This window comes from Aethalodelphis obliquidens, unplaced genomic scaffold (assembly GCF_003676395.1).
Source record: "Aethalodelphis obliquidens isolate GAN/ISIS:26980383/991018 unplaced genomic scaffold, ASM367639v1 scaffold1, whole genome shotgun sequence".
Taxonomy (NCBI): domain Eukaryota; kingdom Metazoa; phylum Chordata; class Mammalia; order Artiodactyla; family Delphinidae; genus Aethalodelphis; species Aethalodelphis obliquidens.
Window position 1 is genome coordinate 1,660,416 of NW_020837945.1, and position 125,893 is coordinate 1,786,308.

At 58.7% G+C, this 125,893-nt stretch overlaps 5 protein-coding genes and 2 non-coding genes across 17 annotated transcripts in view; 2 read left to right on the forward strand and 5 right to left on the reverse strand.

The window, feature by feature from the left end:
- The window catches only part of TSPEAR (thrombospondin type laminin G domain and EAR repeats), a 59,751-nt gene extending 34,800 nt beyond the window's left edge, over window positions 1-24,951 (forward strand). Inside the window, exons 3-12 of the mRNA XM_027079520.1 lie at window positions 164-402; window positions 2,247-2,337; window positions 3,361-3,517; window positions 4,830-4,961; window positions 5,631-5,857; window positions 7,184-7,370; window positions 8,307-8,536; window positions 18,976-19,163; window positions 21,569-21,670; window positions 24,560-24,951. Of these exons, the coding sequence (XP_026935321.1) occupies window positions 164-402; window positions 2,247-2,337; window positions 3,361-3,517; window positions 4,830-4,961; window positions 5,631-5,857; window positions 7,184-7,370; window positions 8,307-8,536; window positions 18,976-19,163; window positions 21,569-21,670; window positions 24,560-24,713 (1,707 nt within the window). The 3' untranslated portion in view covers window positions 24,714-24,951. The remainder of the gene's footprint in view (window positions 1-163; window positions 403-2,246; window positions 2,338-3,360; window positions 3,518-4,829; window positions 4,962-5,630; window positions 5,858-7,183; window positions 7,371-8,306; window positions 8,537-18,975; window positions 19,164-21,568; window positions 21,671-24,559) is intronic.
- Window positions 24,952-35,607: 10,656 nt separating this feature from the next.
- On the reverse strand, window positions 35,608-38,529 carry LRRC3 (leucine rich repeat containing 3). The gene is made up of 2 exons (XM_027079727.1): window positions 38,381-38,529; window positions 35,608-37,578 (listed from the first exon to the last, which is right to left on the reverse strand). Exon 2 carries the CDS (start codon window positions 37,425-37,427, stop codon window positions 36,654-36,656), a length of 774 nt encoding a protein of 257 aa, XP_026935528.1. The 5' UTR covers window positions 37,428-37,578; window positions 38,381-38,529; the 3' UTR covers window positions 35,608-36,653.
- A 10,456-nt stretch (window positions 38,530-48,985) lies between these two features.
- On the reverse strand, window positions 48,986-98,517 carry TRPM2 (transient receptor potential cation channel subfamily M member 2). Of its 5 annotated transcripts, none has more exons than XM_027079926.1 (33): window positions 98,272-98,517; window positions 91,295-91,546; window positions 90,434-90,522; window positions 86,751-86,919; window positions 85,353-85,533; window positions 84,689-84,855; window positions 82,959-83,139; window positions 81,925-81,986; window positions 80,635-80,835; window positions 76,726-76,828; window positions 74,287-74,408; window positions 73,724-74,062; window positions 71,507-71,644; window positions 69,908-70,034; window positions 69,574-69,719; window positions 68,876-68,988; window positions 68,249-68,462; window positions 66,683-66,801; window positions 65,953-66,085; window positions 65,344-65,515; window positions 61,115-61,298; window positions 59,859-60,040; window positions 59,493-59,625; window positions 58,755-58,842; window positions 57,123-57,210; window positions 56,293-56,450; window positions 55,613-55,689; window positions 55,337-55,438; window positions 54,007-54,093; window positions 53,417-53,522; window positions 51,793-51,894; window positions 50,491-50,607; window positions 48,986-49,845 (listed from the first exon to the last, which is right to left on the reverse strand). In XM_027079926.1, the coding sequence occupies exons 2-33, from the start codon at window positions 91,466-91,468 to the stop codon at window positions 49,720-49,722; spliced, it is 4,500 nt and encodes a 1,499-aa protein (XP_026935727.1). In that variant the 5' UTR covers window positions 91,469-91,546; window positions 98,272-98,517; the 3' UTR covers window positions 48,986-49,719. The 5 variants fall into 5 exon arrangements, with proteins under 5 accessions (XP_026935727.1, XP_026935897.1, XP_026935809.1 ...); XM_027080096.1 differs by having other exon boundaries at window positions 86,760-86,919; window positions 91,295-91,555; XM_027080008.1 differs by having other exon boundaries at window positions 71,507-71,638; window positions 91,295-91,555.
- LOC113624303 (Z6 small nucleolar RNA) lies at window positions 51,851-51,927 on the reverse strand. The gene has a single exon (XR_003434300.1). It is a non-coding gene; the product is annotated as a Z6 small nucleolar RNA (small nucleolar RNA).
- Window positions 92,658-92,730, reverse strand: TRNAG-CCC (transfer RNA glycine (anticodon CCC)). Its single transcript has one exon. It is a non-coding gene; the product is annotated as a tRNA-Gly (tRNA).
- A 5,690-nt stretch (window positions 98,518-104,207) lies between the features above and the next one.
- Window positions 104,208-114,929, forward strand: CFAP410 (cilia and flagella associated protein 410). 6 transcript variants are annotated; one of them, XM_027080467.1, is made up of 7 exons: window positions 104,208-104,548; window positions 105,996-106,014; window positions 107,087-107,133; window positions 109,732-109,961; window positions 110,742-111,099; window positions 111,829-112,009; window positions 114,465-114,929. In XM_027080467.1, the coding sequence occupies exons 1-7, from the start codon at window positions 104,472-104,474 to the stop codon at window positions 114,594-114,596; spliced, it is 1,044 nt and encodes a 347-aa protein (XP_026936268.1). In that variant the 5' UTR covers window positions 104,208-104,471; the 3' UTR covers window positions 114,597-114,929. The 6 variants fall into 6 exon arrangements, with proteins under 6 accessions (XP_026936268.1, XP_026936428.1, XP_026936347.1 ...); XM_027080627.1 differs by having other exon boundaries at window positions 104,215-104,548; window positions 111,919-112,009; XM_027080546.1 differs by having other exon boundaries at window positions 104,218-104,548; window positions 111,916-112,009.
- Window positions 114,930-120,745: 5,816 nt separating this feature from the next.
- Window positions 120,746-125,893, reverse strand: part of PFKL (phosphofructokinase, liver type) — a 27,084-nt gene continuing 21,936 nt past the window's right edge. For both annotated transcript variants that reach the window (XM_027080316.1, XM_027080384.1), the window contains exons 16-22: window positions 125,194-125,346; window positions 123,532-123,696; window positions 123,016-123,077; window positions 122,749-122,860; window positions 122,020-122,119; window positions 121,828-121,933; window positions 120,746-121,378 (exon numbers count right to left, since the gene is read on the reverse strand). In XM_027080316.1, coding sequence (XP_026936117.1) covers window positions 121,231-121,378; window positions 121,828-121,933; window positions 122,020-122,119; window positions 122,749-122,860; window positions 123,016-123,077; window positions 123,532-123,696; window positions 125,194-125,346 — 846 coding nt within the window. In that variant the 3' untranslated portion in view covers window positions 120,746-121,230. The remainder of the gene's footprint in view (window positions 121,379-121,827; window positions 121,934-122,019; window positions 122,120-122,748; window positions 122,861-123,015; window positions 123,078-123,531; window positions 123,697-125,193; window positions 125,347-125,893) is intronic.

Here is a 125,893-nt window from a genome sequence, read left to right on the forward strand (position 1 = left end):
CCTGCCACCCTCACCTGCCACCCTTCACCTGCCCCCTCACCTGCCCCTTCACCTGCCCCCCTTCACCTGCCCCCTTCACCTGCCGCCCTCACCTGCCCCCCTTCACCTGCCCTCCCTCACCTGCCCCCTCCCTGCCCCGCCCCCGCTGGCCCCTCTCTTGCAGAAGAACGAGTACCTGTTCACGGTGGTGGCGGAGGAGCGGGACTCGCTGCTGCTCGGCCTGCGCTACTCGCCCACCCAGCTGCACTTCCTCTTCCTCAGGGAGGACGGGGCGCGCGCCTGGCAGGTCCGCGTGTCCTTCCGCGGCCCGGCTCTGACGGACGGCCAGTGGCACACGCTGGTCTTGGCCGTGTCCGAAGGCTCCTTCTCCCTCACCAGGGACTGCGGCCTCCCCGTGGACATGTAGGTACCGCGGCGCCGGAGGGGTGGCAGGGGGCCGGGTGCTGCCAGCAGAGCTCGCAGGGCGCACGCTGGCCCGCGGAGCTCCGCCGAAGGCCGCTGGGGTCAGGCTGGAGGAGGAGCGCCAGGGTCATTGGCTGGTGGACGTGGAACGGCCCCGCCCCGCGGAGAGGCGGCGACGGGCGGAAGCGCCCGGGCTGGGAGGGGCCGCAGCCTGCCAGCTGGGGCTGGGGCATGGGACTCGACCCATCTACGCGGCTGCGGAGTCGGTAGCATCGAGGCAAGGCCCAGAGGAAGGTCAGGGTGAACTCGGGCACCAGGAGCCCAAAAGGAGCTGCCGCCCGAGGAGGCCCAGGTCATGCTTTGTGACTTTCAACCCATCACTTAACCTCCCTGACTCAGTTTCCTTTTCTGGGACGAGGGAGAAAATATTCACCAGAACATCACCTTAGTAGCTTTGACGCAACCCCGGGCACTCGAGAGCCCGAGCCCATCTCTTGTCCTGGCCGTGGCCTGGTCCCCATGGCCTGGCTCCCGGGTAAGCTGGGCGGGGACGGCCCCCACCGGACCTCAGCGTCCCTCCTCGCTGGCTGGGGCTCGCCACCCTTTCTTTCTTAATCACAAATGGTCCATTTGCACTAGATCTATCCTTATGACAAATATTCCTTTCAAAGGTAGACTCTCACTCTGCTTTGTCATTATGAAACTTGTTGGAATAAAAGATTCTCCTTAACACGTACACTGTTTAAACATGCCTTTATCACAACTCCGCCCCACCATGCCCCGAATACACTGGGGCCTTTATAGGGAGACGGCGGCTCAGGTGGGAGAGCCGGCGATGGGGCAGTTCTGTGATGGGGGCCATGTGCAGGAGGACAAGGCTGGCGGTGCAGGTGCTGGAGCTCATTGCGGCGCCGCGGAGGGCTCACACCTGGACCCAGGAAGCCTGGGAGCTGTGCTCGGAGCGCAGGCGTTCTGGGACCTTGCCACGGCCAGCGGCAGCCAGATGGCAGGCCCTGGACGGAGCAGGTGCTTTGACTAGAGGACGTGGCATCATGGTCCGGGAGGTGCTGGACAGTGGAGAGGAAGCACACACCTGGCTCTTCCCCCAGAGGCTCCAGCCACGCAGTCCCCTCCAGGAGGTCCCACGTCTTCCCCATCCTGAGTTGGGCCTCCACTTGCATCTCAAGACCCAACTCCAGCCACATCTTCCCACACATCCCGGCTCACCGAGGTGAACCCCGTCTGGCCCCGACATCATCTGTCCCACGGCCCTGGGCTCAGAGGAGGGGGGTGGGCTGGGGACCCCGTGCCGGGAGGAGCCACTGGAGACGCCCGTGACATGGAGAGGGGCCACTGAACACCTCCACAGCACACACTTTTGTAGAAGATCCTTGTCCTGGGGCAAAGAGCATCCCCCCAAATTCACATCCGCTAGAACCGGAGAATGGGACCTTGTTTGGAAACAGCATCTCTGCAGGCATAACCGAGCTAAGCTGAGCAGTAGGTTGGCGCTGACACAGTGACCTTACAAGGAGGCGTGGAGGAGAAGGCCACATGATTCAGCCACAATCCCGGAAACTCCAGGAGCTCCCAGCAACTGGAAGAGGCGGCAGGACCTTCCCCTGGAGTCTTCAGAGGGGGCACACCCAGATCTCAGACCTCTGGCCTCCAGCACTGCGGGAGAACACACTTCTGTGGTTTAGGGCGCCCAGCCTGTGGTTCTCGTTATGGCTGACCCCGGACACTGATACAGCCTCAGGCGGTGCTGCCCCCATCCTTTTCTACGTAAATAGGCCACGACCCTGCTCTCCCATGGCCCTAAAACCGTCCTCCAATGTTTTCAGAATGGCTGATATGCCCTTCCCGGCCACCCTATCGGTGCGAGGAGCCCGGTTCTTCATCGGCAGCCGGAGGAGGACCAAAGGCCAGTTCACGGTAAGTACGGAGGAGCTGCCTGTCTGGACCTCCCAACACCAGTGCTCCTGGGGGGCTGTCACCACTGGTCTGGCACCCCAGTTTGACACTGTTGTACGTGCAGTTGGGAATGGGGAGCATAAAGGTTCCGTGGAGTCCCATGCATGCCGGGCACACTCCCACCACAGGGCCTTTGCACCTGCTGTGCCCTCCTCCTAGAACATTTGTCCCACTCCTGCCATGGCACACTCCCTGTGACTTTGGGGCCCTGCCCTGTGCCCTCATACCGTGGAGGCCTTCCCCTGCACTCTGAGGAGATGACACCCACACCCAGCCCTCTCATCCCCTTCCCCAGATTGTCTTTGTAGCCCTGACCACCTTCAGACCAGCTGTGTGTTTGCTCATTGCCTGTCTTTCCCTTAGAGTGCAGGGAGCGGACCTTGCTCCATGAGGGTCAGGGCTTTTGTTTCTTGCCGTGTCCCGTGTAAAGAACCGTGCTCTGAATATTTACCGATGGCATGCTTGGATGGATGGATGGATGGATGGATAGACTAATGACAGATAGATGAATGGTGGACGGACAGATGGATGGAAAGGTAGGTGGGCAGATAGATGAACAGATGTATAGGTGGATGGATGAATGAATGGGTATTTGGGTGGGTGGATGGATGGATGGATGGATGGACAAAGGGATGGATGGATGGACAGAGATGGACAAATGGATGGATGGATGGATGGACAGATAGGTAGACAGAGAGACGAGCGGATGGACATACAGACGGATGAGCATTGTACCCGGTCACTGTAGGGCGTCCACAGGAAAGGTCCCTTCCGTGGTTTAATCACCTTCGAATGGTGCACAGCTCTCCACCACTGCTCCCAATGCCCCCCTTACCCAACGGGCTGACTCCTCTCTCCTGGCTTCAGAGCTTAGACCCGCACCCGCACTTCCACCCCTCCCTCAGGGGGCTGGGTGGGCTGCGCCCAGTGGGCGGGGCCCGCTCCAGCAGTGCAGGTCCCAGTGCGCTGTCCCTCTCTCTGCAGGGCCTGGTGAGGCAGCTGGTTCTGCTGCCCGGCTCAGACGCCACCCTGAGGCTCTGTCCCTGCAGGAATCCTGAGCTCGCCCTGCTGTCCATCCCCCCTATCCTGCGGGGACTCGCGGGGAAGCCGGAAGATAGTGAGGTGCTGAAGTACCCCTATGGTTAGTAGGCCGCAGCCACCCGCTCCCCAGGCCGACGGTAGACCCTGGGGGCCTTGGCACTGCCAACCTCCCCGGGCACAAGACAGGAGGGCGCTTGGCACGTGGATGAAGGGGACGCCGGGCCTGACGCAGACGGCCCCGCAGGGAAGGCAGATGGTGCCGCCAGACCCGCCTCCCTCCCAAGGGCGCCCCCATGGCTGTTTAACCCCCGCCTGGACCGTGCCCTCCATTAACTGCTCGTCCCACCTGGGACCTGGGGCTGAGCCTACAATCTGGCGTCCCTAACTCCCACCTGCTGTCTACTTTGCCCCCGGAGCAGCGTTGGGGCCCTTTCCCCCCTTCCCCTCCAACAGACATCAAGCGTCAGCACCCCACCCCCGCGGGGACCCCGACCCTCATGAGGCTCACTGCTGTTTTCTGGGGTCCCCCAGCCTAGAGTGTCCCCCGCTTTGCCGTCTTTAGTTTGTGTTTGCACCTCCCCAGTGTAAGGTTAGTGTTGACGGTTTATTTAAGCCACATCCCCTGCATGGAGAGTCTGAAACCCCTCCTCCCTACTAGGGAGGCGGGGAGACAGCCCGACCCTCTCGAGCCTCACGAGTCAGGGGAGCCCCCTGAGCAAGGTGGCCCTTAGGCCCAATCCTGGACCCGTGTCCCCAGATTCCCAGAGGCACACGGCCTCTGGGCTGTTTGCCGGGCCTCGGGCAGGAGTCTGGCCCCAGGCCTCTGCCGGGCAGCTCAGGAGGTCGAGGACGCGCTCAGTGCCACAGACTGGCCGCCGGGGCCTCAGCGCGGACGTTGCTGTAAAGGGGCCAAGTGGCACCATCGGGGTGAGGGCTGGACCTGGGATGAAGCCGTGAGCCCCGGGGTCAGGGGTCAGGGGCCTCAGAACTACGCAGAATGGAAGCTGGGTGGACACGTACCAGCGAGTCACAGGTGGAAGCGGAGAGCCGTGCAGCGTGATGGCCCAGGGCTCTCAGCAGAGCTGAGGCCGCGGGGAGCCGTGCGGCGTGATGGCCCAGGGCTCTCAGCAGAGCTGAGGCCACGGGGAGCCGTGCGGCGCGATGGCCCAGGGCTCTCAGCAGAGCTGAGGCCACGGGGAAGAGCTACGTGGGCGGGAGGCCGTCCTGCGTGCGGACGCCCCAGGCAGGCCATGGGCTCTCGGGTCTCCCTCCCTCCCCGAGACCCTGAGTGGCTCCTGGCAGCTCAGGAGGTGGAGCTGAAGGCAAAAGCAGGGGTCACCTGACAGTCCCGTCTCTGCCCTCCTCCGGGTAGCACGTGCCCACTGGACACCCATCTTCCTGCCTCCCCGCAGAAACCGACATGAAGGTGACGCTGGGATCCCGGCCACCATGTACCAAAGCGGAGGACGCCCAGTTCTGGTTTGACGCCGGCCGCAAGGGGCTATACCTGTGCGTGGGCAGCGAGTGGGTCTCCGTGTTAGCAGGTGAGGTGGGTGGGGCTCTGGGGACCTCGGGGTCTTCTCAGAGCCAGCGATACTTAGGGACAGGGACGACCCCCCCACGGAGCAGTGAGCCCACGTGTCTCACCTGGAAATGCGTGCCCTCCTGGGCCCTACTGGTAGGCTGGCCGGCTCTCAGCTCTCGAACCTCCCCGAGGGGGCCAGCCCCGCTCCAGGAGCCCCACCTGCTCTCCTACCCTCTCCGCCCACTCGGGTCAACATTGGACGCGATGGTGCCGGGAGCCCAGGAGTGGTTCTGTTGGCGGGGGGGTGAGGAGAGGTTCCGTGATGCTCCCCAAGGGGGTCCTCGGGAAATGGGAACTGGCTCCGGGGGAAAGTCCCCGAGCCGTGGCCTCTACTCTCTAGTTCCCATCAGGGCACAGCCTTTCGTGGAAGCCGTGAGCCGTGGGAAACATCTAGTAGGGACCTGACGTGTCAGTTCCACCCGACTAGTATCCCTGGGGGCTCTGCAGACCCTAAAACCTGTGTGGGGGTGAGAGGCTCCTTTGCCGGGCCTCCTGGTGAGGGCGGCACGGCACTCAAGGCCACAGTGCTCCGGGTCATGGCCCAGGTCCCTGGGGTTGCACCCCTGGACGTCCATCCAGGCTTCTGTCCTGGGAAGCATTAACTGGGTCTCTGGGTCTCTATCACAAGCCAAAGAAAGGCTGGAGTACGTGGAGGAGCATCAGAGCCTGTTCACGAACTCGGAGACACTGGATATCGAGGTCTTCGTCATCCCTGGGGCCGGGCTCTTCGTGGCCACTGCCAACCGGAAAACCACGTCCGCCATCTACAAATGGGCCGACGGGAAGTTCTCCTCGTACCAGGACATTCCCACGCACCAAGCGCAGTCCTGGAGACATTTCACCATTGGAAAAAAGGCAAGTCTGCATTCGGAGTCTTTCTCGATCCTTTTTACCTTGGGAAACCCCACAGAGCCCAAAGGTTGGGGCTCCTTACGTAGATTTTATGGGGAAAGGCACTTCTACTGGTTTCGAAGCCTCGTGCAGGTTCTAAATGCCTTTTAAAGTCAGGCGCGGCTGCGTCTCTGTGTCCAGAATGTGACTGAGAAAGTCTGTTTGGCTTCCGCAAAATAGAGATCAGCCCATTTCTGAGATGCTCCCCAGCTCCGTGCAGACCCACCACCGCCTCCTTAAACCTTGGAGATAATCTGACCTAAACCAGTCAGCAGGGCGGACATCACGTCAGACTGAAAATAGGCCTCCCTTCCCAGCCTTCCTTTACTCGATCCATACACACTGGGAACACGTGATGTCCTAATGGAGGGACAGGTGAGGATGGTGAGCTTGGCCCGGAGGCCTTGGGTGGGAAGCCTCGTGGGCGGCCTCCCCTTCCTTCCACCAGGGCTGCGTTGAGCAGTGGCCCACGGGTCGTGGCTAAGACGGTCATCCCCTTGTGAGAGTTTTCTCTTTACCTCCCCGAGCCCGCCCCCAAGTCACTTGCTCACTAACACGTGTGCCAGGTGCAGCCCTGCCCTCACCTGGGCAGGTGTCCCCCCGCCCCACGGGGGACAAAACTGAGCGAAATAGACAGACCTCTGTTCCCCGTCGCTGCCGACCCTCAGGGTCCTGCGCTCCCAGCCAGCCTGGTGAAGGGGTGACTAGCCCTCTGGTTTTATGGTTGATGACATTTTAAAGGTTTATATTTTTTCATTATAAAAAACAACTTGATATCAAAGAAAAATTGGGAACTTCAGAAAACTAAGAAAAAGGTCTGCCCCATCCCCTAAGCAGCGGCAGAGTGTACCTGGGGCTGCTTCAGCCGCCGTGAGCGTGCCCCACCCCCGGGCTTCCAGCTCCTGCCTCATCACACGACCCACCATCTGGCCTCCAGCTCACGTCACACGTGGGGCGTTGCCATGTTGTCCTCGACTGCGTGACAAACACGTGCTTCCTGAGACAGCAGGGCGTCAAGAGTTTTCCTCTTCACCCGGTGCTGAAGAACGTTTCCGTGCGTGAAGCTTTTCCTGGGCTTGGGAGACAGGAACGGAGCTCACGGGCTGCTCAATGCGGACGCGGCTGCGGGTCTGAATGTGATGAAGATCCGGAGAGTCAGTCGTGGGCTCTTGGGCCCGCCCCAGGCCGTCAGTCCCGGCCCAGCCCCTGTCCCGAGGCCGGTGTTCAGAAGCCTCGAGTGCCGGACCCCTTGCGCGGATCACGAGAACGCTGTCCCGGTCCTCTCCCCAGATCTTCCTGGCTGTGGCTAATTTTGAACCGAATGAAAAGGGTCAGGAGTTCTCTGTCATTTACAAATGGAGCCAGAGAAGGCGGAGGTTCGCACCGTACCAGAGGGTCCTCACCCACGGCGCCCGGGACTGGGAGGCCTTCGAGGTGTCCGGGGAGCACTTCCTGGCCGTGGCCAACCACCGGGAAGGTAGGGGCTATGGCCTGGGCTCCAGGGCCAGGGCAGGGTCACCTGCAGGGTTCAGTGTATCTCATTAAAAATGTGTAATAAACCACACGTGGCCCGTGTCCTCGGGCTTGGCAATCTGACAGTGGCGTCTGAGGGAGGACACACCTGGGCACCCCCTCATCTGTCCAGGGAAGGGCGTCCCTGCCCTTCTCCATTCTGGGCACAGACTCTGTGGGATGCAGTGGGTGCAGTGAGGGACAGTCCTGGGAGGGCCTGGGAAACCTGGCTTCTGGGCCAGGTGACTGCCCTGCGTGGCCACGGTGAGCCCTTCCCTGCCTTGTAGCTCTTGGGGGACAGGGCCCCGGGGGGCAGTCGGCCCTGCAGGGCACCTCTGGCCTCGGCAGGCTCTGCGGCTCAGCGATCACCTGAGTCTACACCTGCCGGGGAACTCTGGCGGCGGGCGGGGGGCCAGGGAGGAGACCCCACCACTGCTCATAGGCAGAGAGGACCCCAGGAGCCCGCCACCCAGCACCCCCCATGGGAGTGAGTGTCCCGGGAGAGGCTGGCCCAGCCCTGGGGGTGGGTGAGGAGCTCCAGGGAGCACGTTCCGGGCAGGCCTGACCGGCGGCGGGGAGCGCGAAGGGGATGGTGGACAGCGTGAGGGGTGAGGCTGGGGAGGGCGGGGGTCCCGCCTCCAGCATGCTGCAAGGCCTCAGGGGCTCTGGAGCCATCCGAAGTCGGGGCCCCCGAGGGTTCTCATCGGGGCACAGAGGCAGGAAGGTCACATGAAGGGCGTTGCCACTGCTGGGGGCCTGGGGAGGGTGCAGGAGAGCAGGGCCTGGCTGGACTGGACGGGCTGCAGGGCCTGGGGCAGGGTCCGGGCGGGCAGGGTCTTGCCAAGGCCGCCGCGAGGCCACGGCAGCCCGTCTCCCTCCCTCCATGGCGCTCGGCTTCCAGGCAGCGACCACAACATCTACAGTGTCATCTACAAGTGGAGCCCAGGGGCCCGGCTCTTCGAGGCCAACCAGACCGTTGCCACGTCGGGCGCCTGCGACTGGGAGTTCTTCACGGTGGGGCCCTACGCCTTCCTGGCCGTGGCCAACGCCTTCAACGGCACGTCCACGCAGCTGCAGTCCCACCTGTACGTGCAGCTGGGCGGCAGCTTCCAGCTCTTCCAGTCCTTCCTGGTAAGGACCCTGCGCTCCCTGCCGGCCCCGCACCTCTGCCTGGCGCCTGGGCGACGCAGGACCCGGGCCGCACGAGCCAGGACCAGGGCCCCAGCCCGGGCCTCTGCGCCCAGGCGCCTCCCCAGAATAAGGCTCAGGCTGAGCCCCTGGGACCCCGAATATAGCCTGGGAGCCCTAAATGAGGCGGGAGGGCTGCCCTGGCACGGAGTTTCCGGCAGCCCGGCTGCTCAGCCGGGTCCCCTGGCCCCTGGGGGCCCTCACGGTCTGACCCACCTTTATGTGGGCGCCAGACTCTTGCCCTGGAGCAGCAGGCAGCTGGCCTCTGACCTGGTCAGCTGTGGTGGCAGCACTGTCCACCTTCCCTGCAGACCTTGAGTGTCCCTCAGCTGGTCCCCGCTGTCGTGGGCTGCCTGGAGGGACCTCTGACTGAGGCAGCGAGAAGCCTTTATTACGTGGCGTGGCCCCAGATGCCCGGCTGAACCACGCATGAGCTGCTGGGCCCCGGGCTAGCGGGCGGCGTCGGCATCCCCTCTTCACGCCCACCGTGGCCTAGGGTGACGATGTGGGGCCCCAACCCTCCTCCCACCTTCCCTCGGCCTCCTCCCTCCAAGCCGCCCAGCTTGTCCCTCTCAGTGTCAGACCCCAGGCCGAGCCCCCACGGATGATTCTAAAATCGAGAGCCACTGTCGGCATTTGCGTCGTCCTGGCTGCGTCCCAATGTCGTTCGCGCAGAGCCAAGGGCGCGGCTGTGATCACTCCCTTCTCAGTGGCTTCAGTGGTGGGATGACCTTCGTGCCACCCCAGGGGACAGTCCCTGAATGCGGTTCAGACTCTCCTTTCATGCCACAAGCCCACTACACGTGGCTCACTTCATACGTGGACCCCATGGTGCTGCACATCATGTTTTTCGACAAGTTCCTAATTGCTTTTTCTGAAGTCCCTCCCTCCCTCTCCTTTTCTTTTTGGGGAAGAAAACCCCCGTCTCTGCACATGGTAACGTCCCCCGGCTTCTTGCTGGCCATCCCCGTCCCCAAGAGCCCCTGTGAACACCGCGTCTTCAGTGCCTCCTGAGTTTCCACCCGTGTGTTGGTGCTCCCATCGCGTCTGCAAGGCCTCTGGCCGGTGTGTCAGCCCGTGAAGACCCCTCCCTCTTTTCCCGTAACCCCCCTCCTGGGCCCTCCTGCCTGTGCTGTCCGGGCTGACTGTCTCTAGAACTGACAATGGTCCCCTTTCCGGAACTTTCCTTTACCGCCATCTTTGGCTGGAGCCACCGTGTCCAAATCTGATGTCCGGTGTTCTGGTTGACCTCAAGGACACCCCGCCTTCCAGGTGCTCCCCGACACTCCCCAGCGTCCCTGCAGCTCAGCCAGGTTATGTGACCAGGACCAGCCAATGGGTGTCGAGCAGAGTGAGCCCACGTCAATCCTGGGCTGAGGGTGAGCGCTCACCCCTCGCCCTCCGCAGCCACGTGGGCCACGTGCCCCGACAGCACAGCCACAGGCTGGGGGAAGCCATGACCTCGCCGGCTTCATCCCAGTGAGGGCGACCTTCTGTGGCGGGAAGTGTGGACACTCATGGTGGCTGCATCCCTTACCCTGCCTCATGTACCGCGTGCAGGATTTTAGGGGGGAAGTTTCCTTGGAAACACTGAGGGCAGCCCCTGCCTCCCCAGGTGCCTTTCCTATGACCTTCTCTGCCCTCAGTGCCCACAGGCTTCTTCGCAGTGGTTTCCTGTGCTTCCTGTCTGATTGGTCTCAGTGCCCTTTCAACCTGAAGGCGTGCATCCCCAGGCCTGGGAGATTTTCTTAGTTTTTCTTGATCGTCTCACGCTCCCCTCTCTCTAGAACGGTTAGCCAGCTTTCGGATCTCCTGGATTGAATCTATCTTTTCTTTTTCTACAACCTAGAAGCTTTCCTTACCTTTATTCTCTAATCCTGTTGATGAGCATCTTCTTGTAATGCTAGGAATCGTGTTTTTAATATCCAAGAACTCTTCCCTTTAACGGCATTCTGTATTTACTCTATAAATGCGGTATCTTCTTGAATACTTCTGAAGATAATTATAATTTTATTTTTTTAAGAGTTTGTGTAATTTCTTTTCTTTTTAAGTTTATTTATTTTATTTATATTTATTTTTGGCTGCATTGGGTTTTCGTTGCTGTGTGCAGGCTTTCTCTAGTTGTGGCGAGCAGGGGCTACTCTTCATTGCGGTGCACGGACTTCTTATCGTGGTGGCTTCTCTTGTTGTGGAGCACGGGCTCTAGGCACGGGGGCTTCAGTAGCTGTGGCTCGCGGGCTGTAGAGCGCAGGCTCAGTAGCTGTGGCTCGCGGGCTCTAGAGCGCAGGCTCAGTAGTTGTGGCTCACGGCTTAGTTGCTCCACAGCATGTGGGATCTTCCTGGACCAGGGCTCGAACCCGTGTCCCCTGCATTGGCAGGTGGATTCTTAACCACTGCACCACCAAGGAAGTCTGATAATTATAATTTTAAAAAATTCTATTCTGTTCCTAGAACCAGCTCAGTTTCTTCCAGTATGAGTGTATGTATATGTTGTAGCCTGACTCTCATGTTCTAGGTCTTTTATAAAACATCTGGAGGACCCTTAGTTTTCTGTTTATGTTTAACGTTGAGCCTGGCAGTGGGTGGCGTTGTCACTGGCCGCTGTGCCCCGGGGAGCTGGGGACCTGGTTGAGGCCCTTGACGAAGACCTTCCTAAACTGGCCTCTTGCTCAGATGTAGGTGAGGCTGGATCACAGTGTTGGCAGCTACAGGATGATAATCTCCCCAAACAGCTGCAGGAACCCTCCTCATATCACATGCTTGGTGTGACAGCCCTGCTAGGGACCTGTGTGGTTGACCAGAAGGCCGCTTGCCAGGCCTCTGTGCCAGGCTGCAGGACTGTGCTCTCTGGACACCACAGGAGTCTGCTCCCCTGTTCCACCGGCTTGTCTGCTAGATATTTGGAAACAGTCACCGCAGATCTCTCAGAATAGTCTTCAGTTCCTGCCGTTGTCCCCCGTGCAGTATGTTCCAAATCCCAAGGAGATTCTGGTCAATCTCCTTGAACGCCCCCCAGTGTGCCGGCTCCAGGTATGTGAGACCCTGAAACTCTGCATTTCAGGCTGCATCTGGATTCAGCTCCAGTCTGCACCCAGCCCTGCCGTAGGCCTCAGACACAGAAGGGAGGCCGGGGCCAAGGGGCAGCGACGGTGCCTGCTGAGCCAGGGCGGGGGCCATCCGGGTTACAGGACCTAAAGGAGAACCAGCTGAGGGGTGTGACGTCAGCTGGAAGAATCACCCACAAGGGCGGGCGAGAGCAGGACCACAGTGGCTGTGAGAGAGCGTGTCTCTGGCCAGCGGGCAGAGTGACTGTGGGGGCTGCGAGGGGGCACTGCTGCCACCCGAGCCTGCAAACAACTGCGGAGCCCTGCCTGAAGGCTGCCTTCTCTTATGACCCGTGTTTCTTCACACTCGAGTCCTCAGAACCCACGAGGTCCCACTTTCACGTTCTGCCAGCACTTTTCGTACTGTTTTAATCCTCAGGGCCTGGCGATGTCTTCATGTGCTTCCACTGGATTTGGAGCTTTGCGCCATCTCTCACGGCCATGGGCTTTGAAGCAGGAGAGGCCGGTGCTTTGAAAGCATGTGTGGGTGGAGAGGTGCCCACACCGCAGGGAAACCTTTGCGGAGGCACGGCCGGGCAAGGGCGCACGCCGGTGTTTGCGAAGCTGTGCACACGGATGGTGCTGGGAGGGGCGCTGGGCGGGGTCCCAGGGCTGCGGGGTGAGTTCAGCTCACCGGGAGGGCCCGGGCCGTGCCCACGCCAGGTCTGTGGCTCAGGTGTACGTGGGAGGCTGGCTGCCCACCCTGGACGAATTCCTCAGCCCCACCCTCCAGACCTCCCCACCTCTCCCACCAGGAATCCTGGAACCTTCCTCAGGTGGCAGAGACCACAGCTCCAACCACTTGGGCTCGCCATCTTGGACCAAAGGAGGTCCGAGCGGGGTGTGTGCAGGAAGGATGGGCTCTGTCCACAGAAATCCAGCCTCCAGCCCCTGGGGTTTCTGCTCCCTGAGCTGTCTGGCTGTGGGGCCTGTGGTCACAGTCATCACGTGTAGACCCAGAACGGAGGGGCCGGGGAAGGGGGGAGGGGAATGGTGGACCAAGATGGCGGGCTTTATCGCCTGGGAGGCGGGGCTGATGGAGGTGCCGCTGGCAGAAAAGAGAACCGAGAGCAGTGGGAGACTGGGGGGGCGGGGCGCAGCTGAGGGCTGACAGGGGCCCCAGTGGAGAGGGCCAGTGACCCCAGGAAGCCGTGCGTCGGGGCAGGTGGAGGGGACGGGCAGAGGCGCTGCCCAGAGCTATCAGTGGGTGTCTGGGGATGAGGGTGGAGCTGTGGGCTTGTCAGAAACGTAGTCTCCACCGGGAATGTAGACGTCCAGAAACGAAGGAAAAGGAGGCGCGTCTGTAAGGAGGGTGGTGTGACAGCGCCCTCAGCAGTCAGCGCCGGGAGGGGCCGGGCTCAGGTGCTGGCAAGGGCCCTGGCGCTTCCTCCTGTGCCTCGGGTCTGCTCTGTGAGGCAGGAGCGGGCAGTGGACCAGGCGGCCTGGGGAGGAGCAAGGTTTGGAGGGGCTGCTGGGCCAGGGGAGAGCTGGGAGGGGCACCCCCTGAAGCCTCCTAGGATGGTACCCTCACCCACCTTAGCCAGCTGCCCACAGTGGGAATGGCAGCGTCCCCCCAGGGCCCTTTGGGGGGCTGCCTGCCTTCCCCAGGCAGCGCGCCCCGCCCCTCCCTCCCCAGGCACTCCCAGACCTTGGGTCTTTGCTCCATCAGAGCCGGAACCTGAGGGCCTCCTCCCCAGCAAGGGATCCGCTGGTTACCGGGAGCCCACCCACCCTCAAGGGAGGCCGTCAGGGGTTCCAGGTGCTCCCGGCTGCCAAGTCCTGGAAGCACCATCGTCCCTCGAGGTGTTCCAGAGCCTGCCAGGCCCGCAGCCAGGGGACTCCAGGGCAGAGCTCCGGGGGAATTCCGCTCAGGAGGGCGGGAAGGGCCCACCAGCCCAGCGGGTGCCTGGCCTCCTTGATCCGGCGCCAGGCAGGGTTCTTCTCTCCCTGATGAGTCCCTAATGTGCTTAGAGTCCAGGAGCGGCCTGACAGCGGGGCCTCAGGCCCGCTCATGCCCTGCCCAGGCTGGAGCAGCCCTGGGTGGGGACGGTCCCCCATTCGCTTCCGAGCGGGGGCAGCGCAGCCTCTGGCTGAGGGCGCAGGTGCTGGTCCCACCCTGCGAGGAGAGCTCATCGCTAGCCGGTGACTGTGAGCCGGGGGCCCCATGCTGGCCTGTGCCAGCCTCTGGCGGATAAAATACCGGACACCCAGTTCAATGTGAATTCCAGATAAACAACGAATCATTGTTTAGTAAAAGCGTGTCCATACACATACACTGAAGAACCATTGCTTATCTGAAATTCAAATTGAACGAGGCGCCGCGTACTTGCCGTATCTGGCGCCTGACGCAGCTGCGCGGACAGCAGAGGTAGGGTGAGAACACACCTCCCCTCCCCGCCCCGCCCGCGCTAAGCCACGCCCACCTGGATGCTCCTCCCCACCTCCCTGCCGCTGGCCACGCCCCCGTCCTTCCTCCTGGGTTCCTGGCCCTTCTCCCCGTTTCCCAGGCCCTGACAGCCCCTTCACCGACCCCCATCTGCACGCCTCTCCCCCTCCGCGCTGGGGCTCAAGGCAAGTGAGCGGAGGGTGGAGTGAGTCGGAGCTGGAAGGCAGCCCTGGCAATCTGTGGGATACCCCCTCTTCATACCGGCCCTGGCCCCTTGTCCTGTGTGGGTGTGTACACGTGCGTGCTTGCAAGCGTGTGCATGTATATACACAATGCATGTGTGTGCCTCAGGTATAAGGGCATACAGGTGTATACAGGTGGGTGTGTACATAAAAGCTTGTGTGCCTGCAGGTATGTGCACATGTATACACTTGTATGCATGCAGGATTGTGTGTAAAGTCGTGTCCATGCAGGTGTGTGCACGTGTATACACAGGTGTGTGCATGCAGGTGTCTTGTGTGTCTGCACACGTGCACGTGTGTGCAGGTGTGTGTGCGGGTGTGGGCGTTTCCCACTGACGTGGTCTCATCAGCACCGGGGTGGGTGGAGCTGGCGATCTCACCCACCGGCCTCTCTGGTGGTTTCTGCGACCTGCCAGAGCTGGCGCGCGTGTCACTGCACACTCGTGCGGGTCTTTAACGTCGGTCGACTATGAAGCGGCCACAGAGCAGATGAGGCTGGCGGCCCCGCGGGCCCGAGTGTCCCCACCAGCTCGGAAGTTTCCGGGTGACCCCAGGGGACATAGTGCCACCTCCGGAGCAGCGGTGAGGAGAGGACGCCAATGCACAAAGGCCTCAGCCCAGCTCCTGGCCCGGAAGCGGTTGGCAACGCCAGGTGTCCTGGCCCCTGTCCTTGTCCTCGTGTGTCACTTTTAGCTTGAGCTCCCTTGTTTCGGCTCCTCAGGACGGGCCCAGGCCTGTTTCAAGGGCAGCGGCTCTGCCCGGGATCGGGGCTCCGCGAACCGGGCGGCGACGCCCTCTGCTGGGCGTGGAGAAAACACCAAGCCGGGCGACCTGGCCGGGTACCGGACCCGCCGGGGCCAGAGGGCGCGCTGGGCGGCGCGGACCCATCTACAAGCGGGGAAGGGACCTCCGAGGAGGGGCAGTCATCAGACCCGCCCTGCCCGGTCCGGGTAAAGAAAAACGGAGCCGCTTCCCACGTGGGGTGGGGATGCGAGTGTTCCTCCAGCATCGCTGGGCGTCGGGTGACTGGCTCTGCCCCAGCCACGACCACCTGCGTCTGGGGACGCACGGTGTCCCCAGGAAGCAGCCCGGTCCCGAGCCTGTGCGCTGCGTGGCTTCCAGGCTCGGTTCCTTGTCCGTCCAACCTGAGCTGTTCCCAGCTTTTCACTGTCATGAATAAATCTACTACAGGCATCTCATCAAGGCTTTCCGTGGGCAAATTGTTTTTATTTCTCTTGAGTGGAATTCTGGGCCATAAGGTAGGCGGATGTTTAACTTTGCAGACATTGCCGAGCAGTTTTCCGAAACGATTCTACCATTTCACACACTCCCCCGCACAGCATGAACTCCAGCCGCCCCGCGCTCTTGCCAACACCGGGTTTTGTCTGTATTTGCAGTTTTACTTGTTGGGTGTGAAGCGGCACCGCAGTGTGGGTTTTAAGTCGAAATCCCCTGGTGACTAGATGGCGGGTTTCCATCCACCTGCTGGCTTGCTAGAGCCCCCTTGCGAAATGCCTATTCAAGTCTTTTACCCATATTTTATTTTATTTTCTGCCTTTCATTATTGATAGGTAGGAGTTCCTTCTATATTCTGGATACAAGCCCTCTGTCACATACATAGTCTTCTATCTATCTCCTCTTTTTCGTATTGATTCAATGTGTTGTGCAATTGTGTGCTCCAGTAATTACGGCATATGTATTCAACTTACTACAGTCTATTTTTTTATTAACCACGAGTCCCTGTTAACATGTACAATTCAAATTAAAAATTTTTTATTTTATATCGGAGTATAGCTGATTAACAATGTTGTGTTAGTTTCAGGTGTACAATCTATTTTGAATTAATATTATACCTTACGTATAATGTAATAACCTTACAACAACATGATTTCATTTACCCCCACCCGGCTGTCCGGCTACTGTGAGCATGTATATACTCACACGTCTACTTAGGTTATAAGCTCCACAATTTATCATTTTTGCTGTCGGTTGTCTTTACACCCACATGCTCACCATTCCCAACGCCCTCTGCATCCCTTCCACAGACACGACTCTCCCTGTGGTGTAACCACCCTTCAGCTTCACAGCTTCCTTCGGTACTTCTCGTAGAGCAGGTCTGCTGGCAACTCTTTCTACCACTTTTATCTGAAAATGACTTTATTCCACCTTGAAGGATATTTTCACTGGTTGTAGAATTCTGGGTTCACGTTTTTTCTTTCGTGTACATTAAAGATGGTTTTCTGTTGATGTCAAGCTTCCACTGTTTCTGATGAGACGTCGGGTACCATTGGTACCACTGTTTCCCTATATCGAATGTGTCGTCTTCCTCTGGTGGCTTTTGCAATCTTCTCCTTCTGTTCTCGGATATTTAAATATGATGTGTCAAGGTGTGGGGTTTTTTTTGTCTTTATTCTGGTTGGGGTCTCTGATCTTCTTGGATCTGTGGTTTGGTGTTTTTAATCAAATTTGGAAATATATTAGCCATCATTTATTTAAATGTTTCTTCTGCCTCATTCTCTTTTCTTTTCCTTCTGTGACGCAATTACACACACATTAGACTGCATTATATTATTCCTCAGTCATAGAGCCTCTGTTCACCTTTATTATAAATGTTTTTTTTACATATTTATTTATTATTTATGGCTGCATTGGGTCTCCGTTGCTGCACACAGGCTTTCTCTAGTTGCGGCGAGTGGGGGCTACCCTTCCTTGTGGTGCACGGGCTTCTCGTTGTGCTGGCTTCTCATGTCGTGGCTCACGTGCTCTAGAGCGCAGGCTCAGTAGTGTGGCACACAGGCTTAGCTGCTCTGCAGCATGTGGGATCTTTCGGAACCAGGGCTCCCACCCGTGTCCCCTGCATTGGTAGGCGGTTTCTTAACCACTGTGCCACCAGGGAAATCCCTATTGTAAACGTTTTTCCCCCTTTCTGTGCTTCAATTCAGGCAATGTCTATCAGTCTCTCTTCTAGTTCACTGATTCTTTCTTCTGGATGGTCCTGATAGCTCTTGATCCCATGCAATAGATTTGTGAATACAGATATTTTCCTCTTCAGGTAGGATTTCTATTTGGCTCCTTTTAGAGTTTTCCTAGCTTTCCAAATCTCCCCATCTCATTGGTCATCACACACATATTTCCCCATAGATTCTGATCATAGCTACTGTAAAGTTTGCATCTGTTAACTCCAATATTTGCACTGTGTCCACCTATTTCTACTTGCTGTTTCTTCTCTTGATTATGGGTCACGTTCGCCTGCCTGTTTCCCCAGGTGCTTAACTCTCCGGTCAGTTCCTTCAGCCTCTCAGTTGTTGTTTGTCTCTGGGTCCCTGGGATCTTGTCCCCTGTGTGTACACCTCAGGAGCTGGACAGGACTTGAAAGAAGTTACTAAGGAGACATTGGGGCTCCCCCTTCTGGGGTTCCCTCCTTCCTAGGGTAGTCCCCTTCCATTTCTAGAGACTCTGCAAGCCCCAAACTCTCACCTTGGACTCCCATGCCCAACCAGCCTGCTGCTGCCATTCGAGTGCCGTGCCCACGCGCCCCAGGATGGGGAGTGCCCTCAGAGAAAACGTCAGATGAACGTGCATCTGGGGGTCGCGTCCCCTCCACTCTCCACCTGCCTCGGCCCTTGTCCAGCACCTTCAAACAACGTGTGCTTTTTTAGGCATCGCATCCAGAGTTCACGTTATTACCAGCAGGAGGCTCAGTCTAGTGTAAGTGTCTCCACCAGGATGAGAAGCCGGAAGCCAAGAGGAAAACATTTAAAGACAATTTCGTGCCAAGTGTCCCATCGGCGCTTCTGCAGCCCTCGCCAGCCCATGGGAACAGAGTCAACCCCTTTCTGCTGACGTGGGATCTCAGACCCCAGCGGCCTCCTCAGGCTGTGGTTCGGGGTCCCCAGGAGCTTTGGCCGCTGTTCCACCAGCCACAGGCCCCTCACTGCTGCGGGAGCTGCCACATCTCCCCTGCCTCCACTTAAGCCCCTGCCGCTTGCTGTCTTCAGGGGTGGTCACTCCTTTTGTTTCTGCCCCACCCTCTCTCTTCAGGGCTCAGACCAGGGCCTGGATCTGGACCCCTCTGGTCCTCCCCTTCCCCCTGCACCCTCACCGCAGCACCCCCAAGATGCTGGCCGTAACTTCCTCCTGGGTCCCACCCGCAAATCAGCTCATGCAGCTCGAGGTCTGGGACCAAGGCTTGGCAGCCGGCTATTCACGTAAAGGTCCAGCCCTGTTGCCCCACATGCACCTCACCCTCGAGGGTGATAAGTGATTTCAGAGGGGCGGCACAGGAACCCAGAGATGGGGTGGTCCCTGGAGCCAAAGCAGAGCCTCAGGCCAGGGACAGCGTGTAGTGAGAAACTCCTTTGGAGTTCAGAGCCTGACTGGGGGGAGCAGGGAGGGCTCCCTGGCAGAGATGTTGTAGCAGCTGGACCTCCTGGATGGGCACACTGGGGCATGGGGGAGTGGGCGGCACAGGTGGTAAGAAGCACTCCAAGCAGATGGTCCCCTGACTCACGTGCAGTGAGGCTGGGAAGAGCCGTGCTGGCGGGAGGGCCCCGACCCGGCGCCTGGAGCACGCAGGGGCTGGAGCGCGTGGGTGGTCATTCCGAGGGTCTCCATTCACGCGTGCTCTTGGCCCCCTTCTCACCATCCCAGACGTTTGGCGCTGCAGACTGGGAGGTTTTCCACATCGGGGAGAGGGTGTTTCTTGCCGTCGCGAATAGTCACCGCTACGACGTGGAAATGCAAGTGCAAAACGACTCCTACGTCATCGACTCCGTCATCTACGAGCTGAACGTCACCGCGCAGACGTTCGTCAGGTTCCAGGAGATCCGCACCTGCAGGTACCGGGGCGCGGTGGGGGGCAGGGATCCAGGGGGACCCGCTTCCCGCCCGGTAGCCCACAGACGGCAGCGCGCCTGTGCCTCCCGGAAGCCACGGGTGCCCCACCCGCTTCCTGGAGGCGTGACGTGGTCTCACTCCCCACTCCCTGCAGACCTTTCTCCAGGGCCAGCTGAGTGATAGTGGCTCCTGTTGTAACCTTGACTCTGCTTTCAAACGATGTGGCTTGTGTGTGTGTGTTTTTAAACTAAATTCACGGGTGTGTGCAACCATCACCACAGTGACTTTAGAATATTTTCATCGCCTCAAAAAGAAACCCCGCCCTTCAGCTACCTTTGCCCCTCCCCCCACCTCCCCAGCCTCCGGCACCCACCAGTCTGCTTTCCGTCCCTCTGGGTTTTCCCATTCTGGACGCTGCCTGTGAATGGAATACATAGGTTGTGCTCTGTTGTGTGTGGCTTCTCTCACTCGGCATGTGTTCAAGGCTCACCTACGCTGTACGTCAGTGCTTCACCCCTTTTAATGACTGAGGAATGTTCCACTGTAGTGATTTACCACACTTTGTTCATCCCTCATCAGTTGATGGATATCTGTCCGTCTCCACCTTTTGCCCAAACGGTGTGGTTCTGAAGGGTAAAGATATGCCTCCCGTTACCGTCAGTGGCTTTACTGTCCCGCTGCTCTGGAGGGAGAGCGGGAAGTCACGCCAGACGTTCGCTTCCTCCTGGATTAAAGCAACGCAGCCCCTGATGTGAGCTGTGGGGCAGACAGTGTAAGTCAGCACTTTGCTGTTGGCGTCTTTTCCACGGCCTCGGTTTTAGAACCCAGCTGCGACTGGCAGGATACTGCACGGGGACCACACGGCTGCCCTGCTGCCCGCAGCACGAGGTGCTGCCCCTCACTGAGCATGATCACGGCCACGACTTTTTTTAATGACCGAATCGTGACTGGCCATGCCTGGAAGTGGCCTGAGACAGGCTTCCAAACAGTAGAAGAAGGAAGCAGTGAGGAGCCCCAGGGCCCCCACTGGCCTCAGCCCCCCCTGCATGTCCCCAGGGACCCCCATGGGCCCTCTCACATCTAGGGTCCTGTAGGAGCTCTAGGCTAGCGCCCTCAGTGCCCCACTGAGAAGGAACCCGGGGGTGAGTATCGACCAAGAGAGAAGGGCCCTCTGCTGCCTGGATAAGCCGTAACCCTGAGGCCACTGGATACAGAAGCACCGGCCTGACCTTTGGCATCCAAGTGACTCCCACGTGCTGCAAGGCTGTGGCCTCAGTTTCCTTATCTGTAAAGTGGACACAGGACAGTAATGCAGTAATCAGAGTGGTGCTTGGGGACCATGGCTGATGCCCAGGTTGGCCTCCTTGGATAGACAGGGCTCTGGGATGTCCTTCCTGGAAGCCGTCTGTCAGACCCCTGGGAACTGAGCCATCTCTGAGCACAGACTCACCCTCAGCAAGTTCAGGAGGCATTTGCTGAAGGCAGGATGCAGTGGTCTGTTTGCAGTAAGAACCACAGCTTGCAAATGTAGGGGAATGTCTCTGTGTCAGCAGACCCTGCTGGCACCTGAACGGCTGTCAGGGAAGGAAGGAGCGGGTGAGTGGGTGAGCTCACGGCCAGTGTCCTCAAGTTCCCGCCTCCAGGGGGTGCTGCAGGCCTTCATGGAGTGACCGCGAGCTTGAGACTGTTCCTCTATTTCAACCTCTTCTAAGTGAGTGACCTTTGCACCCATGTTCATAGCATCAGCATTGACACTTGTAACCCAAGTGTCCATCGACAGAGGAATGGATAGAATGGGGTCCATTCTTACAATGGAATATTGTTCAGCCTCAGAAAGGAAGGACATTCTGACAACTGTGAAAACACGGATGAACCTTGAGGACATGATGTTCAGTGACGTAAGCCAGTCAGAAAAGGACAAATGCAGTAGAATCCACTGATATGCAGTCCCTGGAGGAGCCAGATTCATAGGGACACACAGCAGGACGGTGGGGGCCGGGGGCTGGGGGAGGGGATGGGAGGGAGCGTTTCATGGGGGCGGAGTTTCAGTTTGGCAAGATGGAAAAAGTCTGGAGGTGGATGGTGGTGACGGTCGCACAACAGTATGACTGCGCTTAATGCCACTGAGCTGTGCACTTAAGAATGGGTGAAACAGACAGTTTTGTGTATTTTAGTACAATTAAATTATTTTATTTAAAAAAGTGAACAATTAATTTGCATTTCCCGGGAATAGACCAACTGGCTGTGTGACTGAGAAAATCGCTCCCCCCTTCTGTGGATTTTGGAAGTGGGACCTACCGCCCTGAATTCTGAGATGAGGGGGAGAACTGGCTGAACTCCAGCCCCCCGAGTTCCATGGCAACATGTCCGAGTCCCGTGTCCTAACGTCTGCTCGTTGCTTTTGCAGTGCTCTGGACTGGGAGTTCTTCTCAGTGGGAGAAGATTATTTCCTGGTGGTTGCAAACTCCTTCGACGGAAATACCTTCTCAGTAAACAGTATTATTTACAGGTAAAGGCCGTGCCCCTCCTCACCACCTCGGTTCACGTGGCATGTGCTTGCCTTCCCCACTGGTGACCACAGGCTCAGAGCGAGTCACAGGTTAGCGGGCCCTGTGGGTCACCTGGCACCCAGCGCACCGGAGTGCAGGCTGAGTCTGGGTGATGCCCCTGGGTTAGCCAGGTGACCTCTAGTCTCGCTGAGGCTCACGACTTTGGATTTGGCCAGAGATGCAGTGTGTGGATACAGTAATTTGAGAGTTATTCGTATATTATCCTTTAAACGTTTCCATCCAGGCCTACGGTAGACCCCTCTGTTTTTCACGTGTCCTTCAATAAAATTTTACACTTCGTCCTAGAGGCACTGTGGTGTTCGCAATACCTTCACTTCTGGGAGTTTTCCTAGTTGTAAGCACATGTCCATTTCCATCTGCGTATCCTGACAATTAATTGTTGTGTCTGGCCATCCAGCCACGTTATCTCTTTCAGTTCTAATGGTTTCCCGAAGAAATGTCTGTGGGAGCTCTAGAAGTATAAGAACACCTACAAATAAAAGCAACTTTGCCTCTGTATTTCTAATGCTTTTACTGCTTATCTAGTTGTCTCAATTAGCTAGAAATTCCAGGATGATTTTGAATCGTAGGAGCAGTGACCGCCGTTCCGTCTGACTGATGTGATGGGAACGGTCTGGGCGTTCCACAGTTTGGCGGGACGTGAGCAGTCTCGCCCCGCGGGCATTCTTTAGTGCTTGGCGTGCATCTTCCCGGTCAATCTGTTGACATAATGATTTATGAGAGGTGACCTTGCACTCTGGTCCGAGCGTCACTTAACGAGGATGTGCAATTATTTAACATGTCACTGGCTACCAATCATTATGATCGATTTCAGGTTTTTGTATCTATAATAGGAAATGAAATGGCTCTGTGATTTCTTCTGGACACTTGATGTGGAACCTAACTTAATAGGCACACCACCTACACCTGTGGGCTGGGATGGTTTGAACAGTAGGACTAATCTGTTTTCTTTACGATGTGGTTAAATTCAGTTACAAAGCCGTCGGCCTGGTTCCTTTTCAATAGTGTTTGTGGAGCAGCTCATCCAGTCTCCCCCGTGGCTACTGGTTTAATCAGGTTCTACGTCTCTTCCTGAGACAAGTTTGCTTATCTATACTTTATTAGAAAAATCATCAATTTTCTTTAGACTTTCTAATTAATTGCTGTTTTCAACAAGACAAAGTAATTTTAAAATTTTAAGTAATTTAAAACTTTTTTAAATTTTAAGTAATTTAAAATTTTTAAAAATTTTAAGTAATTAAAAAATATTAATTTTAAGTAATTTTTAAGTTTTAATTAATTTGTAAATTTTAAGTAAATTTTAAGTAATTTAAAATGTTAAAAATTTAAGTAATTTAAAAATTCATGTGGAAGAAAAAATTTTCAAAGACGGCCAAGAAAATGTTGAAAAGGAGAATAGTGAAGGAGGTCCTGACAGCGTGCAAATAAAGCAGTATGATTTTTGCTAAACATAAACAAATATGTAGAAGGAGTAGAATACAGTCCAGAAAAGAGCCGATCTTTCACAATCATCTAGTGTGATAATGCTATATTTCAGCTCAGTGAGAAAAAGACGAATTAATAAGATAATTTCCTGTAATTTTCTGTCCATCTGGAAGAAAACACACCTATACCTCTGCTTCATATTATACACAAAGTAAATTTTATAAGGAGAAAACACTTAAATGTTAAAAATTCAACAACAGAAATATTAGAAGAAAAGCTAAGATGACTTTGTAAAACCTCAAAGTTCTGCAGAGAAGATGTGAGACCTTCCCTAGGCTGGAAAGAGGCCGCCAGGCCGACCACCTACATTTAAACGTTTTCTATGGAAAGGGCGTCCCATTCAAAATCAAAGGACAAACTCTCCACAACACATATGGCAGAACAGGAACCCCACAAATTAATAAAAGATTTGTTTTGAATTTGGAAAAATGGGCAAAAGAGATAAATAGGGTCTTCAGAACTAAAAATGGACAATGTGAATAAACATGTTAGAGATTGTTGTTTCAGAGCGCGAGGATGATGCACATCTCCCATCTGTTTGGACGCTGTTTAAAGACCCGCAGTGCTGAGTGTGTGTGTGTGTTCGGTGGGGAGGGCTGGCCCTTCCCCACCAGGACAGGAATCACCCCAACCTTTCCAGAAAGTCATCTGGAAAAACGTTTAAATTAAAACTACGACTGCTTTTGATCCAGGCGGCCCACTCTGGGGCCTCCACCCAATGGAAACAGAGCTACCTGTCGATAAATCCCTTTTGAAGGGCAAAACCTAGAAACCGCTGACTGGGGCAGGACGAAGGGCTAGGTACAGCATCCTCATGTGGGAGCGGGGGTCACAGGGCCGTGTGCTGGCAGTGGGGTTCCCGCCTCCAAAGATGGGTGCCAGGTGTGTGTCTGAGGGCCGTGCCTCACTGCCAACCCCAGCAGTGAGGAGGGGACTTCAGCTCGGACCCCATTATTAACCCACCAGGAGGCCCTCCCCATCCCCCGCCCGACGGAGAAATCCGAAGGCAATCTAGGATGGGAGCAGGACCCTGGGTGGATCAGAGCAGCCGTGGGGTCTCGGACAGGGCAGGTCCCCCCTTCCGGGCCTCAGTTTCCCCTTTGCAGGCTGAGAAGGCCCCTCCTGGCCCAGCTCCCCGCGATTGTAACCTGGGGGGATTGTGAGGCTGGGATGCTGGGCCCCTCCATGCTGTGCCCGGTGGGAGAAGCAGGTGAAGAAGGCCTGGCGAGGATCACGGCAGGGGGGATACAGTGGGAGCCCCAACGCCCAGGCACCTTCTCCTCTCCCTGAGGGCAGCCTGGCGCCGGCGCCCCTGTCCCGAGGCTGACAGTCTCTCCCCACAGGTGGCAGGGGTATGAAGGCTTCGTGGCCGTGCACAGCCTCCCGACCTTCGGCTGCAGGGACTGGGAGACCTTCCGCACGGCTGCCGGCTCCTACCTGGTCTACTCCAGCGCCAAGGAGCCGCTGTCCCGGGTGCTGAAGCTGAGGACAGGGTGATGGGCCCAGGGACCCAGGAATGGGACCCACCTGGCCGCACCCCAGAACCTCACCTGAGAAGAACCTCCGGGGACGGGGACGAGCCTGGGAGAAGCTGTGGCTTCCAGAGCCACCACCTCGCCGCCCCTGGCTCTTGTCTAGCCGAGGATGTTTTCACTTCCACCCCGGTAACCATGGTGGCCGGACTCATGTGGCTCTGTGGGTGTCCACGTGGAAGGCCAGAGCTGCCCCTGCACGTCTGGTGTCCTGCAGGGATTTCGCTTTAAAGGAAAAGTTCATACGAAGTTTTACCTCAAAAACAGTGGAGCCTGGTCACCTTCCCGCGGTGCCCACCACGTGGCCAGATGCTCAGCTCTGCTCGGGGAGCCCAGACACGGGAACCGGCTTGATGCTGTCTGACGTCTCTGTACCAGCTATTTATTGTGTTCTGTCTAGACTGAACTGTATTTATGTGCTCTCTACAAAAAGCACTGCTGCGTCTGTGTTTCTGGCGGGGACTCGACCCTCATGGAGAGCAGTCACCGGGCCGTAGCACGCACTCTGCCACCACAGCCCGAGGTGCCCTTGGGTCCCTGGTCACCAGCACGCCTCTCCTAGCAGGAGCTTTTTCCTCCAGCCTCAGTTCACCCGTGAATGCGGGGGGGTAGGGTCAGGTCAGGAATCCCAAGGATGCCTGGCACGCGTCTTGTCTCCTCCCAGAGCCACACCCGTGGGAAACCCCGGGTCGACGGGACCCTGTTGCCTCTGCACCCAGGCTGGTATCCCCGGTCATCGTGGCTGGCCTTGTGGGTGTACCGGGTGGACTTGCAGTGCCAGTGCTCGCCCAGCTCCTCCCACGTCCAATGCCCTGAGCCTACACCAGGCCTGGGCCTTCTGCCTCCCTGGGACGGCTGCTAGGTGCGACCTGACACCCCCCCAGGAGCCTAGGGGAGATGCCGTCACCACCGGGAAGCCTCCCTGGTGGAAGGGGAATTCTCCATGCCAGGAGCTTTGCTGGGAAGACCCTGTGGGGTCCACATCCAGCCAGGAGACCACGGGGCAGTAGCTAAGCCAGGCCTGTTCCGCTACCCAGGCCCCGCCTGCTCTAGGATGGGATATAGGAGCCAGGACCCCAGCGCAGGAAGGCCCCATGCTTGGTCTAATGTTCTGCTCTTTCCGTATCGAAATTCTGGCTGACGTTTGCCCAGGATCACACAGCCAGGGGCAGGTAGCAGCTGCAGCCCCAGTCCTGGCTCTCCGTGTGGGCTCCACGTGAGAACTGGGGAGACCCAACTGCCCAGGAAGGAAAGCGATGTGAGCCTGCGCCCTGGCCATCCTGACCAGGCTTGGGATCTCGAGAACTGTGACTTGAATTCCCAAAGTGGAGAATTTTCTAGAGCCTCCTTCAGGCCAGTGGCTTTGCCTCCTTCAGGCAAAGAATGGGGGGTGGGGAGGGGGGCTCTGGGGCCACCAGGCCGGGGCACCTGTGTGAGAGAGGCGGCCCGGGTCTAGGACGCCCCCGGGGCAGTTCCCTGCCCTTGTATACGCTGCGTACTTTGGGAAAAGAGGAGGTGCCCCCTCCCTCCAAGTCAGGTTCTGCTGCCGCGGTCCCGCATCCCTCCTGGACCCACATATCCTTGCTGTCATCGTCCCTAGGCCTGGCTGAGTCCCTGCCCTGGGCAGCAGGGGGCGCCAGTGGGCCTGGCCCCCAGGGTTATGGATCTGCTGGTGCAGGGAGGGTGGGCCGAGGGAGCCAGAGAAAAATGCAGGGTCCCTAGTTAAACTTGAATTACAGAGAAACAATGGATGCTTTTTAAAAAAATACATAGCCCAGTGTTGCATAGAATATATACTAAAGGAGTTCTTGGTGTTTATCTGAGGTTCAGATTCAAGCAGGCTTCCCGTTTCGACTTTGATTTGCTCAACTGCCCACCCTCCCCGAGAGGGATGTTTGGTCGGCTGGGGGCTCTGATTTTAACCGGGATTTGAGGCACGGCCTGAGCAGCCCGTGAGAGGGACAGAAGGAGGGTCACGGGCCAGGGGGCCTGCAGGGAGGCAGCCTCAGTCAGGGTTGGCTGAGGGCTGGGGTGCCACGTCACCTCGGGGCTCTTTGCACAGGTGGACCCCTGGAAGGGCCCCCAGAGGCAAGGCACCCACACAGGAGAGGGGCAGCCTTCTGGGCCAGGAACACAGCAGGGCCTCCGAGACCCCCGTCTCCACGCCTGGGATGGTTGCCTTTTGTGTGTCTGGACGAGATGAGCACTTACATCAGTGGACTCTGGGTAGAGAGATCGCCCTCTGTGATGTGTGGGACCTCGCGCAATCAGTGGGAGGGGTTCCCCAGCAGACCGCCCTGGGCCCGGCACTGTGCATCGGCCCTCCTGGCTCTCCCCCAGGCCCACCTCCCTGCAGGTTTGGGGCTCGCAGCCTCCACAATCCCCCGAGCCAATTCTGATAATGTCTCCTCTCTACACACTGTTTTCCTGGGGAGTCCTCCAGCCCCAGCCCCCGAGGACACAGTGCTCAAACGGGCAAAGGTGCCCGGGAGTCAGGACAGCTGCGTCTAGTCCGTGGCCGAGCCTCAGTGCCCCCACGTACCCATGAGGGAGGGGCCAACTGGGCACTGGCTGTGCTCCCCAAGCACCCATCCTACGCGGCTTCTCTCTCCCTCGGCTGACCCGGTTGTCCAGCTGGTGCCCAGGGAGGTAGAAGGCAGACGACGGACACCAGTGCCGCCAGCGCAGTAGCGACAGAGGGAGCGACCGCCTCCTGTCCCTGCCCGGGGCTTCGTCCTGACCAAGTGATGCCACTGCGTCCCTGCACAGTGTCCGAGCTCTGCTCCACTGGGCGGAAACAAAAAACATAAATCCAGATGTGTGTAAGTTATGAATGCAAATCAGAGGGGGAACAACGCAGAAAGCATGGCACTGTTTACATCTTTCCAAGTCAGCTTTCGGGCTTCTGTCCTGTTGATAAACACTCCCAAGGCGCGTGCGGCTCCCGGAAGTTTGCACGCAGTGTGACGTGACCACATTCTTGTCCCTTTGACACCCATGTCATATTTCTTCACAGCCACGTCCTGGGGATTGCTGGGCTGGTCGTCCTTTGTTAATCCACAGAGATGCAACGGCCTGTTCTGTGATAAACACTTCAAGCACGTCTCTGCACAAACTGCGTTTCTTTGCAGTTTCTTCTTCAGGGTCACGGTTTCCTGGAGAACACGCTGCGGCAGTGTTCGCGTTTCCTCACCTCCGGGGCTCCCCTCCCTGAAACCCGATCCAGGGGGAGGATGACCAGATGTGCGAATCGCACCTCCTCCACCAGCTATGCCCCCCTACTTCCCCATCTGCCAGGTGTGTCAGTGCCGTGTTGCTGGCAAAATTATCTCGTTTATTAAAAGAAATAAACTCTAAGGAAACCATAAAAATCAGACCACAGGATGGAATTCCCTGGCGGTCCAGTGGTTAGAACTCCGTGCTTCCACTGCAGGGTGCACCGGTTCAGTCCCTGGTCAGGGAACTAAGATCCCGCAAGCCGCATGGCGTGGCCCACGCCCCCCCCAAAAAAAAAATCAGACTGTGGGAGATAGATGAAGATTTGGAACTAAGATCCCGCAAGCCGCGTGGCATGGCCCCCCCCCCCAAAAAAAAATCAGACTGTGGGAGATAGATGAAGATTTGGACAAATCTTCAAATTGCTATCCTAACATTGTCAAAATTTCCCAAGTTCCAATGCAGTGTTTATGCGATGCCAATCAAAATGCCAAAGCTGCCCTTTTTAATCAATGAAGCCCCACTGAACATCTCGAAGAACCAATTGGCAAAAACACTTTGAAAAAGTCAGGGAAAGCTTGGAGTCCAGTAAGAATTACACTCAAATTAAACAATTCAACCTGGTCTTAGCATAATATGGAAAAGTTAAAGTTATGGATGTTGGAAATAGAAAGTCTGGAATAGAATTTCTTTTGCTCTTTGGAGGGAAATTTTCTAAAGGTAAAAACAATGGAAGTAAATGAAGCCAATGAAAAGGGAAGGTAGAGGTAAAGAGATACAGTTTATACCTTTGTCAAACACATAATGTTGTGTCTTTTAAAAATATAAATAAGTAGAAATGCCACCACAAACTGAGGAAACATCAGGACTGGAGTCACTCGGACGGTCAGTACTTTGAACGTGTGAAGAGGCTTTACAAACCAGTACAAACCCGACGCCCCACACGGACAAGAGCAAAGATTGCCAGCAGGACAAATCCAAACGGTGCAAAACAGACTAAATTGGTGAGCTACGCCCACAGGTCATGGAGCGAACGTCACAACCCCAGGTGCTCCGGGGCCGGCGCGGTGACCAGGACCTGCCGGGGTCCTTCTCTTGGGGCTGCTCTACAGTTGAAAACTGAGCAAAGCAGCTCTTCTGTTTGTAAGTTACTGGCTTGGAAAACCTCAGTCTTGGTGTCCCCATTACTGTGACGCCCAGACTGACAGGCTCTGACTCCAAGGCGACTTCTCAGCCCAGGACAAGGACAGGAGGTTGGTGTCCACTCGTGCTCTTGATCCAGTGACCCCTGCGAGACCGCTAAGCCCAGGGGATCCTGGAGGGGAACTAGGTCCTGCTGAACATAAGCTGGGCTATCCCCTGGCAACACCACTAACCCCAGTGATAACCACCCCCCAGAGAGACAGCAGGACCCGGTCCTTCTGGCCAAGCAAGGCCCGCCCTGGCTGCTGCCCTGCGGTGGGCACAGGGGAAATGCCAGCTGAGCCAAGACAGTGGGGTGCCGAGGGCTCTGGGGAGCAGGACGGCCCAAGGGGGCCGCTTCCAGCTCACCTGTGCAGGCGGAGGAGCCGCCCTGGTGGGGCCTGGCAGGGGCAGCCGCTCAGAGCTGTGCCGGGGCGCCTGGGTCAGGGCCCGGGTGCCCACTCTGCACACCGCCTCAGACAACAGGCCCCTCAGAGAATTCCAGCGTAGAGGTGACCCCGCCCAGAGAGGCCTCCAGGCCCTCATCGCCGCCCTTCCAAAGGTCTGCGTGTGCGTGTGTGTGGCAGGGCAGGTGGAAGGGGGAGGAGGGCGCAGAGCCATGGTGAACGTTCCTGTGGGGTCCCTGCCCCGGGCTGGCTGGGCGCTGGGAGTCGGGTGCGACTTGATGAGATAAGGGACTTTGAACAGGTGACAGCTCAGTGTCCTGATTGCTCTGAGAGCCACACCTGCCACAGCTACAAATCCAGTGACTGTGGTCATATGTTTACACAAATGTGCTCTTTGGGGATTTTCTCCGTATCTTAACTGCCCTGATGTCACTGCCCGGCTGCGGAGGCTTCACGGGCCGCTGCCGGACGTCTCTCTGCCGCCCACCGCTGCCCGGCAGCCTGGTCACGCCCCAGCTGGGAGCGCGGCATCTCGCACGACCTTGGGCAAGTGCTCTCAGCACTCGGTGCCTCAGTTTCCCCGTTCATAAGTAAGGGTCAGCTGTCAACATGGGCTCTGGGGTCAGCGTCCTAGCCCGGTGGCCACTCTCCATCTACTCCCAGGCTGCTTCTGTCTCTGCTGCTTCTGTAGCCCTTCCTTCAAAGGCCCCCTCCTCCCCAAGAGCAGTTGGGCGCACAGGGAAGGTCGGCCGGTGGGCTTGTCTCTCCGTCTCACTTTGCACAGAACTCAGGCAGGTGTGTGGCTGCTTCTGACAGCTGAGTCAACCACGCGCCTGCCCTCTTTCTGGCCAGTGTTGTTGCCGTGGTTACAGATGCAGACCCTGGCACACATGGGTCTCAGTGAGGGCATCTCCGCTCCTGGCCGCCACGGCCGCATGCAGGGCGGGACCCGGGAGGCCGGGCTCTGCGCTGCCTCCAGCTCTGGCCATTCTTCAATCTGGGGCTAAGCCCGGGACTTGCCTCTTTGTTTTGACAACACTCCAGGGCCCAGATGAGGACTTCCAGGCCTGGGTGTCAGAAGGCCCGGATTCCAGCCCCACTCTGCCCGCAACAAGCCAACTCCTGAATCCGCCATTTCTCCCCCTGGACCTCGGAATCTTGGGTTTCTTGTCTGAAAATAAAAACATTCCCGACCGAGCCAGGCCCCCGTGAGAGCCCGCTGAGGTGCCCTGCCCGGCGTCACGTGCCGTCCACGTGCCCTCGTGGCCACTGCTCTTTCCCAGCGGGCAGCCTGCCCTGGGCCCACCAGGGGCCTGAGCGCTCATTTCCACGCCCGCTTCCTACAAGACCGTGCAGCTTGGCCGCCGCTGAGACCGACCTCATCCCCATCAGTCGGCACGGCCTCCGTGGGGTCCCCCGTGTGCAGCCCGCCCCCCGGCCCACTCTCACCAACTCCGGGCCCGGGCACCCACCCAGAGGCCCTTCCTCCAGGCCGGGTCCAAGCTGCTGTCCCTGAAGAGCTGTCCCTCCTGACACGTGGCCTCCTCAAGATGCTGCGCCCAGCCTGGCACTCGGGGGTCCCCCAACACCTGCCCTCAGGGCCCCCGGTTAGGGATCGGCAAGGCCTCTCCTCTCACCCTAGCCTGTGGGGGGCGAGGCTGAGCGGGACCCCCAGATGTCCCCTGGGCAAAGGAGAAATGAGCGCATGTGTGCGTGTGTGTGCGTACACACTTTGTGGGCACGTCTGCTGGCAGGGGCAAGTGTCCAGTGTATGGCCCTGTGTGAGCGTGAAGGCGTGCACCTGTGGGCTTGCCTGGTGGGTGTGCGTGCATGTGTGGTGAGCGTGGGTGTGTGTCTGGGTGAGCACGTGCGTACATGTGTATGAGTGTGTGGTGCACGTGTGTGCCCACTGTAGGTGTGTAGTATGCGTGTGTGTGGGGACCGTGGAAGCCGGCGGGCTCGGAGTTCCCGCCCTGCTGTGGCCCCCGCACTATGGCCCTTTGTCTGGGAGGGTAGCTCCCATCTTGCAGGGAAGGGAGTAAGGCCAACAGGTGAAGTGAGCTCCTGGGGTCACTCTTGGTCATTCAGCCAAGGCATTAAACACGTACTGACCCCAGAACTGGGACTCAGTGAGAACGAGCAGGGCAGCCGTGGAGCTCAGATGGCCACCTGCTCCTAGCACAGCAGCCGCTCTCACAGTGGGGAGACTATTAGTCCCCTGAAGCTGCTGTACCAAAGGACCACACACTTAGTGGCCTAAACAATACCAATTTATTTATTTATTTATTTTTATTTTTTATTTTTTTTGTGGTACGCGGGCCTCTCACTGCTGTGGCCTCTCCCGTTGCGGAGCACAGGCTCTGGACGCGCAGGCTCAGCGGCCATGGCTCACGGGCCCAGCCGCTCCGCGGCATGTGGGATCCTCCCGGACCGGGGCACGAACCCACGTCCCCTGCATTGGCAGGCGGACTCTCAACCACTGCGCCACCAGGGAAGCCCCTAATTTATTTTCTTAAAATGCTAGAGGTCAGGAGTCCAAAACGGGTCTCACTGGGCTAAAACCAAGGTGTGCAGGGCTGTTTCCTTCCAGAGGCTCCGAAAGAGAATCCATTCCCTGCCTCTTCCAGCTTCTAGGGGCTTCCCGCGTTCCTTCCCGCGTTCCTTCCCGCGTTCCTTCCCGCGTCCCTTCCCGCGTCCCTTCCCGCGCTCCTTCCCGCGTTCCTTCCCGCGCTCCTTCCTGCGTTCCTTCCTGCGTTCCTTGGCTGGTGGCCCATTTCCAATCTTCACAGGCTCCCGGGATTAGCACCTGGACATCCTGGGGGGCCACTGCTCTGCCCCCAGAACTGACCTGAAGGGCGAGGTGATGTGAAAGCAGAACTGGCTCACCGGGTGCCAGGCGGTGCCCCTGAGGGACCCCAGCAGCAGTGCTAACAACCTCCAAACGGCCAACAGCCTTCTCGGGGCAGGAGAGGGCGTCTCGATTGTAGCTGCTGTCAATGGCCTTGAAGTAAAGACTCTCCCATGGACAACCTCAAGCTGTCATCACGGTGTCGACTGACTCACAAAATTCCTCAAAACCTGACAATCGGCCATCACGAGCCTGTTGGAGCCACTCCAGGCAGGCCCAGCACCCCCTGCACCCCAGCCCTGGCCCGGCTCTTCTAGCTGTGGGTTTGCAGTGCTGGCGGCTCCACAACACGGCAGGGTAGGCAGCGAGGGCAGGTCCGGCCCGGGTCGGGTCGCAGAGCCACAGATAACAGAGCCCCTCCGCAGTGGACTTAAGCACAAACGTTTATTGAGGATTCGCAGTCGGTAGGTGGGGAGGACAGTAGAATGGGGTTTGGGGCCAAGCCTCCAGGAAAGGCGACTCCAGAAACCGCCCCAGGCTCCTGCCATGGGGTGGGGGTGGGGGGCTGCCACGAGTCCAGAACATTCCATCTCCTCCACAGGCTGCAGTGCCTCCTCCCCAGGGAACTTAGTCCAGGACCCAAGTCTCGGGCAAACGCATCTTGGACAGCGGGCTGCAAGGGAGGCTGGGAAGCACCCGGCACAGGGCTGTCCAGCCCCCGCCTTTATCCCCGCCCCTCCGCCCCACCTCCCGCCTTTATCCCCGCCCCTCCGCCCCACCTCCTCCCTGGAGCAACTTTCCTCTAAGAAAAACACAACCAGGTTTAACGCCAGTCCCGCGTCTAATTTAAAACTGTCGTCCACTCTCCCTGCAGGGGGACTGAGGGACTGGGTCCCCGAGGTGGGGGGCAGCCCCTGGTTCCCGCACCGGGGCCCTTCCCGGAGAGGAACCATTTCAGGCATCCTCCCAGCCCCAGCCTCGAGGCCCTCCTACGGCCTTGCAGCCGACCTCGAGGAGGGGCCTGGGGTGCTTCTGGAGCAGAGCTGGGAGCCCAGCCCACCAGGGACAGCCTGTGTGTGTCAGGATGGCTCTGCTGGGGGCTCAGCAGTATGCCTGCTCATCCCCCAATGCTGGACCACCCAAGGGAGCAACTGTGGGTGTCTGGGGGCCCCAAAGTCCAAAGAGGAAGGGAGGTGGGGTGTCAGGAGGCCGTGAATGTAGGATGTCCCCTCCTAGGGTCAGGATCGGGGGTGGGGCTCTGGTTTCCAAGGGGACTGTCCATGGTGAGGCCAGGGACCAAGAGAGCAAGCAGTCTCACGCCGGCCCAGAGCGGCTGGGCAGGGGGACCGGGCTCCCAAGTGGCCCAAGAGCCCCTCACTGTCCCTCCCCTCCCCTCTGGCCCCCATGGGAAGGATGAGAGGCCCAGCTGGGTGGCTGTCAGGACGGTCCACTCACTCCGCCCCTCTGCCCCATAAGCAGCCCCAAAGTCATCCCACCCTGACCCCCAGACCCTGTGAAGTGCTACCTCCGCAGGCAGGAGGGGCTTTGCAGAAGCGGGGCTGTGCGCACGAAGCTCTTTGAGGCCTCTCACCTAGACTGCGATGACAGCCAGGGGCCACCCATGTCCCCCGACTGAGGCACCCCCTTGCTGTGTCCCCACCACTGTCAACAAGGGTCCCCTCTATGGGCCCGGCTTGACCCCGGCCTCCACATAACTAGAAGACAGCAGATGCCGGTTCATGCCGGCCCATCGGTGCTGGGCTGGAGGTGGAGGGTCAGCCCCAGGGCCCACGGGTCTGGGGATGGGCGTCTGCACTCCCACAGGGCAGCAAGGAACCGGGTGGGCCCAGGCAGGGCGTTGCCTTCAGCAGTCCCTTAGGGGAAGGGAGAGGAAGACAGAGGAAAGGAGGAGGGGGAAAAGGGCAAGGGGAGGGCTGGGCTCCCAGACACCAGGGCCGGGAGCTGCCATGAGCAGGAAGGAGCTTCCGGGTCCTGCTGGGCTTGGGAGAGAGGTATGCTCTCCGGGGAGACCCCACGAGGGGCAAGGAGGCCAGAAAGGCCAGGGGGCCCGGCAGCGCCCTGACTCTGGACCCGGGATGAGAGGGGTTGGGCCCTCGGGTGTGCTCTGGGCTCCTGGGCCCACTTCCTCTTCCCAGCAGGGCAGAACAGGAGCCCGGCAGGCCCACACCAGGGGGAAGGCTGGCTGGGCGCTGGGTACCAGCAAAGACTGGGGGGAAAGAAGCCCCACTCTCTCCCCGTGCGCCCCCAGAAGAGCATCTGGCTGGCATCAGGCTCTGGGCTGGTTCTGTGTAAGAGCAAATGAAGAGTTCCCTGGCAGCAAGGAAAGGGCCCCCCAAAGTGCCCAGGCTGGCTGGCACCTATGGGACACGAGCCGCAACGGCAAGACCCTGACATCTGCCCCCCCCCCCTATCCAGGCCTCAGTCTGCTCTCTTCCCCTGACCCAGGGACTCAGGGTCACGTCCATCGGGCAAACCCGCCAGGTGACGGCTCCTTGTGCGGCTTGACCCCTCTCCCCACTGTGTGCTCCCCGGGATGCATGGGGAAGGGGGACCCCATTCACCCACAGAGCCCGTGTCCCGCTGGTCAGCCGGCGGCCACACGTACCTGCTCCCGTGGCGTTTGTCCCACGAGTGGACCGGCACCCAGGCCGGCTGCTCGGCGTTTTTAGTTCCCACTGGAAGGGTGGGTGGGCCGTTGGTTACCTGAGGACCCCGGCACCATTCGCAGCCTCATCTGAGCCCTGCCCCCCACTCCTGCACCCTGGTCTGGGCGGTGGGCAGAAAAGGGCCCACCCCACACTCAGAGCACAGAGCCCCCGGTTCACACTGTGCGCGCTGTGCCCCCGGTTCACACTGTGCGCGCTGTGCCCCCGGTGACCGCGGGCGGCGCTGTGCCCCCGGCTCACACTGTGCGCGCAGGCGCGGCCCTGGGGTGTGGGGGGGCAGCGGCATCTGCTGGTTGTTTTTTAACGCACCACAACTGAAAAATCGTGACGCGCTGCGTCAACGCGTAAATGTGTTTCCCACTGCCAGTCCCGTGACACTTTCCGAGTACAAACCTCCCTCGACCTTTACCCTTTCTAAGCATCTGTCCTTTATACCTTAGATCCATGAGCAATGTACCCCTGACTTGCTTCCCCCCAAAATATTTGAAGTAGTTTAAAATATAAACACTCATACAAAAAGACCATGAAAAATAAAACTGGAAAGACAGATCAGGGTTACACAGGTGGAGGTAAAGTCTACCCTGAACATGAATTAGGTAAGAAAACTGAGCAGTAACGTAGCACTGAGAGTCCTGTCAGCAAAGCTGAAAAGGAGACAGAGTCCCCGTCACTGGAGGAAACGAAGCAACCTGTCCAACAGCCCTGAAACAGAGGTCGGTCCTCCCATCCATTGCAAAGGAGCTGCTTAGTGAGTAGAAAAGCAAGGCATGGAGCGACCCAAGATGACAGGCTCCCTGGGGCGGGCCACAGCCGCAGGAGCAGGAATCGGGGACCGGCCACACTTCTCAGGCTGCTAACACGGCCCCCTGAGGAGCTACTATGGACCATCCTCAGGTTTCTCTCCATGGTTTAATTTTTTTGGTTTTGGGTTGTTATTTTTTTTTTTTCCCCTTCTCACTGGACTGAAATTTTGGTACAAGTGTTACTCTTAACAAACATTCTGAGAATAAACAAAGTTGACAGAGTTGTTCAAAGGTTACATGTTCCACTTATCTCCCGAGAAAAATCCGGTCTCTACCACTTGGCTATGGAAAGAGCCCGGTGGTTAGAGGTGTTCAGGAAATACTGGGGAAGCAAAGGCAAACCAGTTCCACGGGGCAGGACGACCTGTGCCTACAACCAACAAAATGCACCCAACCTCCTCGGGGAGCCTCACTCATGGGCACGCACCCTTTCTCCTCTGAATGCTGGGGGCTCAGAGGCGGGCGCCCCGCGGGGCAGGCTCCCAGCGCGGAAGGGACGTCTCAGGATGGACGGCCCGGTTTTACATCCCAGCTGGATCACTTCCATTTCTCTGAGCCCATGTCCCCATCTGTCATTGGGTCTGATGGCAGAACTGCCTGACCTGAAGGTGTCCTGTGGAAAGTGCTCTGTCAGAGTGAAACACTGGACAGAAGCAGCCGTGTCACCCTCCCCGGGGGAACATCGAAGGCGGGACTCAGTCACCATCTACTACAAGAGTGACGGGAGACAGGTGGGCCTCGGCCTGCTCGAGCCATCGGGCGCTAGGGCGCAGGGCTGATGGGGTCCTTGGACACAGGAGTGCTGGGCAGGGACTTCAGGTACTCCAGATGCCTCCTGGCGTCCTCCTGGTTCTGGCGCACGTAGTACACGACGTAGGTGATCACCATGGCGAACCAGCCGAACATGGTGAGCAGCATGGCCACATCGGTGGTCTTGTGGTGGACGCTGCAGAAGCTGACGCCAGAGTCGAGGGCCTGGATGAGCGGCTTCCCCACGTACTCCTCCTGCACCGCGGTGTGGCAGGCGATCTCGTCCACCGAGTCAGGGTCCAGCTTCAGCTCCCACAGGGCCTCCTGCAGGGCGCACTCGCAGTGCAGGGGGTTGTGGGACAGGCGTATCTTGGCGCTGAGCTTGCCCAGCGCGTCCTTAGGAATCCTGCGGATGTGATTGTGAGACAGGTCCAGCAGCCGCAGGCCCCCGGCCAGGCCCGAGAAGGCGGCGGGGCCGATGGTCTCGATGGCGTTCTGAGACAAGTCCAGCTCTTTCAGCTGGTTCAGGTGCTGGAAGGCTCCGTTGGGGATGCGGGCGATCTTGTTGGCATCAAGCTTCAGGAGCACAGCGTCAGTGGGGATGTCCTTGGGGATCTCCTGCAGGCCCCTCCCACTGCAATGGACGGCCACGGCCCCGGCATGGTCAGGGCACTGGCAGCTCTGCGGGCAAGAGGCGCCCAACCGCAGGCAGAAGAGAAGCAGGAGGCAAGAGCCTCCCGTGGGGACCGGCAGGGAGGACGGGCCCTGTCTGCCCATGGGGCCCATCCTGACCACCTGCGGACAGATGGCACGCTGCTCTCAGTGCTGCGGTCTACACGCTTCCCCGCTCCCCGGTACCGGTGCGGAAGGGACCATCCCACACAGACAGAAACTCTGCTTCCTCACGTGCCAGGAAGAACGGTGTTCTCTTTCGGTCCTAAAAGAGAGGAGCAGTCAGCGTCGCCGGCGGTGGCCTGGCTGGGGACCCGGGGGCACACTTTGACTTTGGGGGAGATATCACAGCCAAACGGACACACTTGACCGGGGGGGGGGTCTCTGTGACTTACTCCTGGATATTCTCACTGCCACCCAGAAGAGTAAGGCTGTGCTGACTGCTGGCTGGGGGTTGTGCCCAGCAAAGCCGACCGAGAACACTGCCACCCTGCCCTGGACACACCCACTGCACACCTTGGGGGTCAGGGGCTTGGACAGCACGGGGTGATGGGAGTCCACCCCTCCTAGCTACTCAGGGCTGGAAAGCAGGAAGACTGGGCTGCAGGGTTTTCATAAGAAACTGGAATGCAAGGGCGACCGCCGGCCACCGCTGGGAGCCCAGCCGGCACCCTCATCCCCGCGGGGCTAGGCTGCTGTCAGAAGCTCAGCGCTTTGCTAATTGTGACAATCCCTTTGACAATTATAACATTAAAGCTCTTCTCTGTCGGCCCTAATGGGAACAGCCACCCGCACCGGCATCGCGGTCGGCGCCTTTTATTTCAATTATGTTTGAAAAAGGGAAACGAGAAAAGAGAAAAGCCAAGCCCTGGGCGCGCGGCCCGCGCTGGGCGTGGAGTGGCGGGGCCGCGCGGGGCCTGGGCGGGCGGGGCTCGGGCCCCGGGGGGACCCCAGACCTCGGACCTCGGGATCCCCAGGCTCCGGACCCTAAGGACCCCCGGAACTCCCGGCTGGGGGATGGACGGGGGCGGGGGTGTCCACGCTCCGGGATGAGACGGGAGCTTTACCTGCGCGGCCGCGTCCGGAGGCTGCTGTGCATGAGGCTCTCTGCCGCTTGGAGTCCGAGCCGGCGCCACGCCTGGAGGGCGGCGGCGACCCGAAGGCCTACGCCCAAGTCCGCGGCCGCTGGGTACACACGCGGCTCGGCCTGCGCTCCCGGGGCGGGGCCTGGGCGGAGTCTGGGGCGGAGCTGTGGGGCGGGGCGGAGTCCGGAGCGGGGCGGGGCCTGAACGACAGCAGGACCTGAGAATTAGGGGCGGGGCATGGGCGGAGCTTGTGTGGCAGGACGCGGCCAGGACATCGCGGAGCCTAAAGATGGGCCGTGGGGCCAGGGCGAGGTCTGGCCGGAGTCTTGAGTGGGGCGGGGCCTGGACGATGGGGGGAGGGGGTCCTGAGGACGAAGGGTGTGGCCTTGGGCGGGGCCGTAGAGGCTACACGGGGCGGGGCCTGGGAGCCTAGCTTGTGGGAAGGCGTGAGTCGGGCCTGGGATCAGGATTTTAGACAGGAGTGTGTCTCCTGAGCTGTGGGCGGGGTCGTGGGGGGACCCCCCCCAAGCCCCGCCCCTGCCCGTGTCCAGCCCCACCCCTGGCTCTGGCTCCAGGATGTGGGAGGCGGGGGCGGGGGCGGGGAAGTTGGAGACCCTCGGGTCAGCGCGAAGCCCCAGAGCGTCTGTCTCAGGTATGGTGCCAGTGGCTGCCAAAGCGTTAATGGAGTTAGGTCTCCGCCCACCTGGGTCTCTTCCTGCCCACCCCCCATATCCCCACCCCCACTCCTCCACCTCGCGTCTTAGGGTCCATGCATGGGCGTCCAAGGCGCGTAGGCAACGTGGGGATTGAGCCATCCTTAGGGTTTTTATAACAGCTTTACTGTGGTGTAATTGATATACAGTAAACCACATATTCAAATTTGATACATTTTGACATTTGTATACACCCGTGAAACCATCACCACCTCAAAGTATTGATAGTAAATACCCCAGAGTTTCCCGTTTGCAATCCATCCCCTCTGATCCCCATCACCAGGCAAGCACTCATCCGCTCTATCACTAGATCAGTTTGCATTTCCTGTAATTTATATAAATGGAATCGTGGATGTGTACGTTTTGTCTAGCTTCTCTCACTCAGCATAATTCATTTTGGTTCACCAGGTGCTGATGCGTTTATCAATGGTTATTCCTTCTGGGGCTGAGTAATGAGACATTGCAGGAATGTTCCACCATTTGTATATCCACTCACCTGCTCATGGAGATTTGGGTTGTTTCCAGTTGTTGGCTATTACAAAGAGAGCTGATATGAAAATTGTGTACAATCTTTGTTTGGAGAAATACTCATTTCTCTTAGGTAAATATCTAGGAGTGGAATGACTGGATCATACAGTAGCTTACTTTTAACTTCTAAGAAACTGCCCAAGTGACTGTACGATTTTACATTCCTGTGCTGCGTATGCTGCACACCTTCACCAGCACTTGGTATGGTCACTCTTTTTAATTTTACATATGCTAATAGGTGTGTAAGGGTATATCTCATTGTGGTTTTAATTTGTACTTCACTCATGACTTAAGTGTCTTTTCATCTGTTTATTTGCTGTCTATCTTTAAGGAAGTGTTCTGTTCAAATCTTTTACCCCTTTTAATTGAGTTGTTTTCTTATTTTGAGTTTTGAGAATTCCTTGTGATTTGTACCAGATATGTGATATGTATATACTTTCTCTGATTCTGTGGATTGTCTTTTCATTCTCTTTAAAGTTTTTCAAAGAGAAATTTTTAATTTTGATGAAGTCCAATTTATCAGTGTTTTATATTTTATGGATCATTCTTCTGGTGTCATATGTAAGAAATCTTACATATTGCACTTATATTTTGCATTTGGGTCTATTATCCATTTTGAGTTAGTTTTGGTGTACAGTGTGAGGTACGATTCTTCCAACTTTGTTTTTCTATAAAGTTCTTCTGGTCATCCAAGATTCTTTGTATTTCCTCATGAATTTTAGAATCAGCTTGACAACTTCTACCCAAAAAGCTTAGTGGGGACTTCCCCAGCAGTCCAATGTTTAAGACTATGCCTTCCAATGCAGGGTGTGTGGGTTCAATACCTGGTCGAGGAGCTAAGATCCCACATGCCTCGGGGTGCAGCCAAAAATTAAAAACAAAAACAAAAAAGCCTAGTGGGGTTTTGTGTGGGATTGCATTGAATCTACAGATCAGTTTAAGAGAATTAACATCTTGACAATATTGAGTATTCCAATCCATGAACATGGTATATCTTCTCATTTATTTAGAGCTTCTTTTATTTCTTTCATTTGTGTTCTGTAGTTTTTGGTTTACAGATCTCACACATCTTTTGTCAGATTTATCTCTGATTTTTTAATGCTATTGTAAATGGTATTTTAAGTTCAATTTATCTTTGTTAAATGCTAATATATAGAAATAAAATAGATTTTTATAGACTGATCTGAACTTTGCTAAACTCACTTATTAGTTCTAGTAACTTTTTAATAGAAGCCTTAGGATTTTCTACATATACAATCACGTTATCTGCAAATAAAAAGAGTGTTACTGCTTTCTTCCAGTCTGAATGTCTTTTACTTCATTTTCATACCTAACTGTGCTGGCTAGAGCCCTAGTTCAATACCGAATAGGAGGAGTGACAGCAGATAACCTTGTTCCTCTTGACCTTAAGGGGAAACATTCAGTCTTTCACATTAAGAATAATGTTGACTGTAGGGTTTTGTAGCTGTCCTTATCAGTATAAGAAAGCTTCCTTCGATTACTAGTTTGCTGAGAGTTTTTAACAGGACTGGATGTTGGATTTTGTCAAACTTTTTTTCTACATCTATGAAGAATATTTTTATTAGTCTATTAATATGACGGATTATACTGATTGACTTTCAAGTGTTAAATCAACCTTGTGTCCTTGAAATAAATCTCACTGGCTCATGATGTATCATTATTTTTACATCCTGTGGAATTATTTAATAGATACAGAGTTGCTGAGGTTATTTTTTTCTTTGACTGAATGTTATAGCTTGCATCTCTCAAGGAATTGCCCATTTCATCAAATCTGTTGAATTTATCAGCATAAAATTGTTCATCCTTTCAATATAGAGTATGAAGTGATGTCACCTCTTTCATTCCTGATGTTGGTGCTTTGTGTCTTCTCTCTTTCCTTTTACTGACCAGTCAGTATGGAAGTGTGTCAATTTTATTGATAATCTCAAAGAACCAGTTCTTAGTTTCATAGATTTCTCTATTTTTTTCCATTGACTTCTACTCTAATCTTTTACTTACATTAATTTTCTTTTCTTTTTCTAGTATCTTAAGGAGGAAGATGAGCTCACTGATTTGAGACCTTTCTTATTCTCTAGTATAGGCATATCTTGGAGATATTGCAGGTTCAGGTCCAGACTACTGCAATAAAGTGAATATCAAGATAAAATGAGTCGCTTAAATTTTTGGTTTCCCAGTACATATAAAACTTATGTTTACACTATACTGTAGTCTATGAAGTGTGCAATAGCATTATGTCTAAAAAAATTTATATAACTTAATTTTAAAATGTTTTATTGCTAAAAAAAAACGTTAACCATCGTCTAGTAGTAGCACCAAAGATTACTGATCGCTGATCACCGTAACAGATGTAATAACAATGAAAAAGTTTGAAATATCAAAAGAATTACCAAAACGTTACAGAGAGATACGAAGTGAACAAATGCTGTTGGAAAAAATGGTGCCAATAGACTTGCTCGACTCAGGGTTGCCACAAACCTTCAATTTGTAAAAGACACAATATCTGCCAAGTGCAATAGAGCAAAGCACAATAAGACAAGTTATGCCTGCGTAGGCGTATAAATTTCCAAGTCTTGCTCTAGCTGTGTCCCAAAAACTCTATGTTGTATTTTCATATTCATTAAGTTTGAAATATTTGCAAATACACCTTTTGATTTCTTTTTGACCCATGGGTTTGGAAGTACGTTATTTCATTTCCAGATATTTGAGGATTTTGCAGAGATTATTCTGCATTTGATTATTAATTTAGATCCATTGTTGTTAGAGAACATACACTGTATGCATCAGATCCTTTTAAACTTATTTAGACTCATTTTAAGGACCAGAATATGGCCCATGTTAAAAATTGTTATGTGTGTACTTAAATATGTGTTCTATTGCTCAGAGGAATATTCTATAAATATTGGTGAAGTCAAGTCTGCTGACGGTATGATTACTGATTTTCCATCTACTTGCTTCTTAATTATCGACAGAGGTGTGTTGAGGTTCCTGAGATCTGTCTGTTACTCCTTGCAGTTCTATCATTTTTTGTTTCACGCATTTTGAAGGCTTATATTCAAATTAGTATGTCCTCTTGATTAATCAACCACTTTATCATTATGAAAAGAGCCTCCTTATCCCCAGATTCTTTGCCTTGAATTCTACTTTTCTGACACTAACAGCCACTCCAGCTCTCTGTTCTGATGGGTTAGCGTATGGGATAAGATATGGGATAAGATATGGGATATCTTCCTCCATCCTTTTGCTTTTAACCTCCTATGTCTTTTTAAAAAATATTTTTATTGGAGTATAGTTGATTTACAGTGTTGTGTTAGTTTCAGGTGTACAGCAAAGTGAATCAGTTATACATATACGTATATCAAATCTTTTCCCATATAGGGCATTACAGAGTATTGAGTAGAGTTCCCTGTGCTATAGAGCAGGTTCTTTTTTTCTTTTTTCTAATAATATTCTTTTTTCTTTCTTTTTCTTTTTTTTTTAAACCCCACGTTTGTTTATTTATTTATTTTTGGCTGTGTTGGGTCTTCATTTCTGTGCGAGGGATTTCTCTAGTTGTGGCAAGCGGGGGCCACTCTTCATCGCGGTGCGCGGGCCTCTCACTATCTCGGTCTCTCTTGTTGCGGAGCACAGGCTCCAGACGCGCAGTCTCAGTAGTTGTGGCTTGCGGGCCTAGCTGCTCCGCGGCATGTGTGATCTTCCCAGACCAGGGCTCAAACCCGTGTCCCCTGCATTAGCAGGCAGATTCTCAACCACTGTGCCACCAGGGAAGCCCAGAGCAGGTTCTTATTAGTTACCCGTTTTATATATAGTAGTGTGTATATGTCAGTCCCAATCTCCCAATTTACCCCTCCCCCCTCCTATGTCTTTATATTTAGTTTCCTTCAGGATTTCCATGGCATCAAAGTTTCATCCTCCATATATTAACTGCAAAGGGAAAAAATAATAGCTTTACAGTGAAGAAACCCAGCAGAAACTACCTTACATATGTGACCAAGGTTAATATCATCAGTAATAATACAGACTGACATCATGTAGCCCTTGACACCACGGACTGAGAAAGACACGGCATCACTGCCATGGTATTCTTGCCCAAAACGCACAATCTCTTTCCAATCGTGGGAACACGTCAGACATACCCAAATTGAAAGGCACTTTTTACAAAGTGACTGATCAGTACGCTTCCAAAAGGGAGAGATCGTAAAAGACAAGAAATGGCAACTAAATGGGATGTGGGATCCTGGAATATCCCCGGGCACAGTGGGGAAACGGGGCGCACAATAAGGCTGGTGGTGCAGGTGATGGCTTGGTAACCCACATCCACAGGGTGACGGGAACCGTGAGCTCCCGTCTGTCCTCTGTTTCTGCCCCATTTGTCCCTCTGCTCTGTTTCCTTTTCCTCTTTTCCTGCCTTCTTCCGGACTGAGTCCTTTTTGAGCCCATTTTCTCCCTCTAGTTGACTCCTAGCTGGGACTCTTCACTGCTATGCCAGTGGCCACTTTAGGGGGTGGTGTCAGCTGTCACTTCTCATCACAGACCGCGTCAGGTCCCATCAGACCACCTGCCGCGTAGGGTGGGAGCCCTGCAGGGTGTGCCCGTCCCCGGCCGTGCAGTGGACATCCACGTGGGTAGGAGCCCCTCCAATCTTACCATCAACAGTCTTTTAAAGGGATATAAATAAGACGAGCTGTGCAGCTGCCGCTATGTTATTGTAGAGTAGATTGAAGGGGGAGCCCCAAATTATGGAATATTTTTAATATTTAAGTTAAACACTTGAATGTGGTCACCACCCAAAAGTACAGACATTATGCAGTGGGGGGAGGGACAGACACTCGAGTTCATGCTGTGGCTTCTGTTTATGGAAAGGTCAAGATCAGGTGGTGGAGGCAGGGACGGGGAGGAGGTGCGAGGGGGCTGCTGGGGCTGCACGTTCTGCGTCTTGATCTGGGTGCTGGTCGTCAACATAAGTAAAAAACCCACCAAGCTGCTCACACTTCAGATGTGGGCGGGCGACTGAGGGCGTGTAACTCCTCAATAAAAGAAAACAATGGTGTGCTGGCCACGTGTGCGTTCCTAGGTGGTTGCGCGTGTAGGTGATGGATAGAATGATGGATGGGTCCGTTCAGGTGCAGTGTTGCCCTCCTGCACCTCACTGGTCCGTGGCCTCACTAGCTGATGACGTCGGAGTCTCCACTGAAGGTGCTGGCAGCCGGCCGGGTCCAGGCCGCAGGGCCACGCGAGAGCCTGGCTCACTGTCTACTCCAGACCACAAGCCTGCTCTCAGAAATACCAGAAACCTTCTAATGCCATCCTGGCCACGTGGTCTGCCCACTGTAGCTGCCCTTATAGATGTGACTGGGCTCCGCGCTGATTGCGTCACCCATTTATCCACCTAGAACCCAGGCCTTCTGACTCCAGGGAGAAAGCACGATGCTCCCGCTGGTTAATTGCTTCCCATCAGGCAGGCTGCTTTGCTAGCAAGGTCTGCGTGCACCTCCCTGGGGAGGGGGTGGGAGGGAGCAGAGCCTGCTGCAGCCACTATGGTGGGGATGAATAAAACATCCTGGCAAGGCCGAAACCTTGCCTGCCCACAAAGACACCTCAGAGAAGCCTGGGACCGGGCCATCCTTGCGGCGTGGCCGGCCGTCTAGCTGTGTGCTCACCGCCCTGCTCCCCCACCTGCCCGTCCACAGTCAGCAGCGTGGCCCTCAGCCGCCCTGCCTCCTGCCCTCGTGCAGCCATGGGGACCCTCAGACAGAACCCCAGGCCGGCCAGGCTCTGCTGACTGCAGCCAGCTCGTGGGTAGGGGCTGGACCCAGAGCACCTGACAGAGCCCACTCGCTGCCCAGCACCACAAAAGCAGGGCCTGAGCTCACCAACGAGCCTTGATGGATGGATTGCCTTGGGCAACGTTACCCGCAGCAGCTTGGGACAGACTCGGCCTCCTCCTACACTCCCTGGATCTCCCAGAATTCCTGGATCGAAAAGCCCTGACGTTGGTTCCCCTCGAGGGTTTCCCGAGCACTGGGCCTGAGCAGCTAGGGCCCAGCCCCCCGCGCCCTTCCCGAAGCCCTTCGGAACCAAAGGGCCTCACGCCTCAGTGTGGGAGCAGAGGGCGGCCCATTTCCCGGGGAAGTGGAGGCCACCTGCACCTTATCTAGTAGTTCGGGTTTTCCAGGGCAGTCTCCCTCGCCCCCCGCCCCAGCACACAGCCCCCCGCCCAGGTCTCTCACTCTTCCTCTTCTCCAAGTTTTGTCCACTTTGTTGCCCTTTTTCAAGAGCCGAGTTCTGAATATATTCACCACATGCCAGTTCTTACTTTTTCCCGCTCATTAAACGCTGACTTGGTCCCTGCCTGAGCCCCTAGGTTGATGCTGTAGCTATTTTTTGAGCTTCTTGAGTCATAATCTCAGATAATTTACTTTCACTTTTTTTTGTTTTTTTGCGGTACGCGGGCCTCTCACTGCTGTGGCCCCTCCCGTTGCGGAGCACAGGCTCCAGACGCGCAGGCTCAGCGGCCATGGCTCACCGGCCCAGCCGCTCCGCGGCACGTGGGATCTTCCCGGACTGGCGGCATGAACCCGTGTCCCCTGCATTGGCAGGCGGACTCTCAACCACTGCGCCACCAGGGAAGCCCTACTTTCACTCTTTTCATTTTCAGATAAGTGCATTTAGGGTCCTAGCTGTTCCCTCCCGAGACTTTCAGCCCCAGCCCTGGGCTGGGACCTGGGACTCTCACTGTCTGGCTCTGGCTGCTCCCCAGGAGGGTGCAGGTCTCGGGCGGGAGGTGGAGGGCGTGGAATCACATGCGGCACCCAGCCCGCAGGCCTCACTTGCCCCAAATCCCGAGCGGCAGGGGTGGCCCTGGACCTAGTGCCGACCAGAGGCTCGGGGACAGCAAGCGCTCTCCCCACAGAGACACTGCCGCTCCCCATTGGTCCTCCTGCCCTGAAACTAGAGGCTCCGGAGTGAGGACGGAAGCCCCCCACAGGGAGGGCAGAGGGTGGGGCGCCGCAGTGGCCTTGCCCGATGCCGCCTCAGCTCCCTTCCCATGGTCAGGGGACTGGTCACTCACGTCCCGGGAAGGCACCTGGAACCATGTGGAACCACTGATGTATCTTCTGTCCTCTTCTGGGGCACAGCTGCGTTCTAACATTACGCTTCGGAAGCTGTGAGCCGAGCGTGGCCTCAGCGATGGAGCTCCCTTGGAGACTTGCTGAGATCCACACACTTGCTGGGTGTGATGCACGCCCACTTCTGTGAACGTTCCGTGTCTGAGAACCATGTGTCTCTTCCGGGCCATGTTGTTGTGGTGGTGGGTACAGAATGACACACACGCCATAGACTGTGTGTACATATATGTGCGTATTACACATCATTTACTCTACCAGTATACATACACATCACACACACTGTACCTAAAGAAACATATTGCACACGACTTACACATAAACACATGCATGTGTAAGTTATGCATAATATATATGTATAATATATGATATGTATTTATAGAGAAATACACACACGCATAGTACGTAGGTAAACATGCACACACACGCCACACAGAATGACCTCAATCCTGTTGACTGCGTTATTCAAATTCCACCCTATTTTTCTTTTGCTCCTTGATTCCTTGATTTCTGAGAGAAAAGTCTCAAACATTACTGTGAATCTGCCCATTTCTCCATGAATTTCTATCAATTTTGGATTATATATTTAAAAAGGTATTGTTCTAGGTGGAGAGCAGTTCACAAAAGTGCTATCTTCTTCAAGGACTTATACCTTTTCCCACTCAAATATTCTCCTTTGTCCTTAAAAGGACAAACTCGAGCCTTGGGTTCTGTCCTCTGCTGGACCTGCCTCCCCAGTGTTCCTTCTGGGAGTGTTTGTTAGGATGAATCCCTTGTGCTGTCATCTAGTACATGCGTCTTTTGGGTGATAGAGAAAAACATATAGAAAAGAAGAGAAATTTTTTAATTTAGTTTTTATCCCAATATGACTCACAATTTGTGCCATAATTGCTTCCTGCCATTTTATTTTATGTGAACCATCTTCTACTGATATTTTTTCTTTCCTTGATTAGGTCGTTCCTTTTGTTTCCTCCGGTGGTTTGACATTATTCCTCTCTTTCTATCCTCTGGAGGTCACCCTGGGCCTGTGATAGATACACTTACAGGTCCCACCGCCTGCGTTTCTCTCCCAGCGCTATGCCCGGTCAGCATCTATTTCTTCCTCATGAGCAAGAGGAGACCTGCGCTGCACTTGGATTCTCTGCGTTTGTTCTCCTGCCGGCTCCCAGGGAGACCAGCTGGGGTTTCAACAAGAAGCTATCATTAAATTTTCTTTTTATATTATGCCTCAACAATGGCAGGACTTGGCCCTACATTTACTGGTTCCTTTGCTTCCACAGAGCTCAGTCTGTGCATGCGTGCATGCGTGCGTGCGTGCGTGCGTGCGTGTGTGTGTGTGTGTGTGTGTTGGACTAAATGTTTGTGTCCCTCCCCAAAATTCCTACATTGAAGCCATAATCCCCAGTGTGACCTCATTTGGAGGGAGGATCTCTAAGGAAGTAGGGTTAAATGAGGTCATAAGGGTGGGGCCCTGACTTGATAGAATTAGTGCCCCTATAAGAGAAGAACCAGAGCTCCCCACCTCTCTCCTGCACACTCCAAGGAAAGGTCACCTGAGGACAGAGTTCAAGGTGGCTGTGGCCAAGCAGGGGAGAGCCCTCACCAGGAACCACCCTGCCCACACCTTGACCCCCCACTCCCAGCCTCCAGAACCGTGAGAAAGTGAATGTTCCATCTGTGGTGCCTTGTTCTGCAGCCCAAGCTGACCAAGACAGTGTGTTTTGCTTTTCTGTAATTCATCTTTGTGAAATTCTTTCAGAAATGGTGCATGAGGAACACACTTTCTGGGTCCTTATGCTTCTGAAAGGTCTTTGTTTGGTGCTGCCACGTGAACACTAGTTTGGCTGGATATGAGATTCTAGTTAAAAACCAAGGCCCCCACAGTGGCTGAGCGCCTGCAGGGTGGGGCCAGGGGGGAGGTGCAAGGGGCTGAGTCCCAGCTGGGGGCCAGAGCCGGGGTCTAGGAAATGAGGAAGAGGTAGTGTGTGTGTGTGTGTGTGTGTGTTGGGGGGTGTTGATTGGAGGAGAAATCATGAGTTTGGACCGGAGGGGCTGCAGGCTGTCCACAGGAGACCCCCTCAGGCCCCAGGAAGCTTGGCTGTGGGCTGGGTGAGGTCTTGGTGACCCAGACACAGCCCCTTGACCACTGCTTGTGTCTATAACTTTCTTTGAGGGAAGCACAGAAGAGGCGGCGAGGCTGGTGTAGGAAAGCGGATTTAATGTGGGGTTTTCACAACATTCCACGGCTCCTGATGGCCTATGAGTCGCTGATGCTGAACTGGGTGGCCCCTCGGTCCACACCTCCCGCCCGCTCCTCCCGGGCTCTCAGGGTGGGGGTTGGGGGCACCCTGTGCAGGAGAGCCCCCGCCCGCACAGGGCGTCTGCGTCCTCCCCGCCTGGGTGCCGGGGCAGCACACAGGCAGAGACCTGTGCATTTCGGGAGGAGGCCGGAGCTTGCCTGCACCTCCTGCCCTGCTAAGGGGCTCAGCCCTGACAGCCAAGGGAAATGGGTCCCATGGTGCCCCGCCCCAGGCCAGGCAAGGGGCTGAGTTAGGTCCCGGTGGAGGCCCTCTCGGGGGTGTGGGCCTGAGCAGGAGGCCACAGGGGAACCCCGACTCTCCAGGAGGTGCCAGGCTTGGGTGGAGACGCCTCTGATGGTGGACATGCTGCTCACAGGATGTGGCCGGGAGGGTGTCCACTGGCCGCCAGCAGGCTCGGGAGAAGCAGTGTTGGCTGGTGGAGTCCCCGTGGCCACCTCAACCCTGAGGCCCTGCCTCGCGGCCGGAGCCCACCTGCTCCCTGCTCAGCTCTCCTCCCAGGGCACCCCGAAGCCTCCCAGTTCAACAGCTGGGCAAGAGGGGCTGCTGATCCGGGCGGGCCGTGGGTGGAGCAGCTCTGCCGGCTCCTGCAGAGCTGCCCGGGCTGCGTCCCCAGGCTAGTAGTAGGCCCCGAACAAGGCGGCCACCTTCTGGAGGATGGCCTTGTGGTTGGCGTACAGTGGGATGCGCTCGTCCACCACCTGCCACCGGATGGACACCCCCGCGTCGCAGGAGTACAGGTGCTGCAAGGACAGGGGTAAGATCCTGACTCCCTCCTGAGCCGGCCCTGCCCCACCCAGACACCCCGAGGCTACAGACACCAGGGGGTGACGGGGGCCCCACGACCTGGCTCCTGGCCCTGCCACAGGCCTGGCCAATGGCCGCGTGCTTTATGCTTCTGCTGCACAGGCACGAATCAGAAAATGCCCACAAAGCCTTAAAACCCCTTGAAGGAGGAGAGAGAAGAGGTGCAGCCTTGTTCTGGGGTTTTCTGTCTGCAGACACAGCCCGGGTTTTGTTCCCTGGGACTTCCTGGTCCCAGTTCTGGATTAGGGATACGTAGGACTGATCTAAGTACTGGGGATGGCAACCCCACATAAGTGCTGGAACCAGCCTCCCCTGGGTGTGAGCCTGGAGGCCCCCAGCGTTCCTGGCCAGCCCCGACTGTGCCCCAGCCTCCTTCTGCTGCCCTCTGGCCTCTCCTGGATGCCCCCTTGGTACCCTCTGGGCACAACTCTGACCCACGCAGCTCCCACTCTCTGGTCCTGGCCAGCTCTGGCCCCAGGCCCCGGAATCCCTCAGACCCCTCCCTATAGACCCCGAGGCTCTCTGGAGCACTGATCCCCCGGTCCCCCCATTCCTCAGAGCCTGAGACCCAGGCCACATACAGAGTTCAGCCTCTTCAGCTCCACGTCGCTCTGGTCTGGAAAGTGGACGCTCACGGCCACCGTCTCGATCCAGGCGTTGTCTGTGTTCCTTGGGTCATCCACGTACCCTTTGTACACCTGGGAGGCAGCACAGGTGTGAGCTGTTTCACCTGATGGACCCCTGAGCCCCCAGGCTTTCTCCCAGAGGAAGGGGCCCCATGCTTTCTCTGCAACTGGTCCGGGTCTGGGATGCTCTGAGCACAGCTGTCCACTGCACCCAAGCCCCTCCTGGCTCTCCCCCACCCCATCCACCTGCCCCCAACACCACCTTCAGCCTGACTGACACATCGTGGGGACCCACAGCCTCACTCATCTCCCTTCTGGTCTCTGGCCTGCTACCCAGACCTGCCTCGACTGTCTTTGGGAGGATTAAAAAGGGTCAGTGGACCTCAAAACATTACGCAAAGTGAAAGAAGCCAGACACCAGAGGCTGCACGCTGTGTGATTCCACCTATAATAACCGTCCAGAGCAGGCAAACCCGCAGAGACCGAAAGCAGCCTCGCGGGTGCCCGGGGCGGGGGAGGGAAGGGAGTGACTGCCAACGGGTATGGGCTTCCTTTTGGGGTGATGGAATGTTCTGGAACCAGACAGAGGTGGTGACCACACCACGCCGTCTGTGTACTAAATACCACTGAACTGCTCACTTCAAAGTGGTTCCTTTTCTGTTGTTTGGATTTTACCTCAACAAATAAAGAAGTTTATTTCTACAGAGCAGAGAAAAGAGAGATGGCAGTGCTCCCTGCGGGGCTGCAGGGGATAAGCCTGTGAAACTGCTTATTTTGTAGGGCAAAACCGTAAACATCGGCCATTGCCCATTTCATCCTGAGACGCCGCAGAGACAGAACCAGCAACGACTCGGATGCCCACTTGGAGGACTGTTTAAAGAAATCATGGCACAAAATATTATGTGGTCCTGAAAAAGAGCGAGGTGGATTCGGAAATGTGGACCTAAAAATATGGCCTTTGCAAATTAACTGAAAATTGAGTTACGTCTTTGTGCCCAGCTGTGCTCAGGGCAAGAGGGAGTGTGGGCCGGACACCAGGCGTGCCCCGGCCCCAGGGCGGCAGAGGCTGTGGCCCCCCACTTGATCTCGGGAGGAGCAAACCCAGACAGAGAGAGAAGGCGAGGGGCCCAGAGCCGCGGACACGTGGGTCCCTCCAGGAGGCTCCCCAGCTCCACGCGGCCCGCCCTGCAGCTGTCACGACCCGCACCTTGGGGCCCCAGATGCACAGGTGTGAGCAGAGCAGAAAGATGACCTCACCTCCATGCCCTGCGTCAGCAGGCTCTCGAAGGAAGGCCAGAACTCTCTCCGGAGGACCTGCTTCAGCTTCCGGGGCAGCGTCTCTCCTGGTTCCCGGGAGCCCTGAGCAGAGAGGGAGGAAGGGGCGGGTCAGCACGGCTGTCTGGGGACCTGCTTCCTCTGGCCACCTGCCCAGCGTGGGCAGCGGGCCAGCCCCCTGGAGCCACAGGCGGACGAGTGTCTGACAGCAGCTGCCTCGGGGCTGGAGTGACATTGCCCAGAGCCCAGAGTCCACGTCAGTCCGCGGGGCAGGAGGGTGGCCCAGCCTTGAGGCGCGCAGGGCACTGTGGGGAGGCAGCCCCCTGACCTCCACCACCCTGCGCACCAGCTGGGCTGTGTCCTGTCTGCGTGCATCCCTGTCCCCGTGTCCAGCCTCTGCTCTCGCACACCAGGCTCCCGGCCACTCCCGACACCCCAGACACGGGCCTGCACCCGCACTCCCCTCTCCATCCATCTAGGGGACTCTCTCAGTCCACATCAAGTCCATCCACGTAGGCCCTGGAGACGCCCTAGCCCCTCGCTGGGGGGGTGGGGGCTGGCTCTCGGGGACACAGGGACACAGCTCAGAAGATGCCCGTCGGCAGGAGAGACCTAAGTGCCAGAGAGGGAGGCTGAATGCTGCCAGAGAACCCGTGGGAGGAGAGGGCCGGGCCTGGGCTCAGAGCCGCGCTCCCTCAGCTCGAGGGCACAGGGGCTATGGCTGCGGGAACGAGAGCCGCCCAGGGCCCTGGAATCCTGGTTGGGGTCTGAAGACCCTCAGTGGCACCACTGCCCCCCACACACCCATTAACTTGCTGTCACAGCAGAGCAGCTGCTGGGCCACCGGGTGGGTGGTGGGGAAACCCGACGGCCTCTTGCTGAGTTGGGCGAATCATGGACTCCTGGGTACAGGCTCAGAGGAGGGGACCCCGGACAGAGCTGCACCCAGAGACCAGCCAGGGGCCTGGTGGGCGACACGGTCCTCCTGTCAGGGTCAGCCTACTCCAACCCCAGAGCAGTGACAGGGTCATGGGGGGCAGAGGGCAGATTGACGGGTCAGAATCTGAGCGGTTGGGCCCGCTTGGATAGGACAGGCCCAGGGCCTTCCACACCCCAATTCTGTCACCACAAGGCCTCTGGGGTGCACGCCGGCCTTCAGTCCTGCAAGGAGCTGCTGCCCTTGAGCTGAGGGCCTGTGCACCCCCGTCCCCAGCCCCAGGCTCAGCTCGGGCCCCAGGGCTAGGGGCAGGTGCGCGCCTGAGACACCCACCTGGGAGCCGCGTCTGACCCCAACCCCTGAGCCCTGCAGGGAGACCCAGTCTAGCCTCCGAGGCAGCCCCAGCCCTGGGCCTGGTGCCCCCCAGGATGCAGTACATGCTCAATTAGTGCTTACACTCCGAAGAGCCCCTGAACCCATTTTCACAACCGCAAAACAAGGTACTAGGAGGGAGAATTCCCTCTAAAAGGCAAGGACCGGCCTCTGTCATTCAGAACCAAGGATCGAGTCTGAGCCGTGCAGGGCAGCGACCACAGGCGGGTGGTGCTCCTTCGCTGGGTGGAACGCACAAAGGCGCGCAGGGCCCCGGGACGGCGGGCGCGGGCTCACCCCTGGCAGCACCCAGTGCTCTGAGAGGGAGCGCTTCACCACCAGCACCTCCAGCATCTTCTTTATGCCCTTCCTGCAGATGGCGCCGTCCTGGTTCCGCCTCCAGCTGCAGGAGGGACGGTCTGATGTCAGCCCCTCCCCCGCTGCGGGGGAGGCCAACGCACCCCCCACTCCTGAGCACCTGCTCCAGGGGCACAGAGATAGTAACCACCGCTCCCATGACTGCTGGTCCGACTAGAACGGGTAGGCCTTTTGGGAGAGTATTTTTCTATCAAAAGCCTTAACGCAGCACGCGCCCTGGACCCAGCCCTTCCACCTCTGGGACTCTTTGGAAATGACGGGTAGATGGATATGGACTTTCATTTTGTCTGCGTAGTGAGCCCTGGCCCTGGCTTTGTCCCTCCCCCAAGGGGCCTCTGAGAGAGGGGGACCCACAGGGAAATGAGGGCAGCCTGGGGGCAGGAAGGGCCTGGGCTTTCCTAGGGGCATAGACGCTCCTGCCCTGTGTTTTGGGGCGCGCCCGTGCTTATCCAGGCCACTACGGGGTAGGGCGCGTGGCGCACGCTGTGTGCTCATCCGGGGCTACTCACCGGGTGACCACGGGCTGCAGTGTGTGGTTGGGGCCAAAGCAGCTGAGGTCCCCGCGCCCGCGCAGCCCTGTGCGGCCCATGGGGTTCCTGGACGGACAGGGGTCTGCTCAGCCTGCCGCCTGCAGCTGGAGAGCCAGGCCGCGGCAGCAGGCGGGGCCTCTGACGGGGCACGTGCCGGTGCCGCCCACACCTGCCCCGGCCCAGGATGGACGGGAGCAGGGAGGAGGCCACCGTATAGAGTCCTGGAGAGGACCCCCGACACCCACGGGCCCCTTGACCGGTCTGGCTGACTCCGCATCACCCACTGGGGCTGTCCACCCCGAATCCTGTCCCTGGGGGACTCCAAGGCTTCAGGTCACCTTGGCGTGAGTTGGAAAGGAAAGGAGTCTCCTTGGGAGCAGAAGCCCAGCCCCACCGCAGACCCCCCAAGAGAGCGCCTGACCGACCATCGTGCTGCGTCTGAGGGCCTCAGCCGGCCTGTGACCTGGCACCCGACGTCCCCCCAGCCCCGCCGGGACACTCCGTCCTGCTCTTGTCCTGAACACCACGTCCCCCAGTCCCCTCCCCTGTCCAGGGCTGGAGACGCTCCTGGACACGTCTGTTCTCCTGCCCCACCCATCTCCCACCACCTCCTTCCACAGCCTCTGCTCCCTGTTCCAGAACCTTCCCCAGAGGCCCACCACACACCTCCTCCCCCAGGTGCCCTCAACGACCGCCTGCTCATGGAGCCCCCACGTCCTGGCCACCTGTGGTCCCTCCGCAGATGCTGACTGCCCCTTCCTCGGCCTCCGCCCTGTGGTGCTGCTTCCCCAGCAAACCCCATCAGAGGAGGCCCTCTGACCTCCAAACCCCAGGCTGGCTCACAGTAGGCGTCCACTAAGTGCTTGCTGGGCCTGACACCGTGGGTCACCTGACATCTTTATGCTGATTCTTCACCTGTACAGTGGGGCTCAGTGCCCGTCCCTACAGAGAACAGACCTGGAAACACCTCCGTCCCCTACACGTAACCCCAGGGGCCCTTTAACAGCTCCCCCGCTTCATTCTCACGATCGGTGCAGCTGGCAGCCGGGCGGTCCACGTCTTACCCCATTTCCACACCACAGGAACGGAAGCCGTAAAGGTTACATCGGGGGACGAGGGCGCAGCGCCCAGGCCAGCGGGACCAGCCCACGGCCCCCGCCTCCCCACGAAGGAAACGCCTTATGTGGGTGTTTCTTTTCTTCCGTATTTTGTTTGTTTTTATCAGAAAAGCGCCCACATTGCCGGAGAGGAAACCTGACCCCAGAAGGAAACCCCCAGAGGCCGCGGAGAAGGGCCAGGCTGCACTCACAGAGGGAGCCCATCCTGCACAGTGTAGACCCCATGGAAGCTGCGCCGGTCCAGGCATCCATCCACCGCGTTGTAGTTGATCCTGGACAGAGGCTCCAGGGCGCTGGGAGCGAGAGGAGAGGTCGCGTCCCCGACAAAGATGGTGGGATGCAGAGCGGCCGTGGTGAGCCCTCAGGGGGTCCACCACGAGGGCCCCTCCCCGGCCGCAGCCCTCCCAGCATGGCCCAGCCCCCAGGGAGGACGGGCCACCCGTCCAGGCGGGAAGCAGGGCACTCACTCCCCCACAGGGTCCACCAGGTCCTTGTTTTTCCTGTCGGCCGTGTAGAAGGGCGGGCTGTAGATAAGGAACTCCGTCTGCACGACATGGGGGCTCCCCTCAGTCGGTCACCACCCCAGGTCAGCTGGCACCCAGGACGGCTGACCTCAGAGCCCAAGACCCTGGGACGGCCCAAAGGGCCTGGGAGCCCGAGCTCAGCAGACCTGAGGACACACACACCCGGCCCAGCCCCCAGGATGGGGGTGAGGGGCTAGGCTGGGCTCTAGAGGGGAGAAGGGGTCCCAGTGGCAGAGACTGGGGAAGAGTAACAGCCTGGAATGTTCCAAGGAAAACTAGAGAGAAGACCGGGGGGGCACCCACATGCCTCAACCATCTCTCCCTCTCTCTCTCCACCTCCAGCCTCCCTGGCACTCAGAAACAGGGCAGGGACCGTTCACTGGGGACAGGGGGTCGGAAAAGCAGGGCAGTCGGCTGTGTGTGGATGGAGGCCCACCAGCGTCCTGGCTCAAACCCCAGCTCCATCCCCTCTGGCCACGTGGACCGCGTGCCTCCGTTTTCTCATCTGTTGTCATGTCCCTGTGAGGCCTCAGCGGGCTCATCCCGCCCAGGGGGCTGGACTGCTTTCCCCCCAGGACACCAGGCCCCTGCAGCCTGGTGGACGCGGCAGAACAGGCACTCACCTCCCAGGGCACCTTCTCGTTGGGCACTGGGAAACGCTGGACGGGGCAGTTGGGGTAGAGGAGGTGCCTGGCATCCACGTGGTAGGCGTCGCCCGGGTCCTCCACCTTCAGCCCGCCGTCCAGCTCAGGGTCCCGCCCCACCGAGGCCTTCTGGGGTGCTGGGAATGGGAACAGCCCCACGGAGCTGTGGGCAAAGCTGGGCCCGGACTTGGGTTCCAGGCGCGCAGGACGGGGCCATCCTCTATGGTCCTTTCCCCCAAACTTCTGGGCTGCCTTTACCTCCCCAAGCCTGGATTGAATGCCAGCCCCAAAGAGGGTACCCTCCCCAGGGCCCCCAGCACTGCGGCCCAGGAGGACAGAGACCTGGGGGCAGGCAACCACCACCTTGGACAGCTCCCAGCAGAGCTCTCAGTAATTAGCTGGACGCACAGGCCCTTACAGAAGCTTGGCCAGCTGAGGAGAGCACACTGCTCCTTCCGGGCCAGCAACACCCCAGGAGGGTTACTCATGCCCATTTCTTGGCCGACTGCAAATGTAGGAACAAAAACTTGCTTTCTGTCACCCAGTCGACGTGACTGGGTCTCGGGTATCTGCTGGAGCTGCCCCCACTTTGTACCTTGATGCACAGGAGGATGGGGCTGTGGGCCAGGCGACCTCTGGAAGTCCCCAGCCTGGTCAAGCAGGGGACTTGGCCACACTCTGCACATGTATCTGTGGGGTGGGCCATGCTCCCCGAGGCACTGGGCCTGCTGCATCTCCTCCCCACGGACCCCCGGACGCAAAAGAGCACAGGTGGTAGAGACCAGCAGCTGGTACAGCCATCCACTCACCCAGGGTGGGGACGCCCTCCTCCGAGCCAAAGCCGCTGTCCCTCAGGGCTTTCACGATCCAGTGCAGCGCTCTGGCCGTCTGGGCCACCTGGAAGGCACGTCCCAAACAAGATTTGGTCAACACTTGCCCCCACACGGAATGCCCAGCTCCCACCCACCCTGTTCCTGTGTCGCAAGGCACAGGCCTGGGGCCCGAGCGCCCAGAGTGAGGAGGGGAACCCAGGGCAGGCCCACGGGGTTGGGGGGCACAGGGTCAAGGCACAGCAGGAGGGCACGGAGGGGCGGGGACCTGGCCTCTGCCTGTCCACCCCTCCTCGTCCTGGAGTCCCAAGGCCTCCCTGACCAAAGCCCCTGCATCCACCTCCTTCACTGTGCCTACTGAAGTACATTGTGACAATGAACCTTTATGTCTGTGCCTCCCCCTGACTGGGAATCCTCAAGGATGAGATAATGCCTGCCGCCCTGCATTCTCAAGGCCAGCTTTGGACAGGCACGGAGGAGGCACACAGGAGACGTGGGATGGATGGATGGATGGATGGATGGATAGACGATGGATGGACACACAGATGGATAGAGGGAGGGAGGGGTGGGTGGATGGACAGTTAAATGGATAGATGAATGGATGAATGACTGGATGGATGGATGGATGGATGGACGGATGGATGGATTGGATGCATGAATGGATGGATGGACGGATGGACAGATAAATGGATAGATGGATGAATGACTGGAAGGATGGACGGATGGATGAATGAATGGATGGATGGATGGATGAATGGATGGATGAATAGATGGATGGACAGATGGATGGATGGACAGATAAATGGATAGATGGAAGGATGAATGAATGGATGGATGGATAGACGGACGGATGGATGGATGGATGGGCAGATGGGTCAATGGATGGTTGGATGGATGGACGGATGGATGAACTAATACACATTACTGTCCCTCAGCATCACTCAGGCGCCTGAGTCCAGCTGGCCTCTGAGGCAATGGCTCTTGGGTGTGAGGTCACTCAGGGCTGCCCAGCTGATGGGGGGCTGTCAGTGGACATTGAGGGGGGAGGGGCGGGTGGAGGCTGCTCTCCTGTTGCCCACCGGCCACCGCTCTCTCATCTGGAGCTGCTCTGAGACACCCACACGCTGCTTTCTGATGCTGCCCCTCAGTCCAGCTGTCCACACGGACATCCATACGCATCCTTGCTGGCCCCGTGGCCTCCCTCCCTCCCAGCATAGCTGGCAGCCTGAGAAAGCAGCCAAGGGCTGTTAGTAATTTCCACGGCCCCCTCCCAGGTTCCAGGTGCAGAGTCTGGAGACAGCGGCGTCTCAGAGGACAGTTCCAGGAGGCCAGGGGAAGGTCAAGAGTTTGTTCCCTCAGACCAGCCCCTGATGTGGCCGCCACACAGTGCGGTGTGGCAGAGCTCAGGCAGGGGAGCGTTTGGTGGAATTCTCTAGAGGACGGAGAAGGTGCCCCTGCCAGTTGGGAGCGATGGCCCTGATGTCACCGCCCCCTTCTCCTGGGTGGTTTCCCAGTCCAGTATGTGCACTCTCAAAGCCACCACACCACAGAGCGACCTTCCAGGTCCTTCGGAGCTGTGCCCAGAAACAGAGGTCCCAGCCCGGAACCCACCTGCTCCTCTAGAGAGGCCAGTCTCTGCTCCATGGAGCTCGACTGCTTCAGATGTGCCATTTCCAGCAGGTCCACCATGGTGTCCACCCTGCAAGAGGACACAGCTGAGCCCCGCAGGCCAGCCAGGGGCGGGATGTGAAGGAAGCCTGGTGCCTCTCTGCAGGTGGGTGACCTGTCAGATCCAGCAGGCCAGGCTCTGTTGGCCTTAATTTCACGCATCTTCCTCTTAATTTGAAAGTATTTATACCATACGTTTCCGTATAGAATGAGCACCGCCTAGTGGCCCAAGGGGAAGATCTCGCAGCCAACGGATGCCCCCGTCTCACAGGGCTGCCCCAACAGCCCCGGGCTTTGCGGGGAGCATGGCTGGGCGAGAGGCGCAGGTGTGCAGACGCGCACACGCCTGGCTCCTTGCCTCGATTTGCCACGAGTTCCACAGCCGAGTCACAATGGGGAAAGCTACCGCTGGGCACCACTGGGGACTTTGGAAGGAGGAGGACGCAGCACCGTTGTCTGGGGAGTAATTGTTTGGTCTCTGTCTTCTTTTGCTACAACATAGGAATTGCACCCAAGGCGGCCTCTGTTTTTATATGAAAAATACTTCCAAACGCTCTTGTCTTTTGCGCGGGGGGGTTCCTGAGCTGTCTTCCCCCCCCCGGCCCCGCCCAGTGCCACGTGTGCTGTGTGACAAAGAGCAAACGTTTCGGGAACCCCGAGGGGACCGCCCTGGTCCCGTACTTGTCACTGATGTCCTGGATCTTCTGCTCCGGCCTCTGCTTCTGCTGGATCTGCTGGTCCTGCAGGTAGTTCTCCTTCAGGTAGATCTCCCAGGACAGGAGGGCCGCCTCCTCGTTCTTCTCTAGCTTGTTCTCTGTCGGGGGAGGGGAGCCTCTGACCCACTCGGGGCCCCGCAGGGAGGGGCCGGGACCCTGAGGGGCCGGAGGAGCCAGTCTGCACCCGCCCCCAGAGGGCAGGGTGGGAAGTCGGTGGCCTGAGCGGTCTGCACGCCCACCGAGCTTCCAGAACTCTCCAAGGAGCTGCTGCCCCCACCCTACCCCGCTCCGCCGCAGATGCAGCTCTGGGATGAGGGAGACGGCAGCTTACTGAGCTGCTTGTGTCGCTTGGCGGGGACCTTCAGGATGACCCTCTTGATGAAGAGATGCAGGTGGTTGAGAAGGATGAAGGGGGGCGGCGCAGGGGGCCTGCCCTGGTACTCCTCGATCAGGTCGTGGCGCTGGAACTTCCAGATCTGGTCCGTGCGCTCCTGGACCTGCTGGAACGTGTAGCTGCAGGGGCAGGAAGCACTGGTTACAGGGGAGCACGGGTCACCCAAACACGGTTACGAAAACACCCGTGTCCCTGCCCGGCGTGTCTGCCGTGACGGCCCATGAAGAGCACACACATCACCCAGGGGCACAACTCCAGATGCAGGGAAAGGCAGCTGAACGGCCAGCCCCAGAATTCTGAGCTTCCTGGGAGCCAAGGGGAGAAGGAAGAAAGAAGACCTAGAGTTTAGGTTCTACAAACCTCGTTAGAGAGTAAAACAGAGCTGCATGTGTTGGGAGAGGGACAGTGTCCTGCACTGGACTCTAAGAGGGGCTCGTCCCTTGGATCTGACAAACAGAAGGGACGGTGTCTTCAACAGGCTGACACATTTATTCTCCGCAACGTGTGTGTCTTGTGGATGGACGTCAACTGACCCGAATCCTTGCCAGAGAGGCCCTCGGAGGGAGGGAGGCCAGGCAGGGCCACGATGCAGCCCCTGCCCGCCGGCCTTCTGACCTCTCTGTCTCTATCACAGCCCAGCACAGGTCAGGGTCTCTCACCGTTCAGAACACGTGGTAAATCAGAAAGTGGCGACCTCATCACGCTAGCTGATGAAAGGGAAGAGAAACGGCGCCCAAACCAGGAATTAAGGGATTTTCACCAGGGTCACCACGGGTCCCAGGGGCCCTCCTGCAGAGGCCGGGAGGGGCGCTGAGGGGCTGGCGATGCCCTGAGCCATGGAAGGCAAATACAGGTGATCCTGCCTCGTCCGATTTTCAGTACGTGTGACACGCACCTCCACATCTAGAGTCGGGCGGCCAGGTCGCTGCCCCGCACCCCCTCCCTCCAGGGTGGGAGGAGCCAGACGTCCACGTGCCCCAGCCCGCAGCCTCCGGGCACTCCGAGTGGCCCGTGCACTGGTCCCGCAGCAGCAGTGCCTTGACGGACTCGGCGGTGACCAGAGAGCGTGGCCGCACACGGTCCACCTGGGCTGAGCCAGGTCCCGGGTCCTGGGCTCCACCCCGCCCGCACCCCAGGGGGATGGGGGGAGGGCAAGGGGCGTGCCCCCGGCCAGGCTGGCACAGGGCGCTTACTTGAACATGGCGATGAGGAGGTTAAGCAGCAAGATGTTGGTGAAGAGAAGATAGAGGCACAGCAGGGTGACCGTCAGCCACTCGGGGAAGGCGGGCTCCCGCTGGGTCGCGTCGATCTCGGGGCATTTGGGCTTGTAGGGGTCGGTGCCATTGGGGCTGCACTGGTCCAGGTTGAAGTTCACGCCTGTGACGGGAGTGAGGGGCCAGGTGAACCAGGAAAGCCGAGTGGAAGCACAAGGGTCCTCGGGCGATGACCCCGCAGACCTGGACACCCCCACATCTGGGTGACCTCAGCTGTCAGCTCAGGCGTGAGGGCAGCCCAAAGAGGGGCAACCATCTACACCCAGGCATCCTCGTGGGCAGGAAGTGCGGCTGCCAAGGGAAGCCTGGGAGCCAGACCTGTACTCCAGGTGGGCACGTGCCCCTGTCCAGAGCCAGCCATCCCACCAGGGCACTTTCTGGGCCCCAGGCGGGGGCAGCACCAGGAGGGGCTGTGTCATCATAAGACACAGGTCCCAACCCGGGGGAGCAAATTGCGGTGGGAAAGAATTCAAAGAGGAAATGAACAACCATCAAAAAGAGAAGGGAGACACAAGAAAGGAAAAACGCTGCAGAGGCAGCATTCCTATATGTGGAACGAGCGATTACAAAACAAAATATAGCCACACAACTGCAGACAAGTAAAGGATAATATTTATCCTTTATTATAATATTTGGAATATAATATTACAAACATAAATATATATTCTGTTTGTGCATTTAAAAATCTCTGAGAAAATATACTAAGTTAATAGTGGTTAACTCTGGGAGGTGGGATTATGAACATTCTTCTTTATACTTAACTTGAATTTAAAATTTTTTTAGCAATCAGTATGCACTGTTCTGTAATCAAATGTATTTTTGACAGTGCTACTAATTTTCTAAGACAGAAACTCATTATAATAGCTAGAAATACCTATATTTTTTTAAAAAAGAGATCAAATCAATAAAATAACCTTCCATTTTAGTAAAGTAAACCCAGAGCAAGCAGAAGGAAGGGAATAATTAAGAGCAGAACGCAAATAAATGAAATAGAGACAAATACAATAAAGAAAATCAACACAACCAAAATCTTTTTCTTGGAAAAGATGAACAGAATTACAACCTTTTAGCTAGACTGATGCAGAAAAAAAAAAAGACTCAAATGACTAAATCATAGCTGAAAGAGAGGACATTGCAACCAACCTTACAAAAACAGAAAAAACTATAAGGAAATACTACCAAAAAATTGTATGCTAACAAATTAGATGACTTAAAAAGAATGGAAAAATTCCTAGAAAGACACAAACTACCAAAAGTGACTGAAAAAGAAGTAGAAAATATAAATAGACCTATAACAAGTAAAGATATTGAATGTGTAATTTTAAGACTTCACACAAAGAAAAGTCCAGGCCTGGATGGCTTCTCTGGTGAATTCGACCAAATATTTAAAGAATAATGAAGACCAATCCTTCATAAGCTTTTCCAAAATATAAGAGAGGAGGGACTACTTTCTAAGTGATTCTATGAGGCCAGTATTACTCTCATACCAGAACCAGACAAAAACATTACAAGAAAAGAAAACTACAGACCAACACCCTTTAAGACTATAGACGCAAAAATCCTCAACAAAATGCTAGCAAACTGAATGCTGCAACGTATAAAAAGATTTACACACCGTGACTAAGCGAAATATATCCCAGGAATGCAAAGTCCGTTTAACATCTGAAGATCAATTAATATAAAACACCATATTAATAATATAAAGAAAATAAACCGTATGAACATTTCAATTGATGCAGGAAAAGCATCTGACAAACCTAACATCCTTCCACAATACACGCACTCAAGAAACTAGGAATAGAGGGGAACTGCGTCAACCTGGTGAAGGGTATTTACAAAAACCCATAGCCCACATCGCACTTAGTAGTGAAGGACTGAAAGCTTCCCCGACAATCAGGGACAGGATAAAGACATGTGTTCTTGATACGTTTCAACACTGTACCAGAGGTTCTAACCAGGATAATTAGGCAGGAAAAAGAAATAAAAGACATCCAGACTGGAAAGGAACAAGTAAAATTATCTCTATTTGCAGATGACATCATCATAGCAAATCTCCAAAAAGTGCACTTAAAAACTATTAGAACTAATAAAGAAGTTCAGCAAGGTTTCAGGATACAAGTTCAATATAAAAAATATAGTGTATTTCCATACACAAGCAGTAAACAATCCAATTAATAAAACAATTCTACGTACAGCAGCATGAAAAAGAATAAAACACTTCGGAATAAATTTAACAGAAGAAGTGCAACTTACACACTGAAAAATAAAAAAATATTATGGAAAGAAATGAAAGATTTAAATAAGTGGAAGACATCACATGTTTACAGTCAAAATCCTAGATGCTCTTTTTGGAAAAATTGATAAAATGACCCAAAAGTTCATGTGGACCCAAGGACCCAGAGGCCAAGACAATCTTGAAAAAAAGAACAAAGTTGAAAGACTCACGCTTCCTGATTTTAAAACTTACGACAAAGCTATACTAGCCAGGACTGTGGTGTTGGCACAAGGGTAGACACATAGGTCAACGGAATAGAACTGACAGCCTAGAGATAAACGCTTTCACTCATGGTCAGTTGATTTTTGACAAGGGTGCCCAGACAATTCAACAGGGAAAGAATAGTCTTTTCAACAAAGGGTTCTGGAACAACTGAATGCTTGCTGTAAAAGAATGCCTCTCACATTGTATACAAAATTAATCTAAACAGATCAAAGGCCAAGAGTAGGTGCTAAAGCTATAAAACTTTTAGAATAACACCATAGGCATAAGTCTTCCTGACCTTGGCTCGCCCAAAAGCACACATGATCAAAGAGATTGACAAGGTGAGTTTCAACAAAACTGAAAACTTTTGTGTTTCAAAGGACAACATAAAGAAAGTGAAGAGACAACCCACAGAATGGCGGATAACTTGCACATCATATATACGATAAGGGACTGGTAACCATGTGTAAGGAACTCTTACAACTCGATAAAAAGACCAATACCCACTTGAAAAATGGGCAAAGGATAGAAACAGATATTTTTCCAAAGAAGATGGCTCAGAAATCACAGGAGATGCTCGACATCATTGGCCATCAGGGAAGTGCAAATCAAACCACAGTGAGAGAACTTCCCGCCCAGTAGGGTGGCTCGAATCAAAAAAGACAGATAATAACAAGTGTTGGCGAGAATGTGGAGAGATTGGAACCTCATACATTGCTGGTGCAGCTGCTGTGGGAAACAGTCTGGCAGCTTCTCAAAAAGTGAAACACAGAATTACCATGTGACCCAGCCATTCCACTCCCAGGTATACATCCAAAAGAAATGACAATGTGTCCACACAAAAATTTACAGAAAACATAGTCACATTAGTCATAAGAGCCAAAAAGTAGAAACCACTCAAATGTTCACCAACCTATGGATAAACAGATGGATATCTGTTTATCTGGATGGATAAACAGAACGTGGCAAATCCAACCAATGGAATATTATTTGGCAACAGAAAGGAATTAAATGCTGACACAGACCACTATACGGACGACTCTTGAAAACATTATGCTAAGTAAAAGAAGCAAGACACAAAAGACTATGTATTACATGATCTACTTTATACGAAATGTCCAGAAAAGGCAAGTTCTATAGAGACAGAAAGTCGATTAGAGGTCACCTACGGTTGAGGGGAAGGGGGAAGGGGAGTGACTACTAATGGGCACTGGGTGTCTCTTTGGGGTGATGCAAATGTTCTAAAATTAGGTTCTGTAAATATACTAAAAACCACTGCAGCGAACATTTCATACCACCGAGCCTTACGGTAATGTGAATTAAATCTCAGTGAAGCTCTTCAAGAGAACAAGCTCAGTACACAGAGCGAGTTCTCTGTGTCCAGAGAAGGAGGACTCATTTCTGACTGCAGTGGGAGGAACAGAAGGAATAGGGCAGCATTTAATGCTGGGGGTGGGGGTCAGCTGATGCCCCAGGGCCCCACCTCCCCGAAGCTGCGAGGTACGGCTCAGGCTCCGCCAGCTGGCGCCCTCCCTGCTCAGCTGGACCCAGCGTGCACCTGTCTCTTTCGGCCACGGCCCCGGGGCCCTCCCTGCCCCACTTCTGTGAGCTTGCAGGACCCCCGCTGGGCTGGCCCCTCTTTTCCCCAGGCTGTCAGGGCCCATTGTACCGTCGATGTAGGCCGGGATCTGCCCGAAGATGGTGAGATACGAGTGGTAGACGACCCCCCGGAAGATCCACTCCGCCCGCCTCTCGTTGTGGATGAGGATGGCCTGCTTGGCCACCCCGAAGGACACGACCCACACGGCCAGCAGGAAGAGGAAAAAGAAGACATCCTTCATCTGCGGGGACAGGGAGACACCAGGCTGCAGCCCCACACCCTCACTGCCCACAGGTGGGCTCCTGTGTGCCCTGCGGCAGAGGGGGGCTCCATCGACGCCCACGGCATGGACGCCTAGAGCCAGGAGCTCCGGGGGAACAGCCCTGGGGCTGCCCCAACACCTCAAAGGTGCGCCAGGCACCCCTGAAGTGCGGGAAGGGTCCAACGTGACCATGACCCAGGAGGGGAGTGATAGGAGCTGTAACCGGGATCAGGAATGAGCTGTGGAGATCAGGCAGGGCTGCCTGGAGGAGGCAACATACAGGCAAAGACCCAAGACGGGCGTGCCCGGGGGTGGGAGCCCGAGGGGCAAGGCCGGGACTGGGGATCTCACGGGGTGTGCCGAAGCCCTGGGGCGCCTCACTTGCAACTGGCGTCAGGGGCCCCTTGTCCCCTCACCATCCGCTTCACGATGATGATCTTGGGCCCCAGCGTCTTGCTGATGGTGAAAATATGCATCAGACGCAAGCAGAACATGATGAAGTCCAGGGAGAGGACGATGCGCCCGGGGTACAGCAGCGAGGGGACGAGCCTGGCCGGGCAGAAGCAGGGCCTCAGCCGGCCGCCCCCAGGGCCTGCCCCGGTCCAGGGAGAGGACGATGCGCCCGGGGTACAGCAGCGAGGGGACGAGCCTGGCCGGGCAGAAGCAGGGGCCTCAGCTGGCTGCCCCCAGGGCCTGGCCCCGGCCTCCTGCTCACCTGCCCCAGTCCAGGGGCAACCCCGGGACCCCAAAGTACTAAAGCTGGGTGTGAGCTCAGGGGCAGCGCCTCCAGGAGGGTCTAGAAGCCCAGGCACGGGCAGAGAAGCCAGGCCGCGTGGGCGTCCCGGGAACCAGAGGCTGCGCCGGGCAGTCTCGCCTGGTGGAGAAAGCGGGTCACGGCAGGGCAGACACGCGCAGCCTTGACGGGCAGTGGAGAGGTCAGAGCCCCAGGCTGGGATGCAGGCGCACGCACGCGGCAGCCACCCGCAGTGACAGAGCCCCGAGTCTCCGCCCTGGTTCCCTCACCGGCCCCGGGCGGGGGCAGGGCACCCTCGGGACAGATGCGTCCAGAGAGGAGCTGAGCCTCGCGGGGGTCCCTGGCCTGTGGCCTCATCCAGAGCCAGCCCTGTGGGGCGGCTGACTCCTCACCGGCAAATCAGCCCCGCCATGAAGAGCAGGATAGCACAGATGTCCAGCTTGTTCCAGAAATCGCTGAAGTACAGGAGCGCCATCTTCATCAGGCCACACTCGTCCGGGTCGTAGAAGAGCTGGGGGGGGGGGGCGGACACAGCGGGCCCAGTGCCTTATGCCTCTCACAGCCCCAGCAACCAGCAAACCACGGCCTCCTGAGGAGGGGCCACGGGCAGGACACGTGGGCTCCCTCGCCCCAGCCTCAAGCGAAGGCGTCAGGGGCCAGCTCCCCTCCCACAGGGCGCGCTCCCCGACCCCTGCAGCAGCCCCCAGAGGAGGGAGAGACGGTGGAGCGACCGTGGCCCTGCTTGGCCTGCCCTGCTTGGCCTGCCCCGCGGGAGTCCCCACCCCAGACCCCAGCAGCTGGGTGCGCGGGGCAGGCGGCCCCACGGGAGCAACCGGGTCCCCTCCCTGGCACCGCTGGGCAGACTCCGGGAGAAGGGTCTGCCCTCTGTCCTGGGGCTGCCCGCGGTGAGGCTGGGGCCCAGGGACTGGGGGCTTCTGCTGCAGGAGGCCGTGCGGGACGAGGCGAGGCCCGCGGAGCCAGCGCGGCCCCAGGCCCGGCCGCCCGCCCTGCACCTCCTTCCTGGGGACCCTGACGGTGCCCTCGGGTCCCCCGCAGGCGGTGGCGTTGATGCCTGTGAGCTAAGCTGGCCTTATCTCGGGGCTCGTGGCTGCCAAGTGCAGAGAGCAGGGGCGCGTCTGAGCAGCGTCTCTCAGCGGGCCGGCCCCTCCCCACGCCAGCTGAGGCTCACGTTCACCGCTGCCTCCAGGTACTGGCAGGTGGGGACAGTGTGGGAACGGGGGGGCGGACGAGCCGTGAGGATCAGCCTTTCCCTCTGCCCCGGGCCTCCGAGGAGGCCTTCGAGCCCGGAAGGGGTCTTTGCTCACCAGGTCGTCTCATGGCGGGACTCAGGATGGGGCCTGGGCCACGCAGGGCCAGCGTGGCCTCCAGAGGGGCTGGACACTGTGGTGGGCCACCCCTCAGCACCTGACCGACCCCCGGGAAACACCCTGCCCCCCGAGGGGAGGGGGCAACAGGAGCTCTGTGTCTAGAATCCTTGGACGGACGCTGCCGTGCACCTCGACCCTCGGCCGATGTTAAGCTGTGGCCTCCTGTGCTGGCTCAGGGCGCTGGGGGTGCTTCTGGAGAATTACCAAACCCAAGAGCAGTCTCGGGACCCCACAGTTTGCAGTGCCCTTCACAGCGCGGCCGGGGTCTCACAGCCCCCCAAGTCCAGGAGGCCGCGTGGTGAGGGCACCCCGTTTGGGGTGATTAGGGAGGGTTTCAAGCAAAAAGCAGCGCCTGGGGAGGGGTGGCCAGGTGGAGGAGGGGCAAGGGCCGGTGTGGCTGCTGGACCGCAGGCCGCCCTTTCCAAGGGGCCCTGCCCGCTCTCAGCGGCCCCGTGAGTCTCGCCGGGGTCGGCACTGGGCCAAGGACCACCGGGAGAAAGTGCCCGAGGCCAGGGAGCTGCCCGGGGTGGGAGGGTGAGTGGGTGGGGCTGGGGCTGGGCAGGGCCCCACCTGCCGCAGCTCCTCGCACACCAGGGAGCAGAGCCAGAGGTAGATGAGGCACTCGCAGCCCGAGGGCCTGGGCTGGAAGTCCACCATGAGCACGTAGGCGAAGAGGCAGAGGAAGGCGAAGTAGGACAGGATGTTCAGGTGGAAGACAACCACGGGCGCGCTGAAGAAGGCGCGGATGCGGGCCAGGCCCCCCTCGGCCTGCAGCCGCCTGTCCCTGGGGCAGACACGGGGCGGGGCGCGGCCGTGAGGCGCCTGACGGCGACACAGGCCACAGCGCAGAGAAGGGAGGCCTGGGACCCGCATGTGGCTGCTGCCCCTGCACGCGTGGCTTCAGCGGGGGCTCAGCCAGACGGCCCCACGAGGGGTCCCCAGAGGGCCCTCGGGTTCCTTTCGGGCTGTAACAAAATACTCAGGCCACGGTGGTGGTGCGGGCAGGGCGGCGCTCGGCCCCCTGCGGGTACTGGGGGACAGCAGGTCTCGGCCCGGGGGGGCCCTCCCCCAAGCGTGGTTCCCCTCCGTCCTGGGATCAGTGGCAGCGGTGAGGACCCCCGAGAGAGGGTGCTTGGGATGGAAGGTCCGGACCCCCGGGCCCCCAGCCCCGGCCCCCACCCGCAGCCAGGCCGGCACCTGAAGGAGATGAGGCCCGTGTAGAGCAGCGGGAAGGCCAGCATGCACAGGGCCAGCTGCCAGAGCCCGTTGTCCACGCAGAGCTGACCCCACCACACCTTGGTCAGGAAGGCCTGCGGACACGGGCGCCGGTGTCAGCGTGATGGGTGGCCCCCACCCCTGACCCCGTGCTCCCTGAGGCCGAGGAAGAGGCTCCCTGTGGGCAGGGCGGGGCCAGCTCTCCCAGACAGAAGGGGCGGAGAGCAGGGCTCAAGCCCAGCATTTCTGTCCCCCCGTCTCCCACCAGCTGGCGCTTCTGAGCTCTCTCCGGGGGTGGGGGTGTGGACAGGACCCCCTCCCCGCCACGTCCCTGGGATCCAGCATGGACGGCACACGACAGTGCTGTGGACGTGGTGACAGCAGGAGGCTGTGCTCCAAGGAAGCACCAGGGTTCCGAGGGACACCCACTGTGTGCCACGCACGCCACGTCACCAAGGAAACGCCAGAGCGCCCTGCACTCGGTGCTCTGGGAGGATGCCCCGCCCCCCACGTGCCCCTCGCGAGGCCCCAGGCAGAGGGGGTGGGTGTCCGAGTCCTGTCCCTGGGACCTCCTGGGGGCCTGCTGGGGGCTCCCACATAGGGCCCTCCTGTGCCGTCTGTGTGAGCGGGAGGCCGCGTCTGCCCCTGCAGCAGCGCGGCAGGTGTTTCTGGAAGGTCACCTGGATGCCCCCGTGAGACACGAACTTCATGTCCTTGGCCTCCAGGGCCAGCTGCAGGCAGGTGGTCTTGCCCCAGGCCTCCGACACGCGGACCAGCAGCTTCTGAGCTCTCTCCTCATCTTTGCGGTAGCACTCGGTGAAGACCCCTGGATGGGAGGAAGCCCGCGTCACAGCAGCCGTGTCCCCAGCAGTGACAGCCGAGGACAGTGTTGGAGCAGGGCCTCTCCAGGTGACACAGCCTGAACACGGATGGCGCTGAGACTCGGGGCGAGGACCCCAGGGGGACCCATGAGGAGCTGAGCCCAGGCCCGAGGCCGCGGCCCCAGGAACTCACCGATGGCTCTCTGCTCAAACTCGTCAGCCAGCAGCAGCATCTCCTCCAAGCTGTCCGTGTCCTCCTCCTTGGACAGCTCCTTCAGGATCTTGCTGCAGGCCAAGGCCGCAGCGATGCAGTCCTGGCTCTGGGCACCAGGAGAAGCCACCGTGAGGACCTGCATGGCCCAGCCCCGGGAGCCCCCGACACACTGCCCAGGGCGATGAGAGCAGAGGCCCCGAGACAGCACAGGCTGCGGAGCAAGTACATGTGGCTCCTTCCATATAAACCACTGGGCTCACCCAGATCACAGGTAAGCCCTGCTGGTGGCCAGTTTCCTGCACGGGCCGGTAGAGTGGTCTGCTTACCAGGCAGCCCACTTGCCTCCCCAGAACGTGGACTGGACACTGGTGCTAGCACAGCCCTGCCAGCACGAGGTCCGGCTAACCTCATGCATGGAGCACCTGAGGGGGAGAGGCGGGGACCAGGCCCTCGCACGTCCCTGTCCAAAGCCGGGGTGCCCTGCCTCGGGGGCACTGCCAGTCCCAGGCACCAGAGTGGGGGCCCGGAAGATCTCATGGAGGGTCTCAAAGCTCAGCCCAGAGGCGCTGGGTCTGAGGGCAGTGCCAGCCCGGGCGAGGGGTTGGTGTCAGAGCCTGGAAAGCCGGGTTTGGCTTTTCTGTCCCCTGACCCCAAGGGGGTCTCTCGGGGGTCCTCACTGCTGCCACTGATCCCAGGAGGACTGTGAGGCCACAGTCGGGCCCAGCTCTGTCGCCGACCCCTCCCCCAAGCACCTTGCGTGAGGGCAAACCTCCCAGAACTATGGACAAGCGGGGAGCCACCAGAGCCTTTGCTGGGACCCTGGGGGGAGCAGGCTCTCGAGAGCAGCCTGGAAATGCCAGCACCTAAAAGCGGGGCCTCTCTGAGAAAAAATGACAGAACTTTACTTTCCCGTTACGAGGAGAGTCAGCTCGAACTAAAGGAAAGCCACACAGGAAGACTTGGGCCTGTGGTGCCCTGTTTCTCAGGGAGCTCCCCGGCAAGTCCCCCGCAGCGGGTGACGAGGCCGCACACAGGCCCAGGGACTAGGACCCGGCAGGCCAGCCAGCAGGCGTTCCCAGATGGCCTGCCAACAGCTCAGGGCAATGGCACCTGGGAAGTGCCCCTCTCAGTAACAGATTGTGTCTGAGACCCCCAACCATCAATGGAAAGAGAGGCCGCCCCTCCGGGGATGGAATTTGCCTGCAGAGCCTACAGACCGGGGGGGCAGGGTGGGGGGCCCAGCACGTGCGCTGACCACCAGAACGGGTGGGTCACAGAGGGCGGCCTGCTTGGTGTGTGTGCCAGGTGGGCCTTGGCCCAGACAGACCACAGGGGGAGACTACGTGGCACTCCTTTTTAAAAATTCTCTTCTTGCCTAGGGCCTAGGGCCAAGCTCTCTGTCCTCCAACCCTGGACACCCTGAGCTCCTTCTGCTGTTGTGGACACCCACTGCCCTCCCTGCATGGCCCTGTGCTGCGGACCAACCCCTTGCGGTTGGCTCTCTGGCCAGGAGCCCCAGCTAGAGCCCTGTCCCTGGTCCCCCCATAGCCATGCGTGCCAGGAAGCGGGTCTGGGTACCTGAGCCCAGATGATTTCTGCCAGCTCCCGGCGGTTCTGGATGATGGCCCAAATGAGCAGATCACGGACAGGGTCCACGGTGAAGGCCACGTGGCCTGAGGAACGCTTGTACAGGGACCGGAGGCTCACTCCCTGCACCTGGGGAGCAGCGGACAGTTAGAGCCTCACCTAGGGCCCCACGAGCATCAGAACCCCGGGGCCTATGGAGGGTCCCGAGCTCAGCCCCACCGTCCCTGGGGGATGAGCCCTGCAAGCTGCATTTCCAGCAACACCCAAATCTTTCTCATGCACACTGGGGTTTTTAAAGCACCACTCTGGAGACGTGAAGACACGCCCCAATAGTGCAATACCCAGTTACCTCCCACACCAATATCTGTAGACCTTTGTGGCTAGCCAGGCACCCCAACATTTCCTACTCTTATCTACTGGCATCAAAGCCTTCTTCTATGAAGTAAAATTCTAACACGGTCTGTTAATAGATTCATGCTGTGAGCTCCTCAAGGGAACCTACACCATGTCTCCTGCAGAGAAGGTCAGCAAGAAACACCAGACAGACAAAGCCATGTGTGAGTGGGAAGGCCCTGACCCCAGACACACTCAGCCTACAGTGATATGAGAACCCAGGCTTCCTGGCCCATCAGTAAATAAACACATCCTCAGACAGTCTGGAAACAATTCCCAGAAGCAAACAACACACTTCCCACATCACACACAAAACTGCACTTTCCTTAAGTTGATTTTAGAAATCGCCTGGAGACTCATCTTTATAAAAAAAAGAAAAATTAGTTCATCTTCTTAAATTACAGACATGGGTCTGTGTAAGCTTCCACTTGAGCACATTCCAACTGGACATCTTAAACACAGTGGAATCAAGAAAAGCAGAACTGTAAATATATAAAACCAAGCCACAGCCACATCATTCTCAGGGGTCAGGAAGAGCTCACACAGGACAATGGACAGATTTGCAAACCTGAAGGAAGTGGATAATTTTCTAGCAGGAAAAAACCAAAATCAAATATGATCTTAGAACAGACAGAAAACCTAAACATTGGGACCATCAGGAAAGAAAATGAGAAAGTTATCAGTTACTACCCAAAAAGGCACCGGGCCCTGATGGACTCCTAGGGGAGTCTGCCAAGCTTGTAAGAAGCAGTGGACTCCGGCCACATAAACTGTTCCAGGGCAGAGAAAGAAGAAAGGCTTCCCAATGTTTTTACAAAGCTAACATAAAATTGATACCAGAACCTGACAAATATACCCCCCCCCCCGAAATAAAACTACAATTAAAGACTTAAACATTCTGATGCAAAACCCTGAAAATATTGGGAATCCAACACCATACTGAATACATGTTACCCTGCAGTCGAGTTGAGATTCAAAACAGGAATCAAAAAATAAGAACGACCTATAATTCACCAAATTCATAGGTCAAAGAAGAGCAGTTCAACTCCTCAAAAGGCATCTGACAAAGATCGGCACTGAGGCTTCGTTTGTAAAAACTTAATAAGTCGGAAGAAGAGGCTCCCTCACATAAATACAAACACCAGCGTCGTACTTCGTGTCGAGAGGCTGCGGGATTCCCATCAAATAAGGATGCAGACTAGACAAGCCCCTGTCCTACTGTTGCAACACACATGCGTCTCACAGAGATACGCGTGGGACATGCTGACCTGGCTACACAGACACCGATTGCACCTGTGAGCAGGGCTCGGGGTACAGGGCACAGGCGAGAGCATTCTCCCCACATAACTTTTGGTACCATTGGAGGTCTTCAGAAAGGGAGAGTTATGGACTGAACTGCGTCCCCCAAATTTCATATGTTGAAGCCCCATCCCCTAATGTGACTGTAATTTGGAGATGGGCTTTCAAGCATGTGATCAAGGTTAAATGAGGTCATGAGAGTGGGGTGCTCATCCAACAGGACCAGTGTTCCTTGGAGAAGAGGCAACGATACCAGACACACTGAGGACAGGCCGTGTGAGGACAGGGTAAGAAGATGGTTGGTCCCCTGCAGGCCAGGAGAGACCTCACCGGAAGCCCACTGCCGACACATTGACCTTGACTCCAGGCTCCAGGGCAAGGAGAAAAATACGCCTGCTGTGTAAGTCGCCCCATCTGTGTTACGGCAGCCCAAGCTGACTTTCCCAGTGAAAATAAAGCCCGTGTTTCAAAGGTCCGAGAACACAGCGGTGCGCATGGCACACGGCCAGCACTCACACTGAGCTTGATGTTGGGCACCGCGAGCAGGAGGCGCGGGCGGTCGCTGGAGCGGGGCCGGGGGTACAGCGGCTGCGTAGAGTCCCCCAGGAGCTCCCGCAGCACCTGGGCCACGTGGTGCATCTGCACACGGGGCGCCGGGCGCTCGGGCTCCTCGGCCAGCGCCTTTTGCAGCTTGTAGTGGAACAGGCAGGTGGGCTCCAGGTTCTCGTACAGGTAGAGCAGCGTGTCCCACGTGACGAACTCCTTCAGCCGCACCCCGTTCTCCAGGAAGAGCTTTACGAACTCGGGCTTGTTGGCGATGAGGGCGGCCGTCATCATGGGGTACAGCTCTGAGGGCTGAAAGCGGGCCGTGGGGGGCCGTGCATGTGGTCATCGCCCCGCATAACCCTTATCTCAGTGCCCCCGAGACGGGGATGCCAGCGTCTCCTGATTTGGAAGGAGGAGACGTGCCAGCCGCGCTCACTGAGGGCAGAGCTGGGGTCTGGACGAGGCCACCTCAGGGCCTGCCCTTGTTCCGAGGCCCAGCACGCCCCTCCCCCGGGCACCCCCCACAGCCTCACCTTCCACTGACGCTCGTCCGTGAAGATCTCACTCCGGGCGATGTCCACGCGGTTCCACGCCACTGCTAACTTCAGCTGGTGGTCCCAGTTCTCGTGGCCAAAGTGGTCGTGGCTCCGAGAGGCTGCAGGTTAAAGCACACGCGTCAGGGGCTCTGATCTGGGCCTCCAAGCCACGCCCCATCTGTCAAAGTCAGAGAGGGAGGGGTGTGTCACCACCCGTCCCCATCATTTTAATTGAACAGATAAGGTCACAAAATCACCGCCATCCCCCACCCTTCCCCTGCACGCACCCTAATAAAATCCCTTTTCCTTTCAGAGGTAGAATCAGAGAATCTCTGGGTTTCTGTCACCACTCCCACTCACCCCAGCCCTCCACTCTGTCCCCAGCTCCTGGTCAAGCCCCCACCCTAAGTTTAAACTAGACACGGGTCTCTGAAAGGCAGGCATTTCAGATTCACACTCAAAAGTTGGACCACAAAGACCATCACATTTCCTTCCCTTGCCCTGTTTGCAAAACCACCACCTCACCCAGGTTCTCAGTGCAAGTATTTTGCCCAACTAGTTTCTGCTCTTGCTGGGTTAACATTTTAAAACATGGGTTGTTATTTGGGGAAAAAAAAAAAAGAACTTGGACCCTTACCTCACACCACACAGAAAAAGTAACCTGAGGCAGAAAATAAACCTAATATAAAAGCTGTGGCTGCAGAGCTTCCACAGTGAAACAGACGAAAATGTGCAGCTGGGGGAAGGGAGAAGATTTCTTGGGATGCAAAGAACATGAATCATAAAGAGAACAGTTAGTAAACTAAAATGCGTTAAAATACAAGCCTTCTGCTCTCCAAAGACACCTCGAAGGACGTATAAAAGCAGACCACGAGGGGCTTCCCTGGTGGCGCAGTGGTTAAGAATCTGCCTGCCAATGCAGGGGACACGGGTTCGAGCCCTGGTCCGGGAAGATCCCACACGTCGCAGTGCAACTAAGCCCGTGCGCCACAACTACTGAGCCTGTGCTCTAGAGCCCGAGAGCCACAACTACCGAGCCCGCATGCCGCAACTACTGAAGCCCACGTACCTAGAGCCCATGCTCCACCACAAGAGAAGCCACCACAATGAGAAGCCCGTGCACTGCAAGAAAGAGTAGTCTCCGCTTGCTGCAACTAGAGAAAGCCCGCACGCAGCAACAAAGACCCAACGCAGCCAAAAATAATAAAATAAATAAATTTATTGAAAAAAAAAAAAAGCAGGGCTTCCCTAGTGGCGCAGTGGTTGAGAATCCGCCTGCCGATGCAGAGGACACGGGTTCATGCCCCGGTCTGGGAAGATCCCACATGCCGCAGAGCGGCTGGGCCTGTGAGCCATGGCCTCTGAGCCTGTGCTCCGCAAGGGGAGAGGCAAAAAAAGTAAAAGGCCCGCGTACCAAAAAAAAAAAAAAAAAAAAAATCAGACGATGAACCAAGAGAAAATATACCCAACACATAGATCCGACACAGGATTTGTATGAGAATATGTCAAGAACTCATACACCTCAAAAATAAGACGACAAATAAACACAGACACGAGATCTGACAGACATTTCCCCAAGATGAGATACAGATGGCCAGGAAGCCCAGGGAGACGCAAATCCAAACCACACCGAGATCTCCCTTCACGGCCACCAGGAGGGCTGTAGCTTCAAAGACCGACAGTACCAAGTGCTGGCAAGGGTGCAGAGGAGCCCAGCCCCGCATCCATGGCGTGTGGACGGAGGCACAGAGAAGCGAAAGCTATCCTCTGCTACGACAGCCCCTGCTCTGCCGTCAGCGCTGGCCTGGGGCTGGTGTCCCGCCAGGGTGAGGGGCTGCTCAGCGCAGAGCAAAGGCTTCTGGGCACCAGGGATGTCTCAGCCATGGCAACACCGGCGGGAAGGGCAGGGTGGCACTGGCTTCCCTCCCCCACAAGAAGTGGGAGAAGAGGGAAGAGTGAAGTGTGGGCCCGGGGAGGACGGGCTGGAGGGCAGAGGTCAGACTACGGAGCAGAAGTCGGTCGAGAGCTCTGTTGGTCCTGAGGACCCCTGCGTTTGGACTCTGCCCTGCGCTGGGGGCAGAGGCGTTAACCATGAGACAGACGGTGGGGAGACAGGAGCAGTCTTCCAAGGCTCTTTCTTTCTATGCTAGAATTTTATGAGAAACTGATGACCACTAAGGGGTAGATCAGTGCAGGCGGCACTCAGATTTCAGGGGAGGAGGTAAGCTGAGAAAGGAGCCCGTTCCCCAACACTGGTGGTGGGTGCCCACCTGCCCAGGGGGAGCATGAGGTAGGCCTGGCGAGGTCCACCACCAGCTGCCCTCTGACCAGCGCATCTGCCCACGGGTGGCATCTCTGGCTCCTCTAGGCCAGGACTCAGGGTCCCGAACCCTCAGCCGGCTCCTCCCCCTTGTCCCCACTTTGCCTGCCCCTCACCCTTCAACAAGGCCTGCAGGATGGCCACATCCACGTCCTGCTGGCCATCCTTGCCTTCCCGGAACACGGTGAGCAGCTGCCGCCTCCGGACGATGTCTTGGATCTGCAAAAGATGGTCCCCACGTGAGGTGCCTCCCGCCTCCCCAAAGGCACCCTCAGAACCAAGGCCCTGGACACGGAGCCAGAGCCCCAGGCAGGAGTCCTAACTGCTTGTGTAGCCAGGGCCCCCCGCCCCCCCCCAGACGGTGAAGATGAAAGATGCATGAGGACCAAACACACGGTGTTTGCGAGTGGCCTGTGGGGTGGAAAACACAGCCCACGTGTAAAGCATCCTCACCTCACTGATCGGTCACTGATCAACACTCAGCATCACTTAACTGAAGACTTCTCCCCGGGTCCTCCTGCCTGGGGGAGGACCTACCCACCTACCTGCCCGTCCTTCCATCCATCTACCCGTCTATCCAATCATCTACCTACCTACCTAGCTATCCATCAGTCTGTGTGTGTATGCATGTATGTATGTAGGTACGTGTGTGTCTGTATCTATGTACCTACTGTTCACCCTACCCACTTGTCTACCTACTTACCTACCCTACCTACCTACCCACCCTTCCAATCTATCTATCTATCTATTATGTACCTATTTTATCTATCTACCTATCATCTATTGCCTATCACCCATCTAGCTAGCTATCACCTATCGTATCTATCATCTCTCAGCTGCCGTGTCTGCCACCAGTAGCTGCCCTGCCTTGAACCCTTCACCCTGAGACGGGGGGGAGCCATCCACCAGCTCCCCACACCCCCACAGCTTCAGGCCCCTCCCCCAGCTCCCGGCCGCCCCACCTGCCTTCCCACCTCCTTTCGCAGCCTGGCCATGCAGCTCCCGCCTCTGTACAGACCGCTCCCACCTAGAGGGCCCCTTGCACACCCCACCTCCACCTCTAAGACCCCAACCTCCCTAACTCCTCGGGGTCCAGCTTTCATGTCAGCTCCAAAATACCCCTGGTCTCTCTCCCCAACCCCAATTCCATCTTCCAGCTGAAATCGCTCCGGGATTTAACCCTTGCTTTGATTCACAGGATGAAGCAGCTACCGTCAGCGTGTATGTGCTGACCGACCACTTAGCACTCTCCCAGGTGAACTTGCTCCATCCTCTGAGTTGAAGTACCAATTACCCCTACTTTGCAGATAAGAAAACGGGATTGCTGAGAGAGGGCCAGCAACTCCTCCGACCCCAGCTATGTGGTGCTGGCCGCGGGCTGGCAATGAGACCCCCATGGCAGATGTCCACACCCGCCAAGGGCCACACCCAAGTACCTGCCATGGGGCAGACCAGCCCTGAGGTTTGTGGAGTGAATCAGCGATCACGGCTCTGGGGGTCCTCGCCCCACTGAATGAGAACAACCACTGAGGGCAACCCCCTGGCTTGAGGCTGGTGTGTATGAAACACCACTTTAAGGCCTCTACTTGGCAATGGATTGAAAACACAGGCCCCTTTAAACCTAGGCAGGTTAGATCCACTTCTGAGAACTGCCTGAATAATTTACAGACTAACTGAGGAAAGGCCACAGAGCCGGCCAGCCAATCCCCACCATGTCCATTGGCATCCGAGCTGACGCCAGCAGCGAAAACAATCTCACAGAACATTGGCTTCTAAGGAGGTCCTCTGAGGCCACAATAAGACAGACAAGAGCAGGGTCACTGTGCCGCCCACAAAAACCGCCTGGCTCCCCTCGGAGCAGGCCCGCTGCCCTCCCCCTCCCCAGCCCCCATCCGGGGTCCCAGCCCTCCCCGTGGTCTTTGGCTGCTGGGCACAGACCGTCCACATGGCCTGAAATTGGACGCGGTGGGGGCTAAGCTGCTCCACAGACGTGCCCTGAAAGGCACGTGTCAGGCACTTAAAACTGAATTTCCATGAGTTTTTACAGCCTGGCTCTAGCATCCACGGAGCTGGATGAAAGTCACAGACCCTGACTGCTTTGTCAGCCCCAACTTGTTGGGGAAACTGAGGGTCAGAGAGGCACTGACTGCCCCCATCCCACAAAGGATCCTGCCAGGAAACAGAGGTCAGGTGACCTCGGGGCGGGTGAGCCCCTGCCCCCGGGGCCCAGAGTGCGGCCGGACAGCAGGGTCGGCAGGACCACAGGGGCCGCAGGTGCGGCGGTTCTCCGCCGGCCAAGGGCTTCGTGGGTGATCAGGGCTCAGCCAGCGCTCTCCTTCACACCTACCCCCGTGGAGGCTGGGGCCATGGCCATGGGTTAGGGTCCCTCTGCAGAGCTCTGGACTGGGGAGATGGCCAATTCTGAGGTCCATTCCAAGTGCCCCAGATCACCCAACTGAGCCAAACAGCCTCCGAGTATGTGAGAGAGAAATTCCTTCTTTTCAGGACCTGGAGAGACTTCCTGCGCTATTTCTCCCCCCGGTCCACCGAGGACCCCGTCTATAAGGGACGCTAGCAAAGTCTACACCCATCTGTAACCAGTGTTATCTCCCACTGTAGCTATGAAAGAGCAAATACCAATGCACTTTAAAGCAGAAATACTGAAATGCAGGGCAATTATGGTCCTGGGCCGTAACAGCCATGGTCTCCCTGGGTCAGGAGAAAGGACCAAACCAGAGCTCTTGGGGGTGGTAGCACCCACGAGGCTCACGGCTCAGGAGCTGAGGGGATGGGCAGAAAGCGAGGCCCCAGCGCCCCCAGCCCAGCCCACAACCAGAGCAGCCCACTTTCATCCAGTTCATATGATGGTGTTCCAGAAAATCCCTGGAATCCGGTGGGCTAGTTAGAAAATGCCACACTTAAAAAAAACAAAAGAAGGAAAGAAAGAAAAAAGACAATGAAGAGACCAAGCTAATGGTTCGGATTCCGGCACAGCAAAAGGCCACTAGTAGATGAACATGACATCCGAACTGCCTGAGTTTGGTCAACAGGGATGAACCAGAGTTCACTTCTAGGTTCTGATAAACGCACCGGGCTTATGTCGGATGTTGACAGCAGTAGAGTTGGGTGAAGGGCGGACAGAAACCCTCCACTACCTGTGCTGCTTTTCCACAAATCTAAAATTATTACAAAACAAAGACAGAGAGAGGACAGGCCGGCACGTGAAGTAAAGCTGAGGCCGCCCTTCCGACGGTCTCTCTGTGCACTTGTCACCGCAGGGTCATGTCCCCAACTCCCTGTGCTTTCACTCAGCACCTCCTGCCCACAGGGCAGAAAGGATGCCCGTTTTGGGCGTAACTAGCTCCCTCCCAGGTCTCAAGTCTCCAAACCCCCTGGAGATGGGGGGGTCCCCCGGAACACTGGTCCCAGGATGGGCCCAGCCTCCGATGCCTCTATCTAAGGGTGCACGTGAAGCAGCCCCCAGATCACCACATGGTTCCCGGAACCACGCATGGGCCCCCACCTGGCACGTCTGCCCGCCTTGCCAACCCCAGAAGGTCTCCATTAATCTCCCCAGTGGCGTTGAGGTCACCAGGCCTGGAGGCTGGGCCGGATCCTGCCACCCACTGCCGTCCCTAACAGCGCCCCTCTGCCGGAATCTGGGCTCCCCACCCCTCTGCCTCCCCCGGGGCCTCAGCGCCAGCCTCCTGCCCGCCCAGTGCAGCAGGGTCCTCATGCCCTGCGGTACCAGCCCAGGCCCGGAGTTCTGCAGGCTAGAGGCTGAGCACATCCTCCCTTGAGGACAGCCTGCTGCCTCAGCTGAGGGCTTCCCATCTGCCCTGGGCCCACTGCCTTCCGGGCTCACAGCCCCCCACCTTCTGCAGATCACTCCCGTGCCCGCCCCAGGCCCGCTGGGGTCCCCGTGTCTGGCTTTGGCGTGCCCTGGTCCCGCTTACCAGGCTGACAGCGTCTAACCTACCGGCTGCAGGTCCACGCCTGGTGACTGATGCGCCCGTGTGCCTCACCTTTTTGGTCCACTCCACAATCCTGCTTTCGGTGAAGGTCTCGAACATCTCCTGGAAGAACATGCCCAGCTTCTGCTGAATCAGGGAGATGGTAATCTCGGAGATGGGCAGGCTGGCCACCTGGGCAATGACGTCAGCCACTCGTCCCGAACCCTCCACGATCACGCATGGGGTGCCGTTGGTGATGGCATTGTAGATGGTCTGCAACACAGGGGCTGACCGTGAGCCCGGGACCTGACTCCACACCCGCACGGACACCTTCTAATACAGAGATGCTCAAACAGAGTTGATGTCTGGCTACTGAGAAGTTTACAGAAGCCATTTGCTTGGTAGCATCCCACTGCTCGGAGGAGAAAGTGGCTAATCCTGATGTACGTGGGATACACACCCGATACGCCACCTCCTTCAGGCCTATCACTCAACACCACTGTCACGAAAGGTTTGTATGTTTCCACCCTTTGATGTGTGAACGGAAGCACCATCTCCAGAAGGAGGGGACACTGCCAGAGTTCCGCCCCCTCGTTAACCAGGACATCGAGGGAGACCCAGGGTGAGCAACCTGAGGAAGGGGTTCTACCCCGGCAGGAAGGACGCCCTGTCTGGGCGATGCTGCAGGAGAGCCATGGTGGGAGTGGGGACCAGACGCATCCCGTCCTCCCAGGGACCCCAGGATCCTGCGCTGACCTCCTGCGGTTACTAAACATAAACAGACACTTTCGATGATCCCATAAACAGAACGTCATGCTCTTGCCCCAGATCTGCAGGCCGTAATGTCGTGTGTTACTACAGCAGAGGTCAAGTTGGCCCGCGTTCCACAAGGGAGGCCCATTCCACGCCAGAGAGTGGGTTCTGAACAAAGGTCCACGGCAGCATGTCACAGCCACTGAGGATCCTGCTTGACATCTAGCTGCTGGTCCCACAGGGCTGAGGGGCAGCCGAGGGCTGTACTTTGAGAGCCCCGCCCGGGAGTCTGGGTGCAGAGCTGCAGAAACCCCCCATGGGCTGCCCGGGGGTCCTGGGAGGGGGGCATGGGCTCCACCCTTGCCCGAGGCCCCTCTGGAGCCCCTCTTTCTTCTGTGCAGGTCAAGCCCCAGGGCCAAAGCCAGAGCACCCCTCCTGCGGCAGGGCCACTCAAAGGGCTCTGACCCCCCCACCCAGCGGACAGGATCCCTGTCCCCTCTTGCTGATGACCCCCCTGCGGGGCTGGTGACAGCACTTGGGGCAGTCGTCCCACCTGCAGCAGGACTTGACCCCCAAAAGCACACCCCGCCCCCCCCAGCCAGGACTCACGTGCAGTGTGCCGGGTCCCCCCTCCAGCACCACGCAGACGATGGGGATTTTGATGGCCACACCTAGGACGAAGCACAGAGCCCAGTTTAGGATCGTGGGCGCCCCACCCCTGCCCGCTGCAGTCCCTTTCTGGGGTGGAGGGACGGCGAGGGCTGTAGACCACCCCCAGCGGGTCCGCTCTGCCCGGCTGGCCGCCGCAACCAGCCTGCTTTTCCCTGCAGCCCTTCCGTGGCGCCTCGAATCTGGGCAGGGCTGGGGACATGTCAAGCCAGCGGGCACCAGGCATGGCGCGGGAGCACGGCGTCACAACTCCGTCCTCTGGCTAGCCAGCCCCACCCTCAGCCTTTCATCCAGCCTGGCAACCAGGAGGGCTTGTGACGATTCTAGAAACTTCTTTCCCTGGGAAGCAAACATTCTTTCCATGAGCCCACATGGTCTCGCCGTCCCCACACACTCACACACCCCCAACACTCCCCACCCAGCTTCTCTTGGTCAAAACAAGTTCTCCAGGTGTGGTCCCAAGGCCAGCAGCATCCGTGTCCCCTGGGGGCTGGGAGATGCAAGTCCTCACTACCCGGACCTGTGAATCAGAGACCCTGGGGGTGAACCCATACCCTGGGGACCCCTGATGTGCAAAGAAGCTTGAAAACCTCGGCTCAAAGGTGTCCAACCAACCTGCAAATCCTATGTATTTGACCTCCCAACACCCCAGAATCCATCCCATCCCACCCACAAGGGAAGAGATGTCAAGGTCCAAGCTTTGACTACCGCACACTCTGATTTCTGAACTGAGACGTGTTTGTGATGTAAAGTGACCGTAGAATGCTATGACTTCAGTGCCTGCCCGAACTTTCCTTCTGCTGGTTAAAAGGGACGCAAGAAGATGAACCCCTGAACGAGTGTGTGTTCTGACCACGCCCCCCCCAGCACCCCACCTGCCGAATATCCTGGTCACGGCCAGCGGAGCCCCAGACACCTGGACCAGCCTGCTCCCCTCTCCCCCCCGAGCACCCTGGAAAGCGTGCCTCGCTCACCTCCCCTTTCCTTGGTCTGCTCCGATATGAACTTCTCTAGCTTCGTCCTCAGGGGAATCTCGACGCCGTAGCGGCCGTGGGTCCCGTCGTCCACAAGGATGAAGTGGGAATGGTTGCTGTCCAGACAGGTCAAGTGCCCCTGGCCGTCCTCATCCATGATGTACTCAGCTGGGAAGCCGCCCTGGGGGTGGAGAGGTGGGCACGGACAGACGGAAAGCTCTACATCTTTCCCACCAAGAACAGGCACTCCATCAGGCTGGATAAGTGACCCCCCCCAAGATGTCAGGCTCTAATGCCTGGAACCTGTGAACGTTCCCTCATTTGGAGAAAGGGTCTTTGCGGATGTGATGAGGCTAAGGGTCTGAGCCTGGGAAGATTAACCTGGATCATCCAGGTGGGTCCTGAATGCCATGACAGGTGTCCTCAGAAGAGGGTGCAGAGGAGAAGGAGGGGGCCATGTGACCAAGAGGCAGAGACTGGAGTGATGCGGCCACAAACCAGCAGCTGGAAGAGGCAGGGAATAGCTCCTCCCCCACCGTCTCTGGGGGAGCCTGGCCCTGCCGACATCCCGATTTTGGCCGGGTGGTACTGGTCTTGGAGTTCTGGTGTCCAGAAATGTCAGAGAGTACATTTCTGTTGCTTTAAGCCACCAGCTCTGTGGTCCTTTGTCCCAGCAGCCCCAGGACCCAGATCCAGGAGGGGTGGCTGCCGGACCCGCGCACACGGCCCCTGGCGTCCACAGAGGATGGCAGGTGGTATCGCAGGAAGTCTTCTGAACTCGAAATGGGGAGACAAGTGCAGAGTGATCTTGGAAGTCAGCCAGTCTCCCGTGGCCTCAGATTTCCACTCCGTATGACAAGCTTTCAAGACAGAACCGGTCCCGTCCACTAAGCACATCTCTGACGCTGACACAAAAGGACAAGGGCCGAGGGGCAGACTGGCCCGATGACAAGCGTCTGTGACGGACACAAGGAATCACCTGCCAGAGGACGCTCTCCCCAGGGAGTGAAGGCTGCCGCCGCCGGCCGGGAAGGGCAAGGGCTCGTTCATAACTCACCCCTCACGGGGCTGCTATAATCACGTCTCCTCAGCAAGTCAAGGAGACCTGTCATTGGGGCCAGTGTTTCCCCCAAACTTTCCTGACTCCATGAAGTAGGTGGACATGCGCTCATTATGTCACATCTACCGTCCTCCAAAATCTCACTGAATGAATCGAATGATCTTTTCCACTCACATCCCCACGTTTAAGCGATCGCTTCTCAGGGCTGCACCCGGGTGAACGGACGCAGGAAGGCTCTGTCTTCAGTAGGGGAACCAGAGTGCTGTCGATTCTGGGGCTAGAAGGCCAGGCCCTGGGATCTGACACCCCAGATGCTCACTAGCTGCGTGCTCCCGGCCAAGCTACCGCCTTCTGCAAAGTCCATTTCTCATCAGGGAGGCGTCAGGAGGAGCCCCTGACCAGTGGCGGCTCCAGAGACTCTTGTGTGGACCCATCCCGTGATCTCAAGGGAAGGTACCAGAACCCAACCAAGGTAGCTACTCGCCTGGGGTCACCAGGCTCCATGGCGTGGGGGCTTGAGCCTGGGCCTCCTGTGTCCCTGTCCAGCCACTCCCCTCCACACTGCGTTCACCCTGCTGCCCAGGTGGTGGCCTGTCCGCTGAGCACCCGCTAGGGTCCTACACGCTGCTGCGCCCCACCCCCGCCCGCCCGGGAGCAGCCCCCAGCTCACCGCGGGGTGGATAAGGCTCTCCCGCTTGTGCAAGGTGCCCCACGTGGCGATCCCGATGGTGACCACCTCCCCTTCGTTGTAGCTGCTGCTCAGGCTGAAGACGCGCACCGCCTCTCCCACCTGCTTCATCACGCCCGTGTGGGACCCCCCGGTGATGATCCAGGCCCCTGGGAAGGAGCAGAGGGCCCTGCCACGCACACGGCCAATGCCCACGCCCTGTGCGTCTCCGGTGCTCACTGCCCCACATCTGCAGACCCTCTACCCCAACCAGGGCCTCAGGGAAGCCCCGCCACGATCACGTCCTCCTGCGGCAGCTGGGAGCCGCGGTTCCCCGCGTTGCTCAGGCGGGGGCGGGGACAGGACAGGACCCCCGTCGCTGACTGCAGGCCTTGCCCTCTCTCCCCACCTCCCTGCTGCATCCCTCTGTCCTGCTCTCGGGAGCACGGCATCTCAGAAGTGTCTCTGAATGTGTCTACTTCAAAGCATCACTAGTGGAGAGCCAACCAGAGCTGCGTCGGCCGCCACGCGCAAGCCAAGCACGGCGGTGGACAGGGGGCGGTGAGTCTGACCGGACATCCCCCCCCGGCCCGGGCCTGGCCTCCCAGGGACGCTCCCTCCCGCCCATCACTCCCAGGCCTGAGCCCCTCCTGTGGTCTGGTGCTACCTGTGGTCTGGGCCACCTTGACCAGGCCTCTTCGGAAGACGCTCTTCAGCCTGGGCTTCATGTTGAAGTCCTTGGCCCCGCCCGTCACGGAGATGAGAAGGTTGGGGACGTCCAGGCCCCAGTGCTGGGTCATGAGGTGGTAGATCAGGCTGGAGGGCGTGTCCTGGGACAGGCGGACGTACTGCGGGGAGGTCAGAAGACCCCAGAGGGTCAGGGAGCGGCCACCCCCGCCCCGGAGCCCAGCCGTCCTGCACCAGCAGTGTCTGGAGCCCCAGCTGGGCGGGTGGACGCTCACACCCGGGTCCAGACCCCGCGAGTAAAAGTGGCCACACCCGAGCGGACACTGATTGAGGGAAGGGGGAGGCTGCCCGGAGGAGACCAGCCCCTGGCCCCTGTTTTGGGAGCACCCCCGGCCTGAGCCCCATGCCCAAGTCCAGTCTCTCTGGAAGGCCACGCCCGCCATCACCTCCACAGGGTCTGACCAGCTGCTGCCCACCTGCCCCGCCCCCATGCTGCAGAAGACCACCTCCCCCCTCCCCGCTCCCACCAGTGCTCCACAGAGGACGCCCCTCTCAGATTAAGCCAGCTGTGCCTGGGGGGGCCTGGCATTGCCCCGACACTGGCTCACGAGGGGCAGGGCTTGGGGCCAGTGCCCACCCCAGCCCGACCCTCCTTGTTCAGTCTCTTGGGCCAAGTGGGCAGCGTCCGCGACTCAGAGTCGTCGAGGGAAAAGGTCACACCCGGCTAACAAGAAGCTCAAGGTCCCAGAACCCCAGCACAGAAATAAGTGGCTACACCAGACCCTCCAGGACAGTGCGGCCCAAGAGCTGCCACGGAATCCTCCGGAAGGCTGCTTGAGACCAGGGTGGCCGGGCCTCCGATTCAGCAGGTCCGGGGGGGGGTCCAAGACTCTGCTTGGAGGTACTGCTGGTCCAGCGATCCCTCTGAGTCTGCAGCAGCTGGGAGCTCAGCGGGGCCTGGGCCTCCGGCTGCTGCCGCCCTCCCTGCCCTCGTGCTCCCGGGCAGGCCTGGGACCCCGCCCCCCACTGGCAGGACTCTCGCCTCTGCTCCTGGGTCTCACCCCATCCTCGAGGTCCTCCCCACTGCCCTCCCTCCCCCCCCACCCACTCCCTCCTGGCAGTGACAAAAGCCATCCAGGCCACCCTGCCCACACCCTGCAGAGCACCAGCAGTGGCCCTGCCTGCTCCCTGAGGGCACCGTGTGTCTCCCATTCACCATGCGAGCCCCACCCACTCCGCCCTCCGTGCTGGGCAGGTGGGCTCCGCCCCAGGTTTCCACCAGCCTCCCACTCCTACCCCAGGGAGTCCCAGCCACCTCAGTCACCCACAGTGGGCTCTGGTCCACAGTAAGAGCAACGGAGTCACCATGGAAACCAACCTTTCCCACCTTCTGGCCCAAGCCCGTGAAGACGATGTCACCAAAGGCGTCTGTTGGCATCTCCTGGACGTGCTTTTTCGGGTCCCACTCCTTGCCCTGGAAGGCGTGGGGCCTGGTGGCCTCCTCCAAGTGCTGTTCACGCATGTAGCCGCACTCACACACCACCTTCCTGCAAAGCCACTCGGTCACCAGGGGTGACCAGCGCCTGCCCCCGCCCCACTGCGAGCGTCAGAGGAGGCCCAGAGGGGTCAGGACTGGCGGCCCAGCAGGGCGAACGAGGCACCCCAGCCGAGAGCCGGTGGAGACACACAATCGTCAAACTTCTAAAAACTAAAGACAAAAATCTTGAAAGTCGGAAATGACACCTTACCTATTAGGGGAAAATAATTCCAACAACCGACTTTGAATCAGAGCCAGAAACAAGTGCCAGAAAGAAGTGACACGACATTTTTCAAAAGACAAAAACTACCAACCCAGAATTCTACACCCAGCACAACTATCCTTCACCTATGAAAGGGGCGTCAGGACATTCTCAGATGAGAGGAAACCAGGGAACTACCCCAAAAAGGCTGGCCAGAGAAGGGTCTCTAAACAGAAACAAAACGTTATAAGAAGGAATTTTGGAATATTAAAAAGGAAGAAAGAGCAATGGAAAGAATAAAAGTATGGGTGAATATAGCACATTTTCCTCCTCTTGAATTTTCTGAAGTATGTGTGATTGTTGAAGAAAAATTGCGCCATGATCGAACATAATTCTCAGTGCATGCGGACGAAATTTTGTAAATAATTATATTATAAATGGGGAAAGGCAAAGTGTTGTAAAAGGTGGGACTGTTTCTACACTTGATTCAACGTGGTAAATGTCAACACCAGGAGACTCTGATGAGTTTTGGATACATCAGTAGGTAAGTAGATGTCAGTAACACGCGATGAGTTGTGGATATATAACGTAATACCTGGAACAACCACTAAAAAAAAAACAGCTATGCAAAGAGATACGGTCAAAAACAGCATAGATAAATCAAAATGGAACTCTAAGAATGATTCAGGCAACTCACAGCAAGGCAGAAAAAGAAAAACAGAGAGAAATGTAAACAAGAAAATACAGTGGCAGACTTAAGTCCTAATATATCAACAGTCACATTAAATGTAACATTCTAAATACACTGATCAAAAAAAAACAGAGACTGGCAGAGCAGGTAAAAAAAATAATAAGACCCAACATTTGCCGTCCACAAAAACCTCACTATAAATATTGTGATGGCGGCCACTTTGCTCCTCAGCAGCAGACAGGAGGCAACTATCAACACACACCACCCGAATGGATGTCAAAGGCATCCTGCTGAGTGAAAAAAGCCAATCTCAACAGATCACATTGTGCATGGCTCCATTTATATGACATTCTGGAAAGGAAGCAGTTATAGGGATGAGAGCAGATGAGTGGTTGCCAGGGGTTACAGATGGTGGGGAAGAGGAGGTGACCGTGTAACCACTGGTGGAACCATGGGATCTACCTGTAGTATCTTTGCAACTTCCTATAAACATATAGTTATTTCAAAATAAAAAGGTTTAAAAAGCACACAGTGCAGGCTCCAAGCAGAAACTTCTGGGCACAGGGCTAGCACGATACACGTGGTCCCCCAACGAGAACGCCCGGCTACCCCTTTTCAACTGTCACCTCCTCTCTTGCCTTGTCTTCGTGGGTTGAAATCGTTTTATCCCTTTACGGCTATTCTTGGGGGTTGCAGGAGAGAGAGAAGACAGCGACCGTGTTCTTTACAGCTTGTTTAATCGGAAATCTACACATTTTTTTTAGAGTCCTGCTTTTGCTAGTAACAAGTGACCTGGAAGACTAGATATAGATGAGACCAAACCAAAAAAGTCCCAAAGCAGGTGAAACCTGAGCCGATGACATGGGAGAAACACAACTGGCCTCAGAGAGAGAAAACAAGTTTCCCTGCTGCTTCCGGAGTGCTTGTCCGCAGGGGCTTCTGACTCTCAACTTCTCAATCGTTAAATGGGAAAAATAATACACTGTCTGACCTCGAGCTTGCAAAACTTGTGAGGGCCAAATGAGGTCCTAGATGGGAAATAATGTATAAAATTCGTGTAGGTTAACTAACCGTGCAGAGAACCAAGGACGGGTTAAGACGGCCATGGCCCACCCTGTACCTCAGTCTCCTGGGCTCACTTGGGTGCCCTTTCTCCACCCACAAGGCACGTCCCTGGCTACCCCTGGTCCCACTGCTTAGGCCGGGGCCCCCAGGGCTGGGAGCACAGGGCCAGCCATAAGGAACTCCCAGCACGCCCCGTACACCTTCCTCTACGACCCCTAGGGACTCACAGGGCTCTCTCTGAGCACCTCGTGTCAGCTCCTCCATTTACGGAGGAGAGAGCTGGGTCCGAGGCGGGAAGGAGGGTCAGGACGAGGACCACTTTTATGATGATTTATGACCGACAGTGATGCTGTTCCTGGGGTCCTGGGATGTGCCCAGGGTGTGATCACAAAAAGTGCCCCATGTGGGAGTTCACGCTCCAGCTTGGCCCAAGGCTACCCAAAACTTTCTCATAGGTTCTAACAGTTAGCCTAGAACAGACCCTTTCCCTCCTCTCTCTCTCTCTCTCTTTTTTTTTTTTTTTTTTGCGGTACGCGGGCCTCTCACTGTTGTGGCCTCTCCCGTTGCAGAGCACAGGCTCTGGACGCGCAGGCTCAGCGGCCATGGCTCACAGGCCCAGCCGCTCCGAGGCATGTGGTATCTTCCTGGACCGGGGCACGAACCTGTGTCCCCTGCATCGGCAGGCAGACTCTCAACCACTGCGCCACCAGGGAAGCCCGAAACCTATTTTTAAAAACTAAAACTGGAGACCTCAGTGCAAAGCACTCTCTGCATACTGTCGGGATAATCGGTGTGAACTTGAACTCTGATTACCACCAAGTACTTTGGAGGTTGCCAGCCTTGAGGCCGTCATCTGGAGCACGGTGGCCACTTCCTCTGACGCGAGGGTCCTCCCCTACCACCCCCCGGGGAGAAAGGAGGGCTCTCGTCTGAAACGGAGCCAAGCTGGAGCGTGAACTCCCAAACGGGGCACTTTTTGTGATCACACCCTGGGCACATCCCAGGACCCCAGGAACAGCGTCACCGTCGGTGACCATGCACGTCTGGTTCCAGATCATCGTCCTCTTCCATCATCCCCGCAGAGGACACCCTTCCTCCCTGTACTGTTCACAGTCTCAGCTGGATGCTGGCCATCTGTCCAGAAGGGAAGTAATAAAGTAACTCAGACACGGTCAGAGCTCAGAGAGGACCACAAAGCCACACGATTGCAGTGCCATCGGCAACTGGCGTAAAAGGGAAACACGGAGTGTAGTGGGGGAGAGAGGTTCCATCCCAGGGTGTGGTCAGGGAGGGCTCCGTGGCAGAGGCAGCGTCACCAGGTGACAAAGGAGTGGAAGTAAGAAAGAGCGAGGCCCATTTGTGGCACAGCGCAGACGAGGGTGTGTCCGGAGGGGAAATGCAAACACGAATCAACCCTGTTTGTGGGGTTGGAAACACTCCGAGCATCCCAGGCCGGTACAGACACGGGGACTGTCCCCCGCTGAGGCCCCTCGGTCGGCCCTGCTCTGCTCAGCCATTCCACGTGGCAACAGGGAAGGGGCCGTAAACACAGAACAAGCCACTCACCCAGCATCGGACAGTCTGGAGCTTTCCACAAAGTACATGCATTCTTTCTTCTTGATATTCTCAGGAATCCATGAACTAAGGTTTCCTTGCTGAGGGTTAAAAGGGCACTTTGAGATCCTGAGACAGTCAAATCAACACTCTTCCAAAGACCCCATCCCACACCTCACTCAGACCCGCCTGTGCGCCCTGGCACACTTCAGGGGTCTTTCTTCAGAGATGGGAGACCGAGTTCTCCCCATCACCTGCTGGAGGCCCTCAGGAGCAGATCGGGGAGGGAAGAGTGAGCCTGAGGAATCGCTTCCTCCTGGGCCCCAGGGAATGTCCACAGCCCTTTACAGTTTATAGGTCAATGTTGCCTATAAACTGGGAAGCACTGTGCTTCCAGGTTGGGACCTTCCTCAGGAACAGCGTGATGTGGTGCAAAGGCGGCCGATGAGTGTCAGGATACCTGCCTACGTGTCGTGGGACTGCGGGCTGAGACATGAGACACCCTCCTCCCACCCGACCAGGGGCCGTGACATTCAAGTGTCTCCAACACAGGCCTGCCGGGGCTTTCCGTGAAGCCAGCCCGGGACCTTCCCTGTTGGGAGAGGACATGCAGTCACTGCACAGTGATGTGGGTGGAGGGCTTTCTGTGAGGGTTGGCCCGGGACCCTAGTGCCTACCCAGCACTTTCCCAAGCAGACCAAGGACAGGAACAGTCCCCGGGCACAGACCCAGCCACCCAGCGCTCTCTCCAAGTCCCCTCCGCTAAAGGGCCTTTCTGGGCTGGAGCCCCCAGCTCAGCCGGGTCTCTGCCCTCCCTGGGTGTTCACTGTACCCCACCAGGGCCCTGGCAGACCCGGTGACCCCCAGACCTACCTTTTCACAGTTGCCGAAGGGGTACTGCGACCTCCTGCTCCTGCAGAGACTGCTGCTGCTTTGCCGGAGGTTGGGGACCATGCCCAGGTCAGCCACCCTCCTGGGCTGCACCCCGAAGCCGTCCTCCTGCCTGGAGCCGGCTCCATCCCGACGCCTCAGCATGGCCGGCTCCATCCCGACAGCCCCACCTTGGCTCCGCAGAGCAGGCTCTGTCCTGCTCCCTCAGAATGGGCTCTTCTCTAGCCTGCAAGGCTGAGGGGCCTGGAAGGGAGGTAGGAGGTAGATGGGACCCAGGCTGAGCAGGTGAAGCTTATCAGTCCGAGCCATTAGACATTTCAAGGAAAACTTAACAGCAGAAGCAGAGGGGAGCTAAGCGCTGATGCAGTAAAAAGATAAGACGACCATGGTTTTCGTTCTTGAGATCAAGGAGACCTCCCCAACTGCACATGCACAGAAGAGTTCCTCAGGGGTCAGAAAGGGAGAGGGCATTAGCCCCTAATATGTCCTGTCAACCTCCCAGAGACCCTCGCACCGGAAGCCATCTTGGCTAGAAGGTCTGCGCGCACACAGGGAAGGGCCCCGAGTCAGCCCAGATATGGGAAAGAAGCAAGATGATTGGCCAGAGGAAAACAAAGACCTGGAAAACGGCCCCATATAAGTGATCTAAGCCACCTCGTTGCACGTGACTCTCTGAGCCCAGCCGTGTGTCTATCTGCAGGTATTCTGTTCTTCATGAACTCTTTCCTTGCCTCACTACTTTCTGTCTGCTGATTCCTTTCTTCAAAGCGGACAGGAACCAGGGTGCTGACACTAGCCACTAGTCCCTGGTGGTCTGGCAGTTAGGCTTCGGCACACTCCCCACCTTGGCCCAGGTTCAATTCCCAGTCAAGGAACTGAGATCCCACTTCAAGCTGCCACACCCCACAGCCACCCGAGGTCAGAAGCAGCCCATGGGGGCTGCTGCAGTGGATCGGGGGAAACGAGTCAGATGTGTCCTCATGCAGGGCCCCATCTGCTCGCCGGTCTGTACGTTTTCCCGGCTGCCCAAGCTCTAGCCCCATCGGGCCCTGGGCAGTCTGGAGGCACATGTGCATCCCTGGGGCCCAGCCACCCACTCATAACCTCAGGTCACTGGGAAGGGCCAGAGAAAGAGCGCCATCCCGCCGCCACCACTCCTTGTGTGCCCGGTGGTGCCCAGGAGCCCCCAGAGCCGGGGGGAAACCCCCCAGTCATCACACGTGGTGCTCGCGCTGGGGTCCCATCCTCCTGCTTCCAGACATGGGTCACTTTTTTTTTTTTGACTGTGCAAGGTCTTCGTTGTGGCTCTCTGGCTCGTTAGTTTCAGCAGGCATGTGGGCTCTAGTTCCCTGACCAGGGATCGAACCTGGGTCCCCTGCATTGGGAGTGCAGAGTCTTAACCACTGCACCACCAGGGAAGTCCCAGGATCCACTTCTTTTGTTTTCCAAAAAGGAAAAAAGCCCCCACTGCCCACAGAGCTGGTTTCAGGGAGGGGCACGGCTCTGCACTCCATCACACAGGTCCTCCAAATAGAACAGATCTCATTTCCTCAAACCCTTTGCTCCAGCTCTGACCTGGTCTCCATCACCGAGACCTCCGTAAGCAGCCCGACCATTTTCCTCAGTTTACAAACAGGAAAAGCAAATGTGTGTGAACCCCACAGGTCTTCCCTGGAGCCATGATGCCCATGATGATATCCCATCATGTCACCCCCTATCACCCCAGGGTGTCATCCAGGGAGGCACCCCCCACCCAGCTGCTCCAAGGGTGTGAACGGGGGCCATCTGGGGCAGAGAGCAGGTCACAAGGTCTCCCTCCGTCTCCTGCCCTGAAGCCCTTTCTGGCCACATCACCTTCCCCCACACATCACGGTCACTGATGGACAGGCCTTTCTCTGCCCATTGTTGGGGTCCAGTGTAGGTGGCCCCAAATATGCCTCAAAGGTATATTGATTATTTTGAATTCGGGTTTCTGAAGAAACGACCAATGCAAGAGAGACACTCTGACCCTCCTTTCTGTCTCCCTGAGGGCAGGAAGTAAGTCTCTCATGTGAAAGGTGCACCCCTGCACCTGGAGGTCGAAGGACACACTTATCATCAAAGATGGGGAATTCGGGGCCGAGAAGACTGTATAAACCAACCTCATGACTTCTCTCTTTGACTAACGCCCAAACTCTGCTCAGATCCTTCACTCGTTGGGCACCCAAAACCTGAGCTTCTTTGTCCTGTCAATTCTTTACAAATTTATACTAAAAAGTATAAAAGCTGCCTGCTTTGCCCACTTCTTAGGTGCCGTTTCTCTGAATTAAAATTAGTTTCCTTCTCTCCTGCTAATCTGTCTTGTGCAAATTTTACTGTTAGTCCAGCCACAAGAACCCTAGAGGGGCAGCGGAGGCAGTTTCCCCTCCCTAACACCCTTCGTCCAGCAACAGCATGTGGTCCCTGTGCCCTGGGGAGGGGCGGGGATTTGCAGGGAGTGAGGCACCCATCCAGCCTTCATCTGGCCCACCCTCTTCGGGGCCGCTCAGCTCAACACTGGGCACTTGGGGTTCAGCCACCCAGTCCCTGGTGCGCAGGGCTCAGGCCACCCTCACCTCTGCATTCTCATTCCCTCCTCCGGGCGGCTCCCGTCCCCCTTGCTCCTGGGCCAGGGTCACTCCCAGAGGCGCCCACACCTTCTCAGAAGAAGGAGTCAAACCCTCACATGAAAGCACCGGGATAACACAGAACGTTGGTACCAGGAGTAGGGGCTGCTGGTACAAACACCTGCAAATGGAAAAGCAGCTCTGGAACCGAGCCATGCGCAGAACGGAAGAGTTCGGAGGGGCGCCAGGAAAAGCCTCCATCGCTGACAAGTCTGGGGAGAGAGGGCCTCAGCCTCCTTAGAGAAGCCCGAGTGCTCGCGAGCAGGCGCTGGTAGAAACGTGGTTGGTAAAGGCCATTCTGACAAGGTCTCAGACGGAAACGAGGACCATGTTACTGGAAACTGGAGGAGGGGGATCGTGTTATAAAGAGGCAAAGAGCTTGGCCGAACTGCTTCTCTCCTGGTGTTTTGTGGAAGACGGAACTCGTAAGTGATGAAACTGAGACTCTGGCTGAGGAAGCATTGAGGCAAAGTGTTGAAAGTACAGCTAAGGCTTCTCTCTCTCTCTCTCTTTTTTTTTCCTGCGGTATGCGGGCCTCTCACTGCTGTGGCCTCTCCCGTTGCGGACCACAGGCTCCGGACGCGCAGGCTCAGCGGCCATGGCTCACGGGCCCAGCCGCTCCGCGGCATGTGGGATCTTCCCGGACCGGGGCACGAACCCGTGTCCCCTGCGTCGGCAGCCGGACTCCCAACCACTGCGACCCAGGGAAGCCCGAAGGCTTCTCTTGAATGCTTTATAGCAAATTGTGAGGAGAGAGAAATGACCTAAAGATGGACTTCTAACCAAAAGGGATTCGGAGTTCAGAGAGTTGGGAGATGCTCAGCCTATAGACAAGGAAAGGAATGAGAAAGCTTGTCCAGGAAGGAAGATGGAGGGTGTGGCCAGGTCTCTAAGGATGTAGGTGGCCTGTTTGTCTTCATCCAGCTGGGGAGACTGGTCAGCCATCTCATCAGAAGCCGGGACCCACGTCCACGACAACGGAAGATTGACCCCAAGGCATTTTGGAGCTCACGGGGCTGCCCTCCCAGCACAGGCCCACAGTGGGAGGGCGTGAGGGGCAGAATGATCTCAAAGGGGGGCCCAGCTGCCCTGCACCCCTCCCGTCCTGGACTCCTCAGCAGGAGTGTGGCCCCAGCCAGTCTGCTGTGGCAGCGCCTGCAAGATGCTGTCTCTGCCGATGGGAAGCGTGCACAGCCCTGGGGGCCCAGGGTTGGCGTGGCTACCTGCCCCCGGATTTGAAGGATGGAGGTGCCCAGAGCCCAAGGCACGCGCCCCGGCAGAGGGCTGCCTCGGGGGCAGTGCGTGGGGCAGGGCAGCCCCAGACCGGTGGAGCCCCCGGCCAGTGATTCCGGGCCAGGAGCGTGCACAGCGGACGGTGCCCAGCACAGCAGAGGGGCAGGACCACCCCCCAGTGGGCCTCAAGGCTTTGGACCTGCTCAGGACTTGCCACCCTGCCTTGTTTTTCAACCTCTCCCTTTGGGAACGGGAATGTCCTCCCTACGCCTGTGCGTCCACTGTGTTCTGGGAGCACACAGCTTGTTGTAGGCATGCAGGACCCTATGGCGTCTTCCGGGGGCAGGCCCTTTCCCCACATCCTCTGCTGTACATTTCCTGCATTGTTTCACAACTGTGAAACCACCCGGCCCCCTCCCCCACCAAGTGGAAGACGCTAACTACTTGATGACTGTGAGCATGTAGCCCCCAGACCTACTGGAGCCTGAGCATTGATCATGTGAGCCCCTGTGACCCCGCCCATTACCTTATCATCAGCCAATCAGAGAGCTGTGCACGAGCTGATCACAGACCCTGTGACTCCCCCCATCACTTGGCCTTTAACAATGCTTTGCTGAAGGCCATTGGGGAGTTTGGGGTTTGGGGAGGCACAAGCCACCCATCTCCTTGCTCAGCCCTGCAATAAACCTTTCTCTGCTCCAGACTCTGACGTTTCGGTTTGTTTTGGCCTCACTGTGCATCCGTCGGGCACACGAACTTGCACTGGGTAACACTGTCTGGTTTCCCAGGTTCACAGCCAGAGAGGACTCTGTCTCGGGATGAATCTACCTCGAGTCCCCCCACACCTGACTTAGGTAGTATTTAGAGGAGACTTTGGACTCAGACTTTGGAGTGGACGCCGGAATGAGTTAAGATTTGGGGGCTGTTGGGATGCAGTGAATGTATTTTGCATGTGGGAAGGACATGAATTTTGGGGGTCAGAATGCTATGGTCTGACTGTGTTCCCCTAAAATTCCTACGTTGGAACCGGCCCCCGAAATGCGATGGCATTTGGAGGTGGGGCATCTGAGTGGTAGTTAGGTCAGGAGGGTGGAGCCCTCGTGAATGGGATCAGGGTACTTATAAAAGAAACCCCCAAGATCTCCCTGCAACCCAAAGGGGGCCCTCACCAACCCTGTGGGCACCTTGATCTTGCACTTCCAGCCTGCAGAGCTGTGAGGAATAAATGCCTGCTGTCCATAAACCACCGAACGTGGAATTTTGTTATAGTGGCCTGGATGGACTGAGACACGGCAGTCAGCAGCGCTGGCTCTGCAGCCCCTCCAGGGCTTCCTGGCACAGCACTCATGGCGGAGGGGGCCTTATACCTGTGTGGCCCTTACAGGGCCATCTGCAGTCCTATATGGCAGCTCACCTGGCCTCACAACCAGCTTCTCAGGGAAGCAGATGAGCAGGAAATGTTCCAGGTGACCAAAGAGGAGAACGAGGCTCTGAAAAGCGTACAGCCGGGCCGCTAGTCTGTAAGGGGACCTGGACTAAAGGCGGCTCCCGCCCCCGCTCCAAGGCTCGGTCCTGGACTAGAGGCGGCTCCCGCCCCCCTCCAAGGCTCGGTCCTGTACAGGACAAGGAGCTAAAGGATGAGCTGTAAAGGACTTGGTCTTAAGAAACTCAAGTGCGTGTGCTCAGATTCACATTCCTCAGACAGCTGCCCATCTCAGCTCACCCGCAGGGGCTTGTGTGGATTTTCTCCAATCCCAGCTGCCAACAGGCCCCTGGGAAACATGTCAAACGCCACTCCTCCCACCCACCACCCCATCAGACTTCACGGGACAGAGCCGGCCGTGTGTAACCATCCCCATGCCCAGCTGCAGGGGGGATGCTGGCCTGACCCTCTCCTCCCTCCTCCCCCTGTCCCTCCCCCCAACCCAGCCCCGCCATGCCCAGCTTCCCGTCCACCAGCCTAGGCCCTGGGAGAGTCCGGAAACCCAGGGCTGACAGTGACCTTACAGAGCCCCCCGTCCAACCTTCTCTGGGGTTCTTCTCCCCAGAATCTTATCATCAGTTGCTTTCTTCACATATCACCTAAAAGCAAATCTGGCCACCCTGTGTTATAGCTAAAATTCTTCATAAGCAATTAGCACAGGCGTGTTGAGAAAACGCTAAAAGTAAATGACTTCCAAGAAGAGAGAGAGAGTATCTGACTGCATGGGCCTGAATATACGGCCACACAGCACGCACACCGCAAACGTCACCTAGCACAGGACACTGACAAGAAGGGGAAGCTGTTACCGTGGAGGGGACTGAGGGGGTGAATGTCCCACCCAAGACCGCGGGTCCAGACCACGGGGACCGAGACAGGGCTCCTGCTGGCACTCCACCCTCCCCAGCCCGGAAGACTCACCAGGAAACAGAACCGAAAGCGGGCCTGGGCACACTGGCTGCGGCCCTATGTGCACCCCCCTCTGCACTTCTCTAAACCCTGCAGCTGCTCCCAGCGGCTCCGCTCCAGCATCCTTTGAAATGCTGGCTGTGAAAGCACTTTCCAGGCTATAAATGGCCACACGCGGGGTGAGGGGCAAAGGAAGTACCAGCCGCAGAACTGGGCCGGGAGGTCTTGGGCGGGGGCGGGAGGCGCGGGTGTCGGAGCAAGAGCCTGAGATGGCCAAGTCCCTGTTCTCCCCCCGGACAGACCGCGCCCAGCCCTGTCGCAGCGCCTGCGTCCCGCGCCGCAGCCCAGCGGACGCCCGCACCCGCGCTGCCTGGGTCCCTGCCTCCGTCCCCACACGCCCGCCGCAGCCCCGCACCAGCTCCCCAGCCCGGGCCCGCGCCCAGCCCTCTGCGCCCCGGCTCACTCAGACCCCAGAGCCTGCAGTCGTCCCCGAACCCCAGCCGCGCCCCAGCTCCCGCCGCCGCGCCTGCACCCAGGCGGGTGCCTGGGTCCCCGCACCCCGTGGTGCACGCACCCCAGCCTGTGCTCCGCTTGTGCCGGCCCGAACGGCGCCCCTGGACCCCTGCGCATCCTCCCCGCGACCGGCGCCTTCGCCGCACCCCGGTGTCCTCCACCCCAGCCGGCGCGCCTACCTGCTCGGGGAGGCCCGCGCCCCCGCGTCACTCGCGCGCCGCTGCGCAGGACTGCAGCCCTGGCCCCGCGGGGCCGCCCGCATCTCGGGCCCCCGCAGCGCGCTCTGCGTCACGGCTCCGGAGAGCGCAGCCCGCCCCGTCCCGCGCCCGAGGCCAGAGCCGAAGAGGAGAGAAGAGCCGCAGGAGCGGGGTCTCCCAGACGCCCGAGCTGGGAGGTCAGCCTCCCCAGACCCCCTCCCGAGAGGCTGGCGGCACGTGTAAACCCGGAGGCAGCGATTCTGGCCAAGTCCAAAGAGCACTGGGAGGCGGGGCGCGCAGGGCTGGGTGGGGATTGTGTCAGCCAGAGCTGGAGACCCAGGGGGCCCCGGCACCGCACCGGGTGAGCCACTTCCCCTGCCGGCCTATCCCTGCCGTCACCTGTCTTCCTGGGGGCCCCAAAGCCAGGAGACCGTTCCCGGGAAGGCAGGAACCGAAGGAGCTGGAAAGATGCAACCGCACAGTATCCACCCTGCCACGTGCTGGCCCCTGGGCCCTCAGGTGCCTGATTTCCACCCTGGCTGCCCTGCCCCGCTCAGTCCTCCTGGCTGGAGGGCAGAGGGGACTGGATTCTGAAAGACTGATCCCAACTTTCCCTAAAGGTCCAAACTCCCGGGCCACAAGTCTCTTAGCCAACAGAGGCCCTCTGCCCTCTCCCTCCCAGCTGCCACCCCACAAGGCCCCACGGCCACTCCCGGGCCCTTGGTCAGGGTCCAGGGAAGTGAACAGGGTCCTGTGCCTCTCTGATCCAGGGCCCGAGGTCTGCCTGCTGACCCTCATTTCCTCCCCTGGGCGTGCTGACCTAGTGTGCAGACTCCTGCCCGGAGCACCCTCCTCTGGAAGGCCCTTCACCCCCACCCGCCCCTGCCTCTCCACAAAGCAGCCAGCCGGCAGTGCCACGGGTCCACCAGCCAAAGGCTGGCCCCTGTCTCACTCTCCGGTCATCAGGAGGTTCCTAAGCAGCTTGGGGAACGTGTCGGAACCCAGCAGAGCCCCTTGTACGGCACTTGATCGTTTTTTCCAGACACTTTAAAGGCAGCTGGAGCCACTCCTCCAAGGTGGTTGGTACCACGGAGTTAAAGAACAGCAACAGTGGGTGTTACCCGATGGCTCTGGCCTGCAGGACTGCACGCTACAGGGGGCACAGCCTTCCAGACATCACTGCTGCATCCTCAGAGCCCGCAAGCGCTCAGTGAGTGGCCGCCACGGGACGTATTCTGCTACGAGGGCGGCCACAACCCCAGACAGGCATCTCAGACCCTAGTTAACAGGCAAAGGAAGAGGAGACCCACCCGCGTCTGCAGCTGCTCATCAGCAGCTGTGCCCATACTCTCACCCAGGGCTCCTTCCTTGATGCCCTCTGGCCCAAGAGCCATCATGACTAAAAGCACACTGAGGGGAAGTTAATATTTCATGAGACAGAAGTAACTGCAGGACCGTCCGATGGACAGGTGCAGATGGGCTGGCTCTCGTTTCCAGGTACCCCAGGGCCTCTGTGGGAACATTGCTTAAGGTGAAGTATCTCATGAATCAGGCTTCTGACGAAGCATATGTGCCCACATCGTTCCCTGTGGGGCTCTTTCCCTCCTAGAGACCAGCATGTCTCACCACATGTTTCACACTGCCGCAAGAGCAATTATGAAATGTCGTTTCCATAAAAATAAGAAGCAGAAACCGCAAAGTGCAAGAGCAGCAAGTACTGATCTTGACCGAGGGTTGTTTCCAGTTCAGATAAAGGAAACGCGGCGCAGAAGACTTTGTTACCGCACGGACGTCATGCCCGAGATATAAAGCCCCCTGGTCTGGCAGCAAGAGAAAAACCACAATCACTGAAAAGATAGTGATCTAAGCGATTAGCGTGGCGAGCCCTGCTCATGAATAATACACAGGAGCAAAGAGAGGCCAGGCTGCAGGCTCCTTGGAGAAGAGCAGAGGAAGGAGGGGAGGGGCTGGGGGCTGGGAGGCAACACGGCCAGAGCCTAGGGCAGCTGCCGCAGACTTTTTCCGTTCGGGGCCGGGTGGTTAATGGTTCAGGTTTTGCAGGCGATGGTCTCGGTTGGAACTACTCAACTCTGCCCTCGCAGCGAGAGAGCAGCCGATGGCAAAACATAAGCGGATGGGTCTGGCTGTGTGCCAATAAAACTTTATTTACAAGAACAGGCACTGGTTGGATCTGGCCTGTTGGCTGGGGGTTGCTGACCCTCGTCTAGAGAGCGGACCAAGAGGAGTGGGCTTCATGCTGGGGGACAACCTCCATCACTTCATTTCTGAGGTCAAAGGATGAACTGCATTCCAGAAACGTCTAATCCAAAGGGACTGCCCATGGAAGTAAGTGGGCATGGTGGTGCTGCCCAGGAGGGTAGAGACCGTGGACACCCTCGTGGCTGTGTGCCCGCCCAGAAAGCTCTACCAGGTGGCCCATTAATTCTGCAGCGACAAGGATGAGAACGGAGATGGAAATGCCCCGGACAGTCAGGACACAGAATAAAATGAATAAACACAGGCCTCACTTCTCTCCCACAAGTCCATTCTGTGGTCTGCAGCCGAGTCTGTCCGTCCGGACTGCTCTCTGCGGCGGCCGGCATCACCGTCGGTGGATGAGGGCAGAGAGGCTTGATCGCTCGGCCGGTCCCCCCACCCCCCCAGCTCCCGTCCACTTGCCAAGCGCCACGCTAAGCTCCCACGTCCGTTGGCAGTCCTCAAACCCAGTGTGGAAGGAAACCTTCTCACCGCCAGTGGGTGGGGAGGGAGCGGTGACTCGGGGACCTGCCAGAGCTGGCATCCGAAGGCCCCTGCAGACCCTGCATGCACGTTGGTCAGCCAGCCTCACCGTGGGCAGACCCTGTCTAGGGGCTGGGGCTCTGGGGAAAAGAGGAGCCCAGACCCGCAGTCCAGGGGAAGAATGACATAAACCACCTCAGGGCGTGGAAAACATTGAGAGTTCAGCGCGGCAGGAGCTGGAGGTCACAGGGTCAGTGTCAGGCAAGCTGGGACGGCCTTTCTCAGCAGGGTGCATTGAGGAAGTGATCCACTTTCTAAGGAAGTGTGATGGATCGAACCAGAACAATCCGATGAAAGCCATTTGGGCCCAGGGAAGAGTAGGTGCAAAGGCCCCGAGGTGAACTTAAGTCGTGTGTTTGAGGACCACCAGGAAGGCCATAGTGGCCGTGGAGTGCGCCAGGGGAGTGGGGCACGAGATGAGGGGAGGGGCCAGGGGCCAGATCACGCAGGGTTTTCGTGCCCCTGATGTGGGTCCCCTGATCTGACGAGATGTTGTGGGACCCTGTGCTGGTGGATCAAACCACAGCAAGCCTTCAGACCACGGTGCTTTCTGCCTGAGGCCCTGCGGGTGGGAAAGCCGAGGCCAGCCCCAGAACGTGTCCATCCTGCCCGAGTGCGTCACCGTCCCGTCTCTCCGAGGGATGGTACCGTGTGTGGCCTCCGTCTGGGCCACCATGGCCTTGCCCTGTCTGACTCACCAGCCAGCACCGGGCTGGCTGAGGACAGAGGCTGATGGCCATCATCTGGCCGAGGCATTGCCCTCTCTGGCCGTCCAGCGCCTCATCCGTGGGCGGTGCCCGGTGGCCTCACTGCTGGGTGTGAGGATCTCTGCACCGCGGCCCACCCCCAGTGTCTCCGCCAGACCTCCCGGTCCCCGATTCTCCCGTCTCTCTCCTTTCAGTCCCACCACCACCCAGAAGGTCAGGCCATTCCTGCCCACCTGTGAGTCCACGCGTGATCCAAAGTCAGTGCCCTTCCCACCCCAGAGTGGAGGAACAGGCGCTCCACGTGGTGGGCCTGCACTCCCGGGACCTCGTGCTCACCTACAGGTCTCGCTGCTGTGCTAAGGCCGCACGGCCGGTTCCTTGGGTTGTTCCTACAGCTGGTAACCGCGAGACGTGAGGGATGTTGCCCCTGGACCAGGATGAGGCTTGCTCGCTGGTGGCTGGAAAAGCGGTGGATCCAGAGCTCCCTGACCCCTCCTGGCGCCTGCCGCATGGACCCACAGCGTGGGCAGTGAGCACCCACTGAGCCCCTCACGTCGCTCCCGTGGAGCTCGGGTCGGGTCGCTGACGCAAACGTGCCAGTGCCACGAGGAATAAACCGTCCTCTGTCTCCGACTCAGGAGCCGCCGTCTCCTGCCGGCACCCGCGAAGGAGTAACAGGCTGACTTACCAGCCTGCAAGTGGGATCAAACCAAAGCCCAGGCTGACACCCTGCTCGAAACTCTGCCTGTTGCGGGCATCAGCCTTCACCAGTCTTTCAGGGCCACCCGAGGGTGACATCCTGCAGCTCCCGGCAGTTTCCAGCCCCACACTGAGCCGGCCATCCCTCACCAGCTGATCAGAGGAGCCCCTGTGGGGCCACAGGCACTGGGACAACGGTGGAGGTGGCCTGGGGGTCTGGGCCACCTGTGCTCCAGCTAGCTGTGCCCTCGGCCCCATGCCCCTCGCACCCGGTTCCACTCACTCAAGATTGTTTCCGGGCCCATCCACCATACGGTAGGACCCAGGCATGGATGAGGGGGCTCAGGGCAAGAACCGACTGGTAGACCCCTCACAACACGGTGTGTCCCAGCAAAATACAGCACACAGGATGAAATACAGAAAACGCAGCAGCTGTTAAACTACGGTGGAGATGCTTTTCTTTTTTTAGAATTCTCTGTATTGCCTTTACAATAAAAATGGTGGGCTTGGATGGGATGGGAGATCCTATAGCAAAATTCCACTCCCCCCACTGAATTGCAACCCCTGGTCCTGCCAGGGGTCCCTCGTACATGCAGGTCCTTCACCACTCTCCAGGGCCCTGGGCTTCGGATGTGGCTGTGACACCCTGGGAAAGCAACCTCTGACCCCTGTGAAAGAAAAAATCATTCTGACACTTGTTAAAAGAGTAAGGAAGACTTTATTCAAGAATACTGCAATTAGAGGAGAGAGATTGTGCTCAACTCCAAGTTCAACAAGGAAAAGGGGGATTTACAGCCAAGGAGCGGTGAGGGGCCAGTGGATGGAAAGTTACTAAGAGACTTCAAGGGCAGGGGATCTTGCAAACTACAGGCCAAGAAGATTAGCTACCACTTGTGAGGGAGGGATGAGGCGCTTAATCAGATAATGAGGGCGATCAGAGATCAAGGGTGGGGGTCACCTAGCAGGATCTTTGCTGAGATTGGGCTGGGCAGGCCAAAGACTGGACCAGGGCCTAATGGGAAAGAGGTCCCAGAGGAGGCTGAGCTTGGTCTTGTCAATTCTAACGGGTCTGAGATCCCCGGTACCTGTCTTGATGTACTTTGCAGCCCAAGTAACCTTTGATTTCTAAAATGTGTAAGTACTGGCGAGGTCTCTGTTAGGGCTGGCCCGTACCTTTGGCACCTGCCGCCTTTCCTTAAATGCTGAGAGGGAGAGGATCAACGCAGCCCTGGGACTGTCCTGGAGTTCTCCTCTCAACACTTTAAATCTTTCTAATTCAGGGCAGTTACGAGACCATCACTTCTAATGCACGGGACTCGGGACGGGGACTGGGGCCCGGGGTTGGGGTTCTGGGCGGGGGCTATGGCCAGGGGCTATGGCCAGGGGATGGGGTTCGGGATTTGGGACTCGGGGCGGGGACTGGGGCCCGGGATTGGGGTTCGGGGCGGGGGCGGGGGCTGTGGCCAGCGGATGGGGATCGGGATTTGGGACTCGGGGCGGGGACTGGGGCCCGGAGTTGGTGTCCATGGTTCGGGGATCAGGGAGGGGGCTGGGGGCCGGGGGTTGGGATTCGGGACCCGACCGGCGTCCCGCGTCTGGCCGCAGTCTCCAACCTTGTCGCCTCAGAATCGCGCCAGAGTCGCGCCAGAATCGCGTCAGAGCCGGGGGGGGGGGCGGGTAGAGGTGTCCCCCACAATGCGCATGCGCAGAACCGGGCGCGCGGCGCCAGGGACAGAGTGGAGCCGGCGAGGCGGAGCCAATGTGCGGCGGAACCAATGCGCGGAGCAGAGGCTCTGGCGGCCCCACTGCGCTCGCGCCGGCTCGCCCCCTCGCTGCCGGCCAATGGGCTCTCAGCACCCGCCCCTGACAACGCGGGCCCCGCCCCTTGGAGAAGCCCCGCGGCCTGGCGGACGGCCTCAGTGGCAGCTGGCGGTTTGAGAGCTGGGCCGGGTTGAGGCCTTCGGGCTGCCCGCCGTCATGAAGCTGACGCGGAAGATGGTCCTGTCCCGGGCCAAGGCCTCGGAGCTGCACAGCGTGCGGAAGCTCAACTGCTGGTGAGGCCCAGAGGCCGGGGGCCGTCCCCGCGTGTCCTGCCCGCTGCCCGGCACCCCCTTCCCGGGACCCCCTCCCTGGGACAGGGCTGGGAAGAGCCGTCTAGGAATGGAGACCCCTGCCCAGCACCTCGGCCCTGGAGCGGGGACCCCAGCCCGCCCCCTCTGCTCTGGGGCGGGACCGAGAAGGGCCTGCGGAGGATGCAGAGGGGTTCAGGATGGAGGGGGGGCACCGCTGGCCTCATCTTCCTGGCCCCTGTCCAGGCTGGTGTGCCCGGTCCCAGGGGCTCACAGCCTCTGGGAGGTGATGCCATAAGCTCAGGGGGCCTTTGGGGAAAGGTCGTTTCAGAATTTTCACTCCTGAGCAGTGGTATTTCACACACAGCTCCAAAGCAGCCCTCCTTGCTGGAAACGGTTGGAATTACCTTGAAGACTGTTCTTGGACTTCTAGGTAGTTTTAGTGGGCAGACGTTTCCCTCTGTGGACAGGTCTCATTTCTGACATTGCCAGCAGTCCCTGGGAGCCAGGCCTGCTGATAAGGTGGGAGATCAAGGTGATTGACACCCTTGCTTGGGGAACGAAAGGAAACTGAGACTCTAAAGTGCTGCTTCAGTAAACATTTTTGTAATTGAGCTCCGGGGGGGTACGGAGAGGGGTTGTCCCCAGGGGACTTACTGTCCGGGAGGTGACAGGAAGAGATACAGGTGCAGGCTCAAAGGCAGGGCGGCCAGGCCTAGCTGAGCCGAGGAAGGACCAGAAGTACTTCTGAAACTCCGGAAAGGTCCGCACACGTTCACAGGGGGTTCAGAGCACGGCTGCACGCGCCCTGTACACTGGACAGTTCAGGTGGCGCTCAGCCAGAAGTAGAGCGTCCTCCCACTGGTGTCGGGCAGACTGGCTGCAGTGAGCTCTGCCTGTTCATTAAAAGCCTTTCTCCTTGCGCTGCACATCTGGTATTTTGGCCACGGCATCCCTGTCATTGTTTTCAATAATACGTGCCTTTGTTCTGCATGGGGCGGTCATTCTTCCCCTAAGCAGGGAGGCACAACAGCCCTATTCCAGGCTTTCTGAAGTGTGTTTCATAAGTCTCATGTTTAGCCTTTGAACTTGGCCCTTACAAAGACTCCCTTGTTTGTGCACATTAGTGAGGGAATTACCCCTCAGTGCAGCAGCCTTGAGAATGAGTACCTCTTGGTGTCCTTCAAATGGGGCAACCTCTGCCGTGCCTTAGTCTGCGAAGGAGCCCGCCAGTATCAAATAGTTTTGTCCAAAATCAACCAGGAAACGATTTTTGGCACCTTTGTCAGTTATCTGGGAAAGATTTCTTTTACTTTATCGTTAAAATCACAGACTCTTGAAATCTGTAGACGTTTGTCATTAATTTTTGTTTTTAATGTTTTAAATTCAACTTTAACAAAATAAAGGTGCGTATGTCTTTTTCTCTCCCCAGGGGCAGCCGCCTCACTGATGTAAGTATCATGCTGATCGTCTCCAGACAATTCCTGGTCCCCAGGAGGCTGGTTAAATTGACAGACGGCTCCCATTCGGTCCAGGCGACCGACCAGTACTGTGTTCCTTGAGCAGTTCTTGTAAGGCAGAACCACTCATGAAAAAAAAGTTCTACAGGACCCAAGTGCACTGTGGTGTTCCTGCACCCATTCTCCTGCAGGTGAAAGGCAGGCCTCACGGAGGAGCGGGCAGGTCCAGGGCACAGACCTGCTCCCACCTGGGGAAGAGCCCCAGGGGCTTGGGTGGTTGGCTTGAGGGAGCAGTGCACTCAGCCGGAGGTTCCTCGTATAGGTTCCTGACTTCACGTCCCCGAGGAGCCCCTTCACTTCAGCTCCTCCCCTTGGTCAGATCCAGCTTCACCCCGACTCCCATGGCAGGAAGAGATGGGGCCTGGGTGGGGGCAGAGCACGGAGCTGGGCCGCTGGGCTGAGCTGTATGTCCATGAATAGATTTCTGCCCCCGCCCGCCCGTTTCTGGGATGAATGTCTCCAGCTCGCACAGAGTGTGGGTGCTAGTCAGCGGGTTCTTACTGACTTCCGTTTTGTACCTTGAACTGTACCTTTTCTGAGAAACAAAGTTGGAGATGCTGTCAGGGCTGCCCAGAAGAGCCAGTTCCGCCTCATTCTGCGGCCGAAGTGCTGCCTATTCAGCAGCAAAAACAAACGAAGCCAAACACCACTGTCACAGAGAACAGATCCACCGCAGATGTGAAGCATTCTGACCAGACTGTGCGCTTGTTGACGGAGGGACCCCGTCTGGCCCGTGCGTGGGGTCTGGCAGGCACACAGATATTTGCAGCTTCACCGTTCATCAGCCTCACGGGTCAGGGAGCCTGCGTGGTCCATCCTGAGCCCCGCTGCTCTCTTCCACTCACTCAGTGTTAAGATGGTCTGAGATCCAGTTTCAAGCCTGTCTCCCTATTGGCACAGCTCTGTTGGCCAGAAGCGGCTTCTGTCCTTGGCTGCTGGAGAGGGGTGACGCCACAGGGCCAGTGCCAGCGACTTTGCAAAATCACATTCTTTTCCTTCCTAGATCTCCATATGCCGGGAAATGCCCAGCCTGGAAGTGATCACCCTCAGGTAGTAAATGCCGGCCCGCCCCACTCTTAAGTCACCGGGGCTGGAAGAGGAGGAGAATGTTCAGATCCCTCCTGCAGGCCCTTAGATAACCTGAAAATTCCCAACCAAGGTGTGGGAGGGCCGCTGCTGCAGGCCAGGCCCAGGCAGCACGAGGCCCTGGCTGCTCTGCAGCTCCGCCCCCCTTCCTGGAGGGCACCGGGCCTCCCCCTGAGCTCGCCCTGCCCGTCCTGGGGTCAGTGGGTGCCGCCCTCCTAGTGGTGAGCAGCTGCCCCAGGGTGACCACGTCTGCCCCAGCGCGCCAGCCTCTCCTGCCCTCCTGGTTCCATCACTGCCTGGAGCTCTGCCAGCTTCCCTGCATCACACGATCTGTCCTTGGTAATAGTTGACGTCTTTCAGAATCATTAGCGGTTTAACAAAGGAAACCTTGAAAGAACCAAATACTGTCCTTGGGGCTTCAGGCGCCTGGGGAGTTTGCAGGGTCAGGCGGAGGAAGGAACGCCCTCCAGCCCTGAGCTCTGTCCTGTCTGCTCTGGGCCCGGGAGGGAGCTGACCCTGCCAGATGCCGGGGTGGGTGCTTTCTGCAGGTCCCCACACCTAAAACCTCAGGGAGATTTAAGCCCTGAAAGGAAGGCAGACCCCCTGTTTGGCAGCTCAGAAGGTCGCAGGACTCGCCCTGCATGTGGGGTCGTAGGCCCTTGGTCCCGTGCAGATCCCGTCACTTACCTTCCTCACACAGCCGGCCATCCTGTTTGCCCCTCCCCAGCTCTCTGCTCGGCCTCCTCTGCGCCTTCCGAGGTCACCTGGTGGGTGCCGTGCTGCCCACCTTGTGCTCACGCACCCCCAGTCCCGACCCGACAGGCTCAGGCCGGCACCTTCTTGCGGGACGAAGGAATGAATGAAGGAGTGGGCCCAGGACCGGTCTCCCGCCCGGGGCCCAGCTCGGGCCTGTGTGCCTTGGCTTCCCTGGCTGCAAGGCCCGTGGGACGGGGGTGAAGGCAGCAGCGGCCCCGGGGTGGGGTGGGGTGGAGGCAGGAGGAGCACGTGCAGTGGGGCACGTGGGGCGCCTGCCGTCCACTGTCACTCACCTGGTACGATTATCAGTGGAGCTGGGATTTGAGCCCATGCCCCAGAAGGCCTTACCTGACAAACAAGTGTTTACTTTCATTACCCAAAAGTAGCAGGAAACTTGCAGCGGGCTGCGGACTTAACCCCGGCGCTGCTGAGCGCTGTCTGAGGAATCTGGGGCAAGTTGCCGGGCCTCCCTCGTCGTGCAGCAGGGGTTCTCACCGCCGCGGCCGGGGGAGGACAGTGCCCAGGGCTGTCGCCGGGCTGTCTGGCCGCTTGAACTGGCGGGACCCCCGCAGTGTGGGGGCTGCTGCTTGGATGCGGGTCGGCCGTCCTGTGAGATGAGTGCGTTTGGCTTTGGTCTCGGTGCCCACGGGCAGGAAGGCTTAGTCCATTCTGGCTGCTCTAGTGGGATTTTACAGACGTTGATTCCTCGCAGCTCTGAGGCCACAAGCCCGAGGTCAGGGTCTAGTGAGGGGCTGCCTCTGGGCTCACAGACGGCACCTTCGCCCTGTGTCCTCACCTGGCAGAAGGGCGGAGAGCTCTATGGGGTCCCTTTTATAAGGGCACTGACCCCGCTCACGGGGGCCCTACCTCCTAACACCACTGCACTGGGGGTCAGGATCCCAGCATCTGAATCTGGGGGACACGTTCGGTCTGTAGCAGCGGCAGCCTTGGTGGGCGAGGAGGGGCTCCAGGCCGCTGCAGGTTGAAGTTCTCGCTTCACCCCGTGGCCTGCGCAGCTTCCCTGATGTGAGGATTCCAAAGCCTGGGTTTGCTCGTGGTGAGACGGCGTCAGCCTCATCCCGGCTGCCGGGCGAGGTGGTGCCGAGCACACCAGCAACCACGTTGACAAGTGAGTGTCGGGTGGGGCAGCAGCGGCCCTAAGGCAGGAGTTGGGACAGCCTGCCCGGCACAAATGCGGCGTCCAGCACAGGGTGGTCTAGACCGGTCTGGCACGTCGGGCAGGGTCCCCTGCGGCCTGGGGCTCAGGGCGTGAGGTTGCCGGCTGCCCCCCTCGGGCTCAGCCGGCTGGTCCGACTGGGTGTGCAGGGAGTGATCCCGTCCCGTCAGCTCAAGCCTGTAGGTCTCTGCCGGGCGCCTGGCTGCTGTCCTGTCTCTGGGTCACTCATCATTTAAACCCGTGGCTGTTTCTTTGGTGAACCTGGGTTTGGAAGTTCAGTGCTCGGTTCTCGGTCACATGGGTTTTCCTGGCCACTGCCAGCTCTGGGCTTGGTGTGTCCCGGGGAGGCCGCAGTCTCCTGTCCTGTAAGGGGGCTGAGACCTCCTACCCCCAAGGTTGACTCGTCGCGGCCTCAACAGAGCCGGGGCTGCCGCTCCCACCTTCAGCTGGAGGAGCTTCCCCCGCCCCCAGGGCTTTCTCCTGGGCCCGGGCCCTCCCTTGCACTTGACTGGCCACAGCCGGGTCTGACCTACTTCTAAGGCGAGGGCAGGTGGGCACTGGACCAGCAGTGCTCTCGTCTCCGTGGGGCGGGGGTGCCCCGGCGGGCACTGACGGCCATCTCCCTGCAGCGTCAACAGCATCTCCACCCTGGAGCCCGTGAGCCGCTGCCGGCAGCTGAGCGAGCTCTACCTGCGCAAGAACTGCATCTCCAGCCTGGCGGAACTCTTCTACCTGAAGGGCCTCCCGTGCCTGCGCGTGCTGTGGCTGGCGGAGAACCCCTGCTGCGGCGCCTGCCCTCACCTCTACCGCATGACCGTCCTGCGCAACCTGCCTCACCTGCAGAAGCTGGACAACCAGGGTAGGTGCCCGCGGGCCGGGTCGCACGCGGGCAGGCTCCACCCCTCCCCTCTCGCAGGTGCCGGGGAGGCCGGCCTCCTCGGGGTGCCCCAGGTTGTGCCGTCTGCCGCCCGGTGCGGCCCCTCGCGGAGTGCAGGAGCTCAGCTGAACCCGCACCGTTGTTTCTCGGTCCCGCCGTCGAAGCGCTGAGCTGCTGCTTCTCCTTTTTATGCTGCTAAGTACCCTCTGCTCCAAATGCTCACCCGCCTGCCCCGGGAGCGCGTGACGGTCTGGGTGGCCGGGCAGCGTCACTGCTGGTCGACAGGGTCCCAAGGTGGTGATGCCAGCAGGTGAGGGTGCTCCATCGGTCCTTGACCCCTCCCACCCCGGGTTGCCCTGCTGTTGGAGGGGTGGGGTGGGGGTTTGGGGGGCGCCTTCCTGCCGTTTCAACCCGCATCTCCTCCATCACGCACGAGGCGACGTGTGTGGGCCTTTCCTGCTCCTGCCTCTGGGGTTCCAGCTCGTGTCCAGGGCCAGGCCTTTTTCCTGTGAATCCCCTGGCGTTCTCTGTGCTGGTTCCTGACCCTTATGTGCACGATTATTTTCTCCTAGATGAATGACTTTAATATAAATAAGCTTCAGATAAACTGTCATGTGTGAGTGAAGTAGAAGAAATATAGTGTGGTCTATTCCTTTTAAAAACCTGTCTTAGTTTAGGGTTTTTTATGAGTATCTATCTGCTTTTGGCAAATGCTGAAATTCAGATTCACAAGCAGTCATTGGCCATCTGTCGTTTCTCCAGCACCTCCAGGGCGGGATGCAATGGTGGGGGGCCCAGCCCTGCTGCCGGGTGCTGGCCGTCGGGGTGGACAGTCAGCCACCTCATCCCCGAAGCAGACCGTGCTGAGCGCCGAGGGGACGGCGGGGCCACGGCTCGCGGGGCTCGCTTGCGGTGAGGCCACTGATGCTTTCGCCCCCTCCCCCTCCCAAGCTGTGACGGAGGAGGAGGTGTCCCGAGCGCTGGTGGAGGGAGAGGAGGTCACGGCCCCCAGCACACAGCACTCAGGGAATGGCCCGCCCGAGCTGTCCTACACCCTGAGCGCCGAGGACGCCGCCGCTGAGATGCCACGGGACCCGCTGAGCCTCGGCGAGGAGAGCAGGTGTGGCCCGTGGGCCTGCCCGGTCCTCCCGCGCGCGGCTGCGCCTCTGGGGCTGGATGGGGGTGTGGGTGTTTGTTTCTGGGCTGGCTCTCAGGGGCCCCCAGCCTGGGGTCAGCCACGTGGCCAGGAGAAGGCCCAGGGCAGGGAGCTCGTGCGAGTGTGGGACCAGCCCTCCGCAGGGAGTGGTGGACTCAGGGCGGTGGGCTGGTGGGCGCGCAGGGCCCCCTGGGCAGGAGGGAAGCCTCGTGGCCATGGCCGTGGCCGGCCGAGCCTCTGTGCGGCCTCAGGAGCCCCGGGGACGGCGGGGCGTGTGGGCTGAGGGAGGGCCCTCCCTCCCTGACCCACAGGGCATCTCAAATTGAATGATTGTCACAGACGTTTGTGGGCAGAAACTGGACTTGGGGAACGTGGTGGAGACCACTGTTCACAGCGGGGCCCAGGCCGGGCGTCCGCTTACAGATGCGGCCCACGCGCCTTGCTGTCCCGCGGCGGGAGGGGGAGGGCACGTGGCCGGGGCTCGTGCAGCATTTGTGCTAGTGCCCCACCCCCGGCCCCGGGGGGAGCGCCAGGAGCAGGGAGGTGACCCCAGGGGTCAGAGAAGTAGAGCTGCCCCGGCCCCCCCCCCGTCCACTGCTCCTGTCCCCCCAGAAGCGGAGTCCTGCAGTGGGGCTTTCCCTGCGGACGGGGTGGGGTCCACTTTTAGGAGCCTCTTCCTCGCTGTTCCCCGAGGCGCCGGACCCACAGATGTTGTGTGAACAGTGCGGGCGGGGCTCCGCGCCCCTCGGGCCTCACGCCCCGCTGTCCTCCCCCCGCCAGCGGCACCCAGGGGCAGCTCGGCCTGAAGCGCCCTTCCCGGGACCCGTTTCCTTCCTTCTCGCAGAAGGCGGCCACAAGCAGTCGCAAGAACAGGGTGAGTGTGACGGAGGCTGCTCTGGCCGGAAGAGGCCCCGGAATGTGGAGATTGGGGGCTGGGGGGCGGGGGGCAGGGGCTGGAGACACCACAGGGACGCGCGAAGCCAGGCCCTAGAGGGCGGGAAGCCGACCATCCGGGTCCAGTGTCTGTGTCTCCATCTAAGCTGGTTGGGCGGGGCAGACGGAGGAGGGGGCGCCTGAGTGCGCAGCGGGGGGCCCCCCCGCGCCTGGGGCTGTGCCGAGGGTGGTCTGGGGGCGGGAAGGTTGCTGCCTGGGGAGAGGCCTCGCGCCTGCGGTTAGAAGCAGGGCCCCTCCTGGCCAGGGCGGCGGCGGTGTCCCTGTGCAGTGACCAGGCGGCGGGCCCCACGGCCCCACAGGCACCCCTGTAAGTGCAGTGACCAGGCAGCAGCCCCCACGGCCCCACAGGCACCCCTGTAAGTGCAGTGACCAGGCGGCGGGCCCCACAGGCATCCCTGTAAGTGCAGTGACCAGGCGGCAGGCCCCCAGCCCCACGGGCACCCCTGTAAGTGCAGTGACCAGGCGGCAGGCCCCACAGGCACCCCTGTAAGTGCAGTGACCAGGCGGCGGGCCCCGCGGCCCCACAGGCACCCCTGTAAGTGCAGTGACCAGGCGGCAGGCCCCACAGGCACCCCTGTAAGTGCAGTGACCAGGCGGCAGCCCCACGGCCCCACAGGCATCCCTGTAAGTGCAGTGACCAGGCGGCGGGCCCCACGGCCCCACAGGCACCCCTGATGGACCACGGCTTGTTGGCTGAGCGATAAGTAGGCCGTGTGGGCAGCTGAGTGACATCAGCGAGGACCCGGGTCCCTCCAAGTCCTCTTGTGTCACTCTGGCCTGTGCTTGGGCTCGTCCCGCGCTCACAGGGACGTCCTGCTCCAGGCTCATGACCGGCAGAAGGGTGGGGCCGTTTCTTGCCGTGTGTCCTCTCACCAGTGCAGCATCTTCCCCACGTGCCCCCTGCCCCCCAGCAGGCTCGCTGTCGGTTCCCTGAGCCGGTCGTTGGCAGGGGAATGGGTCACCAGTCAGCTCAGCCCAGAGGGGACCTCGCCACCGGCTTACGTGGGAAGGGGAGCTGTCTGAACCAGGGTCTGTGGGGAGGCCCGTGACCCCCCAGCACCTGCTCCAGCCCCTGGCTCGGCCTGACCAGAGCTGTCAGGCGCTGTGACCTCCCTGTGGCATCGTGAAGAGGGGCACCACAGTCCGAGCGGGGCTGCCCGAAGCCACGGGCTGGGCCTCTCTCATTCATGCAGTGGCCACTTGAAATGCATGCAGAGCTCACAGGAGGTACAGAAGTGGGTGGACTGAGGCCCCGCCCTTGGAAGTACCAGCCCCCAGGGCTGTGGACAGATGTGGCCGCAGGCTGAAGGCCGACCTAGGCAGCAGTCGCCCCCGCCCTGCCCCACCCCGGCAGGTCACTGTCCCCTCGTGGCAACACTCTCCTCAGTGAGGTGGCCGCGTGGGGCAGCTCAGGGTCCCTGCACACACTTCCCACATGTTTTGGGAGGAGCCCGAGGCATGTACCGTCCCCAGTGGCAGGTCTGCCCAGCAGGTGGGCTAAGGCCTGAAGCTCCCTGCACCCTCACTCCCACTCCAGGGCCTCTGCAGCACAGAGTGGACCAGAGATTGAAGACACTGGTTCAGCTCCGCGCCTGCCCTAAATGCAAACGAAAGACCATCAAACCTGCTCAGACAGGACACCTGCTCTGAAAGCAGAGAACAGAAGGGGCCTGGCTCTGCCACCGAGGGTCCCGGCCAGGCTGGGTGTCCCCGTGGGCATGAAGCCCCCCACAAGCCTCTGAGTGCTAGGTGCCGGTGGCCAGGAAGACCTGGGGACACGGGGGAGGGCTGGTGAGATTTGAGGGCAGCAGGAGTCTTGGGGCGTTGCAGAGCCAGGGATCGGCACCCCAGGCGTGAGCCCCTGAGCCACGTCCTCACGTGTCCACATGGGCCACACGCTCTGGCGTGCGGCTGTGCCTCAGCTCATCCCACAGGACGGATCGGCTCAAGCAGCCGCCTGTGCAAAATCCTTCCAGAATTTTCCTAGTAGAAACGGCAGTGTTGCCCTGCTCAAATGCAGATGGAAACCAGGTGTAGCCACGTGGACACGGGTGCATCACACACTAAGCGCGTGTGCATTTGAGTGCGTGTTGCCGAGAGCCTGCGGCAGGCCTCTGCTGCATTGCCGCCCAGCCTCTCTGGGCCTCAGGGCTGTGAACAGGAGGTAAGTCAGTTCGTAGGAAGTCCCCGCCGCGGTGAGTGCCACACCCGTGCCACGACTGTGGCTTCCGTCCGTCCGCCGCCGGAGTCTCCACCTGTTGCCTGCAGGGCCGCCCTCCTGCAGGCTATGCTCCCGCGATGTGCGCATGTGTTGCGGTGTGGGCGGCCCAGCCTCGCAGGCGCGATGCTCACCCAGTGACTCTCTGTGCCCCCAGAACAACGTCCTGACCGCCGTCCTCCTGCTGCTGCGGGAACTAGACAGCGAGGGGCTGGAGGCCGTCCACCAGCGCGTGGTCAGCCGGCTCCAGGCCCTGCAGAAGCAGGAGCTGCAGGAGGCCATGGAGTGACTGTCAGCGGGGACCCCGAGCTGAAGTCCGGCGTCTTCCCGAACACCTGGGAGGGTGGGGGTCACAGCTGCGGCCTCTGCTCGACCCCAGGCTGAGCCTCGGCGCACAGGGCTGCGTCCTTAGGAAGCCTCGCCCACCCAGGAAAGCCGAGCTTTCGCTGTGGATGGGCACCCAGGGCAGGAGGGGCTGGCTGGGCAGACCTGCCCCTGTGCCCTCTGCTGTGAGGGGCCGTAGCCAGATGCCCTCCTGTATGGCAGGGCCACCTCGACTTGCCTCTTCCTGAAGGTGGGCTTTGCAGCCGTCCTCCCTAATAAATATTTTTCCAAAGTCTGACCTGGAAGCAGATGTTTCCTGAATGACAGGCACGGCCTTGACATTCTTGTTAAAGGTAAGGGCAGTCGCTCGCGCATGTTTTCTCAGCCAGTTGTCTGACGCTGTCATGGGATGGATTTCTGTTGACCATAGAAGACTTCCAGAACGGTGGCAACCTTAGGGGTGGGCTGCCTGCCGCCTCCAGGGACGTTTTGTCTGCAGGGCACTGTGTCCCTTCTTGAGAGCCCCGCACGACACACAGGGTCTGTGCTGCCCGAGTGAGAAGACCTGGACAACAGGCCTGCCGCTTCTGTCCGGGGACCTGAAGCAGCCGCGTGGGAACGGACAGCCTTCTGGGAACGGCGTCTTATGTTCTCTTCCTTTGGGAAGAGTTGCAGGCCTTGCTGCGGTGACCAGGATGTGGGCGGTGACTCCACAGCCCTGGGGTCCTTCCTGGTGCCCCCAGTGCAAGGGGAGGAGCGTGCTCTCCGAGCTGTTAGGGGAGGTTCCTTCTTGCTGGGCTTGAAGTGACAGGGACTGGTGTCCTGTTGGGACAGGAACGTCCACGTCCCTGTGGGAGCCGAGGGTGTGTCAGGTTGCATGAGCGCCGCACAGACCCAAGGGGGACTGACCACAGCGTGTGCAAGACACCAGCCCGAAAGACCACCGGCTCCGGGAAGGTGAAGCCGCACTCGTGGTGCAACCGTCTCACGCTGGCCTCATGGGGGGCCGTGGGGAAGGCGGTGGTTCACCTTGGGGCCCCCCTGTACTTCTCAGAGCAGGGGGTGAGGTCTGGCCGCGGGAAGCGAGGACTCGCCACGCGGGACCATCTAGGACGGGTGGCCGTGGCCTGTGCATGTGCCTTCTCTCGTGTTACGGGACGTTGGATGTCTTCAATAAAGCCCCGTCCTGGTTAGAACAAGCTGTGTGTGCTCATGTTGCATTAACACCCTCCCTCTCCTCACCCGCGAGGCACGGCTCACACCCACTTCCCCTGCCCCACGATCTGGTTCGCCTAAGTCAGGGACCCTCGACTCAGACCCCGGTCGGGGTGAGCTGCCCGCCTCAGCCCCTTGACTCTTCAGCTCCCCCCGCATCCCACCTTCGCCACCCCCTAGTCAGAGCCTCCTGTCAGCTCACCGGCTCCCACTCCCGGCCACCTGCTCCCTCGGTGCCCGTCTGAAGCCCTCGATCTGGACCGAGGACGAAGCGCATCCACCCCTGGCCTGGATCCCAGGCCGCCGGTCTTTTCGGGCACGTCATAGTCCCAGCTCTGAACTTCGCCCCAGGTAACCCTGAAGGTGGGGTTTCGGAGCAAAGCAGGTGCTGGCATTACGGCCTGTGTGTTTGTCCTGTTGGCCCCTGTTTAAGGAGGAAAGGGCTGAGACCCCAGAGGACACATCGCTCGTCTGAAACGCTGGTCAGTGCAGCCAGAGGTGGGCCAGATGCACTGTGTGCTCCCCACGGAGCTGCTGCCCAGGAACGAGGGCGGTCACTCTGCATCTCGGACCCCACCACTGGGTCACCTGCGCCAGCAGCCCCTGTGCTGCACGCAGCGTCCAACACTCGTGGCAGGACAGGCCGAGATCTGGGTCCTGACCTGACGTGGGGCACTGGGCCAGGCTGCAGCGCAGCCAGAGCCTCCCACGTGGAGGCGACACCCCGTCTCCCGGCCGCTGGGTGGGTGGGGACCCCGAGCGCCCCCCAGTTTGCTGAGCTGCAGACCCTCCTCCCTCAGCCCGCTCCCCCACCCCGCAGTGGGTCAGGAGGTGAGCCCCGAGTTCTGGGGAGGACACAGTGGGGGCGCCCTCTGATTGTGCTGACTGGGGGCAAGTTTCAGGAGGAGCGGGAGTGGAGAGGAGCCTTGCAGGGGCCGCTTACCCGCCCTGTCCTCGAGCCCAGGGCTGCCCTATTTGCAGGAGGACACTGGGGCTTCCCTCTGTTGGTTATATCCTCCAGGAAGCGTTCGTGGGGCCTCTGGGATGCTTGTGGGACCCCTTGTGGGATGCTCACGGGGTCCCCGTCAAACCAGTTGGGAAATTAGACAAGAAACAAGAGGTCCTGGCTGCCAGCATCCCCTGAGGACAGTGGTTCTCCAGGGCGCTGTGAATGGACACGGGCTCCCTTGTCTTCCCGGGGAGCCTGCGGTCCTGAGACGCCCCGCCAGGGTGTGGGAGCACCTGGGGACGCCGCGCGGGATGCCACCGTGGCGAGCATCGGATCTTCTTGGGCCGAGGAAGAGCGCTGGCCCGGCTAGGAGTGGATGCGAACAGTCGCCAGGCTGAGTGAGGCCAGCAGCGCCGCCAGTACGAGCTGTGCCTGCCCTGCGCTCCTGCGGCCGCTCAGCCAGCCAGGACGGCGTGGGCACGCGGGAGCCCGAGCTTGGTCTGTGTCCTGCTGTCGCCGACCTGAGTGTCTTCATCCCTGTTCAACACGGGGCCTGGTCCCTGGGAAGTCGGCGTCTTTCTCCTCTTGCAGGGCTGTCACTTTTTGCTATTTCTACGTAAAGGGCACAGCTGCCCGTCACAGCCTCACATGAGGGAGGGGGGTGGCCACAGCTCGTCTGAGGGGCCTGACACGTGCCTTGCCCCCTCTGCAGGGACTGGTGGGCAGGGCAGGGCTGGAAGAGACAAACCTATGAACCTTAGCCAGGCCAGGGGTGTAGCACCTGCGTAAACCCTTCCTCAGGATGACGACAAGTAGGCAAGCCAGTACGGTGTCACTGTACCGTCCCCACGTGCCCAATGGGCGGGACTGCTGACAGGTGAGCACCTCAACAGGTGAGCACTCTGACAGGTGAGCAGCCCTGACAGGTGAGCGGCCCGACTCAACCATCAGACTGAGACAAACACACTGCACGTGGCCTTGATGTCCCCTGGCCGGACTGTCCAGGGTCTGGGACAGTGTCCGAGGGCCTCCCCCAACCCCTGCATTTAGGCCCTCAGGGGAGGCCCCTCCCACAGTCCTGTCGTGAGTGCACCTGCGCAGGAGCCTCTGGGGTGGCCTTCGATGCTCTCCAGCACCTGCCGAGCCCTGCCACCGGCAGAATTATGGAGAAGGGCTCTAGCTGAACCTGCTGCACAAGCGTCTACTTTGCTGGACGCTCTCAAAGTTCCATCACCTCCGCAAGGCTGACTCGTGGGCTGTGTTCCCCGGAAAGCTCGCAGGAATTGCAGTGTTTGCCAGGGCCTAAAATTATAGTCTCCGCCTAGCGAGACAGAATGCAAGAACGCTGAGACAGGATAACTATGCATTTGTGGTCACCTGCGTCCCAGAGGCTGCCTGGCATCTTCCCCGGTGGGCACCAGGCTCAGGGAGGGGGCCATGGCCTCGGGGGAGCTGCCCTCCAGGACCGTCCTGGGCCTCAGGGGTGCTGCTAGGGTTGAGAGGGGCTCAGGGTTCAAGCCCTCCCCAGCCTGCTCAGTCGGGTGGCCCTAGACCAGTGGGGCTGAGGGGGGGTTGCAGGTATCGTGGGGATCCGGCTGCTTCCCAAGGCAGGGGGATCATCACCCCTGCTCTCCAGACCACACCCCAGTGCGCAGCAGACCCCACCCGGCCCCTCCCAGAGCCCTGTCCTGGTCTCAGGGAGCTCGAGAGTGATGCCCGGTCCCTGGCTCACCCCGTTCCTGGGCCTGCAGCACCTTCCTTCCCCAGCCATGTCCCCTGAAATGCGCCCTTGGCCTCACACCCCACCCCCATCCCGTTCTGAGAAACTGTTGCACACATGCTTTCCTGCAGTTGAGGCCCAGTCTTGTTGTCTGTGGCGGGAGGCAGGATTCTGAGGTGGCCCCAGGTCCCAGCCCCCTGGCGTGTACACCCTACCAGATCCTCACCCCCAAATGGGGGGCCAGTCGTGAACGTGACGGATATATGGCCAAGGTGAAGGAGCTGCACAGCTGCACTTAAGGCCCCTAATCAGGTGACTCTGAGTTAACAGAAGGCAGTGTCCTGGTGGGCCTGCCCTAATCCGGTGACCTCGGCGCCCCACCTCACCCCGCTCCAGGCATCCCCGGATCAGGGATAAGGAGGCCGTGGGCCTTCCCTCCCTGAGCTCAGAGACTAGGGGCAGCGGACACCCTCCTGCTGCCACTGGGATTCTACCAACAGGCAGCTCAGAAGGGCCGAGGTCCAGCTGAGACCAAACCTGGCCGAACAGGGAGCCCCCTCTTGCTTGGGGAGCCCAGGCGCTGGCTGAGAGGAGGAAGGGGGGCGACAGGGAGGGAGAAGCAGGGCAGGGACTGGGCCCGGACACCTTGGCCCTTCTGCAGCTGCCGCAGCCTCTGCCTGGGCCTCCCAGCTGCTGGACAGGCGGCCAGTGGCGCCGCAGACGTCCTTCCAGCCTGGCAGGCAGCCTCCTGTGTGCCCCGCGTGGGACGCCCTGGGGAGGGCTGAGTGCCCGGAAGGCAGGCGGCAGCCCTGGAGGGCGCGTCGGAGGCCAGCACGGGGCCAGGTCCTTCACGGCTGCTGAGGCATCCGCAAACAATGCACATTTCAGCCAAACCAACCCGGAAACCCTGGAAAAGTAGCCTTCCAGCGCTCCTCCCGCCTTCCCCAGGCTGGGCATTGGGCACCCTGGGAGGGCCTGGCCCCAGCACCACAGGGCTCAAGCGGAGCCAGGCGAGGGCGAGGCTGGCACTGGGCAGTGCCTGGGTCAGCGTGGCATCCTGGCTGGGGCTGGCGTGTGGTGAGGACAGAGGGGACACGGCTGCCACCAGCCAGGGTCACCCCCAAGGGAGACGCCACCCCTGAGCTCCAGCCTCCCGCTCGTGTATAGGCGCGTATGCACACGTACATGTAGGCACATAGGTGTGCACGTGCACACACACACACAGGCACGCTCACATATGCACACACGCACACACGCACACATGCACACTCAGGTTTCTGGGCCCTGGAAACTTGCCCCTGGTCTTTTGAGACAGAGGCTCAGACCGCTAGGGGACTGTCTCCCCTTGGCCTGCCCCAGGGCTGGCAAAGCAGACCGGAGGGGCCCCAGCTCCAGAAATGGGCACCCAGGAGCCCCCAGGCTCTCGGCAACACAGTGAGGCTGGCGTGGGCCCCCAGCACAGGTCAGCCCAGCCAGGCCTGCGGTGCCCAGGAGTCACCGAGGCTCCCTGCCGGGGTCTGTGGGCACACGAAGGCAGCCTGAGACGCTGGGCCCCAGCCTGGGCCCGACAGGGAGACCCCCGCCCACCCGGGGACCCCCAACTTGGCCTGTGGGCCTCCCCACAAAACCTCCTGGGTCCCAGAACCTCGTCCTGACCTCTAAGGGTGCCAAGGGCAGGAGTGCAGGCAGAGCAGCCCTGGATGAAGGGCCCAGGTGACTGCAGTGGGAACACACGTGGATGGGCAACCTGTGCAGGGGTGACGGGGACCTGCAAAGCACAGACCACGAGGTCAACATCCAGTTCGTGCTCCCGAGGACCCTGGTGCCGGCGCCACTGCGGAGCGAGGGCCGCCTGCCCTCAGCCACCTGCCCCAGGATCCTCGGCTGTGCTGCTGAGACCCCAGGCTGAGTCGGGGGGAACGTTCCGGGTCAGACTTGGGGCCCAAGAACCAGGCTCAGAAGTCCTCCCAAGAAGGGGGGGGAAGCCAGGCCTGTCACCCCTCAGGACGCGGTTGGGGGGCCTAGGTCACCCCGCAGGATGGAGGGGCTCAGCTCATCACATGGACAGGGGCTGCTGGTCCTGGGATGAGGGTGCGGCCCCAGAGGGCCCGTGTCCCTGAGACCGGGCTCAGCCCAGAGCCCAGAGGAGGCCCCCAGACCCATGTGTGCAGGTGGGGGGCTACCAACCACCAGCCCGCCCACCCTCTTTAGAAGGTTCCAGAGGCCCTGCTTTCCAGAGACTGACAGCACCCCACAGTCGGGGTGATTTTATTTCTAAAAAAGGTGACAAGCGCTACTCAGCCCCGGCGGCCAGTGCACACAGGGAGAGGGGCACAGTGAGGCGCGCCGGGGCACTTGCCCACCCTCCGGCACGGAGACCCAGGCTGCTGCGCCCCCAGGGCTGGTGAGGGTGCAGGGCCGGCTCGGGCAGAGGCTCCGGGCCACATGGGTACCGAGGCAGAGGGGCGGCGGTGTCCAAGCGCGGACGCCCCCACATACCCCTAGGATGGAAAGTGGGTGCCCAGGGTGCTGCGTCCTGGGGAAGAGCCGAGCGGACAGCAGGCTGGAACTGGGGCCGTGAGAGTCCCGGAGCCAGGGTGCACCCCCCGCCCGCCTGCCCGCAGGCTCCAGGCGGCAGCAGCCCAGGCTCCAAAGTGGGGGCGGGGGGGGGCGGCGGGAGGCGGGCGCAGGCGGGGGCGGGGCAGGGACGCGGCTTCAGAAGCCTGTTTCGATGCTGAGGGTGCGGCGGGTGACGTGCTCCAGCTCCCCGGACACGTAGTCGGCCATGCTGATGCGGTAGTGCGCCAGCATCTTCAGCATGAGTCGCAGGTTCAGCCACCACTGCTCCAGGGGCATGCGGTGCCTGCGGCGGGGCCGGACGCGGTCAGGGGCGGGGGCGGGGTCAGGGCCAGGGGGCGGGGCAGGCGGGGCCTGCGGCGAGGCCGGGACACGGTCGGGGCGGGGGCGGGGCCTGCGGCGCCTGCGGCGGGGCGGGGCAGCTCCCGGGCCGCCGCCCCAACCTGGGCCCCGCACGCCCCCTCGGGACACCTGGACCTCGGGACCCGGGAAATGTGGAGGCTAGCTCCGGCCCCTGCGCTTCAGAGGTGCCGGGGCCCGCCCCCAGGAGGGGTCGGCAGACCGCGAGCGCCCGCAGACCCGACCGTGGCTGACCCCACCCTCAACTCTCTGCCCCGTCGGGAGGAACAGGGACCCGGGGTCAGCCCTGGGCGTGGGGACCGGGCGGCCCTGTGGGATCAGGGGTCCAGGCAGGTCTGGGCCCGGCGGTCCACCCCTCTCTTCGGAGGGACTCACTCAAAGTCGGTGTCCTTCTTGAGCTCGGTGACGGGGCTGAAGGCCACCGCCTTCTTCTGCAGGCCGATCACGCAAGCTGAGTCGGGGGCGTTGGCGAAGACCCGCCCTGTGGACACAGGCACGTGCCGGCAGCCCCACACCCAGGGCCCTCGGCGGGGACAGGTCGCGCTAGCCACCACCTCCCTCACGCACCCTTGCGGTAGACTGCCCGCAGCTTCTCCGACATCCAGAGTATAGCCTTCACCCCCAGCTTGGTGCCGTAGTTCCGGTCGAAGGGGGTGGGAGCCCCGCCCTGGAAACACAGTGGGTGAGGCCCGGTGTTGGCCCTCAGGGAGGAGCTGGGCCTCAGGCAGCCGAGCCCTGGCCCGAGCCCAGCAACCAGGCACCTGCCGTGACCTCAGGTGAGCCCTGCCCGGCTGACACCTCGTCCCCTCGACCTGCAGCACTCCGGCCCCTTTCTCCGTCCCACCTCTAAAAACCCCTAAAAGCCACCTCCAGAGGCCGGGCAGTGGGCTGCCTACTCATTGACTGGGGGGCCTCCGTGGGCCCCTGCATCCGGCAGGCAGGTCCCACCACCAGTGAGCAAAGGCCCCCGGGAGAGGGGAGCCCTAGGGGTGCACACGGCCCTCAGTCTGCTTGGAACCCACAGCGCGGGCTTCCTGCAGGGCCTCCAGGGGGCCAGAAGGGGAGGGGCTTGTCAGGGTGGAAGTGGCTCCCGGCCCCGCCCCTTCCTCAGGCTGAGGCCTGGGCAGGAGCGAGCCTTGCTCAGGGGTGGGTGGACGAAGGGGCACCTACAGCCAGGTGCCCCATGAGGAGGGGCACAGAGAGGGGTCCTCATCCTGCCACGGCCTCCTGGGACCCGTCGGCCCAGGCACAGCTGGGGGCCGGGGGCCAGGGAGCAGCCCTCCACGGAACCCGTACCTGCTGCAGGTGGCCCAGGACGTTCGTCCTGCAGTCGAAAATGCCCTTCCCCTCGGAGGAGTACAGGTTGTACAGAAACTCCGTGGTGTAGTGTTCGTGGCACTTCTCGTTTCTGGGAAGAAGGGGGTGGGGGCGGCCGGGGAGGCCTCCGGCTCGGCCACAGGCTCTCAGGAAAGCCCGACCCCACCCACTCCTTCCTAAGCCCCCCAGCCTTGCCCCACCCAGCTGCCACCCTGCTGGACCCTGCGGGCTCGCCGGCAGCCTCACCGGAGCACCAGGCCCCTCTGGATGTCCGTCTTCATCTTCTCGGTCATGTGCTCCACGTTGGCCTGTGGGGTGAAGACCTGGGTTGAGCGGAGTCGGGGGCAGCAGCCTGCACTGCACACCCCTTCCCGCAGCCTGAGGCTCTCTGGGAGGGCCTATTCCGGACTAGCCAACAGGTGGGGCTGAGAAGACCCAGATCAGCCTGGGGGCGGGGTGCGGGGACCGGGCTGCGGTTGCTGGAGGGCTGTGTGGGTGGTGCAGGTGTGGGCCTGTGGCTGGACCGTGAAGCCCCGGGGGGAGGGCCGGGGCCAGCCACGGAGGCCACGGAGGCAGGAGCACTGCCCGGTCGGGGAAGGGGTGCAGAGGGTCACGGGCTGTGTCCCCTCGAAGGCAGCGAGGCCCCAGCCTGCTGGGCCGCGGCGGCTTGGCAGGGCCCTGCCTCCTCTGCAGGCCTGCTCCACTGCGTCTCGGGAGGGGCCCCTTCAGCCTGGCCGGGAGAAGGGTACGGGCTCGGCTCACCTTTAAGTCCTGGATGTTGAAGGGGTCCTCGAAGACGTAGGCAGCGTCGGCCCCCACAGCGATGCCGGTCACGGTGGCCAGGTAGCCACAGTAGCCCCCCATGGTCTCCACGATGAACACACGGCGCTTGGTCCCCGAGGCCGACTGCTTGATGCGGTCGCAGCTCTGAGGGCCAGGGTGCGGGTCAGAGCCCTCCCCTCGGACCGCGGGGACCCACGACGCTGCGGGGACCCGGGTCTCTCTCCCAATGCGGCTGGGACAGCCCTTGCCCCACGTGCCCAGGGCACTGGCAGCCCTCAGCACACGCCCTCCACGCGGCCACACGGAACTGGGTCCTCAGCCCAGGCGTTGGTGCCCCCAGGACAAGGTGGGCGTCACCAGCATCTAGTGGGTAGGGGCCAGGGACACTCTAGGAGGCTCTCCCTGACCTTGGACCAGGGACACACTGGCCTTAATCGGCTCACGTGCCAATGGGGGAAGACAGTCTGCCAGGCAGGGTCTTCGTAAATAGGGGCCCTGACGACGTGAAGTGAGTGCTCTGCAGACGCTAATGATAACACAAGTGACGACAATCCTAACTGAACAGTTCGACGAAGTTCAAGCATTAAATAAAGAACTGAGGAAAGAAAGAAAACAGATATGTAGGTTACTGGTGTCTGAACTACGAGGATAGACCCCAGATAACACATGAAGAGCAAAGTGGAGGAAACGGCTGCAATGTTTGGCAAAGGGTCTATAGCCTACATATGTAAACAACGTTTACAAATAAAAAAGAAAACGTGCCCAGAGAAAAATAGGCAAATGGTGGAAAAAGATAATTTCAAAAAAAACCCGACAATTGGGCAATAAACATATAGAAAAATGTTCAACCAGAAATCAGAGCTGCAAATGAAAACCGAACCCTGTCCTCCCTCATCTGGTGAGGGGCAGGGGCACCAGAAGGTTCAGAGGGGCCGTGGGCGACCCACAGCCAGTTCAGATGGGAGGTAAATTCAAAGACAACCCCTGAGGATCATGGGACTCTGGGTCAGGAGATGGGGGGGGTGGGGTCTCCTTTAGCCTCTGGTTTCACTTGTATTTTCTCCTCCATCTAAAAACACGCAGCACTTGATGGAGCAACACGCCCCCTTCCAGCTTCAGATCCCCCCAAGACGGAGATAATGAACCCCTGGGGAAGCTAGGCTCATGTGGGGTTAGAGTCGAAGGTGGGAAAGGTCTAGAGAGTGGGGACAGCGGTGGGGATGCCCCCAGAGAGCTCCTGGTGGCGCCAGCCTGCTGGGACCCCTCCAGGAACCGGGCTCCCAGCTCCCACCCTCCCATGTCCCAGCCGGAGCCCTGGGTTTCCCCTAGAGCCACGTGTGGCTGCTTCACCGGACAGAACCGTGGCCCGACGTCCACACCAGTACAGTAGCTCAGTTAGGTCAGTGGCAGCCTTGACCACCGTCATCATCACACCCTGGTGACCCCAGAGTCACAACCTCCCTGCCATCCTTGAGACCTCGGGGGCAGCCATGTCCTGCCCACTCCCCATGCAGGCCGCCAGCCTCGGTGGGGGCCCCGCACCCCATCCCACCCCTCGGCAGACCCTCTGGGCGCTCTCCCCCCCAGGCGCCCCATCCGCCCACTGCCGGCCTAAGTCGGGGCAGCGGCCCCACGCCCCACCTCCATGGCGGCGTTGACGGCGGTGTCCGAGCCCAGGCTGAAGTCGGTGCCCGGCACGTTGTTGCTGATGGTGGCGGGGATGACACACATGACGATGCACAGCTCCTCGTAGCGCTCACGGGCCTCCACCAGCTGCAGCACCCCCTCGTAGGCCTGCAGGAATCGGGGGGGGGGGGCCGGGCTGCCGGACGAGGCACGAGGAGGGGCCCCTGGGTCCTGCTCCCGGCTGTGTGCCTGGCGATGGGCGTCTGGGCCCACCTGCCACAACCCAGGACCGAGACCAGGCGGGCCCCATCCTGGAGCTCTGCAGCCGCCTTCACTGGGGAAACTGGACTCCAAGGAGGACAGGAAGGAGGCCCGCCCACCCTGCCTTGACCCCAGCCCACTCCATGCAGTCTGCGGGGGCTTGGGCTCCTTCAGGAAAGGGCAAGAGTGGGTATCTGTCATTTACGGGGGCTGACCAAGCCCCAGCATCACACCGACGTGCCCCCCACCACCCAGAACTCCGCCGAGAGACACTCTGGACCACCGCCTCAGCAGCGGGAGGCTGAGGCCACGCGACCCTCCTGCCTGGGCCGTCTCACCCCCACTATCCCTCCCCTGCGGTCAGAGCTGCCCCTGCCTCTCCCCTTCCTTCTCCTCCCCCTCCCCCTCCTCCTCCTCCCCCTCCTTCTCCTCCCCCTCCCCCTCCTTCTCCTCC

Excerpts from the sequence above, each read along its gene's own strand:
- LRRC3 (XM_027079727.1), bottom strand. The coding sequence starts at position 37,427 with ATGGGCCCCATGGGCAGACAGGGCCCGTCCTCCCTGCCGGTCCCCACG.
- CFAP410 (XM_027080467.1), top strand. The coding sequence starts at position 104,472 with ATGAAGCTGACGCGGAAGATGGTCCTGTCCCGGGCCAAGGCCTCGGAG. Across the intron at positions 107,134-109,731 it reads CTGGAAGTGATCACCCTCAG|CGTCAACAGCATCTCCACCC; the intron begins GTAGTAAATGCC and ends ATCTCCCTGCAG. Across the intron at positions 112,010-114,464 it reads CAAGCAGTCGCAAGAACAGG|AACAACGTCCTGACCGCCGT; the intron begins GTGAGTGTGACG and ends CTGTGCCCCCAG.
- TRPM2 (XM_027079926.1), bottom strand. The coding sequence starts at position 91,468 with ATGGAGCCGGCCATGCTGAGGCGTCGGGATGGAGCCGGCTCCAGGCAG. Across the intron at positions 86,920-90,433 it reads TCCAGACTGTCCGATGCTGG|GAAGGTGGTGTGTGAGTGCG; the intron begins GTGAGTGGCTTG and ends GTGGCTTTGCAG. Across the intron at positions 66,802-68,248 it reads TGTGCGAGGAGCTGCGGCAG|CTCTTCTACGACCCGGACGA; the intron begins GTGGGGCCCTGC and ends CCCCCCCCCCAG.